This window comes from Schistocerca piceifrons, chromosome X (assembly GCF_021461385.2).
Source record: "Schistocerca piceifrons isolate TAMUIC-IGC-003096 chromosome X, iqSchPice1.1, whole genome shotgun sequence".
NCBI lineage: Eukaryota > Metazoa > Arthropoda > Insecta > Orthoptera > Acrididae > Schistocerca > Schistocerca piceifrons.
Window position 1 is genome coordinate 228337750 of NC_060149.1, and position 144179 is coordinate 228481928.

The 144179-nt window shown below is 41.2% G+C and overlaps 1 protein-coding gene across 1 annotated transcript; it reads right to left on the minus strand.

Annotated features, from left to right (window-relative positions):
- Positions 1 to 27502: 27502 nt before the first annotated feature.
- On the minus strand, positions 27503 to 55541 carry LOC124722275 (glutaryl-CoA dehydrogenase, mitochondrial-like). Its single transcript, XM_047247461.1, has 5 exons — positions 55528 to 55541; positions 54506 to 54725; positions 36538 to 36767; positions 27680 to 27840; positions 27503 to 27594 (listed from the first exon to the last, which is right to left on the minus strand). The coding sequence occupies exons 1-5, from the start codon at positions 55539 to 55541 to the stop codon at positions 27530 to 27532; spliced, it is 690 nt and encodes a 229-aa protein (XP_047103417.1). The 3' UTR covers positions 27503 to 27529.
- Between the last annotated feature and the right edge of the window lie 88638 nt (positions 55542 to 144179).

A 144179-nucleotide genomic window follows, 5' to 3' on the forward strand; every position in this document is an offset into this window, starting at 1 on the left:
GTCCCGAGTTCGAGTCTCGGTCGGGCACACAGTTTTAATCTGCCAGGAAGTTTCATATCAGCGCACACTCCGCTGCAGAGTGAAAATCTCATTCTGGAAACATCCCCCAGGCTGTGGCTAAGCCGTGTCTCCGCAATATCCTTTCTTTCAGGAGTGCTAGTTCTGCAGGGTTCGCAGGAGAGCTTCTGTAAAGTTTGGAAGGTAGGAGACGAGGTACTGGCAGAAGTAAGGCTGTGGGTACTGGGCGTGAGTCGTGCTTCGGTAGCTCAGATGGTAGAGCCCTTGCCCGCGAAAGCCAAAGGTCCCGAGTTCGAGTCTCGGTCGGGCACACAGTTTTAATCTGCCAGGAAGTTTCATATGAGAATCTACCCAGTACTGCCAACCCAAACGTTTTAGTCACAAATGGTTCAAATGGCTCTGAGCACTATGGGACTTAACTTCTAAGGTCATCAGTCCCCTAGAACTTAGAACTACTTAAACCTTACTAACCTAAGGACATCACACACATCCATGCCTGAGGCAGTATTCGAACCTGCGGCCGTAGCGGTCGCGCGGTGCCTGACTGAAGCGCCTAAAACCGCTCGGCCACTCCGGCCGGCAAACATTTTAGTCACATGTAGCTAAAAATCGGAACTTTTTAAAAGTTTTACGTGTGAGAAGATAATATGCCCGGGTCACCAACAGCACCCTTTGTCGGCGGCCATTATCCCATTAAGACTGCCTCTTATGTAACCGAATAGGATTTGGCCGCTTTTGCAACCTAACGTGTAGAAAACATAGCCGCCTTTGCACCCGTACGCGATTTTCGCACATTTTAAAATACTTAGGACCGTTTTTGAAGCCTGATCGATACATTATTACATAGTCCGTGAAAACCTGTACAAGAAAGTGCCTCTAACTCAATTTTCGATGCTTTTGCAACTGGGCTACTCGTATAAAGGGTGATCACCTAAAACCTGTACCGCAAATATTGCGGAAATGGAAAGTGCTACTGATGCGCTGTTCTCGCAGAATGGATTGGTAATAGGAGGTTCGTATTGTTAGCCAATAAACAGGTCTTAATAATAATTCGAAAGAGTATTTTTTGTGCAAGCATAGGTTTTTTTAAGTGGGACAATGGCTGTGGGTATTAACATATTAAAAGTAAGGTAAACTAGGATGTCACTGGTGTTTGTTGCAAGATTCTAGTGCGAGTCGCTTAACGAGATATCGTATTTTGAAAAATTCCCACACTGATACTTGTTTGTGCGATTCAGCTTGCATAGTTGCTAGGTATGATGTTGTTATGTTCCCTTACAGTGTACTTGTGCGTTCCTTGAATGCACTGCGACTTGCTAGTCAGTCAGTGTGTGTCAATCCAAGTGTGAGTGGACGATGGTATTTACCAATGCAGAAAAAGCCGCCATGCTCATGGTGTATGGGGAGTGTGGGATGAATGCAGTTCGTTCTTGTACAGTGTATGCGGCAAGAATCATCTCTGGAATTATTTATCAACCTCTTCAACTAGTTACGTGGAAGTTGTACACTACTGGCCATTAAAATTGCTACACCACGAAGATGACGTGCCACAGACGCGAAATTTAACCGACAGGAAGAAGATGCTGTGACATGCAAATGATTAGCTTTTCAGACCATTGACACAAGGTTGGCGCCGGTGGCGACACATACAACGTGTTAACATGATGAACGTTTTCAACCGATTTCTCATACACAAACAGCAGATGAGCGGCGTTGTCTGGTGAAAAGCTGTTGTGATGCCTTGTGTAAGGAGGAGAAATGCTTACCATCACGTTTCCGACTTCGAAAAAGGTCGGATTGTAGCCTGCGGTTTATCGTATCGCGACATTGCTGCTCGCGTTGGTCCAGATCCAATGACTGTTAGCAGAATATGGAATCGGTGGGTTCAAGAGGCTATTATGGAACGCCGTGCTGGATCCTAACGGCCTCATATCACTAGCAGTCGAAATGACAGGCATCTTATCCGCATGGCTGTAACGGATCGTGCAGCCACGTCTCGATCCCTGAATCAACAGATGGGGAAGTTTGCTAGGCAACAACCATCTGCACGAACAGTTCGACGACGTTTGCAGCAGCATGGACTACCAGATCGGAGACCATGGCTGCGGTTACCCTTGACGCTGCATCACAGACAGGAGCGCCTGCGATGGTGTACTCAACGACGAACCTGGGTACACGAATGGTAAAACGACATTTTTTCAGATGAATCCAGGTTCTGTTTACAGCATCATGATGGTCGCATCCGTGTTTGGCGACATCGCGGTGAACGCACATTGGAAGCGTGTATTCGTCATCGCCATACTGGCGTATGACCCGGCGTAACGGTATGGGGTGTCATTGGTTACACGTCTCGGTCACCTGTTGTTCACATTGACGGCACTTTGAACAGTGGACGTTACATTTCAGATGTGTTACGACCCGTGGCTCTCCCCGCCATTCGATCCCTGCGAAACCCTACATTTCAGTAGGATAATGCACGACCGCATGTTGCAGGTCCTGTACGGGCCTTTCTGGATACAGAAAATGTTCGACTGCTGCCCTGGCCAGCGCATTTTCCAGATCTCTCACCAACTGAAAACGTCTGGTCAATGGTGACCGAGCAAATGGCTCATCACAATACGCCAGTCACTACTCTTGATGAACTGTGGTATCGTGTTGAAGCTGCATGGGCAGCTGTACCTGTACACGCCATTCAAGCTCTGTTTCACTCAATGCCCAGGCGTATCACGGCCGTTATTACGGCCAGAGGCGGTTGTTTTGGGTACTGATTTCTCATGATCTATGCACCCAAATTGAGTGAAAATGTAATCACATGTTAGTTCTAGTATAATATATTTGCCCAATGAATACCCGTTTATCATCTGCATTTCTTCTTGGTGTAGCAATCTTAATGGCCAGTAGTGTAGTATAACCACTAGACAATGTAACAGAAAGAAACAGGTGATGACAGAAGAGGGGGAAATTAATGTTCTTGCTGCTGTTGCGGTTGATCCGCACGTTGGCTACCACTCAATCGCACGAGGAAGTGGCAAGAGTCAGGCAAGTGTCCTACGCACTCTCCCTTGATATAGGTTCTCTCTATCAAGAGGTGCGCGGAAACGATGATGAGAATCGTGTCAACTTCTGTACAGGGGCATTAAGACAGGATACTCCAGATGTATCAGTATCTTGTTTAGTGATGAACTCAAAGTTACCAATCATGGAAAGGTAAACTGACGAAACTTGCGCTACTGGTCTATTGACAATCTCCACTAGCTTCGTCAGGTGGAACGTAAACGTGTGGTGTGGGATAATGAACCATGAGCACATTGGCTCGATTTTCATAGATGGAACACTGAAAGCACATAAGTGTTGCAGCCTCCTAACAGACCATGTCCCACGGATGATAGAAGATATTCCACTGCAGACTAGAAGGAACCTGTGGTACCATGTGATGACGGTCCAGCCCATAGTGCACGAAGTACTACAGCATGTCTTCACAAATTGTTTCCAGGTCACTGGGTTGGACGTAGAGGACTTGTGCCTCGGCCGGCCCATTCCCCGGATTTGATGCCTGTAGACTTTTTTCTGTGGGGAAAGCTGAAAGACGCTATCTAAAAGGACATACCAGTTACACACAATGATATGCAACAACATATTACTACAGCCTGCTTGGACATCTCCGCTGAAATGCTAGCATGTGTGCAGAAGTAGTTACATACCAGACTGGAAGTGTGTATTGCCGCTGCCAGTGGTCATTTTGAACACAGCCTGTGATGGCCAGTTGTCTCATTACTGGTCATAATCCACATACCTAGTGTATGCACTTGTGTTGTTCTTTAGTGTGTGCTACCACTGGCATTGTACAAGAGTCAGAATTGTAACTTTTCGAAATACGATATTTCGTAAACGACTCACTAGAATCCTGCAAAAGAAACACCACTGACATTCTAATTTACCCTTCTTTTAGATCCTTAATCTCAATAGGCACTGTTCCATTTAAAAAGTGTATGTTTGCACAAAAAATACAATCTCTAAGAATTATTACAATCTGTTCATTGGCTAACAATACGAGCCCCTGATTACCAACCTATTCTGTGAAAACTGCACGTCAATAGCACTTTCCATTTCAACAATATTTGTGGTGCAAGTTTTAGGTATTTCGCCCCGTATAGTATCGTATGTTGTGGGTCAGAGCAAACACGATTTAGTTTCGCCATAAATCAATTTGAAAACTGATGTTGAAGTTTGGGGTAGTGATTCAGAATTGTAAAGTGAGGGAAATTTTTCCATATGAAATTCTTAATTGCAGGAAAAAATTATTAATTGAGAGAATAGGGCCTATGATAGGACCAACTGAACATAACGGGAAAATGCAAAATCTGGAAATGTAAAAACTGGTTTTACTGTGAAGTAATTATATTGTTAGTTTATATGTGTTTATAGCATTGACGAGGTACTAAAACGGCGTTGTGACGACCCGAGCAGATAACAATGTACTCAAAATGTCAAAAATCATGTTTATGTGGAAAATATTTTCCTCCTACTGACAAAAGAACCAGGGGTCACCTTGAGGTACATGGTGCACAACCACGCATGGGCAGCACAAAGTGGTCTACCGGCCTTATCGCTTCACACAGTTACCAATTGACTCATGCGGCCATCGTGGCGGCTGGTCTTGCTTTTAGTCAGAGCTGTTTCCACGAAGAGGTTTTTATGGTAAGAAAGTTCTTTGGTAATATCTTCAAGCTGTACTGTGCAATCACTGATACTCCCAGAGAAATACAGTCTGCTGCTCTTACAATTGCCAATTCTGCACAAGCACAGATTGAGGTTTGATCTTGGAGGGGGGGTAAAAAGTGCAAAGTGCGTGGCTTGCTGTCTCTGCAGACACTCCCCCCCCCCCCCCCCAATTCCCTTCCGAAACTCATCTTGCATAAGCCACTTTTAATGTGCCACATATGTCTGTGATTTTAATAACAATAAAATATAGTAATGTCTTTAAAGTAATAATAATAATAATAATACACTCTACAATAAAACAAAAAAAGACCCACCCTGAAGAATTATCTGAATGGGACAGAAATTTGTAGACATGATATAACGTACAGACAAATAAATTATTGCAATTTTAGATAAACTGGATGATTTATTCAACGGCAAGAACTTCACAAATTGAGCAAGTCAATAATGCATTGGTCTACCTCTGGAACTTATGCAAGCAGTTATTCAGCTTGGGATTGATTGACAGGGCTGAAGGATGTCCTCCTGAAGAATATCATGTCAAATTGTGTCCAATTGGTGCATTAGAATGTCACAATCCAAAATGGTTAGAGGGCCCTGCCCGTAATGCTCCAAATGTTCTCAACTGGGGAGAGATTTGACCACCTTGTCGGCCAAGGTAGCCTTTGCCAAGCATGAAGATGAGCAGTAGAAACTCTTGTCATGTGCGGGCAGGTATTATCTTGCTGAAATGTAAGCCCAACATGGCTTAAAGTGACAGTCAAGTTAGTATCAGGTGCCCTGATGAACAGACCATTTGGAGGCCGCTGCAGCACTTTCAGGTTTATTCTTATTTTATAAGACCTCTGTTAACATAATTTGGCGAGAACAAACAGTAATGTTCTGCAATACTGAACATACAGCCAGTGTTACACAGATTCAAAAACATTGTGTCATTTGTTGCAGTATACAGAAGTCACAGCTGCATTCCATCTCAGTGGTAAAATCATGGCTAATCATGCTCATATAATTGGCTTTGCAGGAAGCCAGAACATTTTGTTTGCGATCATACCTTTGGCAACATTAAAAATTGTCTATAAAAAAAAAGCAGAAATCTTCAAGTATCCTGTTCTGTTTCTTTGGTATTTTTCATAAGACAAGCCTTTGTTTATGGAAGGAATTTTACCAATTTACCTCTAGTTTTGGTAAATTTTTGTATGTCAGAAGCAGTACTCAAATGTGATAAGCTGTTGAAGAGGTAAAGGTAAGAATGTTCATAGTCCTGCACACAACAATAATGTTCCTTAAGTTTCAAGTCAAATAAGTAACTTAAAAATAGGTATAAAAATAAACTTCTTAAGCATTGTGCATTGTAATACATTATTTATTACATATTCAGAAATAAAAAATTGCATTTAACACATGGAACATGAACAGTTAATTTCAAAACAAAAAGACATCAGGACTTTGACTGTTTCTGCCAGTTATGGAGCATAATTAATTGACAGGTCATCAACATTCTTAATGTCATCTTCATCTCCTCGTCCAAACCTAGGGCAGGAACCAGTGAATCACAGAATTCTTGAGGATTGGGATTGGTCAAGATTGGTTTTAAATGTAGTAGATTCTTGAATTTTGCAGGTTTAAGGGGCAGTTTGCCATTGTAAAGTTCTCTCAGTATGTTTAGATCACTTTGATTGTTACACTTTCTTGTTTTCTGTGCCTTGATTCTCAGCAAAAACAGCTTTCAAATAGTTTTAAAAGTAGTTTGTCTTGTGAAGCACCAATCTTGCCTCCTTTTGGTCAACTTTAAATTTCTAATTGGTGGTGTTGCCACAAGGCACTTTTTAACATAAAACACACATAAAAAGTCTGTCTAAGTTTCAAATTTGATGTCTATGGCACAAATGATGTTAGTGAAAGGTCATGGTTTGATTCTGGTATTTCTGATGACATCCCTCCAGTCATCGGATGTCTCAGTGTAAGATTTCGCATTGACAAGACCTTTCATATAACAGTGGCCTCTTATAGCGAAAACTACTTTTACAGATGTACGTTGTTTCTGTGCATGAGCTGTGTAGTGCAGAAAATGCATAACCATGAAATTCTTGTTCTGACTTGCATTTGAGTTGGGAAAAAAGAATGATGTGTTTTACTATTGGGCTGAGATTGTTCTCATCATATGTCCTCTTCCAGGTGGCACTTTCATCATACATGTAAAATACTGAAGTTTAGTCTGATGATACGTGTATATTAAAAGTTATGAAATTCAGTTGACGATGACTGTATACATCAGGTGTGGTTACATTAAGAGTAGGCAGATTCTTTTTTTAATCAACAATAATTGCCTCAATTTCTTCATGTTTTCCGGATTCTTATAGCAGTTTCTTTTGACTGAATAAAACTTCACACTTCTCACCATATGATCCTGTCTTTTCTTTGCCACAAAGCCTTCTTAGCCTTAAACGGTATTATAAATTGCCATGTAGAGACTTTAAAGAAACACTCTGAAATCTGTGGCTCTCAGATAGATGGTTGAAGTAAATATAAAACCAAATAAAATCAACTGTGTGAATAAACTAAATCCATTTTTTTTCCTTCATGAAATCTACGAGAGGAAGTCATCTTTGTAAGTAAGGTAGGTCCTGGGCTAATGAGGCATGTTCTACAGTAGTATCAGTAATGACACTGATACCTATGATTTCAATCAATTACAACTGTATGTGTCTTTTTCAGGGTATCCAAAAATAAATATTGAAGTTTCCATCAAAAATTTCTTGGAAAGTTGTTGAACCACCAGTATGTTCTTTGTTAGACTCAGTATATATTACATATAGTTTGGCTTCATCTAGCCCTTCAGGTAAGCACACTCTTGATGTATCCTTTAAAGAATAGTGATATTTCCTTCCTCTCATAGATTTCATGAAGGAAAAAAAATGGATTTAGTTTACTCACACAGTTGATTTTAGTTGGTTTTATATTTACTTCAACCATCTATCTGAGAGTCACAGATTTCAGAGAAGTGTTTCTTTAAAGTCTCTACATGGCAATTTATAATACCGTGTAAGGCTAAGAAGGCTTTGTGGCAAATGGTTACATCTGGCAATAAATCACTACCATAAACATGTGCACGTGCCTGATAACAATAAGACACACAATCACTTGCCACTGCATCATACTTTCTGTTGCACCACTGCTGAACTGGAACAATTGTGATCAGTTCACTCAAATACTGAGTCTGTTTGTTGCAACACCCAAGTTTGTTTACGTTAGATATAATGTGTGGAGTGCCACTATGAGGACATGACCGAGCACCTTAAGATTTTGCATGAACCGAGGACTGGCAGCCACGTAACACGAGAAAATGTGAAAAGTGTTAATATGTAGTAAAAACCTAAGAAAATGTCCCGTTTCCGTCATTTACTATCGAATCGACCTAACACCAGATCGTCTCATTGGTCGCTTTTCTCTCTGAAATGGTTACATTTATCGTCTGCAAGCCCTTGTTGCATGCTGCGGTATGCGGAGACACTACAAGCAGCACAGTAGAACACAGAAGACACATCTAAGTTGATGCAATCGACCAGTAAGAAGAACAACATTTCAAGTTTTAGTTATCGATTATTGATTTCCATTTTCATGGAAAATTGTACTGAAATGCAGGAGGATCTGCAGTGAATTGACGCATGGTGCAGGGAATGGCAATTGAATATCAATGTAGACAAGTGTAATGTGCTGTGAATACATAGAAAGATAGATCCCTTATCATTTAACTACAAAATAGCAGGTCAGCAACTGGAAGCAGTTAATTCCATAAATTATCTGGGAGTACGCATTAGGAATGATTTAAAATGGAATGATCATATAAAGTTGATCGTTGGTAAAGCAAATGCCAGACTGAGATTCATTGGAAGAATCCTAAGGAAATGCAATCCGAAAATACACTCCTGGAAATTGAAATAAGAACACCGTGAATTCATTGTCCCAGGAAGGGGAAACTTTATTGACACATTCCTGGGGTCAGATACATCACATGATCACACTGACAGAACCACAGGCACATAGACACAGGCAACAGAGCATGCACAATGTCGGCACTAGTACTATGTATATCCACCTTTCGCAGCATTGCAGGCTGCTATTCTCCCATGGAGACGATCGTAGAGATGCTGGATGTAGTCCTGTGGAATGGCTTGCCATGCCATTTCCACCTGGCGCCTCAGTCGGACCAGCGTTCGTGCTGGACGTGCAGACCGCATGAGACGACGCTTCATCCAGTCCCAAACATGCTCAATGGGGGACAGATCCGGAGATCTTGCTGGCCAGGGTAGTTGACTTCCACCTTCTAGAGCACGTTGGGTGGCACGGGATACATGCGGACGTGCATTGTCCTGTTGGAACAGGAAGTTCCCTTGCCGGTCTAGGAATGGTAGAACGATGGGTTCGATGACGGTTTAGATGTACCATGCACTATTCAGTGTCCCCTCGACGATCACCAGTGGTGTACGGCCAGTGTAGGAGATCGCTCCCCACACCATGATGCCGGGTGTTGGCCCTGTGTGCCTCAGTCGTATGCAGTCCTGATTGTGGCGCTCACCTGCACGGTGCCAAACACGCATACGACCATCATTGGCACCAAGGCAGAAGCGACTCTCATCGCTGAAGACGACACGTCTCCATTCGTCCCTCCATTCACACCTGTCGCGACACCACTGGAGGCGGGCTGCACGATGTTGGGGCGTGAGCGGAAGACGGCCTAACGGTGTGCGGGACCGTAGCCCAGCTTCATGGAGACGGTTGCGAATGGTTCTCGCCGATACCCCAGGAGCAACAGTGTCCCTAATTTGCTGGGAAGTGGTGGTGTGGTCCCCTACGGCACTGCGTAGGATCCTACGGTCTTGGCGTGCATCCGTGCGTCGTTGCGGTCCGGTCCCAGGTCGACGGGCACGTGCACCTTCCGCCGCCCACTGGTGACAACATCGATGTACTGTGGAGACCTCACGCCCCACATGTTGAGCAATTCGGCGGTATGTCCACCCGGCCTCCCGCATGCCCACTATATGCCCTCACTCAAAGTCCGTCAACTGCACATACGGTTCACGTCCACGCTGTCGCGGCATGCTACCAGTGTTAAAGACTGCGATGGAGCTCCGTATGCCACGGCAAACTGGCTGACACTGACGGCGGTGGTGCACAAATGCTGCGCAGCTAGCACCAGTCGACGGCCAACACCGCGGTTCCTGGTGTGTCCGCTGTGCCGTGCGTGTGATCATTGCTTGTACAGTCCTCTCGCAGTGTCCGGAGCAAGTATGGTGGGTCTGACACACCGGTGTCAATGTGTTCTTTTTTCCATTTCCAGGAGTGTACAAAGGAAGTAGGTTACAGTACGCTTGTTTGCCCACTGCTTGAATACTGCTCAGCAGTGTGGGATCCATACCAGATAGGGTTGATAGAAGAGATAGAGAAGATCCAACGGAGAGCAGCGCACTTCGTTACAGGATCATTTAGTAATCGCGAAAGCGTTATGGAGATGATAGATAAACTCCAGTGGAAGACGCTGCAGGAGATACGCTCAGTAGCTCGGTACGGGCTTTTGTTGAAGTTTCAAGAACATACCTTCAGCAAAGAGTCAAGCAGTATATTTCTCCCTCCTACGTATATCTCGCGAAGAGACCATGAGGATAAAATCAGAGAGATTAGAGCCAACACAGAAGCATACTGACAATCCTTCTTTCCACGAACAATATGAGACTGGAATAGAAGGAAGAACCGATAGAAGTACTCAAGGTACCCTCCGCCACACACCGTCAGGTGGCTTGCGGAGTATGGATGAAAGATGTAGATGTAGAAGGTGACAGAGACTCCATGAGTTGTAATACAGCTAGGAGAAGCTGGATGTTCTTTCTGCAATATTGCAGAAAGACTTGGCAGGAATGTAGCCACTTTGCATGACTGTTGGTAGTGGTGCTCACAAGAATGTAAGGTCGCATGAAGACCGGGTTCTAGACGGTCACGTCACCCTCCAAGAGGGAACATGTTTCGCACATCATACTGCATCTGCAGCTACAATTTGAGCAGCAGTTGGCACCACAGTGACACAATGAACTGTTACGTATCGTTTACTTCAAGGACAGCTTCACACGAGATGCCCTGTAGCATGCATTCCACTGACCCCAATCACTGTCATTTTTGACTTCAGTTCCATTAAGCAAGAGGTCATTGGAGGACATGGTGGAGGTCTGGTTCTGCCTTGGTGCCAGTGATGGCCATGTGTTGGTTAGGAGGAGGTCAGTTGAGGATCTGCAGCCAACCTGCCTGCGTGCTAGACATACTGGACCTACACCTGAAGTTAGGATCTGGGGTGCAATTTTGTATGACAGCAGGAGCACTCTCATTGTTATATTATGCATCCTGACTGCAAATTTGTTTATCAGTCTGGTGATTTGACCTGTTGTGCTGCCATTCATGAACAGCATTGCAGGGGGTGTTTCCTGAAAGGATAACACTGAACTACATACCTTGTCATTGCACAACATGTTCTACAGAGTGTCAAAATGTTGCCTTGGCCTGCTTAATGACCAGGTCTGTCTCCAATTGAGCACACATAGGACATGATCGGATGAGAACTCCAGCAGCATCCACAAACAGGATTAACCATCATTTACAGCATCATCCACAAACAGCATTAACCATCCCTGCATTGACCAAACAAGTGCAACAGGCGTGTAACTCCACCCCACAAACTGACATCCGGTACCTGTACAACACAATGCATGCATGTTTGTATGCAACATTCTGGCTGTTATAGTGGTTACCAGCACTTCACATTTGCAATGGCTTATCTCACACTTACGTGAACCTGTGATCTTTCAATGTTAATATAAGTCTCTTAGTATCATAGTCATTTTACCAGAACAGTTTTTCTCTGTGACTGTTTCTCTAGAAAGCAAAACAGGCGTACACTATTATTGCATATAATACTGAGGTAAATGTTTAGAAATCACTCCTTTTCTCTTCTTCATATCTTTCAGGCAACTATTGCAATATTACCATATTGTCAACATGCATGTGTGGGCATTTTGACTGTTACCTCTTACACCAATCACAAAGTAACTACTGGTGTTACCTTTCATTTCTTAATGATGTAATTAACTGTGTGTGTCATGTTGATAAATATAAAACAAAACTAGGTCCCAGCTCTCTGGCAGAAACGTGGCATCTTTTTGACAATATTCAGACTTTCATTTCAACAGAGTCATATAATAATATAGAATAAAATTTTTAATATGATGTTTTTGGTATTGCACTTTATTGAGTAAAAATAAAAATTATTTATTAACAAATGCATCATGAAAGCATTTTTAGTTCATACAATACCACAGCAACTTTGGTGTACAGAAAATATCATAATCTGCAGTCTTCAGTATTAGATTCATAGTTACAGACTAGATGTTAATTACTTAAAGCTACAGGACACTCATTATTCCAAAACTTGTGCACAAATGTCTGTGTTGCATCTTCTGATACTATGCTCCATGTGTATTGCATACCTGTACACTGATTTTTAGACAGTATGGATTCTCACTGTAGTTTTTTCCATGTTGGAGGACGATCACAAACTTTCACCATTCATGACACAAATTGGCACTTTTGGTACAACCTAAAATAAAAGGGTATTTATCAAGAGTGTTTCCAAACTGCTTACATTTATATGCAGTACACTGACACTAATAAATTTTGTTCAAAATATTAGATATTTCATTGAGTTTGATCCTCCTAGTTGTGTCTCTAACAGAAATATGACTTTCAAATAATAAACTTTCTTCCAGACAATGTAACTGCCATATAAGAAACAATATTATATTATTAATACTGTGGAGAGGCCAGAAAAATGTGGTTCCAGAAGAGGGGCAGCAGCCTCTTTAGTAGTTGCAGGGAAACAGTCTGCATGATTGACTGATCTGTTACAATAATGTCAGACAATATGGCCTTGCTGTGCTGGTACTGTGAATAGCTGAAAGCAAGGGGGAAACTATAGCCATTACTTCTCCCAAGGACATGCAACTCTACCATATAGTTAAATGATGATGGGATCCTCTTGGGTAAAATATTCCGGAGGCAAAACAATTTCCCATTTGGATCTCTAGGTGGGGACTACTCAGGAGAATGTCATCATTAGGAAAAACAAAACTGGCATTCTACGGATTGGAGCATGCAGTGTTAGATCCCTCAACTGGGTAGGTAGATTATAAAATTTTAAAAAAAGGAAATGCTTAGGTTGAAGTTAGATGGGATGGGGATTAGTGAAGTTTGGTAGCAGGATAAAGAGAACTTCTGGTCAGGTGAGTACACTGTCATCAATAAAAAATCAAATAGGGATAATGCAGGTGTAGGTCTAATAATGAATAAGAAAATATGAGGGTTGCCCAGAAAGTAGTGCACCACATTTTTTTCTTCAACAATCCTTTATTGAAGATAACAAGAATTACACACATGAAAGAATGGTGTTTCATCTACATACCCTATTTTTCCACGTAATCTCCATCCCATCCTATGGCCTTCCTCAAGCGCGAAACAAGGGCGTGTATGCCCTGTCAGTACCAATCCGGGTCCTGGTGGTGGAGCCAATGCTTCACTGTGTGAATCACCTCCTCATCAGCAAAATGTCTTCACGAATGGCATTCTTTAATGGCCCAAACAAGTGGAAGTCCAAGGGGGCTAGGCTAGGTGTGTCAGGTGTGACAGACACTGCTGCAAATAATGGAGCTCCACCAAATCACCTTCTGACGACCTCACCCTCCATGCCCAGCAACTAACTGTACTTCTGTTGACAGCATATGCTCCATAGACTGTGCACAAGCATTTGTGAATATTCACCACAGTTTCTTTCTCTGCAGTGAGAAATTCAATGATGGCATGTTGCTGTAACATGCATCTCCTACAGATGCCATTTTGAAACTGTCCTGCGGCTACACTATCTGTCAGAAGTGACAGAATCTTGACGCGCTCTCTCTCTCAGGAGACTTCAAATAATACATATGGAATATTCTGCATTTGTAGCATTGTTTTTGGCTGAGAAAAAAAAATTGGTGCTTTATTTTCTGGGCGACCCTCATAGCAATGTGGGTAAGCTACTATGCGCAGCACAGTGAACACATTATTATACACAGGATAGGCATAAAGCCAACACCCACAACAATAGTACAAGTTCATATGCGAACTGGCTCTGCCGATAATGAGGAGGGTGAAACAATGTATGATCAGACAGAATAAATTATTCAGACACTTGTGGGAGAGAAAAATTTAATTGTGATGGGTGACTGGAATTCAGCAGTAGGTAGAGGAAGAGAAGGGAAAATAGTAGGAAAATATGGACTGGGGGAAAGGAACAAAAAAGTAATCTGCGTGGTAAAATTTTGCTCAGAGCATATTTTAATCATCATCAATACTTGGCTCAAGAATCAACAATCATGGAAGACACCTGAGATAATGGGAAGTTTCAGATGATTACATAACAGCAAGACAGAGATTTTTGGAACCAGATTTTAAACTGTAAGACATTTGCAGAGCAGCTGTGGACTCTGACCATAACTTATCGGTCATGAACTGTGGATAAAACAGAAGAATAGATTGCAAGAACAATGGAGATGAACACGGTAGAAGACAAATTGATAGCTTGAGAGATGAAATAGTGAAGGCAGCAGAGGATCTAATAGGTAAAAAGACCAGGCCTGCAGAAATCCTTGGACATCACAGGAGATACTAAATTTAACTCATGAAAGAAGAAAATATAAAAATTCAACAAATGAAGTGCCAAAAGAGAATACAAATGTCTAAAACATGCAATTCACAAAAGTACAAAATGGCTAAGCAGAATGATAGAGGAAAAACGTAAGTCTATAGAAGCATGTATAACTAGGGGGAAGATAGGTACCACCCACAGAAAAATTAAAGAGGCCTTTGAAGAAAAGAAAACTAGCTGTATGGCTATCAAGAGATCAGATAGCAATCCAGTACCAAGCAAAGAACAGAAAGGTAGAAGGAGTATATAGAGGGTCTGTCCATGAGAGATGTACTTGAGGGCAATGTTATAGATATCAAAGAAGACGTGGACGAAGATGAGATGGAAGATATGACACTGTCAGAAGAATTTGACAGAGCACCAAAAGACCTAAGGAGTTGACAACGTTCTGTCATAACTACTAATAGCATTGGGAGAACCAGCCATTACAAAGCCCTTCCATCTGGTTTGCAAGATGTACGAGACAGGCAAAATACCCTCAGACTTCAAATAATAAATCTAATTCCACAGAAAGCAGGTGCAGACAGGTGTGAATATTACTGAACTATCAGTTTAATAAGTCATGGTTGCAAAATACTAACATGAATTATTTACATAAGAATGAAAAAAAACTGGTAGAAGCTGACCTCGGAGAAGATAGGTTTGGGTTTTGGAAAACATTGGAACATGTGAGGCAATATTGACCCAACAACCTATCTTAGGTCTTGTAAATAGGTTGAGGAAATGGAAACCCATGTTTACAGCTTGTGTAAATTCAGAGAAGGCTTTTGACAATGTTGACTGGAACACACTCTTTGACATTCTGAAGGTGACAGGAGTAAACTAAAGGGAGTGAAGGATTATATGGAACTTATACAGATATCTCAGTTATAATAGACCAAGGGCATGAAAGGGAAGCAGTGGTTGAGAAAGGAGTGAGACATTGAGAAAGGAGTGAGACAGGGTTGTAGCATATCCACAATGTTACTCAATGAAACTTTTATTTTAGCAATTGCTGGGGCGGGAGCTGCAGTCACTGAATGTGCTGCACTCTAGGTGACTGTTATTCTATGAATACTTACCTCTCTTGTGCACAGAAAATAATGGTGTTTCTTCAAACCACAGTAAATACTCACTTGCAGAAAAAACAACTGTTTAAAATTTACCACTGCATATATCTTCAAAGGAAAAGGAACCAATAATGAAACGTTCTCTGAATGTGCACCACACCTTTTCACTGCTAATACAAAGGTATTTCCACAATTAATCAAGCTATATGTATACACATTTCAATTACTTGAAAAGTGTATCTCATCTGCCTGCATGACATTTGTTTGATTGGTTGATTGATTTGGGGGAGGGAACAAACAGCGACGTCATCAGTCCCATGCATGACATTTATGTCCATCCATATTATTTTCCATTTGTTGTGTGTTGGCCTGATGCAGCTAAGTTTATTGCAGGTCACTCTAAACAGTATGTATTGTCAAAGTTTTTCATCATCGTTATCACTGAGAAACATGGCACCACACCCTCTCAGCTACTGTTCAAAAACAGTATGAACAATAATGGAAATTCATAAACTGTGAGTTACCTTATTACGTTATGGTATGGGAAGATTTCAACTTACTAACTATAGGCTGGAAAACTCTATAATGATTATGGCAAGCAATAACAACAGGGATTTGTGTGATATTGTTATGAATCCTTATCGAAAATTTACCTTGAACAATTAGTAAGGGAAGTGACTTATAAGGGGAAATGTCTTAAATCTAGTTACAAATTGGTCATAACATTTTAATTTAGTTAACATAAAGCAGAGAATCAAAGCTGATATAGCAGTTATAGCATCACCACCATGAGTGTTATTAGATAGGTTAAGAAAGGCAGATAGATATTTCTCATTAATAAATGTAACAAGAAACAGATTTCAGATTATCTGAGCAGACAACATGAAACATTAATCATTCTGCTGTTAGCTGCCCTAAATGGTTGGTATTCCACAATTTTCACTCTTATAAACGACATAAATTGATGTTACAGTATTCATCTGTGGCATGCTAGTGTAGAATATGTGACAAATTCAGCTAAGTAAAAAGACCCAAACATTGCACATGTTAATTTAAATATGTAAACTAACTTTCAGTTTTTCCATGGTGTGAGACCACGTCATGTGTCAGGTAAAACTGATGCAGAATTCTAGAAATATTTTATTGTTTGTATTAAGGCTTGTGTGTATCATAATATATTGTGTATCTTCAAACATCTGTGAGTGCTGCAAAAGATCTGTACTACAATGTCAATTGCAAACTACATTCTGGCAGCAGAACCCATCATTTAGACAACCACTGCCTCCTGATTTCAGTTGGTACACGTGTGATAAATGATACATTTTTCAGAATTTTTGGAAGCTCTGAGTACTGTGTGTAACATATTTGACAATAAATCAATGGTTTTGAGCTATAGTTGTGTACTCTGCAAACTTTAGCAGCAATATATTTTTGGAAAATCATTTCCCCACATGAATCTGTTAATGAAGATGATTTCAACAGAAGTTTGAGACAAAGTAATCTTCAACAATTCACTGATATTTAACAAAAGCCACTTTCTTGGGTGTTGAAACTTCATATCTTAAAAAGGAACTTGGAGGCCTTGTAGGGTAATAAATCACGAAACTAAAAAATCCAAGATTAGTTTAAAGTTACTTGTTTATTGTTCAACAAAAACAATCAGTTTTTGAAAAAATAATTTAAATTTAATTGGATAAATAAAAAAAATCTACTCACCAAGAGGTGGCAGAACACACACATAAAAGAAAATTGTAATTAAGCAAGCTTTTAGAACCAGTGGCTCCTTCTTCGAGCAGAAGGATTGAAGGGGAAGAAAGAGGGGTGAAGGAAAAGGACTGGAGAGGTCTAGGAAAAGGGGTAGATTTTGGGAAAGTCACCCAGAACCGCAGATCAGGGGAGACTTACCGCACAAGATGAGAAGGAAAGACTGATTGTTGGGGACTGCATCAGATGATATTTGAAAACCTGAGACCTTAAAGGTGGAACACAGGGTAATATGCAAGACAGAGATTACTGCTTACACATCATGCATGAGTTAATAAGAGCAAAAAGATAAGTACATTGTATGTAACAGATGTGGGAGGGGGTGGTGAAAAATAGATAGGTAAGACAATGAAAGATGTAGAAAACTAAAGTGGAGTGAAGAGAAGAGTAGTTACTGTGAAGAAATGCTGGGATGCAAGAAGTTAACATATATTAAGGCCAGATGGTTCGCGAGAACCAAGGACATGTTGTAGTGCTAGTTCCCACTTGCAGAGTTCTGAGAAACTGGTGTCTGGGGAAAGAGTACAGATGGCATGTGTGGTGAAACAGACTCCGAGGTCATGGTTATCATGTTGTAGAGCATGCTCTGCAACAGGATATTGCATGCTCCCAATATACACCCTCTGCCTATGCCCATTCATCCTAATTGATAATCTGGTGGTTGTCATGCAGATATAAAAGGCCAAACGGTGTTTACATACCAGCTGGTACAAGACATGTCATTTCACAGGTGGCTCTCCCTTTGATAGTATATCTTTTGCCAGTTACAGGGCTGCTATAGGTGGTGGTAGGAGGGTGCATATGGCAAGTCTTGCAGTGAGGACGGTCACTGGGCTAGGAGCCATAGGGTAGGGAGATGGGTGCAGACGGAGCACAGGACCCGACAAGAATATTGCAGAGATTGGGAGGGCAACAAAAAGCTGTTCTAGATGTGATGGGTACAATTTCAGACAGAATGAATCTAATTTCATGGTATGTTTTTAGGAAGTCATGGCCCTGTTGAAGTAGCTGATTACACATTAAAGACCAGGATAATACTGAGTCACCAGTGGTGTGCTTCAAAGCTGTTTTTACAGTGATCAGCAATACCAGGATTGGATGGGATGGCCCAGGAAAGATGCTTTTGAACTTGGCTGGTGGGGTAATTAAGTGCAGTGAAGGCTGAGGTGAAATTCTTGGTGTATTGCTCTAAAGAGTTTGCATCTGAACAAATACATTTGTCTCAAATGTCAAAGCTGTATGGGAGGGAACATTTGACATGTCAAGGCAAACGTATTTGTTCAGATGTAGACTCTTTACAGCAATACACCACCAGTCTCACCTCAGCCTTCACTGCACGTAATTACTTCACCAGCCTAGTTCAAAAGCAGATTTCCCGGGCCATCAAATCCAATCCTGGTACTGCTGATCCCTCCAAAAAAACAGCTTCAGAACACAACACTGGTGACTCAGTTTTGTCCTGGACTGGAATGCATAAATCAGTTACTTCGACAGGTCAATGACTTCCTAAAATCATGCCCTGAAATGAGATGCATTCTGTCTGAAATTTTTCCCACCACATCTAGAACAGCTTTTCGTCACCCCCCCTCCCCTCCCCCCTCCCCTCCCCTCCCCTCCCCTCCCCTCCCCTCCCCTACCCTCCCTCCCCCCCCCCAATCTCCACAATATTCTTGTCAGACACTATGCTCCTTCTGCACCCATCTCCCTACCCAATGGCTCTTACCCCTGTGACCATCCCTGCTGCAAGAATTGCCCTATGCACCCTCCTACCACCAACTATAGCAGCCTTGTAACTGGCAAACATATACTATCAAAGGGAGAGCCACCTGTGAAACAACACGTCATGTACCAGCTGTCATGTAAACACTGTTCGACCTTTTACATCAGCTTGACGACCACCAAATTATCAATTAGGATGAATGGACAAAGGCAGAGGGTGTATACATGAAACATGCAGGCTCTACAACGTGACTATCGCGATCTCGGTGTCTGTTTCACCAAACATGCCATCTGGATTCTTCCTCAGACACTAATTTCTCAGAACTCCGCAGGTGGGAACTAGCACTACAACATGTCCTTGGTTCTCACCACCCACCTGGCCTTAATTTATGTTAACTTCTTCCACCTCAACATCTCTTCACAGTAACTACGCTCTGTGTGCTCTCTGGTTTTCAAATCTCATCCGATGCAGTCCTCAATAATCAGTCTATCCTTCTCGTCCCGTGTGGTGAGTCTCCCCCAACCTGCGGTTCTGGGTGACTTTCCCAAAGTCTACCCCTTTTCCTAGACCTCTCCAGTCCTTTTCACTCACCCCTCTTCCTTCCCCTTCAACCCTTCTGCCTGAAGAAGGAGCCACTGACTCTGAAAGCTTGCCTAATTACAACATTCTTTTATGTGTGTGTTCTGCCACTGCTTGGTGAGTAGATGTTTTATCTAGCCAATTAAATTACTGTTTGTTGTTCAGATAAACATCGCACCACCCACATGCAGCCCCACTGTGAATGCTGCTCTCAGGCACTGGGTGGACTACTTGGTGTTTGCAAGTAATTGGAAATTGTCCAGACTGCTATCAAGCATTTGAAAGCCGGTGTGAATGGATGGTTGGGTAGACTTCTGTCAAAGGAGCGTGAACTACTATCCTCTCCCACGGGTACTGTTCCTTCTCCAGGAAATACAAGATGTCGACAACTAGACTTTGAGTGGTGAGTCAATGGTTGGTCCAGAGGAAGGCTAGGACTGGGAAGAACTTCAAAGTTCTACACTTATCACTTTTACCAACAGGTTTAAGGTGCTGTCTCCCACTGGAATGATAACTGTTGGGGCAGTAGGACTAAAAAAAAAACATTGTTCATTGTTCATTGGTAGCATAGTAGGATAATGCAGTCAATCTACACAGGAAACTGCTTAAAAACACTTCCACATTCCATTTCAAGTGTATGGGGCCCATAAGAATTAGTACTGACATGTATATTGAATGTAAACAAGTAAAAGTAGTATGAATGGTCACAGGTTTGTTTGACTCACAGGAATGCTGAAAACCTTAAACTGGCACACACTTGAATATAGATGCCATCTGTTACTGGTAGTGGTGCATACACATCTTGCTGCCAGCCACAAGCACTAGTCATTTTTTTAATAGAATAATTCTTAGTCTCGCAGCCCAACCGAGATGATGCAGCTGTGCCAAATGAGGACACCACATGGCCTTGTCAACAGAGGTTATTAGTCGAGGCCACTGCAGGACAGCAGTTTTGCACACTACATCTCTCCACAGACTTATGGAGGCATGACACCACTGGCCACTCATGTACATCCCCGGCAGCACAGCCAACTCCTGCCCAGGGGGCAGGAGGTTTCTTCCCATGCACACCAGCCACTGCCAGACGGGGGGTCTAGTGTGGTGGGCACCCCTGCTGTGATGTCAGCAGATGGTACTTGGGGCCACAGAAGCCATAGCAGCATAAAATTTGCACAATGATGGTGCAGGGTCCATGCAACCAGCTTATGTAACAAGGTCACTGGCACGATGTAGTGCCGCACCGGCAACAAGGGTTGTGCGGGCAGACAGCCAAGCAGAATTCGGCAGCCAGCTGGACACTGACCCTATGCATCAAGCAGTTCAGATGTGTCAATAAAAGAACTTGTTACATTTGCAGCTGCCGTCCTCTGCCATCTGGGCTCGACCTCAGCTCCACCACCCATTTGCAGCATCCTGGCTTCTAGTCACCGCACCCTGCACCACGAGCACTGTACCTTAATCAGTCCCACAATCAGCAATTATTTTGTCAACACATCAGTGAAAAGATCTGTGCTCAGCTGTGAAAATAAACGTGTATGAACTTCCTTGTGTAGTCAGTCAGTGATAGGTGTAAATATCGATAAGTGAGACATGATTGTTGAACCTGTTAGAGCGCTATCGATGAGTTATCCTGCCACTGTTAAAAGTCCATTATATTCGCTAACTAACTTGGCCAACTAGTGTTATTATCTGGAGAGAAAGTGGACTGATTAGATGAGTATTACTAATGAAATTATTTTTATAAACTGCTGATACTACGAAAAAGTGTGAGAACTGGTCATCAGTTGCGTGCAACTTAATCTGAATAAATAAGGAAGAGTATCAAAATTAAATCAATGGTGTTACATTCGTCCCTGAACTGTGAGAACACCAACTAATACAATTTCAGGATCTGAGACTAAATTATTCATGCACCACTGAGGACTTGCAGCGACACTGCCAGATTGGTACCTTAGTAAGGTGGACTTTATTATTATTATTATTATTATTATTATTACTATTACTACTACTACTACTACTACTACTACTACTACTATTTTTATACGCAAACTATCAATGAACTGAAGTGACATGTAAAGGAAACGGGTCAATGCTGACACATCAAGAGTCCCAGAATCACTCCTCATCAATACGTACTTGTCAGAAGTACAAACAATGGCTTTATTGTGTTCAGGTGTGTCTTTATTGTTTCTAGATTGTTTTTGTTGTGAAAAACTGTAGACAATCATTTCATTTCACACTGACTTTATAATCTGCAGAATATACCAGCCACAAACAAGAAATGCATGATAATATTCTTCAAATTACATAGACGTACACGACTGCTGCATTTGTCTCCCTGTCTGGAGTGTGGAGATTCCTGTGCCTACATGGGGCAGCCTGTGTGCACAAATCAGAAGCCCGTGTGACTCTGCGAAGTTGCATTCACTCCCTCACCTCTCCGTTCAATGGCTACATGCACCTATAGTGCGCGTCATTAATGTTGGCGGCCATGTTTAGGTTCGTTCTGCGCATCTGACATCACAAAACACAATCAGCCAATGAACAGAGAACGACGTTGCCAGATCTCGACTGCAGTGCAGAGCATGGATGAGTGGTTTCAGTTTTAGAAACGTTCAGTCATAAATAAAGTAAAAGAACAAAATCAATGTCTTGATAGCAGACTTTCATTTATAGAAAGTTTGGGAAAAACATTCTTTATACCAATTGCTTCATATTCTATTAATTAATTAAACCTAACAAGTAATAAGACTCCTAATTCAGGCGATAGCAAGGAAAGGTGTTTGTATCAATCTCACTAACCGCTTTTTCGCAATAAAGAACGGCGGTAAGTGTTTATTTCCTATTTTACTTCGACGAAGCGTCAGTAATTCATAGTCATACCAACAGTGTTTGTCAGTATTTTGCATGATGTGTTAGACTCCTCATGTAGTTACATTGTAAGATGAGCTGCGTTAGCGTAATGGTTAAGGTGTTGGGCTACTAAGCAGAAGGTTGTAACGGTTAAGGTGTTGGGCTACTAAGCAAAAGGTTGTAACGGTTAAGGTGTTGGGCTACTAAGCAAAAGGTTATGAGTTCAAACCTTGTGCGGTGCTTAATATTTTCTTTATTTAAAAACAATATCGCAGTGTCTTACTTCACGAATTTTATTCGTTTGAATGCAATTTTTTGAAATTTCTAGTGCTTTGTCTCTTCATTAACCCTTTCGCTGCTGCAGACATGTGCTCCTCGAATTCCATGCTGTGCATGATTTTGTCATCACTGGACTGCTAGCCTGTGTAGACACATGGTGTTCCCACTGCTTTGACACACTTATCATTCGATTTCACAAAAAGTATTTGGCCCAAAAATTAGATTTTTACACATCTTCTTGACTGATATCTTCCCCTCATAAATGACTTAATTTTGTTTCGATGTTCAACACAGTTATTGTGCAGCAAAATGTAGTAAACCATTGCACGAAATTTTGAAGAGTTTGCAGAGGTAAAAGTCCATAGAGTATACTTTCTGTATGGTCGATTTTAGTTGCCACAATGTTGAGATTGAAATGTGGACAAGATACCTAAATTTCATATAAAATTTACTGTATAACAATATCTCATTTAATTTAAGTACCACATAGGTGTCATATGTAATATTGAGAAATATTCCATCTTTCGCGACTGTAACAAAAGTTTTATTTACACTGGGCAAGTTTGGCTTTATTTTAAAGCACTTCAATCAACAAAAGGTATGACACATACACAATGGTACTCATGTTCTCTTTCTTGTTTTTGTTCCACAGTTGCAGTTTTACCAATGGTACTGAAATATATTCCTCTTCTGCAACTGTAATAAGCGACTTATTTAGACCAGACGCATTTCTCTCTTTTGAAGCATCTTCAGAGGACAGTATTTTGTCTCCTCCATTGCCAAGTCACCTTTCATAGTTTTGTGCTGCGGTAACACAATATTCAATGTTTGTGTCGGCTGATCAGTGTTTTAGCAAATAAATGCTGTTTGTGTGTGCCACACACAAAAATTATATTTCACATAGCTCAGAACACTTCACTGATAGATGGAGTCCTAATGTTTTTGTAAGTCCACAGTTTTGTATAATGTATTTTGTCTACTTCCTTTTGATCGCTTGAAGTACTTTTAAATAAAGCCAAACATGCCCAGTGTAAATAAAACTTTTGTTAGTCACGAAAGATGGAATATTTCTCATTATTACATACGACACCTATGTGGTACTTAAATTAAATGAGATATTGTTATACAGTAAATTTTACATGAAATTTAGGTATCTTGTCCACATTTCATTCTCAACGTTGTGGCAACTAAAATCAACCATACGGAAAGTATACTCTATGGACTTTTACCTCTGCAAACTCTTCAAAAATTTCGTGCAATGGTTTACTATATTTAATGCTGCATAATAACTGCGTTGAACATCAAAACAAAATTAATTCATTTATGGGGGGAAGGTATCAGTCAAGAAGATGTGTAAAAATCTAATTTTTGGGCCAAATAGTTTTTGTGAAATCGAATGATAAGTGTGTCAAAGCAGTCAGAACACCATGTGTCTGCACAGGCGAGCAGTGCAGTGACAAACGCGCACAGCGCGGAATGCAGGGAGCACGTCTTTGTATCAGCGAAAGGGTTAATGTGGCCGTGGTAGCTTTACTTCATGAACTGCGCGCTCGCCCCTAAATGTAAGCTTAGGAACTATTCTATCCTATGGCACTGCTTCTCTTGGTGCGTGCATCGTGTGCAACTGGCAATGCAGCAATCTCCCGCATCTGGGCGGGCATGCGCGAGCCGCCAAGATAAAAGAATTGAACTATCGTGCACACATAAAGTTACACAGATGTAAACACACCTTTACAAGCAGGTTAGTTTACATGCATCTAGCAGTAGTTTTGTCAGAGAAAGTTGTTGTTGCATCAAAAGAAAACTTCACCTGATAAAACAATAAATTATGAGACAGAATTTCTTCCCAGTGCCTATTTTCTGGGGGCAAAACTGTTAGTACGGCCAAAACATATAAAATTATACAAAAATACTCTAGCTTTCAAAACTATCTGCTGCTACTGCTGCTGGTGTGTGTGTGTGTTTTGTATGTTCCACATCTTCTCCTAAACCAGTGGACCAATTTCAACCAAACATGATATACATATCCATTACTGTCAAGCAACAATTGCTGAGGGGTAAGAACCACCTACCCACCACAGTTCAGGACATATGACTTCATTAACACTGAGATGCATGAAAAACTGCTACATTGTGCATGACATTTACATTTTTTACTCCTTTGCTACTAACTCTATTCACAACACATTTTGCAGACACTATCCACAAAAGCTGCTGAATGTAACTATAAAATTATATCATTGTATGATGTACAGATCAGGAGAAACTTTTGCATCATGCATGACATTTAAATAAACTTGTTCTTAAGTACTAAAACACTCCTAGTCAAGTCAACTTAAGGTAATCCCTTACACCTGCTTGTGCTTTTGGCATGTTTGAACTGTGAAGCACAAACGGCATTAGACGAAAACTATAGCTGCCTACAGAGATATGGAGAGGCATTGCCATAGTGATGTTCACAAAACTGCACATCTCACACCAAGTATACTGCTCAAATACATACAAGGTTTCATTTCTAGTAGAAAATTGGCAAAATTAATATCCACGCAATGCTGGGTTTGTCAGCTAGTAAGTCTATAAAAATCAGCAGCAGGGTGCAGTGCTGTTTATGAAAGAAGACAGTATATTGAACATTTCAGAAACAGAAGTCAGTGTTTCCAGTAAATGTTCAGTATTTATGAGAAATAACATGTTCTTACATAGTACTTGAAAGTCAGTAATAAAAGTTAGTGTGATCTTATAATCTTTTAAATGAACAGATGCATCACCCATGGGGCAAGTGAACAGCAGATCTATTTCCTAATTCTTGTCAGTAAACTTTTACTTGTGTTTTCTCTTTGTATCAAACTGATGTTAGACATATGATTTATCTATGGATAAACAATAAACTAAATAATTGTGGCTTCATACTTCTACAAACATTATTCATTGTATAGGAATCATAGCCAGAGTTAGGAAATTGTATGTCCTGTTTTCCTCATTATACACTCCTGGAAATTGAAATAAGAACACCGTGAATTCATTGTCCCAGGAAGGGGAAACTTTATTGACACATTCCTGGGGTCAGATACATCACATGATCACACTGACAGAACCACAGGCACATAGACACAGGCAACAGAGCATGCACAATGTCGGCACTAGTACAGTGTATATCCACCTTTCGCAGCAATGCAGGCTGCTATTCTCCCATGGAGACGATCATAGAGATGCTGGATGTAGTCCTGTGGAACGGCTTGCCATGCCATTTCCACCTGGCGCCTCAGTTGGACCAGCGTTCGTGCTGGACGTGCAGACCGCGTGAGACGACGCTTCATCCAGTCCCAAACATGCTCAATGGGGGACAGATCCGGAGATCTTGCTGGCCAGGGTAGTTGACTTACACCTTCTAGAGCACGTTGGGTGGCACAGGATATATGCGGACGTGCATTGTCCTGTTGGAACAGCAAGTTCCCTTGCCGGTCTAGGGATGGTAGAACGATGGGTTCGTTGACGGTTTGGGTGTACCGTGCACTATTCAGTGTCCCCTCGACGATCACCAGTGGTGTACGGCCAGTGTAGGAGATCGCTCCCCACACCATGATGCCGGGTGTTGGCCCTGTGTGCCTCGGTCGTATGCAGTCCTGATTGTGGCGCTCACCTGCACGGTGCCAGACACGCATACGACCATCATTGGCACCAAGGCAGAAGCGACTCTCATCGCTGAAGACGACACGTCTCCATTCGTCCCTCCATTCACGCCTGTCACGACACCACTGGAGGCGGGCTGCACGATGTTGGGGAGTGAGCGGAAGACGGCCTAACGGTGTGCGGGACCGTAGCCCAGCTTCATGGAGACGGTTCCGAATGGTCCTCGGCGATACCCCAGGAGCAACAGTGTCCCTAATTTCCTGGGAAGTGGCGGTGCGGTCCCCTACGGCACTGCGTAGGTTCCTACAGTCTTGGCGTGCATCCATGCGTCGCTGCGGTCCGGCCCCAGGTCGACGGGCACGTGCACCTTCCGCTGACCACTGGTGACAACATCGATGTACTGTGGAGACCTCACGCCCCACGTGTTGAGCAATTCGGCGGTATGTCCACCCGGCCTCCCGCATGCCCACTATACGCCCTCACTCAAAGTCCGTCAACTGCACATACGGTTCACGTCCACGCTGTCGCGGCATGCTACCAGTGTTAAAGACTGAGATGGAGCTCCGTATGCCACGGCAAACTGGCTGACACTGACGGCGGCGGGGCACAAATGCTGCGCAGCTAGCGCCATTCGACGGCCAACACCGCGGTTCCTGGTGTGTCCGCTGTGCCGTGCGTGTGATCATTGCTTGTACAGCCCTCTCGCAGTGTCCGGAACAAGTATGGTGGGTCTGACACACCGGTGTCCATGTGTTCTTTTTTCCATTTCCAGGAGTGTATTTTCCACACACAGTCAAACATCAGTTCAGTGTCAGTTATTATTAATAAATTTTATGGACAGAAAACTAGAACTTACAGTGTTGACATAAAATTTACACTTCATATTGCAGGTAAGTGTGGCTTGGTGGTAAAGTGCAATCTTTGGATTGGTGACTGATTTACTTTTTCTATTCCAGGTAAACTTTGAGTAAAACACACTGGATATTCTCATTCAGAATACAGCAATAAATAAATAAATATGTACAGTATTATTTACATATTTTAGAATCACAGTGAATAAGTATTGTCACACATACCTCAGAAAATACAGCAATGCATAAATATTCAGTAGCAACACAATATTTAGCCCAGTTTTTAGCTAAATGCTTGTATTCCAGTTATAGCTCTCCCAAGAATGAGAGCATGGATATCGTGAGTACCTATAACAGATTGATCAAGTGCAGTTGTCCATTATTTGCATTCAGGAAACAAAGAGGAAAAAGACAGAAAAGTATATGACCTTACCTTCATATGTATTGACTGATTCCAGATTCAGAACATGTCTAATAATATGATATTCATCAGAAATGCCATTCCCACCCAACATGTCACGGGCAGTGCGTGCAATGTCCAAAGCTTTTCCACAGGAATTACATTTCAGTATTGATATCATTTCTGGAGTACACCTTAAAATAATATGTACAAAATGAAACTTTACTTATATGGAGAAAATGAAGATGGTTTAATATGTAAGTGAGAAAGTGAGGAATTTGTGTAAAATCTTGAGAACAGCTATTTTTATTATATTATTATGAAACACGCAATAACAAATGGCTTTTCATGTAAGACAACTTTTGTTGGTGAAACTGAAGCATATAATTAGGAGACCACTCTTGCATCACAACATCCAGTTTCATACTACACCTAGTCACCTAATAGATAGCTGCCTCATCTTGACATACAAGACAGCTGCACATTATCAGAACATGGAGTCTCCATGTCCCCAATGCATGGTTAATGACACCCCAGACCAATTCAACTGGGATTATGTGCAATCAGGACATCAAATATCCCTCAAACCACTGTAGCGTGATTTTGACCTGTTGGTATGGATTGTGTTTTCCTGGGAACGCCACATCTGGTAGGGAGACCATAAACTATGAAGGAGCATATGTGACTAATAAAAATACTGGCATATTCCACAGCTTTCATAACGCCTTCTATAACAACCGCAGGTCCCAACAAGGTCCATGTCACCTTTTCCGAACCTTCATCTGAGTTGCCACTCTGCTACTAGGAAATTCATATTTCAAACTCTAATATCTAATAGGTTACAATATAATTAGTTTGCTTTTGATAAATATTAGTGATATCAGAATATGAACATCCAATAACCTATGCTGCTTTTGCAGTAATCATTTCTAGCTTCTAAATTATCAAAATGTGACCTCTGTTGAAGTTGATCAGCAGTTTTCTGTAATCTCAGAATACGGAGTACACTGAATGACTTAGTTGCACTCTTGGCACCTGTCATGCCATGAGTACATTAATTTGAGATAGTTGCTGTGTAGGAAAGAGAGTGGTCCTGTTTTCAAAGTGAACACTTCGGCATGCCACATGACTGGCAGTCATCAAATTTTGTACTGGTCATTGGCATAACAGTTGAGAGCAGGATGTTAAAGATATGCAATATTAGCATATTTTATCAAGATCAGATCATGTGTATATGGCACGTGAGACACTCCATTTGAGGCTATGCAATTGATGGGCTTTTCATATGCCACTCTTTCAAGGGTGTTCCTGAGGACTTGCTTATAGGGAAAATAACTACCACCAATGTCATAAGTCATGAGAAATAACACAGTGATGAAAGAGATTGCCACTAGCTCCTTTAGTTAGTGCAGGTTGTAAGATTTAAGTGGTGGGCCACAGCCAGTTCAATGCAGAACAACAACAATGTCATTTTTTCCTCTGTCATTCCTTAGTTGCTTCAAATTTCATGGAGGTACATTTCAAAACTGTAAGTCAATGAAAGTTAGATTGTTTATGCCATATACGTTTCACTTCTTTTATTCATGAAGCATCTTCAGTGGCCTGTAATACATTTTTCTTTTTATACATAAAATAAATGTATTATGTAATAGTTACAATACGTTACTATGTTACATTTCGCCATGTCTTTCTCTTGTTTTTTAGATTACAAACAACTTTTATTACACAGATCTTGTGAGGTTCAATTATCATTTGATGTTACTTCCGATTTTCAGTATTGTTAGTCCATATGTGTGGTCCTGTAGCTGTGTTCGTTTGGTCCCCATGCTCCAGCTCGCCGATTTCTGGCAGTTTTTTCACCCACATTTATTACAACACATTACTTGCACTTTTCATTTTGTGATCAATATGTGCTTGTTTACAGTATGTGGTATTGCCAACTATCACCATGTGGTTTATCTTTTGTCTTTTATGTGTGGTTTCATATTTTTCATCTGTTTTGTGTGTGTGTATTTTGTTATGTGTAAATGTTACATTATTTGTGGGAGCAGTCTTCTTTTTCCTTAAGTGAATAAGTGTGTGTGTGTGTGTGTGTGTGTGTGTGTGTGTGAGTGAGAGAGAGAGAGAGAGAGAGAGAGAGAGAGAGAGAGAGAGAGAGAGATGGGGAGGGGGGGGGGGGGGAGAAAGAGTCATCAATTATTTACTCTGGTTAATGTTTCCGATTTATGTTTATTATTGTTTTAGTGGCTAACTTGATCAGAGAGTTATTGATTACATTAATTAGGTCATTAATTACTTTCTTTTTCATTGCATGGGCTCTTTGTATGTGAAAGTTTTCTCATAATGTCAGGAGTTTTTTGTTGTGACTGTTCACTCTTCTCACATAAAATTATTAGAGTGAACGATCACAACAAAACTCCTCATATTAGAAGAAAACTTCCACATGCAAAGAGCCCTTGCAATGAAAAGGAAAGTAATTAATGACCAAATCAACACAAGCAATAACTCTCTGATCATGTTAGCCACTAAAACAATAACAAACAGAAATCTGAAACATGACAAGAGTAAATAATTGATGGATCTCTCTCTCTCTCTCTCTCTCTCTCTCTCTCTCTCTACACACACACACACACACACACACACACACACACACACACACACACACACACACACAATATTCACAAAACACACACTCTCACAATGAACAACAAATTTACATATAACACAACACACACACACACACACACACACACACACACACACACACACACACACACACAATAAATGAAAAATGATAAATGTGAGTGAACAAACACCAGAAATCGGCCAGCTGGAGTATGGGGACTGAATGAATACATCTCCAGAACCACATATGGACTAACAACACTGGAAATCATAACACCAAATGATAATTTAACATCACAAAATTTGTGATACAAACGTTGCTTCTAATCTATAAAACAAGAGAAAAACATGACAAAATGTTCCATACTTACATTCTGCAACTACTACATAACACATTTATAAAAACTAAAACTTTGTGTTCTGCCTTATGGCAGGTCTTGTCATGGAGGAAGCCTCATCAGAGAGGTCCACCCCACGAGCGTCTAGGGAAGTGATTCCAGTGGTGGTTTCCTTTTGCCTTCCACAGATGATGATGAAATGATAATGAGGACAACAAAACACCCAGTCCCTGGGCGGAGAAAATCTCCAACCCAGCCAGGAATTGAAACCGGGCCCCATGACATGACAGACCGCCATGCCGACTTCTCAGCCATCAGGGCGAACACACATTTATTATATGTAAAAAAAAGAAATATGTATAACATGCCACTGAAGATGCTTCACAGACAAAAGAAGCAAAAGGCATATGGAGATAAACACACTGCCTTTCATTTAGTTGCATAGATGGAACATACCTCCATGAACAACAATGATGATTGGTCAGCACCCACAATCATCCTCTCACTATAATGTGTAGAAGTCACCACTCTCACATGCTTATTGAACATCAAAGAGCATGGCTATTCATATCATCACTGGACACTGACAGTAAAGAAAGTTACCTGAACTGACGAGCTGCAGAACACACTTGTACACTCTTATGGCGGGGTACAATTACACCAAAAACCAGGTGAGCTGTTTTTCCAAAAGAACACCATTCAGGCCAGTAGCAGTGGTATAACCATATGGTGGACATGTACGTGGAATGAGATGTGGTTCCTGGTATGACTAACATTGTTCCTCACTGGTGAATGATACAACCACCTTCAGCCCAATCAGGTGCACACTAAATCTCTCACCTCCCTCTCCAGGTGACTTGTACCTTTAGAAAGACATTCCCTTATCTAGTTGCTCCCAAATTGGAACACTGCATGAAATGAGAAAGTTTTCTGGTCCTCCAGGTCACCTGACCTTAATCATATTGAGCACATATAGGACACCATATGTATGTTTCTTGGATCCATTTCTGGCCAATTTCTGTGTGTTGTGGTCAACAGTTGAGTAGTTACGGATCAGGGTGGCTATCTACACACACTGTTTCACACAGCCCGAGCAATGACATGTCACTGCTGTCATAAGGCCAAAACGTTTTGCTAGATGCTATTAGGTTATATTCCTCATTACTCCATAATACCTCTGGTATTATGACATCCCCCCTGGGTTATTAGGTGAGCTCAATCTTGACAGAAGGATGTTCATAATATTAATATTATAGGCAATCGGTGTGTGAGGAATTTTCTTAAGCTTGGTCTTCAGTTTTTCCCAATACCCACCCGTCATCCGTTTAAATTTGTTGAAATACTCCGAGACAGTCACTGTGTGAAATGTACTAACTTATCTCATGTTTAAAACAATTTTATTTTAATAGTAAAAATTGCACAATTTAAATGAGTTTGTTGTATATAAATCAATGTCTTGTAGGAATGAGTCATTTTACATCCCATCACAAATTATTTTGTGAATATTGTTATGGCATCAAAATTTATAAGTTTTTTTTTTTTTTTTTTTTTTTTTTTTTTTTTTTTTTTTTTTTAAATATGCGGATCTGATTTGGTAATTCTTACCCATCACCTTTAACACATTAGAATTACATAAATTCTTCTATAGAATAGAAGGACGTGTCAAGGAGAAACTTTCTCAGTTTGTCCTCAAATTCTGCTTTGCTGGCTGCCAGACATTTTATATGCCTCATTAAGTGATCAACAATTTTTGTTGCAGCATTACACCACCCTTTCTTTTGCTAAAGACAACCTTTATGGGGAGTATTGGATGTCATTTTTCTTTGTGGTATTGTAATTATGTACATCATAATGTACTGTAATGAACTGCAATGGATTATTTACAACAAACTTCATGAGGTAATAAATATACTGTGAAGCAGAAGTGAGGATGCCCAACTCCTTAAACAAATGTCTACAAGGTGATCATGGGTAAGCTACCACACATTATTCTTGTTGATAAATAATTAAACTTTAAGTGTTTCATGATACAACACTGGAAAATTCTTACTCTTATCAGTAAGTACGACAAGCACACTTTTAGGATCCATTTTAGAAGTTCTGGGCATGTTATTCATCTGCAAATGTGTCACATGACACATGAAAGTCATGTTTTTTTATCAGCAATCACATTAAAGGACTTCTTGAAGTTTTCAACCTCAGATGATTTTCACGAGTATTATACAGGGTGATTATAATTACAGTTAAACTTTCAAAACACTGTAGAAATAACACCACTAGTCAGAATGATGTCAAATTGCAATGGAAAATTATTGGAGAAGGGGAAAAACCTATGGCAGATGAAAAATATAGTATGAAAATTGATCAACAGATGGTGCTTCATGTGACAGAATAGGTAAATGAAAACACCTGTCATGCGCACGACACATTGAAGTTGGTATAAACACTCCAGGTACACGGCTTTTCCTCCTTTCGCATCTGCGATGTTCGCAATGACTGTCTCAATGCAGAATCACGCTCTGCTCGTGAAGCTGTATTACAAGAACGATGACTGTGCACACATCATTCTGTGGAAGTACTGGACACTGTAGGGTTTTAAAAAAGGTGTTGGTCCAATGACTGCCGTGGGTCTGGAGAAAATTATTCATAAATTCGAAAAGACGTGTTCTTTTGGTGAGCAACCAGATAGACAAAGGAAACAAATTGATTCGAAGTCAGTGGAAGCAGTGGCCACAGCAGTGCAGGAGGTGACAAGTGGTGGTGTGCAAACGTGTAGTGCATGGAGAATTGCCTGAACATTGGACATACCCATGAGCATTGTGCGTAAAATCCTACAAAACACTCTTCTTTGCTACACATTCAAAATTACCCATGTGCACGAGTTGCTTCCTGTTGACCTGCCAGCAAGAGAGACCTTTGCTTGCATGGAAGTGGACAATGATTGGCCAGGGAAGATTTTGTGGAAAGATGAAGCCCACTTCCATCTGACAGGGTATGTCAATACACAGAGTTTTCGAATGTGGGCAAGAGAAAATCCACACGCAAATCAACCGGTTCCACTTCATCCTGAAAAGGTCACTGAGTGGTGTGGGTTTACGGCATCATTTATCATAGGGCCATATTTTTTCGAAGAGACAGGTGCTTCTGGTAAGTGCTATGAGTGTCTCTTGCGCAATCTAGTTATTCTAGCTCTCCAAAAGCCTGGATGTGTGGATGGGATCATTTTTATGCAAGATGGCACACCTCTGAACATTGCAAATCCAGTTAAGCAGCTGCTGAAATGCCATTTCAGAATTGCTAGAATTATCAGCCGCCATTTTCTTACAGCCTGGCCATCCTGATCACCTGATCATAACCGTATGACTTCTGGCTGTCCAGCAGCCTGAAAGATGATGTGTTCAGTGTTCCGACTGCAAACTTCGCAGCATTGAAGGCACACACTGTGCAACACATTCTGAACGTGACTCCGGAAACACTTCCATCAGTTGTGTAACATTCTGTTCCTCAATTTCAACTTGTTGCAGAAAATGGTGGACAGCATACTGAACATTTTTTGGACCAGTCACACAGAAATTAATAATGTGACCTGATTTTGATTGATGCTTTTTGTACGGTTTTTGGTCTCAGGACAATTAAAAACTGATGTAAGTGATGCTTTTTATGTGATTTTTGGCCTCAAGACAATTAAAAACCAATTTTTCCCATCCAATGTGATATGAACTTGCCGTGGTGGATGGGCTTACGTAACTAACAGTATCACACCTGTACACGCATGCAAACTGAGTAGTTAAGTTTGTTTAACGTCAAACGTACACCTTAGGCATTGTTGTACGATTCATTTGTCATTTGTAGTCGACCACTATTAAATTATAATGCTTACAGTGCCATCTATTGCTACATTTTGCAACTATTTATTTTCCGTCTGCCATATGTTTTCCCCTTCTCCAATAACATTCCGTTACAATTTGGCGTCATTCTGACTAGTGGTGTTACTTCTACAGTGGTTTGAAAGTTTAATTTTAATTATAATCATCCTATATTATATCTTGCATGATTATCCAATATTGGCCTTGCAGGCCATTTTCAAGCATTGTAGGTGTTGATGTGTTGTGCAGTTACCCTGTTATTAAACAGTGCATACAGCCGATCTGAAAGCCAGCACATGACGTGCAAGTATGGCTGTGGTACCCCATGTGAACCAAATACGCAGTTACATAAATTAAATATCTAGGTGTTAAGTTGCAAAGCAATATCAAATGTAACAAGCACATGACATCAGTTGCAGGGAAGGCAAGTGGTCAAATTTGTTTTATTGCAAGAAGTCTTTTTAGTATGGCTCATCTCTAAAGGAGGCCACATACAGAATACTTCTTGAATACCACTAGAGTCTTTGAGACTCTACCAGGTAGGATTAGAGTACATCGAAGCAATTCAGAGGCACGTTGTTAGATTTGTTATTGATAGGTTCAATCATTATATGAGTATTATGGAAATCCTCTGAGAACTTGAATAGGAGTCCCTGGAGGAAAGATGACATATTTTTAGTGAAACACTATTGATAAAGTTTAGAAAACCAGCATTTGCAATTGTCTGCTGAAGAATTTTACGGTGCCCAATGTACATCTTGTGTAAGGAATATGAAGTAAACATAAGGTAAATTTGGGTTCATACACAAGCAATTAGACAGTATTTTCCCCCTCACTCCATTTGCGAGTGGAACAAGGAAGAGAATGACTCGCTGCTGTGCAAGGTAACCTCTGCCAAGCACCATAAAGTGGCTTGTGGAGTATTTATGTAGATGTAGATGTCTACATCAATTTATGGAAGTAAAGGAAAACATAAATAACTTTGAGAGGATCTGAACTCTCCTCCATCAAATTTGTGTCCAGTTCCTGTAATTAGTACTCTTCCTTGGGAACTTTGCAGTGTAATAATGAACCTCAGAATATACTGTAACTAAGTACATGATTTCACAGTACTCTAATCAAATGAGTCATTTAGTTTACAAAGGACTTACTCACTGAAAAATATAGTAACATGCTAGCCATTTATATGATCGTCCTTTAATTAATATTAAGCTATCTTTAATCTCCATTTTTCAACATACATTGATTTATACTTAACTATATGTGCAATGTCACATACACTTTACAGTCTTGTACATTCAGAAATTTTTCAATTGTATACAAGCAAAATGGCACAGTGTAAGACACTCAACTCATTCGGTTCAAATCCCCACCTGTACATCCTGATTTAGGTTTTCCTTGATTTGTTTAAACAGTTTAAGGCAAATGCTGGGAAAGTGCCTTGGAAAGGTACTTTTAAAAGGGCACAGCTGATTTCCTCTCCAACCTATTTCTAATGACCTCATCATTGACAATGTTAAGCTCTAATATTCCATCCTTTTCCTATGGAGATGGAGATGTCAAGCAGACATGATTTCAGTTTGCGTTTGAAGTTAATTATATTGTATATTAGATTTTTCACATACTTGGATAAGGGGTGAATTATTTTTGGGACTGCATAACCCACTGCTTTCTGCATCACACTAAGCCTGAGTGAGTTTTGTTACCAGGAATTTCTGAGTTGAAAGTGAACATCTTCATTACCAAATGAATTACATAGCATTTCTTGTGTAACTTTGAAAATTATGACATAAAAGTAGTTACAAGTCAATGTGTCTTTATAGAGGCAGTTAATACCACAGGACAGAATTCTAGGATGAAAAATGTAATTTTTCTTTGATATACCTTATATTTTACCCTTATTTAAAAAATTTATTTTCAGTAATGAACAAGTTTGGATTATCTAAGTTTTTTTCAACATATTTCAAATTAAGTTTTGATTTGATTGAATATGTAGTTTTCTCTTTGTGATTAAAATCAGCAATATTACAAATTCTTATTCCTCAAAAATTAGTACACTTACAAATTCTTATCCTTCAGGCGACCCACATGAAGACATGCTTGAAGACCTATTGATATTTCTGTAAGCATATCTGCTAATTTCTTCTGAATGAGCTGGGTGGCTGCTAAAGGCCGTCCAAACTGGTGACGCTCTAGTGTATATCGACGTGCTTCTGCTAAGCAAAACTCTGCTGCACCCAGGGCTCCCCAACCAATACCATAACGAGCATTACTAAGACAGGTAAAAGGTCCCTGGGGAAAAAGGGCACAAAAAAAGAACCTTAAGTTACAACAGATCCAACACTTACAATAAAAATGTGAAATATGGAAGAGTTTATTTTGAATATAAATAGAACACACAGAAAAACTTTATCATCTTCACTTCAAACATCAGGCCTTTTTTAGTTTTGCCTGTTACAGTATGCATCAATTCCTCAGTATTCTTCGAGTTCATTATATCCACATTGTGTAAACTGTATGAACCAAATGAGTATTGATTATATAATCCAATGTGCCTCAACTAAGAATACATTTGCCATGTTTACCAAAATTCATCCACAAGATAACAGATCGTAGGGATGAGAGGTTTTTTTTTTTTTTTTTTTTCTTTTAGGCTTTGAAGAATAAATTGGATCAGCCATCATAAATGAGTGTAATGAATACAACTTTAATCTACGTGACAATCTGATTGTTGATTTGGAAATTATGTAAATATCTGGAGATGTGTGTTAAGGTCAGTGAGAACCTAGGGATGAGAGTTACTTTTTTCTTTTAGGCATTGAAGAATAAATCGGATCAGCCATCAGACATGAGTGTAATGGATACAACTTTAATCTATGCGACAATCTGATTGTTGATTTGGGAATTATGTACATATCTGGAGATGAAAATCTAGATTATTCCATGATTGAACTTAGAACATCCAAAGTGATTGTGTCAACAATTTGCTTACAGTACTTCATGAAATCGGTGCTCAGCTGCAGGATGATTTGCCTCATAATGGGGAAGAAAAAGATAATTTGAAAAAGAGTAGCAACATAATTGTACAAATTTTCTCACTTTAGATGAAAGAGTAGTGTCTCAAACTAATTGTATTTTCTTAAAATTAGTAGAAATGGTCATACATATTGCAAATCTTTAACTGGCAATACAATTATAGAAAATAATTAGTTTTATTTCCTACAGATGAAATTATGCTGTTTTGATATCAGCCTGTAAAAGCAGACATAAGTTTGTATCTTTCAACTTTAAACCTGCCTATCTCCTACCACTTACTTTTCAAAATATTTTGGAAGACTATTTATGATCAGATTTATTGACATGTTGCAATTCCTTTCTGATTCCTTCCCAATTTGGTTTCCATATAAGATACTTCACAGAGGATGCTATAATCATTTACAGGAATAAAATACTTTGTTAACAGTATCCTCTGAGAATCTTTTTGAATTTTTGGACCTCTTCCAGGTTAGACTTACAAAATTAATACAGCATGGGAAATCAGATAGTATAGACTCTTTCAGTGTTTTACCCTCAACCTATTCTTATCTTGATTTTTCATTAATGGCTTTCCAATGATGGTAAATAATCAGGCAGCAATGGTTGCCAATAAAATAGCTGTACAGATCAAGTATTACTACTACACAACACAAGCCACAAAAATGTCAAATTTGTTAATACTATTTTATAATAGTGAATGACACTGTAAGTCATTGAAATGAGATAAATGTGCTGGAAATTCAGAACATACAACATGTAAAGTTCCTATGTAGCCAAACAGACAATTAAATTAGTAGCTTATTGATAACTAACTGAAGCAACAAAGTTTGCTCCAAAAATTATTTTCTGACAGTATGACAGACAAGTGATTCTGTTATATTCTTTGTGTATTTCTATCATCTGCACTAATGAAAAGAATTTACATTTCATAGGCTATAGTTAAACAGAAGAGGGAAGTTCCACAATTGTAATAGGCTTGTCTCTCTCATACAAATGGCAAACATGAAAAAGCCAACACACATTACAAAAAGATGGGTAGAAAAGGACTTGCCAAAGGTGGATGTACCAGAATTAAATAATGCTAAATATACAATTATGTACCAGTTTCTGAGAAGACATAAGAAAGGAAAAGAAATACGCCTGATTGGCTGACTTTGAAGTAAAGATGCTGTAAATACAATAAATAGCTACAAACCCACAAATGAATCCATTTCAAAAATTTACAATCACAATGTACTATCTTTGCATGACAAGACTATGAAATACACAGCTCTTTTTTTCTTTTTATTTACACATCAAGTTCCATAGGACCAAATTGAGTAGCAAATCTCCAAGGTCATGCAACATGTCAGAACATGAAATTACAACATACAAGTAATAACAGATAAAATAAAATGTATATGAACTCAAAAAAAGACAAGCCATAAGTTTGAGTAAGCACAATCAACAGTGAACAGGGGTCAACAAGAGGTTTGTGAACTTATTGCCCACACTGTGCATTTCTGAAGCACAGATATCTTTTGAGAATGATAAGAGTTACCCCAAAATATAATACCATATGACATAAGACTTATGTCATAAGTGAATGAAAATAAGCAAAGTAGACTAACTTTCATGTTGAACGATCACTTACTTCAGATACCATTCGAACAGTAAAAATGGCGTCATTAAGTCTTTGGACAAAATCCTGAATGTGGGCTTTCCATGACAGTTTACTATCTATCTGAACACCTAGAAATTTGAACTGTTCAGTTTCATTAATCATACGCCCATTCTGTGAAATTAAAACGTCAGGTTTTTTTGAATTGTGTGTTAGAAACTAAAAAAGCTGTGTCTTACTGTGATTTAGAATTAGTTTATTTTCTACAAGCCATGAACTTATGTCATGAACTGCACTATTTGAAACTGAGCCAATGTTGTACATAACATCCTTTACTACCAAGCTAGTGTCATCAGCAAACAGAAATATTTTAGAGTTACCTGAAATACTAGAGGGCATTGCATTTATATAAATAAGGAATAGGAGTGGCCCCAACACTGATCCCTGTGGCACCTCCCATTTGACCGTACCCCACTCAGACTCCACATCACCACTATTCTCAACACTGTGAATAATGACCTTCTGCTTTCTGTTGCTAAAGTAAGAAGTGAACCAATTGTGAGCTATTACCCACATTCCATAATGGTCCAATTTCTGCAGCAACATTCTGTGACCAACACAGTCAAACACCTTGGTTAAATCAAAAATATGCCTAGTACTTGAAACCTTTTGTTTAACACATCAAGTACCTCACAGAGAAAAGAGAATATAGCATTTTGAGTTGTTAAATGACTTCTAAAGCCGAACTGTACATTTGATATCAAAATGTGTGATATAAAATTATCAATTATCCTTACATACAGAGCATTTTCAATGACTTTAGCAAACATTGATGGCATAGAAATAGGTCGAAAATTGTCTACATTATTCCTTTCTTCCTTTTTATAAAGCGACTTTCCTACTGAGTACTTTAATCATTCAGGAAACTGACCATTCCTAAACAAAAAATTAGAAATATGGCTAAATACAGGGCTAACATGTGCAGCAAAGTACTTTAATATTCTGCTAGGCACTCCATCATATCCATGAGAGTCCGTAGTCTTCAGTGATTTAATTATTCACTCAATCTCCCCCTTGTCTGTATCACTGAGAAATATTTCAGACATCAATCTCGGAAAGGCATTTGCTAAGATTGTTATATGATTTCCTGTAGAAACTAAATTTTTATTTAATTCACCAGCAATGCTCAGAAAATGATTGTTAAATACTGTACATATATCTGATATACAAGTAACAGAAACTGACTTTATATTGCCAACCTTGTGCTGCTGACCGGACACTTACTTCACAACTGACCATATGGTTTTAATTTTATCCTGTGAATGAGCTATTGTATTTGCATGCCATGTACTCTTTGTCTTCCTAATAACATTTTTAAGCACCTTGAAGTACTGTTTGCGATGCACTACTGTAGCTTGATTGTGACCACTTCTAACGTTTTGATATAATTCCCGCTTTGTTCTACATAATATCCTTACCCCACTAGTTAGCCACCGAGGCTGCCTTTTACTGCTAGTACCCTATTTAGCCCCCCCTCCCCATGAACCATGGACCTCCCAAGTGGGGAGGCTTGCGTGCCTCAGCGATACAGACAACAGAGGGGTATCTGTCGAGAGGCCAGACATATCTGTGGTTCCTGAAGAGGGGCAGCAGCCTTGTCAGTAGTTGCAGGCGCAACAGTCTGGATGATTGACTGATCTGGCCTTGTAACACTAACCAAAATGGCCTTGCTGTTCTGGTACTGTGAACGGCTGAAAGCAAGGAGAAACTACAGCCGTAATTTTTCTCAAGGGTATACAGCTTTACTGTATGATTAAATGATGAAGGTGTCCTCTTGGGTAAAATATTCCGAAGGTAAAATAGTCCCCCATTCGGATCTCCAGGCGGGGACTACTGAAGAGGACGTCATTATCAGGAGAAAGAATACTGGCATTCTATGGATCGGAGTGTGGAATGACAGATCCCTTAATCGGGCAGGTAGGTTAGAAAATTTAAAAAGGGAAATTGATAGGTTAAAGTTAGATATAGTGGCAATTAGTGAAGTTCGGTGGCAGGAGGAACAAGACTTTCTGTCAGGTGAATACAGGGTTATAAATACAAAATCAAATAGGGGAACTGCAGGAGTAGGTTTAATAGTGAATAAAAAAATAGGAGTTCGGGTAAGCTGCTACAGACAACATAGTGAACGCATTATTGTGGCCAAGATAGACACGAAGCCCGTGCCTACGACAGTACTACAAGTCTATATGCCAACTAGCTCTGCAGATGACAAAGAAATTGAAGAACTGTATGATGAGATAAAAGAAATTATTCAGATAGTGAAGGGAGATGAAAATTTAATAGTCATGGGTGACGAATTCGATAGTAGGAAAAGGAAGAGACGGAAACGTAGTAGGTGAATACAGATTGGGGGTAAGAAATGAACGTGGAAGCCGCCTGGTAGAATTTTGCACAGAGCACAACTTAACCATAGCTAACACTTGGTTCAAGATCCATAAAAGAAGGTTGTATACATGTAAGCAGCCTGGAGATACTGATAGGTTTCAGATAGATTATATAATGGTAAGACAGAGATTTAGGAACCAGGTTTTAAATATTAAGACATTTCCAGGGGCAGATGTGGACTCTGACCACAATCTATTGGTTATGAACTGTAGATTAAAACTGAAAGAACCAGAGGTTGTACAGAGTTTCAGGGAGAGCATAAGGGAACAACTGACAGGAATGGGGGAAAGAAATACAGTAGAAGAAGAATGGGTGGCTTTGAGGAATGAAATAGTGAAGGTAGCAGAGGATCAAGTAGGTAAAAAGATGAGGGCTAGCAGAAATCCTTGGGTAACAGAGGAGACACTGAATTTAATTGATGAAAGCAGAAAATACAAAAATGCAGTAAGTGAAGCAGGCAAAAAGGAATACAAACGTCTCAAAAATGAGATCGACAGGAAATGCAAAATTGCTAAGCACGGATGGCTAGAGGACAAATGTAAGGATGTAGAGGCTTATCTCATGAGAGATAAGATAGATACTGCCTACAAGAAAATTAAAGAGACCTTTGGAGAAAAGAGAACCACTTGCATGAATATCAAGAGCTCAGATGGAAACCCAGTTCTAAGCAAAGAAGGGAAAGCAGAAAGGTGGAAGGAATATTTAGAGGGTCTATACAGGGGCGATGTTCTTGAGGACAGTTTTATGGAAGTGGAAGAGGAGGTAGATGAAGATGAAATGGGAGATATGATACTGCGTGAAGTGTTTGACAGAGCACTGAAAGACGTAAGTCGAAACAAGGCCCCGGGAGTCGACAACATTCCATTGGAACTACTGACAGCCTTGGGAGAGCCAGCCCTCACAAAATTCTACCATCTGGTGAGCAAGTTGTATGAGACAGGCGAAATACCCTCAGACTTAAAGAAGAATATAATAATTCCAATCCCAAAGAAAGCAGGTGTTGACAGATGTGAAAATTACCGAACTATCAGTTTAATAAGTCACAGCTGCAAAATAGTAATGCGAATTCTCTACAAATGAATGGAAAAACTGATAGAAGCCGACCTCGGTGAAGATAAGTTTGGATTCCGTAGAAATATTGGAACACGTGAGGATATATTGGCCCTACGACTTATCTTAGAAGAAAGATGAAGGAAAGGCAAACCTATGTTTCTAGCATTTGTAGACTTAGAGAAAGCTTTTGACAATGTTGATTGGAATACTCTCTTTCAAATTCTGAAGGTGTCAGGGGTAAAATACAGGGAGCGAAAGGCTATTTACAATTTGTACGGAAAGCAGATGGCAGTTATAAGAGTCGAGGGGTATGAAAGGGAAGCAGTGGTTGGGAAGGGAGTGAGACAGGGTTGTAGCTTATTCCCGATGTCATTCAATCTGTATATTGAGCAAGCAATAAAGGAAACAAAAGAAAAGTTTGGAGTAGGTATTAAAATCCATGGAGAAGAAATAAAAACTTTGAGGTTTGCCGATGACATTGTAATTCTGTCAGAGACAGCAAAGGACTTGGAAGAGCAGTTGAACGGAATGGACAGTGTCTTGAAGGGAGGGTATAAGATGAAGATCAACAAAAGCAAAACGAGGATAATGGAATGTCATCGAATTAAGTTGGGTGATGTTGAGGGAATTAGATTAGGAAATGAGACACCTAAAGTAGTAAAGGAGTTTTGCTATTTGGGGAGCAAAATAACTGATGATGGTCGAAGTAGAGAGGATATAAAATGTAGAATGGCAATGGCAAGGAAATCGTTTCTGAAGAAGAAAGATTTGTTAACATCGAGTATAGATTTAAATGTCAGGATGTCATTTCTGAAAGCATTTGTAGGGAGTGTAGCCATGTATGGAAGTGAAACGTGGACGATAAATAGTTTAGACAAGAAGAGAATAGAAGCTTTCGAAATGTGGTGCTACAGAAGAATGCTGAAGATTAGATGGGTAGATCACATAACTAATGAGGAGGTATTGAATAGAATTGGGGAGAAGAGGTACTTGTGGCACAACTTGACTAGAAGAAGGGATCGGTTGGTAGGACATGTTCTGAGACATCGAGGGATAACCAACTTAGTATTGGAGGGCAGCGTGGAGGGTAAAAATCGTACAGGGAGACCAAGAGATGAATACACTAAGCAGATTCAGAAGGATGTAGGCTGCAGTAGGTACTGGAAGGTGAAGAAGCTTGCACAGGATAGAGTAGCATGGAGAGCTGCATCAAACCAGTCTCAGGACTGAAGACCACAACAACCCTATTTAGGACATTCTAATGGAAAGCAGCTCTCAAAGAGCATCAGAAATGTGTTAAGGAAAGCATTATATTTGTCATCTATGTTACCAGCACTATAAACATCGTGCCACTCTTGTTCCTCGACAAGGTTTAAAAAATTCTCAATTGCTTTTGGATTAAATGGTTCAAATGGCTCTGAGCACTATGGGACTTAACTTCAGAGGTCATCAGTCCCCTAGAACGTAGAACTACTTAATCCTAACTAACCTAAGGACAACACACACATCCATCCCCGAGGCAGGATTCGAACCTGTGGCCATAGCGGTCGCACGGTTCCAGACTGTAGTGCCTAGAACCACTCGGCCACTCCGGCTGGCTTTTGGATTAACTTTCCTGCATAGTTTGTAATTATATGTGACATTTGTTTGAGTACAAAATCCTTTTAGTGTTAAAATTGGTGCATCATGGTCTGAAAGGGCATTGACCCTTTTACTAACAGAATGCCCATCTGGTAATGAAGAATGAATAAAAATGTTGTTTATGGCTGTGCTACTGTTCCCCTGCACTGTAGTTGGAAAAACACATTCTGCATCAGATCATATGAATTTAGGAGATCTACCAACATCATTTTTCTTGCACTATCATGTACAAAATTTATACTGAATTCACCACACACAACTAATTTCTCGTACTTCCTATAAAGTGAACAAGAACCCCCTCTAGCTTGGGCAGAAATGCTCTGAAGTCAAAATTAGGGGACCTATAAACAAAAACAATTAAAAGTTTAGTTTCACTAAATTCAACTGCAACTGCACAACATTCAAATATCTGTTCAGTGCAGTGCCACGATACATACCTCTATGGACGCAAAAGGAATACTGTTTTTTACATACATGGCCATTCTCCCACTCCACAATGAAATCCTTGAAAAACAGCCAGCTAACCCGTATCCTGGTAAAGGAAGCCTCTGAATCGTCAAATTATTTAAGTGGTGCTCCGATATACGAATAATTTCATAGTCAACATCTATAAGCAGTTCACTAACTTTATCTCTAATAGCTTTAATATTCTGATGAAATATGCTAACTCCTTCTCTACTTGGAAACATGACATCCTCTGAAGGTGAGCCCTTAGAGGGACTTCCTTTAAGCAGGTATATCCATCAGCTGACTTCATTCAAAAACGGTGCAGCTCTAACACCAACTACTACAGGAATTTTTCCAAGAGTGTCCTACCACCACCCACTACACTTGCACCTATAAGCTTTGCCAGTATCCCCTTCCCAAACCTGTTGAAGTGCAGGCCATGCCTAGTGAAAACTGATCTACTGATAAACTCAACTGGCACCAATGCAATGTGACCCATGCCCTCTGCCATCAGTGCCCTCTCCAGCCCAATGTTAACGTGCTTAACAGCTGCATTAAGATGAGGCTGATCATGATGCGGAAACAGTTGCATGAAATGCAGATTGATGCCATCAGTTTGAGTAGCTATCTTTATCAGGTCACCACCTACATCACATTCCCTGTCCCTATCAAGGCTATTCCCTGCACCAGGTCTAATTTGGTGCGTAGCTTTGTGTATGTAATTAATTTCCTAATTTATTTTGACCATTCCTAGTTAATATCTTTTGTTATGGAGTGAAATCAGTAATTTTTTCAGGACTTAAATTCTATTGTTTACTTATAAACAAAAATAAAATCTGTAATAATTATAAACATTTGGAAGAAGAACTACTAGAATCCTTTAAGTATTTACTTGGCTCTATTCGAAAACATGTTAGCAAAGTCAGCCCTTATTTAATTCCAAAATAATTACCAGATTGGTCAAAAGCATTGTTTGCATAACTAGATCTGCTAATTTCATTATTTAAACAAATAATTTGGCCTAATCTTTGTGGTAGAGAGAACTGTTAAAAAGGAGGAATTTTTCGATCTATTCATATAATTGAATGAGTTATGTTTTAATTGTAATTTCTGTAACTTAAAACATCAAAAAAGTATAGTCTCAGTGCCTATTTACTGTGAGGATTTATAAAGGCCCTATGTTTGGTCCTGAGACAGTCCGTCCACGGCCAATTTTCAGAGGGAAATTATGTACTGCTTCAAGTAACAACAATGCATCAAATTTAACAGTGGAATTAGTGTAACACAAATAGGCCATGTGTTAAGGCAATGACAATGTCTGTTCAAGTTATTTGAGAAATAGTGTCACACATACCTTATTCTTCTGCAAGAACTGCGAACTGTGTGGTTAGGTTTATACTGCTCATAGATGTTCAACAGCAAACTATCATAGCAGTATGCTGATGTTTGCCTGCAACCTATTAATGAGGCTTATCAAAATTTACCAATAGTGAGCTATGTACTGTTGGGGGTTGTGGACAGTGACAGTAAAGAACTGTGAAACACAACTGTGCAACTGTTAGCTACATTAATTACAGTAGTCAGTGTTGAACTTCCACCCTCCAACCCCCCCCCCCCACCCCCTATTTTTTAGCCAGTATAACAATGCAGTACGTCGACACCAAGGACAAATGAAGAAACAAAGCAGGTGAACGTCACAAGCTTTCAGCCAAGTGCTCATTGGCCTTTTCCAAGAGGTATGACTGCCAGTGGGCTGCTGGTACACCCTTATATATGCTAGCTGCCAGCTGATATCACTGGTGCTCACAGCCTTGCCATATATGGGCATAATTTGACTTGGCATTCAATATGCCCACTTCAACCATGTGATCCCTGGATTCCACATCATTCTGAGCTGCAGGAGGCCATCTCCATTAAGGGCGTTATTGATGATTTTTATTTCAGTGGCTTATTTAATTACACAGTCCCAAAAGCCATTAGTGTGAGCCACAACAGTGGTTTCATCGAATTTGATCAAGCGACCGTTTTCTAAAGCATGTTCGGCTAAAGTCGATTTCTCAAGGTAGTGTATGCGATAAAGCCTCTTGTTCTTCTGTCTGCATTGTTCTACCATTCATACCGATTTCCAACATATGACTGGCCGCACTCACAAACCATCTTGTAGACCCGAGGTATTCTGCGACCTACTCCATCTCTAACTGGTCTCAGGACTTCCGAATATTTATCAGAGACCTGAAGATCAATTTGATTTTGTGTCTTTTCAGTAGGTGGCTTGTCTTGCTCAACATGGACCCACAGAATGGCAAGAAGACATGTTTCTTTTCCCACTTTTTGTCGGTGGTCTTATTGTGATTCTCACTTGAAAGCACTCCATTTATTTGATGAATGTTGTAACCGTAGTTCCTGAAGACCATACTGTCACCCTCATTAAGATGAAGATGGTCAGTCTGGTTGATAAAATCATTAGACCACAGAGCTGTGGTCAAAACACACAATAACCCTGAAAGAGTGGTTTGGTGTGGGGCGGTAGAGGGGTGACGAGGACCGCGGTGGCCATCGTAGGGTTGTGGACCACTCTGGCTGCGGCATGGATGGGGCCCCTCCGTCGTTTCTAGGCCCCCGGTTAACATACAATACAATACAATACAATACAAAACAACACAATGATGATCATTTATGAGTCACTGCAAGCTTAATATCAGTAACATGTATTGTCTTAATACAACTGGCCAGAGCCAATAGTTTTTCTTATTGCACAAAAAAAGTATTTCATTCTCCTCCATCTATTTTTCTCCTTTTCACATCAAAACTAAGAATATTCCTGTTACTGTCAACTGGAGATACTACAAACACATTTTTTGTGTTTTCTTGATTTTATAAAGTGTGGTCAGTTATGTTGTTGTTGTTGTGGTCTTCAGTCCTGAGACTGCTTTGATTCAGCTCTCCATGCTACTCTATCCTGTGCAAGCTTCTCCATCTCCCAGTACCTACAGGAGGCTACGTCCTTCTGAATCCGATTAGTGTATTCATCTCTTGGCCTCCCTCTACGATTTTTACCCTCCACGCTGCCCTCCAATACTAAATTGGTTATCCCCCGATGCCTCAGAACATGTCCTACCAACCGATCCCTTCTTCTAGTCAAGTTGTGACACAAACTCCTCTTCTCCCCAATCATATTCAATACCTCCTCATTAGTTGTGTGATCTAACCATCTAATCTTCAGCATTCTTCTGCAGCACCACATTTTGAAAGCTTCTATTCTCTTCTTGTCTAAACTATTTATCGTCCATGTTTCACTTCCATACATGGCTACACTCCATACAAATACTTTTAGAAACGACTTCCTGACACTTAAATCTATACTCGATGTTACCAAATTTCTCTTCTTCAGAAACGCTTTCCTTGCAATTGACGGTGTACATTTTATATCCTCTCTCCTTCGAGCATCATTAGTTATTTTGCTCCCCAAGTAGCAAAACTCCTTCACTACTTTAAGTGTCTCATTTCCTAATCTAATACCCTCAGCATCACCCGACTTAATTCGACGACATTCCATTATCCTCGTTTTTCTTTTGTTGATGTTCACCTTATATCCTCCCTTCAAGACACTGTCCATTCCGTTCCACTGCTCTTCCAAGTCCTTTGCTGTCTCTGACAGAATTACAATGTCATCTGCGAACCTTAAAGTTTTTATTTCTTCTCCATGGATTTTAATACCTATTCCAAATTTTTCTTTTGTTTCCTTTACTGCTTGCTCACCTCACCAAAAGTCTTGTTCCTCCTGCCACCGAACTTCACTAATTCCCACTATATCTAACTTTAACCTATCCATTTCCCTTTTTAAATTTTCTAATCTACCAGCCTGATTAAGGGATCTGACATTCCACACTCCGATCCGTACAACGCCAGGTTTGTTTCTCCTCATAACAATGTCCTCCTGATTAGTCCCCGCCCGGAGATCCGAATGGGGGACTATTTTACCTCCGGAATATTTTACCCAAGAGGATGCCATCATCATTAACCATACAGTAAAGCTGCATGCCCTCAGTAAAAATTGTGGCTGTAGTTTCCTCTTGCTTTCAACCGTTCGCAGTACCAGCACAGCGAGGCTGTTTTGGTTAGTGTTACAAGGCCAGATCAGTCAATCATCCAGACTGTTGCCCCTGCAACTACTGAAAAGGCTGCTGCCTTTCTTCAGGAACCATTCATTTGTTTGGCCTCTCAACAGATACCCCTCCGTTGTGGTTGCACCTACGGTACGGCTATCTGTATCGCTGAGGCACGCGAGCCTCCCCACCAACGGCAAGGACTATGGTTCAAAGGGGGAGGTGGTTGGTTATATAATTGATATCAATGGGTTTCTGTATATCATTCAGGTTCTTAAGGGCAATTGTAGCCTCAAAATGAATGGAAATCGTGTTTATGACATGTTTTAACAACATTGTGTGTAAAGTTACTCCATTCAAAGAGTACATGCATATTCAAATGCAGAGATATGTAAACAGGCAGAATATGGCACTGCAGTCGGCAATGCCTATATAAGACAACAAGTGTCTGGTGCAGTTGTTAGATTGGTTACTGCTGCTACAATGGCAGGTTATCAATATTTAAGTGAGTTTGCACGTGGTGTTATAGTCGGTGCACAAGGGATGGGACATAGCATCTCCGAGGCAGCGGTGAAGTGGGGATTTTCCCATGTGACCATTTCACGAGTGTACGGTGAATATCATGAATCCAGTAAAACTTCAAATCTCTGACATCGCAGCAGCTGGAAAAAGACCTGCAAGAACGGGACCAACGACAACTGAAGAGAATAGTGCAGCGTGACAGAAGTGCAACCCTTCCACAAATTGCTGCAGATTTCAATGCTGGGCCATCAATAAGTGTCAGTGTGTGAACCATTCAATGAAACATCATCAACATAGTCTTTTGGAGCCGAAGGCCCACTCGTGTACCCTTAATGACTGCACGACATGAAGCTTTACACCTCACCTGTGATCATCAACACCGACATTGGACTGTTGATGACTGGAAACAAGCGGATGGATGTGTAAGGGTATGGAGACAACCTCATTAATTCATGGACCCTTCATGTCAGCTGAGGACTGTTCAAGCTGGTGGAGGCTCTGTAATAGTGTGGCGCGTGTGCAGTTGGGAGTGCTATGGGGCCCTTGATATGTCTAGAGATGACTGTGATAGGTGACACATGCGTAAGCATCCTGTCTGATCACCTGCATCCATTATTCATGTCCACTGTGCATTCCAACAGATTTGGGCAATTCCAGCAGGACAACTCGACACCCCATACATCCAGAATTGCTATAGAGTGGCTCCAGGAACATTCTTTTGACTTTAAACACTTCCACTGGCCATCAAACTCCCCAGACATGAACATTATTCAGCATATCTGGGATGCCTTGCAACGTGCTGTGCAGAAGAGATTCCACCCTCTCATACTCTTATGGATTTATGGACAGCCCTGAAGCATTCATGGTGTCAGTTCCCTCCAGCACTACTTCTGACGTTAGTCGAGTTCATGCCACATCATATTGTGGCACTTCTGCATGCTTGCGGGGGCCCTACACAATATTAGGCAGGTGTACCAGTTTTTTGGCTCTTCAGTGTACTTTGCAAGATATTTGGCAGTATTGCCTTATAATGGATAACTTTACACACGTCTGGAAATTTTAAATGGAAAGAAAACAGAAATCTGAAGTGGCATGACACTTTTCATAGCTTTATTGACTTGTTGGAACCTATTACAAGGATAAATGCAATATGGCAAGTCATTTAAATTTTAAGTTTTTATTATGTAAATTGAAAATAATGCTTCTGCTGTGTCTGGAGCACGAGTTTCTCACCTTCACTTTTATAGTATTTCTATAGCAGGATGAGGCACTACTAACCTTGATTTCACTTCAATAAAGACTGGATACATACATAAAAGATTGCAGGTGTTCTTTGAACTACAAAGATCATCTTTGTAATACCACAGGTTCATCAAGTAGCCCCTAGTTATTGATTTTGGAGATATCTCCAACATCAGGCCATACAAATGTCTATGTTGAGTCACCTGTCATCTTCACGAACTTAACTTGAATCTCATCATAAGATAGCACTTGTCCAATAATTTCCTCAGTAACCTTATTTTCTGCTTTTGTTTGCAGTCGTCGTAAAGTTACCCCCACCCAAGCAAAAGTCACACACCTTTGCTTGTTTTCAGCTTGCTAGTAAAATGTCTCCACTAAAAAAGTGTTTCACCTACTGTTCCACATAACTGTGACATGGCAATGACAGTTTCTAAGCAATGTAAAAATACGTAAAGATGCTCACATCCAATTAACTGCATTTATCATCCTGCATCATGATGTATGAACAACACTGTCATGATTTTTCAATCCAGTAAAGTTCGCTATGTCTTATCTAAGCAGCCATTTTACTCAGAATTTCCAAAACAGGCCATGGGCGGCACCCCACAGAACTTAATGGAAAGTGTGTAAAGTAACCCAGGTTGCATAATTTAACCCAGTTTATGGTACATCAAATTCAGTCGTTATCTTAAAACCATTGCAGAGTATACCCTTGTACGTTTCATCCTCTCAGAAACTAAACTCTGCTTATATTCTGCTAAACACAAAAATAGTTTTATACATAATCACTATTATGAATTTGAATATTTTATTTCCATGCATTCAAAAGACAGCAGTAGATTTTAAGCAACTTTCTTCTTCTCTGAATTTCTAATTCTTCTGAAGCACACATAAATTTGATAATTACTGAAGATTTTTGTACCCAAATGTACAAAAAACTTTGGACGAAAACAGAAGGCATTCAGCCTGATCCATCTATTTGCCATGCTTTCTGTCAAACTACAGCAAGCTGTAGTCTCAAAATAAAATGGCACAAAACCTACAGCACTGCTCCCTGTCTAGCACTGCTGCAATTGCATTCTCACAATGAGTGGCTTTTGGATATTAGCGAGATCATGAAAACCAATCCTCTGCAACAGTTAACATGTTCATCTGATGATTAGATTATAGTGTATGTTTTAGAGTTCAGTTGTTACATCATATTTCAAAAGAAAATATAAAACTGACAAGAATATTTAGAACATACAGAGTGAATATCGAACACACACAGAAACTGGCAATAGCAAGAAAAACTTTCCTGAAAAGCAAGATGATGTTAACAACAAATACAAATTTAAGTGTTAGGGAGCCTTTTATGAATGTATTCATTTGGAGTGTGGTGTCATGTAGAAGTGAAAGGAAGAAAATAAATGGTAAAGAGAATATAAGCATATTTGGTGCTACAGAAAAATCCTGAAGATTAAATGTATAGATTGGATAAGTAACAAGGAGGTACTGAATGGAATTAGACATCAAAGAGCTTAACATCAAAACTTGCCTAACAGAAGAAAGAGATTGATTAGACACATCCTGAGGCATCAAAGAATAGTTTAATTTGGCCTAGAGGAACGTGTCAGGGGTAAAAATTGCAGGGGGAAATCAATGTTAAATACAGTAGGCAGGTTTAAATTGATGTAGGGTGCAGTAGTTATGCAGGTAGTAAAAAGTTTATACAGGAAAACAAGTCAGTCTTCAGACTGATGAATTCAACAATAACAATAAGCACTCTGTATTACTCGGCAAGGTGAATCAGTTACCTGGCTGTAATGGGAACTACTTGGCGATGTGACTTGTTACAGTAACGTTCCAGTCCATCTCAGAGTGTGAGCACAAAAAGGGACTGCAGAAAATACCTTTGTGGAAAGCCATGACTACTTGCTATTAACATCATTAATATTACAGGCAATGAAAACGAGGAAAGTGTGATAGTGCTGACACAGAAGGTGATAAAAGATGCATTCAGTTAGGGAATGGTGTGCAAATTACAGAAGGAGGGATATGATGCCAAGTGGAGTAGGACATCAAGTATGTGCTCCAAAACAGAATTAGAGAAATGCATACAATAAATATTTCATTGGTGATCTAAATAAATTGCTGCAATATTATGGCCATGGAAGGAAATACAATCTTTGCAGAAATTTCACAGCTGTTGTTTCACTGAATTAGCCTTCCCTACTAGAAAAGAAACTCTAAGAAAAACTGTTCCATCTATGGGATTTGATTTTAGAAGTTGCTAGAATGAATGAGTCATGAACATACTAGCAAAAAAGCCCATGATATCAGACTTTTAAAAAAATTTATAAAATGAAGCATTAGCATAAAGTGACCAATGGTTTACTTAGATGAGCCATGGATCGAGACACACTACACTGTGAAAAATATTGCAAAGTGGCAATGTGTGAACAGTGTCATCAGACAACAGTGCCAGAGAGCGTTTCATTGTTGTGACTGCAGAGTTTCATTTTTTGTTCACATATTCTCTGTGACAACAGGAAAACTTCAGACTATCATGTAGAAATGGCAAAAAAAATACAAATCTGTAGAGACAAAGAAAACCAAACTTTCACATTAATTATGGAGCAACAAACACTTTCTCTTTATTCAATTGGTAAACTCTTGCAAAAAATGTCCCTTCTTACTGCTGTCATGCCATCTAGACCTAAATCCTACAGAACTATTATGAAATCTTGCAAAGATAATCGTGATACATCACACATCTTACTCTCTAACCTGAAAAACTTAACAGCTCATGCCTCTGCTGCTAATAAATAAATGTTGTTTGTCATCTAGCTTGGTGCATACCTTTTGATGTAACACTACTTTGGTGATTTATGCATCAATTTTTCTGGTTATAGTTGGCATTACAAGGCTAAGTGGGTTTCCTTCCAAACCTTTCCACCTACGAAAAATTTGAGATGGTCACTGGGAATCAAACACAGGACCTTGGCATTACTAGGCACAAATGCTAACCACTAGACCACAATGTCACTTTGCTTATGTGGCTGTGACATTATCTTTTACTGCTGTGTCCTTAGAAGACTTGAAAGTATACGTATCATGCCAAAAAAGTGTGTGATGATGAGTGGAGGAGACACACTTTGATGGCCAAGGAACTGAAAATATAAATAAAATCACTCAGCACAGATTCAAACAAAAAGTCAGCATTGTCATCCTCCAATGAAACAGCAGCAAAGAATCAACAGATACACACGTAGAAAATAGCGATGTCACTGGGGAAGATAGTTTTCCAGATATTGCCCTTCTTACTGCTGCCCACTGTGAGCAGCCTAGGTGAGATATACTATGTGTCCCAATTCCGGTCTTATTCTAAATGGGTACTTCATTTAGATGTGAGTATAGACATTTAGCGTGCGACAGCACTCCTCTTGTAACAGTACTGGAAGGTACACAATTACTACCTCCCCTCCTTGCTTATAGGGCATGAACACAGGGGCACCGGCACCCTGGCCAGATAATTGGATTGCTTTGCTGGGTAAAACTTCAGCTAAGGGAATTAAAATACACTCATCTATGGAATCTAAAGGAAGTTCTAGACATTACAGGCATAATAAAGAAGAAAATTGTAGAAAATAAAGTAACTTTTGCATCTGTTGCCTAAAGATGCTTCTACTAGAATAAAGAAATTTTTCTTGCTGTTCTGAGTTAATGCATACACAAAACATGACACTTTGCCCTCACTTGTTCCTACCAACACACAATTCTCATTTAACAAAGAATTAAATACTGCTCTTGGTTGGTGTCGCAACGTAGTTGTCAGTCTCACACATTGCAATTCTTGACTGAATTACTCTGCCCATATTCAGTATGTTCTGGTATAAGATTAGGGATCATGGTAGTGAGTTATGGTGACACATGACAAAAACAAAATTCAAGCTTACTTTGAAACTGGTCACACCAGGAAGAACGTTTTCCTCTGGAATTTCAACTTCATCTAAGAAAATCATTCCTGTAGCAGATGCCCGAAGTGAGAATTTGCCTTCTATTTTGGGTGTTGCCAATCCTTTAGCTCCATTCCATTCCACAATGAATCCTCGTAACTTGCCGTCTTCACATTTTGCCCAAATAATTAAAATATCTGCAACTGGGGCATTGCTTATCCTGAACAGACAATAAGTTACATAAACATAGATGCAGTATTACAAGTACACTTTTCAAATCAAAAAAAATCAACACAATGGAAACTCATCATAGATAGTATTAAGGAACAAGCATATGACAATATGATGTGTCTGAAATACCCAAATATAGCTACAGGTATGTACTATTATGCATGCCCACTCGGTTAGCTGTGCAGTCTAACGCACTGCTTTCCAGGTAGGAGGCATGCCGGTCCCTGGCACAAATCCATGCAATGGATTAGTGTTGAGGTCCGGTGTGCCAGCAAGTATGTGGATGGTTTTTAAGGCGGTTTTCCATCTGCCTTGGCAAATGTGGGCTGGTTCCACTTATTCTGCCTCAGTTACACTATGTCAGCGATTGCTTCACAAACACTTTCTCCATGTACGCATACACCATCATTATTCTACCATGCAAACATTGGGGTTACTCTCGTCTGGTGTGATATGTTCCTGGGGGAGGGGAGGTGTCCACTGGGGGCTGAACCGCGCAATAACCCTTGGTTCGGTGTGGGGCGGCGGTGGGGTGAGTGGACTGCTGTAACCTGTTGTGGGATTGTGTACCACTGTGGGCTATGGCAGGGACGAAGCCTCTCCATCATTTCTAGGTCCTCAGTTCCATACAATACAATATTATTATGCATGATTATTAACATAGAAAAGCACCAGTGTAGGATTTTTATAACATAAGAAATGATATTATTATTATTATTATTATTATTATTAACCTTTATTTGTCTATGATACCTTTACAGCCTTGAACATTGTAATTGCTGCACACTTACAATGATGATATCATGTCGTACATATAAGGAATACATAAGCTAAAATAGAAGCACATTAGATGCCATTATATAAACATTCAACGCCACTAATACACTGCAACATTCAAAAGTAATACTACTGATAATGGAGTTCAGAAATGTCTGAGTGGATATAAAAGTCTTTTAATTAACAGCTGTTTCAACTTGCTCTTAAAGAAATTTCCACAGAGCTGCTTCACATTATTTGGCAACCTATTATAAAATGCAAGTGGACTTTCATTTGTAGCACTTTTGTTACTCAGTATCATAATAACAACACCTTATGAGACCTTAGTTTCTCCCAGTGTATAGAATGTCGTCACCCAGCTGCATTCCCCTAAGTTATTTGAATACACCTTGTTCATGTATTGCATTAATAAAATCTCTATTCATTATGCTTATTGCATCATTCTCTTTTACAAATATAATTGTCATAAGCATATACCTTTACTGTATAGTCAATAAATTATACTTAATATAGTCCCAACACGACTAGTGTTTGCTTACAGTAGTAATAACCATAACTAGTATCTTCTGAAGCCTGAATATTTTATCCATGTAGACTGTGGGTGCTCCACCCCAAATTTCAGTCTCGTGTTGTAAATGAGAAGGGATTAATCCATAGAGCATTTGTTTAATAATAGGAGGAGTTATATATTTTTCAGGTGTTTTAGCAACCAAATATTTCAGCTAGTCTCTTTACAGATGTAGCTGACAGACTCTTTTCATGTAAGACACTCATCAATAACAATGTCTAAAAATTTATGTTTATTGGATGTTTCAACTGTAGACAGTGATTCAATATTTATATACACTTGAGACTGGTTGCAATTGAGCACCAACTTTATCACAACAGTCTTGGCCTTATTCGGCATAAGTTTATTCATGATCAGATGTTCCATGATTAGTTCAAAGTTGTCTTTATTGTTTTGGAATGCTATCTGCTCATTGCGGCTGAGGATAATAAATGCTGTATCAGCAGCATAGTTCACTAGCTTTAAGTTTTATGATCTAAGAATACTTCCCTGGGAACTCCAAAGTTGAGAGTCTTGTATACTGATTTTACTGTGGGGCATTCTTACTTCCATTCTTATAAGATAGTTTAGCATACTGTCTCCCATCTCAGAGATAACTTATGAATTTTAGTGATACTGCTATTATACCGCTAATTTGGATAAAAGTACTGTATGATTTATAGAACCAAATGCCTTATGCAAATCTAGAATTAATACTTGCAACACTTAATACAGTGAAAAACCATACTTCAACATAATTGTTTCTTTTGTATCTGCACAGGCACGACAACGTTGCAAAACATAGCCATCAGCACAAATGTCACTAATCTAGCCAACTGTGGGCACTCAACCCAGGAGCCTGGAAGCTGGACCGCAGAAGAGGATAAACTCAATGTGCAAGTTGATCTATGGGGGAACAGGGAGTCCAAACACCATGTAGAGACACAAGGAGAAAAGCACAAAATGCAACCAGCATGAATTACCAAACAAATAACATGTGGAAACAAGAGCATGCTGCAATGTGGAAGTCAGGTCAGTGTTAATCAATCACTCCATAGGAACTCACTGGCCCAACCTATCGTCCCTGGCAAGTAAACACCTGAGTCAGCAGTTCTGCCCATATGACACTCCACACATGACGTCCATGATAGCTTCTGCACTACTCTACCACAGAACCCACTGCAGTTCATCTGTGTCCATACATTTGTCTGCTGGTGGGGATACCAAAATTTCAATTGAGCAACACATTATTGGCTAGTTCTACAGCCCTGAAAGTTCTCCTTGGTACCCAAGCCACAAAACATAATATCTTTATTTATGCCAATGCAATGTTCTTCTACATGCACATTGATACAGGTATTTCAACGATTGGTGGTCCATTAAAGGTTCCCTTGCCTGAAGTGAAGTTCAGTACATTTCTATCATCTGTTCTATGCAAATAATTGAGGTTCAAAAAATTTTGAACTCAGGTCTACATTATTCATGTAATGTCCTGACAAACTGACAATTATTCTGGTATATGTTTCAAGTTTCCTGTTGTTGTTGTTGTTGCTGTTGTTGTTGTCTTCAGTCCTGAGACTGGTTTGATGCAGCTCTCCATGCTACTCTATCCTGTGCAAGCTTCTTCATCTCCCAGTACTTACTGCAACCTACATCCTTCTGAATTTGCTTAGTGTATTCATCTCTTGGTCTCCCTCTACAACTTTTACACGCCACGCTGCCCTCAAATGCTAAATTTGTGATCCCTTGATGCCTCAGAACATGTCCTACCAACCGATCCCTTCTTCTAGTCAAGTTGTGACACAAACTCCTCTTCTCCCCAATTCTGTTCAATACCTCCTCATTAGTTATGTGATCTACCCATCTAATCTTCAGCATTCTTCTGTATCACCACATTTCGAAAGCTTCTATACTACTCTTGTCCAACCTATTTACCGTCCATGTTTCACTTCCATACATGGCTACACTCCATACAAATACTTTCATAAACGACTTCCTGACACTTAAATCTATAATCGATGTTAACAAATTTCTTTTCTTCAGAAACGCTTTCCTTGCCATTGCCATTCTACATTTTATATCCTCTCTACTTCGACCATCATCAGTTGTTTTGCTCCCCAAATAGCAAAACTCCTTTACTACTTTAAGTGTCTCATTTTCTAATCTAATTCCCTCAGCATCACCCGACTTAATTCGACTACATTCCATTATCCTCATTTAGCTTTTGTTGATGTTCATCTTATATCCTCCTTTCAAGACACTGTCCATTCCGTTCAACTACTCTTCCAAGCCCTTTGCTGTCTCTGACAGAATTACAATGTCATCGGCGAACCTCAACGTGGGCTACAACCCCGTCTCACTCCCTTCCCAACCACTGCTTCCCTTTCATGCCCCTCGACTCTTATAACTGCCATCTACTTTCTGTACAAATTGTAAATAGCCTTTCGCTCCCTGTATTTTACCCCTGCCACCTTTAGAATTTGAAAGAGAGTATTCCAGTCAACATTGTCAAAAGCTTTCTCTAAGTCTACAAATGCTAGAAATGTAGGTTTGCCTTTTCTTAATCTATTTTCTAAGATAAGTAGTAGGGTCAGTATTGCCTCATGTGTTCCAACATTTCTGCGGAATCCAAACTGATCTTCGCCGAGGTTGGCTTCTACCAGTTTTTCCATTCGTCTGTAAAGAATTCGCGTTAGTATTTTGCAGTTGTGACTTATTAAACTGATAGTTCGGTAATATTCACATCTGTCAACACCTGCTTTCTTTGGGATTGGAATTATTATATTCTTCTTTAAGTCTGAGGGTATTTCGCCTGTCTCATACATCTTGCTCACCAGATGGTAGAGTTTTGTCAGGACTGGCTCTCCCAAGGCCGTCAGTAGTTCCAATGGAATGTTGTCTACTCCCGAGGCCTTGTTTCGACTCAGGTCTTTCAGTGTTCTGTCAAACTCTTCACACAGTATCGTATCTCCCATTTCATCTTCATCTACATCCTCTTCCATTTCCATAATATTGTCCTCAAGTACATCGCCCTTGTATAGACCCTCTATATTCTCCTTCCACCTTTCTGCTTTCCCTTCTTTGCTTAGAACTGGGTTTCCATCTGAGCTCTTGATATTCATACAAGTGGCTCTCTTTTCTCCAAAGGTCTCTTTAATTTTCCTGTAGACAGTATCTATCTTACCCCTAGTGAGATAAGCCTCTACATCCTTACATTTGTCCTCTAGCCATCCCTGCTTAGCCATTTTGCACTTCCTGTTGATCTCATTTTTGAGACGTTTGTATTCCTTTTTGCCTGTTTCACTTACTGCATTTTTATATTTTCTCCTTTCATCAATTAAATTCAATATTTCTTCTGTTACCTAAGGATTTCTACTAGCACTCGTCTTTTTACCTACTTGATCCTCTGCTGCCTTCACTACTTCATTCCTTCTTCTACTGTATTTCTTTCCCCCATTCCTGTCAATTGTTCCATTATGCTCTCCCTGAAACTCTGTACAACCTCTCGTTTAGTCAGTTTATCCAGGTCCCATCTCCTTAAATTCCCACCTTTTTGCAGTTTCATCAGTTTTAATCTACAGTTCATAACCAGTAGATTGTGGTCACAGTCGACATCTGCCCCTGGAAATGTCTTACAATTTAAAACCTGGTTCCTAAATCTCTGTCTTACCATTATATAATCTATCTGATACCTTCTAGTATCTCCAGGATTCTTCCATGTATACAGCCTTCTTTTATGATTCTTGAACCAAGTGTTAGCTATGATTAAGTTATGCTCTGTGCAAAATTCTACCAGATGGCTTCCTCTTTCATTTCTCTCCCCCAATCCGTATTCACCCACTATGTTTCCTTCTCTCCCTTTTCCTACTCTCGAATTCCAGTCACCCATGAGTATTAAATTTTCGTCTCGCTTCATTACCTGAATAATTTCTTTTATCTCATCATACGTTTCATCAATTTCTTCATCATCTGCAGAGCTAGTTGGCATATAAACTTGTACAATTGTTGTAGGCGTGGGCTTTGTGTCTATCTTGGCCACAATAATGCGTTCACTATGTTGTTTGTAGTAGCTTACCTGAACTCCTATTTTTTTATTCATTATTAAACCTACTCCTGCATTACCCCTATTTGATTTAGTATTTATAACCCTGTATTCACCTGACCAAAAGTCTTGTTCCTCCTGCCACCGAACTTGACTAATTCCCACTATATCTAACTTCAACCTATCCATTTCCCTTTTTAAATTTTCTAACCTACCTGCCCGATTAAGGGATCTGACATTCCATGCTCCGATCCGTAGAACGCCAGTTTTCTTTCTCCTGATAACGACATCCTCTTGAGTAGTCCCCGCCCAGAGATCCGAATGGGGGACTGTTTTACCTCCGGAATATGTTACACAAGAGGACGCCATCATCATTTAACCATACAGTAAAGCTGCATGCCCTCGGGAAAAATTATGGCTGTAGTTTCCCCTTGCTTTTAGCCGTTCGCAGTACCAGCACAGCAAGGCCGTTTTGGTTAGTGGTGCAAGGCCAGATCAGTCAATCATCCAGACTGTTGCCCCTGCAACTACTGAAAAGGCTGCTGCCCCTCTTCAGGAACCACACATTTGTCTGGCCTCTCAACAGATACCCCTCCGTTGTGGTTGAACCTATGGTACGACCATCTGTATCGCTGAGGCACGCGAGCCTCCCCACCAACGGCAAGGTCCATGGTTCCTGTTAATAAGTCGTAATTCTTTCATAAAGTACAATGTATTCCCTTCCACAGAGAAGAGCAAGCAATAAGAACTGAAATAGACCAGCAATAACTTCAGCAACACCATCAACTACTTCAGTAACAACTAAACAAACAGGAGAGCCAATAAAAAAGTTTGGAATAATGCAGTCACCAACAGTCTTAGGAGATACACGCTTTAGTGTCCCTACTACCATGTCCAGCGTCATTTGTGCCATTCCAAGAAACACAGGGGCTTGAGACTCTTACAGGCAATACCAAAAGCAACATTTTGAGGTGTTCCAGGTGCATTGTGTGAATGTATGTAATTCACTTTTGTAATGGTTCTGCCACACATCTGTCACTGGCAGAAAACTTGAGAGGCTATCATTTCTTATACCAGGTAAACTCTTATATTATTATGTTAATTGCTAAATAATATTTTAACATTTTATTTTAGACAGCGAAAATAACCACTAAATTTTTGTACTATTCTGAACCACACAATGATAAAATTACTGTCATAACAAAGCAGCAAGAATGGGGACCAATGAGAATATGTTGGGGGCAACAGAAAGGGAGAAAAGACATGGGAGTGTGTCCTCTGTGACAGAAACAAACAGAAGGCTGTCAGAGGTGGGAGCTTTCCACTGTTTATGGTCAAGATACAGGACAGCAGTAGCAGCCAGCAGGGGGTCTTCAGCATGGACTGGTGAAGAAGGACATGGCACCTGATCCCACATAACGCTGCCATTGTAGGTGATGCAGCCACTGCCATTATGGACACTCCATCCAGAATTAGGAGCTCATTCAATTGTTAAGTCCTAGTCTCCAAGATTACAGGGGTAATAGTCTCAAAAGGCCAAAATGGCTGTCATTTGCTATGCTACACAAAGGAAGCATCAACTACCATTTTGTAAAATGATCCCTGTTGCTTCAGAGACTTGCTGTAAGGACATTTTATTAACTGAACTTAATGCTGTAGCAGTGGTTCAGAAATTCATTTATGTAAGCTACCATGTTTGCTGAGAATACGTAAGTCACAAGATATTTGAACCTGTGAGTTATCATCTCCCAAGTCACCGTAAATTAGTGACTCAACCCCTTTTGCAAAATTTCTTCTAAAAAATATAGTACGGAAAGATATCACAGCAGCTATGGAGTTTAGTGGCATCATCTTGCCAAAAGTGCTATGAAGACATCACAACTAACTGAACTTTCCAACTACATAGAACTGTAACCACAATAATTTAAAAAAATAGAGTTTACTGTTTCATTTACCTTTCACTTGATTAACTCTGTCACTATTAACTTTTTACTGGACTGTATACTGAACTCTTATTTTTTCTCAATACTATCTCAGAAGCAAAACTGGTAAGAAACTTGTATTTTTCATCTTATTCATGTATATGTTTGGACTCAACTTTTTCCATGAAGTTGAGTGTCACCTGTCAGCACTGTTGGCCACAGAACTCAGGTTACTGTGGAGCAGAGATATGAATGTATCAAGTTTTCCTTTGCAGGAAAACAATTTCATAACTACTATGACCAAATGTGAGAAGAGCAAGGGAGGTTGTAGAGAGTGAAAGTGATGGAGGTTGAGGCCAGCCTGTTGCCAGGGGCAGAGAGGTTTTTGTATGGGCATTTATGAACCCAGTGTAGTGGGAACACAGTATAGCACATATCTATGTAGAACTAGCATTTCTATTGTTAATAACTTTTCTCATACAGCTCAGGATAATAAAAAAATAACTACTAATTTTCTGTCTAAAATAAAACATACAATCTTATTTTGTAGTAAATATTATCTTAATTATCTCTTTGTCTGCTGTGTAAAAGACTCAAACTGTTGTGACAGTGCCATGACATTTAACAGTGCCGCCACGACAGTACGCGCAAATGGCGATAGAGGCACTCCGCAACTCGGCTGAGCGCAGGAGTGCCACCTAGCTACGAATGGCGGCGGCTGCATGTCACGGCACGGCAGTCGAATAAGAGATACTGAGTTGTTATCATGTAACCAGCTATTGCTTCTAAGTGAGTGTGTTTGAATATCCACGCAATTATTGGGGATTAAAGGTTATAACACTTTTTGGCAACGAGGTCGGATATTTTCACTGCGTTGTGGATTTGTGTGTTCGTGACGGGGCAGACATGGAACAGCTTATGCAAGCGCTCATTGAACAACAAACACAGTTGACGGCTGCTATTCAGGCATTGTTGACATCGCTTACTCATCGTCTGGCTTCCTCTTCTCCGCCTCCATTCTCTCCATACGATGAGGCTGCTGAAGACTGGGATGATTATGCGAAGCGTTTGCGGCAACACTTCTTGGCTTTCGGCGTTGTCGACGCTCCTATGTGTAAGTCGTTATTTCTATCTTGGATTTCCCCACGGATCTATCAGCTGCTATCTCAGTTATCCCCTCTGCGGGAACCTGCCTCTCTGTCCTTCCAGGAAATGTGTGACTTATTGTCTAACTATTACCGAAAAAACACCCACGTCGTTGCCACCCGTGTGGCGTTCTACCAGTGTCGTAAACAGCCCCATCAATCATACCGGGCTTGGGCGGTGGAAGTACACGGTCTGAGTAGGAAATGTCAGTTTGTCACGGACACTCATCATGAGTCTTATGCTGATTCAATGGTTAGGGATGTTATTCTACGGCTTGCTCCTGATAAAGAAGTTTGGCAACATGCCCTACAACTGCCAAACCCGTCGTTGTCGGAAGTTCTAAGCATCGCTCAATCCTTTGAAGTGTCTCACACTGCTGGCGCGCAAATAGATGTGTGGTGTGATGTAGGCGCTGTACAGTCAACTTTCGACCCGGACAATTTGCCTGTTTCACAGGAGAACGAAGATGTGGCGGCGGTTCACTCGCGTAAGCAACGTCGCGTTGGGCCGCAACGCTCGCAGCGACAACAGCAACCACGGAAGCAGGTTCGTTGCGCACTTCCTTCTTGTCCACATTGTTTCGTACAGCATGACAGGGCCGTGTGTCCAAAATGTTGGGCCACGTGTAATTCATGTAGGAAAAAAGGCCACATTGCTTCTGTGTGTCAGTCCCCTAAAGTTCCTGTCAACGAGGACAAGGCATCGGACATGGATGTTAACTGTGTGCTTTCTCAAACAAATAAGTTGTTTGTTACTGTTCGTGTTCTGGATAAAGACATTCGCATGCAAGTGGGCACTGGCTCTGCAGTAACTCTCATTAATTCTCGCACGTATTTGGAGTTGGGCTCCCCTCTCTTGTCTCCAGTTACGCGAAATCTGAGAACTTATAATAAACAGAAAATTCCCATCATTGGCCAGTTTGATGCTTCCACTGCCTACAAGTCTGTTGTTCGGCCCCTCACATTTTATGTAGTGGATCATGCGGGCTGTAATGGAACTGACGAATAGACGTCATTTTATGTTATGATACACTATTAGACGTCACTTTATTTTATTATTCACTAAAGTCGTGTTATAAAAGTTTTTGCTTAAGATAATACTAACTTAGGTGTTGCGATCAATAATCGATATTGGAATTGTATGTTCTTTGTAGCTTATGACCGTGTTCTTTGGTCTACTACGGGCTTTCAGCCACTTGTGTGTTGGCCGCGGTTGAGTGTAGTTGTGCATATAGTTCTTGCAATAAATGTGTTTGATACAAAGAAACCGTGGAATACTGCGTCGTTTTTCGATAGTCCAGTAATAATTAAAAAACCCGCACCTTTTTCTTGGACCCAAAGCAGCCAAGGAATCATCGCCTAGACAACAAGAAGCCACAAAGACAACGCAGACACAGCAGCATCAACAAAGGAGACATCATGGCCAGCTCTACTAAATTACTTTACAGCCATTAGCTACACCGTAACGGTGTCCTTATGGAGTTAACTTTTCCTGCACAGTAGAGCCGGTTCGTGACAGGGCACTGAAAACCTGTTCGGTTATGATGCTTTCCAGTTGTTCGGGTTCTCCGTTGATGATGATGTGCACCTCATATCTGAGGATATTCCGTATCAACAGCTGGATGGATTGGGTTCTGAATTTTTGTTCGTGTTCTCTGCTGGCCTGGGTCGTGCCAAGGATTTTGAAGCCCACATTACTCTTAAACCTACAGCTTGCCCTAAGTTTTTCCTGGCACGCCCTATTCCGCTAGCGTTGCGTGCACCTGTCAAGGCTGAGATAGACAGGTTAACAGCTTCGGAGATTCTCCTTCCTGTTACCTCCAGCGAATGGGCATCACCAATCGTGGTGGTTTCTAAACCAAACGGGAGTCTGCGATTGTGTGGTGATTTTAAAGCCACTGTCAACGCTCAGAGCCTCATTGACACTTATCCCCTTCCCCGTCATGAGGAGTTATTTACCAAGCTCACTGGGGGCCAGTTCTTTTCCAAACTTGACTTATCGGAGGCGTACCATCAGTTGCCATTGGATGCTTCTTCTAAGGAATTTCTCGTCATCAACACTCCTTGTGGGTTGTATCAGTACCAGCGGGTACCATTTGGCGTCGTTCGCGCGCCGGCCACTTTTCAGCGGTTTTTGGAACAGCTCACGGCTTCCGTTCCTGGCTGCATAAACTATCTGGATGACATTCTTGTCACGGGGGCCTCCACTGAGGAGCACCTTCGCAATTTGCGTTCACTGTTTCGGGTTTTGCATTCGGCTGGGTGGAGGTGCAATCTGGACAAGTCACAGTTCTTCCAACCCTCCATTGTGTATCTTGGTTTCCACTTGTCCCGTGAGGGTATACGTCCTCTACGTCAGCATGTTGCGGCCATTAACGCTCTACCCCGGCCGTCTACGGTCAAAGAACTTCAGGCGTTTCTAGGCAAGATTGCTTGTTATCACAAATTCATTCCATCCGTGGTGGCGGTCGCTCATCCTCTGCATCAGTTGTTATGAAAAAACGTCCCTTTCTGCTGGTCCGACGAGTGTGAGCAGGCTTTTGTCCGCCTGAAGGCTCATTTGCAGTCAGCGCCTTGTCTTGCCACATTCCGTCCGGATCAGCACTTGGTTCTGGCGACTGATGCGTCACAGTATGGCCTAGGGGCTGTTCTCGCCCATCGGTATGAGGATGGGTCGGAACGACCCATTGCCTATGCTTCCAAGACCCTCAATGATGCGCAACGGCATTACTGTCAAATCGAAAAGGAGGTGCTCGCTATCATTTATGCTCTAAAAAAGTTCAGCATTTTTTTGTATGGTTCTAAATTTCACCCCATCACTGACCACAAGCCGCTGGTCTCTCTGTTCAGCCCATCGGCGTCGCTTCCGGATAAGGTAGCTCACCGCCTGCAACGTTGGGCCTTATACTTGTCTCGTTTTCACTATGAGATTCACTATCGCCCCACGGCCCAGCACGCCAACGCTGACGCATTGTCGCGATTGCCGATGGGCCCCGACCCAGTTTTCGATCGTGATGAACTACTCTGTTTCCACATTGATGAGGAAGAACGTCGTGCAGTCGAGGGTTTTCCACTCACAGGTTCGCAGGTCGCGTCAGCTACTGCGCAGGACATGGTCCTGCGTCAGGTGATCGGTTTTGTTCAACGGGGTTGGCCGGACAGGACCCAGGGCCGGGCATCGGATCCCCTTTGCAACTACCATGCCTTGCGCCTTCGTCTGTCTGTTCGTGATGGTGTTGTTCTTCTGGCCACGGATGGTGCATCTCCATGGGTCGTGGTGCCAGCTTCTCTTCTCAAAGATGTTCTCAAACTGTTGCATGAAGGCCATTGGGGTATTTCTTGGACTAAGTCCCTGGCCCGCAGGCACATTTATTGGCCCGGTATTGATTCGGACATCGCCCACATGGTTGCTGCGTGTGGTCAGTGTGCTCAACAACTGGCTGCACCTCGTACAATGCCCTCTCCGTGGCCTGATCCAGCGCAGCCATGGGAATGGGTGCACGCTGACTTTCTCGGCCCCTTCCTCGGTATTTATTGGCTACTGTTGATTGACGCCTTCTCGAAGTTTCCGTTTGTTGTTCGATGTTCGTCGGCCACCACTGCGGCGACGACGCTGGCTTTGTCCAAAATCTTTGTGCTAGAAGGTCTTCCATCCACGATCATCACAGACAATGGCCCTCAGTTCTCTTCGCAGTCCTTCTGTGATTTTTGTACTGGACTAGGGATTCATCATGTTACAGCACTGCCCTTCCATCCGCAATCGAATGGGGAGGTCGAGTGCCTTGTCTGCAGTTTCAAAAGCCAGATGAAAAACTTCCGTAGTGATTTATCCACAGATGACGCTCTGCTGCAATTTCTGAGTTCTTATCGCTTCACGCCTCTGGGTGATTGCAGCCCTGCTGAACTCTTGCATGGCCGCAAACCGCGCACTCTACTGCACCTGCTTCACCCTGTCAGGCCTTGTGCTGTGTCCCCTAGTGCGGGAAAATACTTGGTGGGTGCCGACATGTGGGCATGAGAGTATGGATCTCACCCTAAATGGATTCCAGGGGTGGTCAAGGCTCTTCACGGCCGCCGGCTTTGTGAAATACATACGGACGACGGCATGGTTGTTCGTGATTACGACTAGATGCGCCCACGAGTGGTGGCCACGCCGGTGCCACCACCCCTTCCTTCTCCTCCACCAGCCCGAGAAGCCAGTCCTGTCGCTGCTGCTGATCTACCGTACGTGTTGATGGAGCCGCCGTCGCTACCATTGCCGAGTACACCGGAACCGGCCCCAGTTGCGACGCCGCCTTCTCCAGGACCCATCTCGCTGGAGCACAGCCCCAGGTCCACGACACCTATGGATTCTGCTCCGGAGTTTTCACCCATCTCATCCATGAGGCACATTCCACGCACGAGCTTCTGTCCTGGACATTTTCGACCATACTCTCGTGTCTCTCCGCAGGATCTTCTCGGGGCCTCACAAGAGGCCATGGATGTCTCCGTACTGTCCATGTCTGCAAGGAAGTGAGTGTTTTTTTTTTCTTCAAGAGGGGAAAAGTGTTGTGACAGTGCCATGACATTTAACAGTGCCGCCACGACAGTACGCGCAAACAGCGATAGAGGCGCTCCGCAACTCGGCTGAGCGCAGGAGCGCCACCTAGCTACGAACGGCGCCAGCCGCATGTCACGGCACGGCAGTCGAATAAGAGATACTGAGTTGTTATCATGTAACCAGCTATTGCTTCTAAGTGAGTGTGTTTGAATATCCACGCAATTATTGGTGATTAAAGGTTATAACACAAACCCTTCCATCTTCATACTCTTCATCAATATTTTGCCACATTTGATAACTTTTGAGACAAAAATTAGGTCAAAATATAACAGAACCGTTACAATTTCTTGTCATGGATAGAGACACAAATATTTAAGGTACTGAGAAAATATACGCCATTAATGAACCCAGTCTCGTTGCCTATGGCCCATTCCAGTCATATGTCAACAAGGAAAGCCAGAAGCATCAGGGGCAACTTTATGAGGTACTATATTTGTGGTTTGACCTGTAAATGCCATTTCCATGAAACAAATGAAGATCTTTGTATAAAATGTTTTCAGTTTTCTTGCCATGTGAAATCAGAGTAAAATCTAAAAATTTTGATGATTATATCAATCGACTTCATCAACAGTACCTAACAGCAACCACCTGATGGATGTAATCATTAAAACCTAAATGTTTTACTATAATTTCAAGCAGCAAAAAGACTAAAAACACCAGATTCTATATGTTTAAATTCTGAATTTGAACAGTCGTATACAAACTTCCTAATGCACAGTGGTACTGTCCATTTTAGGAACTCTGTTGTGAGTAATTAAAACTAGATGATCACACAGTAGAAGACTATCATACAGATTTGGAAGTTGCAATGCCAGGAGATTTGAAAGTAGAAGTGCCGTACAGCTCAAACTGCATCACTTCCCTCACGTTCAATACCATCAACAGCCTATAACAGTACACACCCCATTGGCAAGCCATGTGGGTTGATCATTCATAGCAAAAGAGGCTACTCCCAAAGAAAGCAACAGAGTGACAACACAGCAAAACTGGTTTGTCACTTATGTACATAGGATGTGACAATCTAACTTGAAGACATCTGTAGGCCACATAAATTTAAAAATCCTCAGCTATTTGTGATCTCAGCCAGTGTGGACATAACGCAGTCACTTAGTCAGCTTTAATGATTATTGCAAACACAAAACTATGTTCCATTTGGAAACTTCATTTCATTTGACCCCATAATTAGGGATGCTGTTAAGTCAGTGTCCAATGCAATTCCCTACTAAGTATTCAGAAACCTCTGCCATTAATTTGCTATGATTTTCTCACCTGGATCAGGGTGTGCTACAAGTTATGAAGCCAACCATGGACCTTGGTGCAGTGGGATGGCTTGTGTGCCTCCAAGATACAGTTACCTGCACGATAGGTGTAACCACATGTGAGGGGTGTCTGACTCAGATTAACATAGGCCTCCTGAAGAGAGATAGCAGGTTGTTCAGTAGTTGTTGGGATGATTGATTGATCTGGTATTGTAATATTAACCAATATGGCCTTTCTATGTTGGTACTCCACTGGCTGAAATCAAGAGGAAACTACAGCTATTAGATTTGCTGAGGACACACAGTTCTATTGCATGGTTTAACGGTGCTGGTATCCCCTTGTTTAGAGGGCCAGTAATTTGATAGCAATAAATGGGAAATGGGAAAAATAGTGGGAAAATATGGACTAGAGGAAAGGAATGGAAGGGGAAGCAGCCTGACAGAATTTTGCACAGAGTATAGTTTCATCATTTCCACACTTGATTTAAGAATCATGAAAAGAAATTTGTATGCAAAGAAAAGACCTTAAGACACAAGACGGTTTCAAAGTGAAAAATATTTCAAGGGACAGATGTGGACTCAGACCATATTATAGTGGTTACAGACTGCAGATTAAAACTAAAGAAATTGCAGAAAAGCAGGAAATTAAGGAGATGGGGCTGCCTAAGTTAAAGGAACCAGAGGTGGTTGAGAATTGCACTTGGAGCATTACGAATTAACTGAAACAGGCAGAAGGAATACAGTAAAAAATGAAAGGGTAGCATAATGAAAGCAGCATAGAATTATAAAGGCAAGGAGAAAGGCCCAGTAGAAATCCTTGGATAACACATGAGATATGGAATGTAACTGACCGAAAAGAGAAAATACAAAAATGCAGTAAATGATGGTGTCAAAAGGGAATGCAGATGTGTAAAACATCTGACTGACAGAATTGCAACATGGTAAAGCAGGAATGACTAGGGGAGGAATATGAAGCTGTAAAAGCATGCATGACTACAGGAAAGACATATGCTGCCTAAAGAAAAATCATAGAGACCTTTGCAGAAAACAGAAGCAGCTGTATGGATGTCAAGAGCCCAGTTGGCAAGCTACTACCAAGTTAAGAAAGGAAGGCTGGAAGTTGGAAGGAATATGTGGAAGGGAAATAAAGTTGAAGACTATATTATAGAAAGGGAACAGGAAGTAGATGAATATGAGATAACACATTTGATTCTGCAATAAGAATTTGGTAGACAGCTGAAAGAGCTAAGACAAAACAAGGCACGTAGGGTGGATGACAATCCCTCAGAATTACAAAGAGCCTTGGGAGAGCCAGATATGAAAAAAACTAGTCCACCTTGAGTGCAAGATTTGTAAGAAATATAAACTTATTTCAAGAAAAATGTAATAATTCCAATTCCAAAAAAGGCAGGTGCTGGCAGGTGTGAATATTACTGAACTATCAGATTATTATTATTATTATTATTATTTCTTTCCTTTCTCAGACATTATGTATGGTTAAAAATGGAAAGTGACGCGGACCTTGATCAAGTGTGACTTCCTTTTAACTGTACGGTATATGTTACATTGCATTTAGGAACTTTTGGGTAATTGAACATGTATCAATAATTACAGATTTCTGTAGTTGTATATATACATTTGGATGTAGCAGTATTGCATCGATGTACTGGTGGATATTGTGTGGTATGACTCCTGTAGTTGATAGTATAATTGGTATAATGTCAACTTTATCCTGATGCCACATGTCCTTGACTTCCTCAGCCAGTTGGATGTATTTTTCAATTTTTTCTCCTTTTTTTTCTTCTGTATATTTGTTGTATTGGGTATGGATATTTCGATCAGTTGTGTTAATTTCTTCTTTTTATTGGTGATTATGATGTCAGGTTTGTTATGTGGTGTTGTTTTATCTGTTACAATGGTCCTGTTCCAGTATAATTTGCATTCATCATTCTCCAGTACATTTTGTGGTGCATACTTGTATGTGGGAACGTGTTGTTTTATTAGTTTATGTTGTATGGCAAGTTGTTGATGTATTATTTTTGCTACATTGTCATTTCTTCTGGGGTATTCTGTATTTGCTAGTATTGTACATCCACTTGTGATGTGATCTACTGTTTCTATTTGTTGTTTGCAAAGTCTGCATTTATCTGTTGTGGTATTGGGATCTTTAATAATATGCTTGTTGTAATATCTGGTGTTTATTGTTTGATCCTGAATTGCAATCATGAATCCTTCCATCTCACTGTATATATTGCCTTTTCTTAGCCATGTGTTGGATGCGTCTTGACCGATGTGTGGCTGTGTTAGATGATACGGGTGCTTGCCATGTAGTGTTTTCTTTTTCCAATTTACTTTCTTCATATCTGTTGATGTTATGTGATCTAAAGGGTTGTAGAAGTGGTTATGAAATTGCAGTGGTGTAGCCGATGTATTTATATGAGTGATTGCTTTGTGTATTTTGCTAGTTTCAGCTCGTTCTGGAAAGTATTTTCTTAAATTGTCTACCTGTCCATAATGTAGGTTTTTTATGTCGATAAATCCCCTTCCTCCTTCCTTTCTGCTTAATGTGAATCTTTCTGTAGTTGAATGTATGTGATGTATTCTATATTTGTGGCATTGTGATCATGTAAGTGTATTGAGTGCTTCTATGTCTGTGTTACTCCATTTCAATACTCCATATGAGTAGGTCAATATTGGTATAGCATACGTATTTATAGCTTTTATCTTGTTTCTTGCTGTCAGTTCTGTTTTCAGTGTTTTTGTTAGCCTTTGTCTATATTTTTCTTTTAGTTCTTCTTCAATATTTGTATTATCTATTCCTAGATATTTATAGGCATCTGTTTTATCCATCGCTTCTATACAGTCGCTATGGTCATCCAATATGTAATCTTCTTGTTTAGCGTGTTTTCCCTTGACTATGCTATTTTTCTTACATTTGTCTGTTCCAAAAGCCATATTTATATCATTGCTGAATACTTCTGTTATCTTTAGTAATTGGTTGAGTTGTTGATTTGTTGCTGCCAGTAGGTTTAGATCATCCATGTATAGCAAATGTGTGATTTTGTGTTGGTATGTTCCAGTAATATTGTATCTATAATTTGTATTATTTAGCATGTTGGATAGTGGGTTCAGAGCAAGGCAGAACCAGAAAGGACTTAATGAGTCTCCTTGGTATATTCCACGCTTAATCTGTATTGGCTGTGATGTGATATTATTTGAATTTGTTTGGATATTAAGTGTGGTTTTCCAATTTTTCATTACTATGTTTAGGAACTGTATCAATTTAGGATCTACTTTGTATATTTCCAATATTTGTAGTAACCATGAGTGGGGTACACTATCAAAAGCTTTTGGTAATCAATGTATGCATAGTGTAGTGACCTTTGTTTAGTTTTAGCTTGATATGTCACCTCTGCATCTATTATCAGTTGCTCTTTACATCCTCGTGCTCCTTTGCAACAGCCTTTTTGTTCTTCATTTATAATTAACTTCAGTCATTACACAGAAATTAATAGCACATACAACACAGAACAAAATTATAAATGAAGAACAAAAAGGCTGTATAAGTGGGAATGCATTTACATCGATTGGACGAACATTATGAAAACAAACACTCGAAACCGACGTTTCACGTAAGTCACATGCAACGAAAAATCTGTAACGCAACCATCTGTGTGTGGCGTGTTTATAATTACGTTTTATTTATATTTTAGGACAATTCATCTATAAAAACACACCAAATGTCAGAAATAAAATCGTGTAAACCGTCTGATGATGAGTCACAACGATTCGAAACCGGTAACGGTTTCCTTTGAATAAAGGAACTCAAAGTAAATTTGTGGCTGGTTGCTGTCCTAACACCATCAACATTTGTCTTCAAACAACAGCCATGGTCTCCAACATGTCATCATATGACAAAATTTCATTAAGCTGAAATTTTTCTTCTATATGTAACATGTGTGTCACTTCGTGTTCTATTTTTGCTTGTTCTGGTGGTTGTCTTAAGATTTCGTTTTCCTCTGATTGTTTAATTGATGCATGTTGTTCTTTGTTTATTTGCTCTGGGATGTTTGAGTCCATTACTGTATTTTCTTCTTCTTCTGATTCCACATTATTTTGTTCTAGTATTTGTTGTACTTGTTGTTTGATGTTTTCTAATTCTGACTGCAGTATCCTGTTATTTTTCATTATTACATGGATCTGATCAGCTAGTCACTGTTCTGTTAAAAATTTTAATTCTGGGTATCTGGTAATAAATGTTGCATATACTTGTGATCTGTATCCAGTTGTGTTGGTTCCTAAGTTTGTTGCTTGGTAATAACAGAACATGAGGTGTCGGTTAACTTTAACTGACCATCTCATCCTCTGTCTTTGTTTTCCTTCTAGACTGGTTGGAGGAAGCATATCCTGCAAAACACCTCTATTTGGATTTAAATCATTTTCCGTGTGGCTAGCAGTGTCGTTACCATTGTGGACGGGCATAGGGTTCAAGCATCGTCCCCGACCATGACAGCGCTTGTTTGAGGCTTCATTAGTTCTGTCCTGAACCAACTAATCACACTAAAAGGGGGGTTAGCCCGATTAGTGGTTTGTTCTTTTTGTCGCCTTTTACGACTGCCAGAACATACCAGAGGCCTATTCTTTCCCCGGGCCTCCACGGGTTTTATTATTATTATTATTATTATTATTATTATTACTATTATTATTCATGTATGGGCCCAATAGGACTACGCAAGGTACAATCCATCAATGTCACTTTTGATGGTTGGCCTCCCCTTTTGTGTGTAAATTTGTTTCATCCTTTCAGAATGACGTCTCTTTCTTTCAGCAGATCACGATGTTGCAGTCCATTTTCTAATTTCCCTCTGACCAACTTTCCAGTCAAATATCTTATGCCTGAATGTTTCTCTACATGTAATGTCTGCCTGAGTTATACCAGCTACTTTAAGATCCACCTTCATTGCAGAAATCCATTTAATTTGGTCAGTTATGGCCTTATTTCTGTTTTTGTAGAGTTCTACTATTTGTTTTGTCAACCTAGTGGGTGCCATTCTTTAAATGTGTCCATAAAATTTAAGTCTTTGTTTTCTCATGTCACCATGTATGTCTGTGTATTTTTCTATTGCCTTATTACTTCTCAGCCTATAAATATCTCCAGCAGTAATTTTGGGCCCTAATATTTTTTTAATAATCTTTCTTTCTTTTGAATTTCTTCAATGTCCCTCTTTCTATTTAAAATTAACATTTCTGCCCCATAAAAACATTCAGGTTTGACACAGTGCTGTAATGCCTAAGTTTACTGAATTTAGAAAGTGATTTTTTTGTTATAAATATTTTTTGTTAATCTGAATGCAGTTGCCATTTTTTGACAGCGATTTTCATTTGCCGCTTTTTTCAGATTGATTTCTTCTATGGTTTCCCCCCAAGTATTTGAACTGAGAAATCCTTTTTAATTTTCCATCTTTTGTGGTCACAAATTTTGGTGCTAGTTTCTTGCATGTCATATATTCTGTTTCTTCAAATGATTTTTGTAGTCTTACTTTTTTCTACAACTTCGTTAAGAATTTAAATTTGTTTTTGACCTGTGGTAATATCACTAGTTAAAATTGCCAGATCATCTGCAAAAGCGAGGAAATCTACTCTAATATTACTTCTACCTAACTTGATTGATTGATCTATATTTTGACTTGATGTTTGCTATCGCCATTCTGTAATTACCAGTTAAACAGTAATTGGGAGAGTCCAGCTCCCTGTCTAACACAAGTTGTTATATCAAATGTTTCAGAAATTTCTCACATGAATTTAACTTTAGAGCTAGTGTCAGTTAATGTTTCCTCATTAAGTGTGAGAGTTTTATTATCTAGCCCTTCTTCCTACAAAATGTGGAAAAAGAGATTCACGATCAACTGAGTTGTAGGTCTTTTTAAAATCCACAAATGTACTTACAATATTGTTACCAGAAATTCTTTGGTGCCTAAGGATTAGTTTTAAATTAGGAATTTGTTCTGGACAGGATCTGTTTGGTCTATAGTCTCTTGGTATTCACCAGTTTTAGGTTCTAACTATCCTTGGGCTCAATCAAGTAAACATTGCGAGAGAATTTTGTATGTGACCAGAAGCGGAGAGATTCCTCAGTAATTATTAACATTGGCTCTATCCCCTTTTTTATGCAATTGATGAATCAGGGCAATTTTCCAGTCCTCAGGTATTTCCTCAGATTGCCAGATATGTCCTATTAGTTGAGTGATCTATTTTATAGTGTTAGGGCCAGCTTATTTTTAGTAGTTCTGCAATTATACCATCTTTTCTGTAAGCTTTATTGTTCTAAGTCTGTTAATTTGTTTAATTATTTTAATTTCATCAGGTTCTTTAGAATTAGCGTTGGTGTTATTTTGCTGTGGTCGGAATTTATTCGGTGGTTCTAGACAGCTTAAAAGTTTTAAAAATAATTAGCAAATGCCGTACAATTTTCCTGGTTGTTAAGAGGCAAACTGCCATTTTCATTTTTGAAGCAAAGACTTTGAGGTTGGTAACCAGTGAGTATTGTTTTGAATGTCTTATAAAAGTTTCTTGTATTGTTCTTTTGGAAGTCTTTTTGGTTTATAAAAGTTGGGCATTTTCACAGTTTCTTTTAGTCTGTCGGATTAATTTAGATGTTCCTTTTATTACAGTTAGAAAGGTGTTGCACATATTTTCAGTTTTGTTACTATTCCAATTTTTAATGCCTCCCACCAAGGGTGTTTTTGTCTCTTTCGAAGCGGAATTAAATTTTGTGCTGGTTTGATGAACTTTTCTTTTAGGCTTTGCCAATTGTTGGATTGTTTTTTGTCAAGCTCACTTGTTAGGTTTGAGGTTATTTTAGCAGTGTCAAATTTTGGGATAGCATTTTTTGTTTTGAAGAGTTTTTGAGGATGAAGTTTTACTTTTATTCATGTTAAATAATGGTCAGAATCAAGATTAGCCCCTTTCCTAACTTGGAAATTTAAAATTTCTTTGTCGTTAGGGTGTGAAATTGCTACATGATCGATATGAAATTCCCCAATAAATGTATTGAGCTCCTGTCAAGCTTTTGTTTAGAAGGGTTCTTTTTAAAATGTGCTGATGTGATTTTAAGGTTAAAATTTTTGCATGTTTCAACAAGTGTTTGACCATTTTGGTTTGTCTACTTATGAGCAGGAAATCCATCCACCATTTTCTTATATGTCCTTCTCTTTACCTAGTTGAGCATTAAAAGCACCCATTAAAATTTCAGCATGGTTTAAGGGAATTTTCAAGATGATGCTTTCTAACATTTCCCAAGCTTCATTAACTTATTCACGTTTTTTACAGTTATCTTCGCTGACTGGCATATGGCCATTAATTAAAGTGTACGCTTTATTTGCACATTTAAGAGAAATTGTTATTAGTCTATTACTAATAGGTTTTACTTCCGTCATTGAATTAAAAATATTTTTGGAGACTGAAAAAGTGACTCCCAGATGTGGTGTATTCTTTTATCAGTTTTACTTTTAAAGAGACAATAATTGCAAAAATCCATGGTGTTATTGTTTGTCATTCATGTTTCTTGAAGTGCCAAAATTTGAATCTTCTGTTCTTTTAATGTATCTCCCAATTTATGAAGTTTACTTGGTTGCAAAAAATGTATTTGTGTTGGTTTTAAGATGGTGAGAGGACTCTGACTTCCTCTGTTGAATCACACTGCATTTTAACCTGGCTACCCCAGAATCTGAAAGACCAGTCATGCTAGAAATACTGTCAGTGGATTGACGACCTGGTGTAATATTGTGATTATCAAACTGCTCCATGATGATTGTACCTGGAATAAGATGGGGTTGAGTAGACTCACTGAGTGAACTCAAAGTGTTAAGACTGGAAGGGTTGGTTCCAGAATATAAATTTCAGCCACACAGCTGGTGAGCAGACACTGACCACTTTGTGCTTGCTACAGGACAAACACAAAGTGGACTTAGTTTTATTTTGCCTTGGTCCAGGACTGCTTATTCTGCATTCACAGCTGTCTACCATATCTGATGGAACGTTCACTATCCGCCACCTGTGACCTGTCCAATATCGTAGGCAAGGTTGGCTTCTTAGACTTTTAGTTACAGTCTTGAAACCTGAAAATCAGCAACTGACAGTGGCTGAAGGAGAAAGAATATAAAATGCAGACTGGGAAAAGCAAGAAACATGTTTCTGGAAAAGAGAAATTTATTAACAACAGATACAAATTTAAATGTTCAAAAATCGTTTTTAAGTGTATTTGTCTGGAGGGTAGCCTTGTACAGAAGAAGAGAACAGAAGCTTATGAAATGTGATGCAAAAGAAGCAATATTTAATTCGTAAAAAAAATGTTATTTTAACATTTTTCTGAGCATTTTAAAAGTGCGAATACAAGTTTTGCTACAGCTGCAATAAAAGTTCTGTCATAGCAGTCTCAAAATCTGTGGTTCTGACCTTTTTTTTTTGCCACATGTACCAGTACAGAGTACCGGTACATACCATCACAAATCAAGCACTGAACAGATGTATACTGAAAATTAGATGGATAGACTGAATAACAAATGAAGAGGTACTGAATCAAATTGGGGGTTGGGGGAGAAATCTGTAGCACAACTTGACAACTTGACAAAAAGAGGGGATCAGATGATACATTATACCCTGAGGTATCACGGAATTGTCAATTTGGTAATGGAGGGAAGCACGGCGTGTAAAATTTTAGGAGACCAATGCTTGACTACAGTGAGCAGGGTGAAAAGATTTAGATCGCAGTTTATGTAGAGATGATGTACAGGTGATCTAATGACATATAAATTATGCTTATTTATATTTACAATGAAGCACCTTTCACAATAGGCCTACACAGATGAACAACTGCTGTGTACTGGATACCACAGATTTTTTAAACTATATATAGAAATGTAATAACAGTGGTGAGAAACTGTAACATTCATACCACAAAAAAAGCTTTTATTTTGATATGAAAGAGCAAGATTTAATTTTGATGACTGTAAGAAAATGGAAGACAGTTTCATGTAGAAACTGTTTCAATAACTGTCATACATTGATTTATCCATGAATATAAATTGGAAATAAATACAAATGTTCCCAACGGAAAAACCAAGACTCAAATTACTCAGAATGAAAATGCTTAAGAAAGAGAGATGGGACCCAGGAATCTAGTTGTTTCACATTCTACCAAAGAGTGCATAAGACATCAAACATTAGGAGATTATCTCAAAGACACTAGAAATTATTTAATGCAGAAATAACCTTATACTATTAAATAGTGTAACAAACTAAATTAACTTGTGAGGAAGCAAGCTGGTTTCAATTCCCCTCTTGTTTTGCCATCTGCCTCCTTAAACTAATTACCATTATCATACATGAGTATAATCTGTATTTTCATATAAGAGAACAGTTGGCCCTCAGTTTTAAAGAATTTAACACCAGATCTAATTCTGGGCTTAGCTTTAGGTATGTAATTGATTTTCTCATTTATTTTGACTATTCCTAGTTAGTTCTTTTGTTATAGGGTAAAATCTGTAATTGTTTCATAACTTAAATTCTACTGTTGAAATATTAACAAATATGAATTCTGTAGTAATTGTAACCATTTTGAAGATGAAATGCTAGTATTCTTAAAGTATTTATTTGACAAAACCTGCCCTTCATTAATTCCAAAGTAATTAACAGTTTTGTCAAACGTATTGTTTACATAACTATATATGTTAATTTCATCATTTAACCAAATAATTTGACCTAAACATTGTAGTAGAAGAAACTGTTAAAAAGACAGAATTTTTCAATTTATTCAGCTAATTTAATGTGTTAAGTTTTAATTGTAATCTCTGTAAATTTAACTTCGAACAATGTGTAGTTTCAGTACCTATTATTGATAAGGACCCGATTTTTGGTCACGAGGCAGTCAGTCCACAGCCGAGCTTCAGACGTGAAACCTATGTTGGTTAGAACAACAACAATGCTTCAACTTAACAATGAAATAAGTGTTACACCAATAGGCCATGTGTTAAACCAATGACAGTGTCTGCTCCATACGTACCTGATTATTCTTCAAGAACTGTGGACTTTGTGGTTAGGTTTTACTGCTTGTAGATGTTCAACAGGAAACTATTGTAGCAGTATGTGAATGTTTGCCTGCAACCTATTAATGAGGCTTATCGAAGGTTAAACAATAGTGCACTGGCCATATCACTGTGTTTTACTGGGAGGGGGGGGGGGGGGGGTTGTGGGTTGTGAACGGCAAAAGTAAAAGACTGTGAAAAGTAACTATGCATCTGTCGGATACATTATTTACCATAGTCAGTGTCCAAATTACAAACATCATTTTTCAGCCAGTGTAGCAACACAGTATGTCGACACCAAGGACAACAAACAAAGAAATAAAGTAGGTAGAACCGTTACAAACTGAGTAGTCATTTTATTCATTAATGTGTATATACTGAGTTAACATTTCCACATGAATGAGACCAAATTAAAAATAATCAGTCACTTAATCAATCAGTAGAACCAATTTAAAGCTAATGGATTTCCTAGGAAGTCAAATCTCACCAATATATTAACACACACAGCTCAAAAACTCTTTCTGAGAATGGAAACTGAGCTGCAATTTAAACACTGCCTAAGAACCACCAGTAGAAACTACAGTAATGAAAATATAAATCACTTTCTCCATTACTTCAGCAAAGAAAACTGGAAAAAGATTTACAACTGCAAACACACGGATGGAAAAATTAATATAAAACTTAATCAGAAATTTTTCCTACTATTTTTAATTGTGCTTCCGTCCAACACAGAGCAAAATATACACAAAGAAAACAAAAAATAAATGGATCACTTCTGGAATTCTGGTATCCTCAAAAGATATTACTACACAGGTTGTCCCAACAACTCACGTCACCAGAATTTGATACTTACTGCAAAACCTATAAAAATATCTTCAAAATGGTTGTCAAACAAGCAAAACTAATGGCAAATGACAAATACGTAAAAAATTCCACCAATAAGATGAAAGCCATATGCCACTGGCAGTCCCAAGCCCGGGGGCCTCATGTTGCAAGTGATGAGGAAGGAGGAGGGGGAGGAGTAACACCTCGTTAAAAAAAACCTGTGTCCATCTGGCTCCAGATGGTAGAACCCTGTAAGTGCCCCTGCCTAAGGTTCCTCGGTGAAACCCGGTCAACGCTCTCGAAGGTGGAAGAGGAATCCGATTCCCAATGGCGGAGAGAGCAGAAGAGCCTAGTGGAGTTAACCGTGAATTAAAAATCAAATCAAAATCCAAAAGCGTCTGTTCTCAAATTGGGCACCTTTTGGTCAGCGTCTGTCTCCATGTAAGGGGCAGCTGTGAATAATCCTCCAGGGTTAACAACCTTGGTTGTAAAAAATGGTGGCTCTAGAAGTCACCATCAGGACTCAAAGAATTATCAATCATGAAAAAGTGTGATGTGAAACTAATTAGCCCAGGTGGTCAATCCACCGCACATTAGTGCGCAAGCAGACATTTTGATTCTGATGATTCTGCAATGTCACACAAAGATGAATCGGAACGTCTTGGAACCTCAAACAAAATAAAATACAGGAAAGCAAACTACTTAGCAACTTTTAATGCAAATTCACTTTTGAATGTGGGGAAACTTAAGACTCTAATGTACACATTAAATGAACATAGAATATTCATTATGGCTGGGCAATGGACCAGGTTCTTGGACGAGGAGAGCTTTGAATCAGGAGGATTCAGGATACTTAAGGAGAAGACAGGGACAAGAGTTATGAAAAATGTTCCCCACCTTGGGACAGGTTTCGTAATTGACAAGAAAGTATAGGCTCCATTATAAGCTTTGAGTCTCCCTCTGAAAGGCTATCCACACTCACGTTTAAGTCAACCAACAAAGTATATATCATTGTAAATGTTCACGCCCCTATAAACATTGACAACAAAAAGAATAAGAAGAAGGTGGAACTATTTTGGAACAAACTAGATGACATGATCCAAAAGGATCCCCAAAAAACATATCATCATCTTTCTAGGGGATTTTAACGCCCAAATGTGGAGAGAGAAAAGGTTGAGGAATATAGTGGGGAGATACCTGGCACATAACAGGATGAATCAAAATGGTATCAGGCTCATCGAATTATGCCAGGCGCACAATTTGGTCCTGAAATCAACTAGCTTTAAGAAATTACCAAGAAAGCAGAAGACATGGGTTTCACCTAACCATCTCCTGGGAGAATTCCAGTTAGATCATGTTGCAATAAAGCAGAAATTTCGTAAGGAAATCCAAAATGTTAGGGTTCTCAAAGGGGCCAACCTCGATTCTGACCACTATCTATCTAAAGTGAAACTGAAGATCATCCCCAAGAATAACTTTCATAGCAAAAACCTTGCATGAAGGAGATATGATCCAGAGAAAATAAAGGTGAAGAAGGAGGAATGGGGCAAGTTAACCAGTGACCTAGAAGACCAGGACTGGAAACAGATGGAGAAGAGACTTATAACCAAGGCAGAGCAGCTTGGTCCTGTTACCAGGATGAAGAAGCACAGGTGGTGGAATGATGAGTGTGATAGACTACTTGATCTGAGGAAGAAGACGTGGCACATCTGGCAAACCAAAAAGGATGAGAGTGCCTGGCGGCACTTTGTGGAAACTAGAAAGATGGTGTCCAAGGAGGTCAAGAAAGTTAAGAAGGAGCAAGAAGACCAACTGCTCAGGAAGATAAATGACGAATTTGCTAAGAACAACATGAGAAACTATTATTGGATCTTCAGGGAGAAGCTAAACAGATATGACCTCCCCCCCCCCCCCACCTCAGGACAAAAAAGGGAACATAGGATAGTAATAGGGGCAACTGTAAGATACTAGCAAAATACTTCAAGGAACTTCTAAACTGTGAGGAACTACACCAAAAGACGGCGTTCAATGGTGGACCGAAATCATCCCCCAACCCAGGCTCTAAACCCCCACCTGTAAGTGAGATCCAAGCAATACTAAATCATATGGAAAATTTCAAGGCATCAGGTGAAAATCAGATAACAGCCCAATTATGGAAGTATGCAAGCAAAAATGAAATTGTCTTACTGCAGAAACTTTTTGAAGAGATATGGAAGAAAGGAATCATTCCAGAGGAATGGAAAATGGCCCTGATACACCCTCTTCACAAAAAAGGTCCTATATCTGACCCCAATAACTACAGAGGGATTTTCGTGGTGGATGTGACCTACAAGATATTGTCCAGAGCTCTACTTAAAAGAGTAGAATCCTAGCTGGATTGCCAGATTGGGGAGTATCAAGCAGGGTTTAGGAAAGGAAAATCTTGCCCTGAACAGATCTTAAACCTCAGAAACATTTTAGCATATCAGAAGCGGAGGGCAAAACCATATATATTGACTTTTGTAGTCTTCCAAAAAGCTTGTGATTCCATAGACAGAGAGTCGTCGTTCAATATTTTGGAGGAGTTTAGCTTGGATGACAAAACTCTAAATATCATCAAGGAGACACTAACGAATACGTCCTCTAAAGTCAGATTCATGGGAGAATTGTGAATTTTTGTGAATTGTGTTTTAACCATCTCATGACGTACATTTGCAATCCACTTGGTTTGCGTACAGGAGACATGTCAAAAATTTATAAAACAATTACAATGATTTTTACATTAATAAGTAATAGCACTATAATAAATAACAGCACTATAAGGATAACACATTGTACCCAGCTCAAATTTCCCATTTGTCCTGCATGAATTCATCCACTGAGTAATAACACTTCAGTGTCAGTACCTCATATAGTTTTCTTTTAAGTGAACCTAAATTCACCTGCATCAACTTGTTCCCTTTTAATTTATTACAAATTTTCATTCCCATGTATTGAGGTCCCTGGGCATACAGTCTGAAGCGGTGGATGGGGAGCATAAAATTTTCTTTGTTTCTGGTATCATGTGAATGGACAAAATGGTTTCTCTCAAATAATTCATGTCTGGTGTACAAAAATTTAATAATCTCATATATGTATAAGGATGGCAGAGTTAATATTTTAAGTTTTCTAAATAATGGTCAACATGATTCTTTGTGATTTGCAGTGCACATATTTCGTATGATTTTTTTTTCTGTATTTTTAGTATCCACACTATGTTTGTCGAGTTACCCCAAAAAACATTACCATACCTATTAATCGTTTCTGAAGTAGCTTGTATATGCTACTTTTCGTGTGTCCATGTCAGTTGCATTGCAAATGCAAAGCTGCTCAGTTTATTTGCCAGGTATTCAATGTGTGCCTGCCAGCTCAAATTTTTATCTACATTTAAACCTAAGAATTTGACTGAGTCAACTTCTTGCATACCTTGGTTGTTGTGTACAACCTTAATCTGCTCACATTTTGACTGTTTGGTTCTGAACTTTATCATGTGAGTCTTAGATATGTTTAGATTCAACCCATTTAGCTGAAACCAAGTTTCTAAGGTACTGAGGGTACTGATCACAGATTTGGGAATTTTTTCCGAGTCCTGATCTTTAACTAAGACAGAAGTATCATCTGAAAACAGAACTGATGGGGAACTGATATTTAATGGTAAGTCATTAACGTAAAAGAGAAATAGGACTGGGCCTAATATGGATCCTTGTGGAACACCCTGAGATATTTTTTTTCCAGTCAGAAAAATAATATGTGCCATTTGAAGAAATGCTAACTCTTTGCTTTCTGTTGGATAAGTAGGAGTTAAGCCATTGTAGGGCACTGCCGCTAATGCCATACTTTACAAGTTTGTAAACAAGCAATGCATGGTTTACGGAATCAAATGCCTTTGTGAGGTCACAGAAAATTCCTGCCACCTTATTTCTCTTGTCTAACGATGTGCTTATTTTCTCAATGAAACTGTTTACTGCATTGATGGTGTTTTTACCCTGCTGAAAACCATATTTATTGTTTAGAATAACAGAATATTTTGCAATGAAGTTTTGGATTTGTGCAACAGCAAGTTTTTCAAATATTTTAGATAGGACTGGGAGAATGGAGATAGGACGATAATTTCCCATGATCTCTCTTGATCCCTTCTTGAAGAGTGGTTTGACTTCAGCATATTTCAGTACCTCTGGGAAACAGCCCTCTTCAAAACACTGATTTATTGTCTGAGCTAGTGAGTTTGCATTTCTATTGTGTACCACTTTAATAACTTTAGTGGGTATTCCATCCCAACCTGCAGATTTTTTGTTTCTTAATGTTAGAATAGCATTTTCTACATCCTCCACAGAAACTTTTGAGAATTTCATAAAGTTTTCAGAGTTTTTGCCTAGGCCAAAGGGATTTACTTTGTTGTGATAATCTCTTACATCTACATTAGACTTTGCTACATTTATAAAAAAATTCATTAAAGTACTCTGGCATTTGAGCTGGATTTACAATAGTATTTCCTTCAATGTCAACTTTTGAAATTTCTTGGATACAGGCTTTAACACCTAACACAGATTTAATGACAGACCACACAGCCTTTGTCTTATTTTTATGATTTAAACTTAGCCCGTTATTTGCCAGTTGTTTTGCTGCCTTGACAACTCTTTTAAATATAGTTTTATAGAGTCTAACATATTTAATGAAAGCAGTATCTTCATTACATTTTAGTTCTCTGTGCAGTTGCCTGTGAACTGTCAGAACCTTTTGAGATGAGAACAGGGGTCCAACAAGGGGATGGTCTCTCACCAGTGTTGTTTAACTGTGCAGTCGAAAAGGTTGTGAGGCAATGGAATGCAAGAATGAGAGGGGAATAAGACTTGGAACAAAAAACAAAGGAAGCACGATTAAGTGTTTGGCATTTGTTGACGACATGGCGCTGTTTGCGGAAACATGGGAGGAAGCTAAAGAACAAATCGCCAAGTTACAAGAGCAGGCAGGGAAGATAGGACTTAAAATTTCTCACGAAAAAATGAAGATTATGACGAATATATGGGTTACTCCTAAGAGAATTAAAGTAGGGGCTCAAAAAATAGAGTTGATTAGGAGTTTCAAGTACCTAGGGGAATGGACTAAATGGAACAACCTTGAAGGGAAAGCAATAGAAGCAAGAAGGAATAAAATGGAACTAGCTTTCTCGAAAACCAAAAACACATACAATAAGAAAGCCCTCTCTTAGAAAATCAAAATAAGGCATTATAGCACAGTAATTAAGCTGGAAGCACTCTATGCAGCAGAGACACTAGTCATAGGGAGGAAAGGGCAAATGGAGAAATTGGAAATCAAGGAGAGGAAAATTTTGAGAAAGACCATGGGTCCCAAATTCTGAAATAACAAACAAGTTTTCTATAGAAACAAAGCCCTGTACGCAAAGTCGGATAGACTCTCAAAAACCATGAGGAAAAGGAGGATTGATTTCTATGGACACATACTCTGAATGAATCCCAACAGACCGTCGGTCCAGGAATCTACGCACACGACGACTGAAATGTGCTGGTGCCCCATCATGTTGGAACCACATGCGTTGTCTTGTAGGGAGCCGGACGTCTTCCAGCAATTCTGGAAATGCTCTGCCGAGAAAATAGTAATAGTGCCTGCCATTTAATGGCTTAGGTAGCAGATACGGCCCAATTAAACAGTCCCCAACAACACAGACCCACACATACGAAGAAACGCACTTGATGAGTGCTAATAACTGTGGCATATGGGTTATCCTCACTCCAAACATGCGAATTGTGCATGTTGAAGACTCCATCGTGCCCGAACGTTGCTTCATCGGTAAACAACACAGAGGATGGAAATGTAGAATGCGTTTCACACTGTTCCAGGTCCACTGCGAAAACTGTGCTCTGGGTGGATAATCAACTGGTTCCAGATTGTGGACACGCTGTAAGTGAAGTGGACGTAACAATTGTTCTAGAAGGACTGTTCTTACATTCGTCTGATTCGTCCCCATGTTACGTGCAATTGCACGAGTGCTGATTGAAGGATCCCGCTCCACATGCTGCATGACAGCTTCCTCAAATTGCAGCGTTCTTACCGTGCGACGGCGTCCCTGTCCAGGTAACCTGCTAAATGACCCTGTCTCACGCAGACGTTGGTACACAGCAGCAAAGGTCGGGATACGGCGATTAGGATATTGTTGTTGATAAACCCGCTGTGCAGCTCGTCCGTTGTGGTGCGCTACGTAGTACGCACCAACCATATCAGTGTACTCACTCCAGGTGTATCGCTCCATTAGTAAACAGAGACAATGCACTACTACACTGGTGGACAGCAGTTGCCTGCAACTGAAGAGCGTAATACGCCCTCTAACAACTGAAGATCGTAATACGGCCTCTAACAACTGAAGAGCGTAATACGGCCTCCACTGGTTTAAATAATCCTCATAGGAAAAAATGACATTAGGGAAAAATATTTGTATTGTGGTCCCCTAGACCTCTCAGAGTTTGTCGGTTTAAATACTTTTCACCCTGTATGACAGCGACCCAGTCCAGTTATCAGGATAAAATATGATGGGTAGCTCTCCAGAAAGTGTGTTTATTATGTTTTAACCGGTATAATGACGTATATCGACTTAAAAGTTTAATGGTATCCATTTTATCCGAAATCGTCGGCTACAAATTTCCTCTGCGTGGATCCACTTTTGTAAATAGCTCTCCTGCTACTTAAATAGTTTAGTTAACGAGTTCAAATGTGTTTGCGAGCGCTTATTTTCTCGTGTTTGGTGTACGGTAATTTTTGTACCGTGCGGCGGAGCCACACGGAAGACAATTATTGTGCAATAATGCACATTAATTAATATTTCAATTAACAATCAATTAAGTAATTTCTTAACTACTGACCTGAAAAGTAATCAATAAATTGTGTGCTGTGGATAATTCTGCAATGAACATTTTGAATGATTTCTTTTTCAGCATCTACTTCCCGTTCTAAAGCCTGCACACATATGCAAATATTTGACTTTGTGGCAAGATGTACAGCGCCAGACACTGACAGTCACCTTGCGGCTGTAGAGTCAGAATTGTCTCAAGTCGTAGGCATTCCGTTTCAGCTGACTGCTGAAAATAAAAAGCAATTGCGATTAATTTTGTCGAAACTGTGGACGAGGTGGTACCAGGCTCAACGGAAACGCTACCTATTTTGACATTCCCAATAAACAGTGATTGGACGGATCAATTACATTTGTTGTGGGTACTGTCAGCATTCATGCTATCGTTCATTTCGACACTTTTTGCTTTATAGTAGTGTGACAATACTAATTTTGCATTGTAGAATGGCGTAGCCACAGAACAGCAGCTCAAACAGAAGACTGAAAGAAATACGTCTGGTCGGATTCGTTCCTTACCTGATGACTTTACGGAAAAAAGGAAGCGTCACAGGATGCAGGAACTCAGATCATCGACCAGCAGAGCCGAGTTGGTATACGCTAGATAAATGAGTCTTCGTTCGGACAGTGCCCATGCAGCGTCCAGTTTATTGAAAGTGGCTACAACAATTTCACCGGAGCGAGACATCAAATACCAGAAGGCGCGAAGCACAACACCGATGCTGAACGAGATATCTGGCAACTTAGCTCTGAACGTCATTGTCTCGGATAATATTACTAAGGCAACATATCTCATGGTACGAGATGTGACGAATAAAAACCATCGTTCGTCAATGTATCCATCGTATACCAAAATATTGTCAGATAACAAACGTTGTTATCCACCAAAAACGAGTATAACTGAGACCACAGGCATATTTGAGAGTGAGACTGATTGGCGTGACAAAAAAAAAAAAAAAAAAAAAACCGCAACGAGAACAGTAGTGATGCAACTGTGTTCTTCACTTTGTTCGCACCTTTGGAACTACATCAACATCTAAATCTACGACAATAACAGCAGTCCACCTTACGGCGCGTGACGGAGGGTATTCCTGACACTACTAGTCGTTTTCTTTCCTGTTCCACTGGCAACAAGAATAAGGGAAAAACGACTGTCTATGTATCTCCGTATGAGCCCTAATTTCTCGTATCTTTTCTTCGTGATCCTTACGTGCGATGTATGTTGGAGGCAACAGAATCGTTCTGCAGTCAGCTTCAAATGCAGGTTCTATAAAATTTTCTCAATAGTGCTCCTCGAAAAGAACATCACCTTGCCTCCATGGATTCCCATTTGAATTCCCGAAGTATCTGCGTAGCACTTGCGTGTTGTTCGAACCTACCAGTAACAAACCTAGCAGCCTTTGAATTGCTTCTATGTCTTCCTTAAATACGACCTGATACAGATCCCAAACACTCGAGCAGTACTCCAGGATAGGTCGCACTAGCGTCATATATGCGGTCTCCTTTACAAATGACCCGTACTTTCCTAGAATTCTCCCATTAAATGGAAGTCGACTATTCGCCTTTCCTACCACAATCCTCGCATGCTCGTTCCATTTTGTATTGCTTTGTAACGTTAAAACGACGTGACTGTGTCAAGCAGAACACTACTAATGCTGTATCCGAATATTCCGGGTTTGTTTTTCCTACTCATCCGCATTAACTTAACATTTTTCTACATTTAGAGCTAGCTTCCATTCGTCACGCGAACCAGAAATTTTGTATCCTCCTGCAGTCGCTCAACTTGGACATCTTACCGTACACAACAGCATCATCAGCAAACAGCCGCAGATTGCTGCCCATCCTGTCCGCTGATCATTTATGTATACAGAGAGTAATAGCGGTCCTATCACACTGCCCTGGGGCACTCCTGACGATACCCTTGTCTCTGATGAACACTCGCCGTCGAGAATAACACACTGGGTTCCAACTGCTGTGTCTGACAAAGGAGATAAAAGTCTCATTTGGAAAAATCCGAATCCATCATCGACACGTTTTTGCAGACCGCAAAGATTCCAAGTTTTGAAAGAGTCTGTTCAAATGGCTCTGAGCACTATGCGACTTAACGTCTGAGGTCATCAGTTGCCTAGAACTTAGAACTAATTAAACCTAACTAACCTAAGGACATCACACACATCCATGCCTGAGGCAGGATTCGAACCTGCGACCGTAGCGGCCGCTCGGCTCCAGACTGTAGCGCCCAGAACCGCACGGCCACTACGGCTGGCAAGAGTCTGTTGACAATATTCGTATTGATAAACAATATGTGAAAAACCAGATTCAGTTTCTTGCCAATGACAGAAATATGGTGGATAAAAATCACTTGGTTTTGACTGCGGTCGATAGCACAGTGAAAACTGCTGTGACGGACACTTTACTGTTGGCCATCGTTGTTATATTTGTAAGGCGACATCCAAACAAAGTTGATTCACTTGTGGATAAGTAGATCAACTCCGCAAAACTTACTCTCGGAGTGTCTTCACTCCAGGTCTGGATAAAGTTTAAGGATTGGTTTACACACTTAGATTGCAGAACTGCTACGACGAAACGGAGAAAACATGGAAGGCTCGGTCTCTAGAGCGGAAATAGCGTCTCGCGGCTCTCGAAGGGAAAATTCAAAGCGGTTTCAGACACAATTTCGGTTGGCTCATTGACGTTCCCAAACAATGACTGGGTACATTGGTGAAATATATGGTAAAACTGTTAAGCGCATTTTGACGATGTGCCATTAATTGTACAGATTTTGGGGATTGATGAATAGCTTACGGTGAAAAGCAAATTAATCTTGCAGACAATGTCAAGCGGGCGTGCCACTGATGTTGAGAAATTTAAACCGTACTGCTTTAATGTCCCCAGACGCACCATTACGTTTATTAAACTCATGACTCGCGATGCTGACATCTGTCCAGTTTTGATTCACAGATATGCCATAATCTAAGTGCTCCGTTGCCGATTAGCCTGCTGTCTGCAGATGCGGAGAGAGCTCGACATAAGTATATCCTGTATCGTCGAGAATGTGTTACGCGCAAATGGGCCCATGAAAAAACGATGTATGAGGTATGCCATCGGCTTCTGGCGCCTTCAGATCCACTCATCTCAAGCTTTCAGAAAATTACGGGAGAAGATAAACGAATACCATCTGAGGTAAAAGATCTTGTTTTCGAACCATGTCTCAGTGAATAAACCAACAACGACCCTCATGACAACGATAATGACGCAAGCCCACTGTGTAGTGCCCGGAGAGCACTTGTTCATTTCCGCTACTGCGAAATATATTTCTTCTACTTCAAGCTCTTTGATATTACGAAAGACCTACAAAATGCATTAACAAATGAGGGAAAATTCATCTGTTGTTGTCTATGAACACAACATGCAGTAAAAATCTATTAGTATTGTTATTGCGAACTGTATGCGCTGTTCTGTGTAAGTATAGCGCTTACGTTAGTTGTAATGGGACCAATTTATGTTGTATTTGTGAAATGCTTCTACACTCCATTACTGAACACAAAAATTCTTACGACTTCAACAACTACAGAATATGCGGCTATATGTAACAACAAAAACATTAAAAAAAAAAAAAGCGAAGCGATATCGTTTTCGTTCAGGCACAAAACTATAGCGCTGGCGGTGAGATAAGTAGGAAACGAGCTTGAGGGAGAGAGGGAAGCATTTACAGACAAGGACAGAAATGGATATCATCCCATAATACAAAACATTCTCCACCCTTGGTGGACAACACCGGCAACGCAACGGCAATACGGCGGCAACTATCTGCAGCAGCATTCAACATGAGCAATACTGCGCAACCATAGCGCGTAACTGCTGTCTGTTGCAAGCACATAACAGCATAGTTGACGGCAACGCTATTCCGGCCAAATATTGCCGTGAAATACAGCCCATCTAAACGCACATTAACGCTTGGCGGCGATAACTGCTCACTAGACTGGGCCGTGTTCATACTCCAGTGGCAGTAAAGTTTTATTCACTGTTGTCCTCAGCAACGCTTTGTAACTATTGGCAATGCGGAATGTTGCTCCCTGTTTCTTCCACCACGCCTAAGCGCAGTCACGTTGGTATCCCACCGACTCGGGACTAACCACTGAAGGCGATTCTACTTCATCACATTGCAGTGGTGCCAGTTGAATCTATCAATAGATCGGGTTTCACTAGGCATGGCATGCACGTCAAAAGGTATGGGAAGGGGAGGCTGGCAAAGCTTATAGGTGACAGTGTAGTGGAGGGTGGTGGGATCACTCATAGAAAAATTCCTGTAGTAGCTGGTGTTAGAGCTGCACCTTTTTTAGATTACAGTCAGCTGGTAGGTATACCTGCTTCAAGTAAGGCCCTTTAACAAAGGAATCACCTTCAGAAGAGGCCAGGTATCTAAGTAGAGAAGGAATCAGCACATTCCATCAAAATATAAGAGGTATTAGAGATAAAGTTAGCGAACTGCGTATAGATGTTGACTCTGACATTATTGGTATATCGGAGCACCACTTAAATAATTTGACAATTCAGAGGCTTCCTGTATCAGGATACAGATTAACTGGCTGTTTTTCAAGGACTTCCTTCGGGAGTGGGGGAGTGGTCATGTACGTAAAAAACAGTATTCTATTTCAGTCCGTAGACGTATCGCGGCACTGCACTGAACAGATATTTGAATGTTATGTAGGGGCAGTTGAATTTAGTTACTTCTAATTGTTGTTGTTCATAGGTCCCCTAACTCTGACTTCAGATCATTTCTGCTCAAGCTAGAGAGGGTTCTTGGTTCACTTTGTAGGACGTACCAAAAATTAGTTAGTATTAATTTCGTATATGATTGTGCAAGAAAAAGGATGTTGGTAGATCTCCTAAACTCATATGATCTGATGCACCCTGTGTTTTTTCCAATCAGGGTGTAAGGGAACAGTAGCACAGCCATAAACAATATTTTTATTCATTCTTCATTACTAGATGGGCATTCTGTTAGTAAAAAGGTGAATACCCTTTCAGACCATGATGCACAAATTTTAACACTAAAAGGCTTTTGTGCTAAAACACATATAATTACAGACTATTTAGGAAAGCTAATCCAACGGCAATAGAGAAGTTTTTAAACCTCATTAAGGAACAAGAGCGGCAGGATGTATATAGTGCCGATATCACAGATGACAAATATAATGTTTTCCTTAACACATTTCACATGCTCTTTGAGAGTTGCTTTCCAGCAAAACGTTCTAAACGGGATGCTAGCAGTAAAAGGCAGCGTGGGTGGCTGTCTAGTGGGATAAGGATATCATGTAGAGCAAAGTGTGAATTATATCAAAATGTTAGAAGCAGTCACAATCAAGCTACAGTAGCCCGTTAAAAACAGTTTTGTAAGGTGCTTAAAATGTTATTAGGAAGGCAATGAGTATGTGGTGCGCAAATAGAATAGTTAATTCACAGGATAAAATGAAAACCATATGGTCAGTTGTGAAGGAAGTCTCTGGTCAGCAGCACAAGGTCGACAACATAAAGTCAGTTCGTAATAAAAATATTTGTGTTACTCAAAATGGTTCAAATGTCTCTGAGCACTATGGGACTTAACATCTGAGGTCATCAGTTCAAATGGTTCAAATGGCTCTGAGCACTACAAGACTCAACATTTGTGGTCATCAGTCCCCTAGAACTTAGAACTACTGAACACACATCCATGCCCTTGGCAGGATTCGAACCTGCAACCGCAGCAGTCGCGCGGTTCCGGACTGAGCGCCTAGAACCGCGAGACCACCGTGGCCGGCAGGTCATCAGTCCCCTAGAACTTACAACTATTTAAACCTAACTAACCTAAGGACATCACACACATCCATGCCTGAGGCAGGATTCGAACCTGCGACCGTAGCAGTTTCGCGGTTCCGGACTGAAACGCCTAGCACCGCTCGGCCACCGCCGCCGGCATTTGTGTTACTGGTAAGTCAGATATACGTACAGTACTTAAAAATTATTTTCGGAGCAGTGCTGAGGGAATTAAATAAAAACTTAGTTTCTGCCGGGAATCATATAACTCTCTTGGAAAATGCCTTTCCGAGATTGATGTCTGAAATACTCCTCGGTGATACTGACACGGGGGAGACAGAGTCAATAATTAAATCACTGAAGACTAAGTACTCTCATGGATATGATGGAGTGCCTAGCACGATATTAAAGTACTGTGCTGCACATCTTAGCCCTGTATTTAGCCATGTTTCTAATTTTTCCTTTAGGAATGACCAGTTTTCTGAACGATTAAAGTACTCAGTAGTAAAGCCGCTTTATAAAAATGGAGAAAGGGACAATGCTGACAATTTTAGACCTATTTCTATGCCATCAGTGTTTGCTAAAGTTATTGAAAAGGCTGTGTGCGTAAGAATAATTGATCATTTTACATCATATAATTTACTATCAAATGTACAGTTCGGCTTTAGAAGTCGTTTACAACTGAAAAATACTACAATCTCTTTTCTCTGTGTGGTACTGGATGGATTAAACAAAAGGTTTCGAACGCTAGGCATATTTTTGATTTAACTAAGGCGTTTGAGTGTGCTGATCACAAAATATTGCTCCAGAAGTTGGACCATTATGGAATACGAGGAGTATCTCACAATTGGTTAACCTCTTACTTTAACAACAGACAGCAAAAGGTCATTACTCTCAGTGATGAGAATGGTTGTGATATGGGGTCTGAGTGTGGTACAGTCAAATGGGGGATGCCCCAGGGATCAGTGTTGGGGCCACTCCTGTTCCTTATTTATGTAAATGATATTACAAGTAATTCTAAAATATTTCTGTTTGCTGATAACACTAGCTTGCTAGTAAAGGATGTTGTGTGCAACATTTGCTGTGTTTCAAGTAGTGCAATTCATGACATAACTTCAAGGTTTGTAGAAAGTAAGCTAACGCTAAATCACAGTAAGAGTCAGTTTTTTATAGCTTCTTACACACAAATCAACAAACCCCGACTTTTTAATTTCACAGAATAGGCAAGTGATTAGTGAAAGTTAACAGTTCAAATTCCTAGGTGTTCAGATAGATAGTAAAGTGTCGTGGAAAGCCCACATTCTGGATCTTGTTCTAAGACTTAATGCTGCTATTTTTAACTATTCGAACGGTATCTGAAGTAAGCAATAGTTCGACACGAAAATTAGTCTACTTTACATAGTTACATTCGCTTTTGTCGTATGGTATTATATCTTGGGGTAGTTCTTCCCATTCTCAAAGGATATCTTTGGTTCAGAAACAGGCAGTTCGGGCAATATGTGGTGTAAGTTCGCGAACCTCTTGTCGACCCCTGCTCACTCGTCTGGGTATTCTGGCATTGGCCTCTCAATATATATATTCTTTACTGTCGTTTCATATTAACAATATCAGCTTATTCCCAAGAGTTAGCAGCTTTCACTCAGTTAATACTAGACAGAAATCCAATCTGCATTTGGATCGCACTTCCTTAAGTCTTCTGCAAAAAGGTGTGCAGTATACTGCTGCATCCATTTTCGATAAGTTACCACAGGAGTTCAAAAATCTTCAGCAGTACTCCACGTGCTTTCAAATCGAAACTGAAGAGTTTCCTCATCGGTCACTCCTTTTATTCTGTTGAGAAGTTCCTTGAGAAATTATGTCGATTCCTATGTTATATTGCTGACTGCGTTTACTTAAACTTATGGTATGACTTTTTTCGGGTTCATAAACATTTTATTTTATCTGATATTACTTGTATGTCGTAATTTCATGTAGTGACCCGTTTGACAAGCTACCCTGTGCTTACATTTCAGCAAGCTAATTCGCGCCAGCACATAGCGAAAGTTTCTCCTGCTTTTCTTCGTCCGCGCCAACCATGGATTGGCAGCAAGGTCGCCGGATCTCTCTCCAATTGAGCAAGTTTGGAGCATTATGGCTAAGGACATACAACCAGCTCGGATTTCGAAGATCCAACGGTCCAGTCGGACAGAATTTGGCACGTTATCTCTCAGAAAGACATCCAACAATTCTGTCAATCAGTGCCAGGCCAAATAAATGCTTGCATAAGTTCCACACGTAGACCATCGCGTTGTTGACTTGCTTATTCAATTTTTCTGAAATTGCAATCATTTTTTCATCTGTATATGTACATCACATCTACCAATTTCCATGCCATTAGAATAATTCTTTCATGGTGTGTCGTTTTTTGTCTTAGAGTGTAATTGTTGTATTATCCATCTAACTGACATAATATTCCAATTCGCAATGTTATTTTCGTTTTTGGGGGAGGGGAGGGGGGAGATGGGCAGTACTAAAAGTGGATGAGGGACAGGAGGTTGACGTATGAAATGTTTGGCTACAGTACCAGAATACTTAGAGCTTTCACTGTGTCTACATACTCACAATCGTACTTTGAACCAAAGAGGTATACACAGCTGCTCGTGAAAACTGCAACACCACAAACATAGCATGCAACAAACACCACATTGGAATGATGTGTACAATATACTTTGCTACCGAATTGGTTAACATTTCAGCACAACCACACAACTGTATGGACCACTCTCTAGTAGCACCTCTGTAGGGGCTGGAGCGTATTTGTTTGGTGATGGTGTAGGTGGTAGTGCACCAGTGGAAACGCTGTGCACAATTAAACAATATAACTTTATTTCATCTTCAATTCTACATGAAGCAGGCACACTTCTCCTCGTGAGCTCCGGACGGTGCAGCTGGCTTTGGCTGCTAGGACGGCGCTCAGCGATCCTACGTCAGTACTCTGTCCTGATTGCGAAGGCGAGGCCATGGCCAATTGTAATGGCGGCGCTTCCCCGGCGGAGCGACACTCCAGGGTGCCTGTTCTGTATCTTTCCCCCATTGTACCGATCGTTTCGGTACTCAAGAGCACCGAACCGTCTAGTACTCGAATTAGAGTCCCTGCATTATTCAGTATGCATTTCGGTAGCGATACCGTTCAGGTCTAGAGAACCAAAGCGCTGTTGTCGGTGCGTGTCGCGCAAGCCAATCAAAAGCAAGCGGCCGCAGATCCGCGCATGCGCACTGCAGCGCGCACAGCGCCACAAACACAAAGCGGCTAGCAGACGACACAGGCGCGCTATTCTTCCAAGTACCGAAAATTGTGATTACCTTGCCATAACGCATGCGCCGCATTCCATCAAGCCGACATGCCCGCCTTCATCGCCCTTGCCTCCTCCTTAACAGTACCAGGTGCAGTATATCCATCTCCATGATTCTCAGCTGAAATGCATATGAATTTTTACAGCTTCTCTGACCGCATGTTTCCGTGCATGCATAATAACGATAGCGTATTTGACTGTATTCTGCAGATTGTCGTAAATGCCGCATTATGTCATCTTATTCTCATTCACACTGACATCGTGTTTTGGATTTTACGCTTCGGAAAATGAGTTAGGAATAGTGCGTAGTACCACATTGTACTAATACATCTATAAAAACACCCGAAAAATTGATTCTGAGAGTTTCAAAGAATAAGAAGATAAACAGAATGTGATTATAACTCGCTCCTAGAGATCCAAATGATTACGTAGCCCACTTCCCTATATGATACGTCAATGATTTGGGTCTTAAAAACAAAATTGAAAAAACGCATTTTCGAGGTCTCCTGTTTATAACATGCATCTCATGAATGAGAATGTTTCGTATATGGTGCAACAGTCTAAAAATATTACGGCAGATATCTTTCATCTCTGTCTACTGTGGCTGAGGATTCGATCGCAGATAAATACTTGTGACAAGCAAGATTATGAAGATGACTGCTGCTAGTTACATTCCCAGTAATTTAAGTTCTGCTCTTAGATTCCTGTCTAACCGCATACTCGGAAATCGCTACATATTCGGAAAAAATGGTGAATTATTTCTGACAAGAAAAAATATAAAGGTCACTGTCGGTTGTTTCACTCACAGAAATTTCATCTCCGACAATTTCATATTTCGTGTTTTAAACACACAGAAATCACGAAATCATTACTGAGGAAGTGCGCTCTTACATGTAAGTAATAACGAATATTACTGAAAAATCTTAACTTACACGAATAACAATGTCTCAGAAAGTGTTGCATATGTGAAGGGGAAAAAAAATTTTTGCCTCCACCCATGCGCAAACCCTTGTCCTTTCGTAGTGCTTTCCCGCGCTCTAACCACTGGCCCACTCCACACAACGAAAACATAGCGCTCAATTCTTGTACTATTGCGTAGAGGAACAAAGGTTGACTTCATTGCCAAACGGTGCTGCGTTGGTCCATAAATGACCTTGTGGATGACATCGGAAGTTCACTGAGGCTTTTTGCAGATGATGCTGTGGTATATCGAGAGGTTGTAACAATGAAAAATTGTACTGAAATGTAGGAGGATCTGCAGCGAATTGACGCATGGTGCAAGGAATGGCAATTGAATTTCAATGTAGACAAGTGTAATGTGCTGCGAATATATAGAAAGAAAGATCCCTTATCATTTAGCTACAATATAGCAGGTCAGCAACTTGAAGCAGTTAATTCCATAAATTATCTGGGAGTATGCATTAGGAGTGATTTAAAATGGAATGGTCATATAAAGTTGATCGTCGATAAAGGAGATGCCAGACTGAGATTCATTGCAAGAATCCTAAGGAAATGCAATCTGAAAACAAAAGAAGTAGGTTACAAAAAAAATGTGTGTGAAATCTTATGGGACTTAATTGCTAAGGTCATCAGTCCCTAAGCTTACACACTACTTAACCTAAATTTTCCTAAGGACAAACATACACACCCATGCCCGAGGGAGGACTCGAACCTCCACAGGGACCAGCCGCACAGTACACGACTGCAGCACCCCCGACCGCTCAGATAATCTCGCGTGGCGAAGTAGGTTACAGTACGCTTTTTCACCCACTGCTTGAATACTGCTCAGCAGTGTGGGATCCGTACCAGATAGGGTTGATAGAAGAGATAGAGAAGATCCAACGGAGAGCAGCGCGCTTCGTTAAGGATCGTTTAGTAATCGCGAAAGCGTTACGGAGATGATAGATAAACTCCAGTGGAACACTCTGCAGGAGAGACGCTCAGTAACTCGGTACGGGCTTTTGTTGAAGTTTCGAGAACATACCTTCACCGAGGAGTCAAGCAGTATATTGCTCCCTCCTACGTATATCTCGCGAAGAGACCATGAGGATAAAATCAGACAGATTAGAGCCCACACAGAGGCATACCGACAATCCTTCTTTCCACAAACAATACGAGACTGGAATAGAAGGGAGAACCGATAGAGGTACTCAAGGTACCCACCGCCACACACCGTCAGGTGGCTTACAGAGTATGGATATAGATGTATTTGTGGGAAAAAATACACAAAGGCACTAGTAACGTCAGTTCACACTCATGTAATATACGCAAGCTGAGCCAATGTCTTGATATTTAATTATCTTTAAACTCTTATTTGCATAAAAAACACAATTATTTTGAGAGAATATTGACCGGAAACCTTTTTTTTTGTTGTGATCATTCACAGTAACAACCTAACCTAACCATATTTCTAACAAAGGAAAATAGTCTATTATGAACTCACTTTCCAACCTGATGCGTCCTTTCGTGATTCTTTAGTAACGCAATCACTAAATCCAAAGCTAAAACCGCTAACTATGTTTAAAACAACAAATTATAGGTGTACATAAACCACACATCACCGATAGACAGGGCCAGACCGAAGTCCAAAACTTTCGCTACAATTGTCGTAAAATCGGTGGGAGGACCGTTCGGTAACAAGTCTCAGAAGCTTACTGAATAGAATATTTCGATAAAGAACCGAAAATGACGTCACTACCGAAACTAACGTACTACACCGATCGGTATGAACGATACAGAATAGGGCCCCAGGAGACGGCCCCGGTGCTCTTCGCTGCGCAGTTGCGGAGAAGACTGTGCGCGGGTCTCCACCCATGCCCCACAGACAGGCGGCAGACGGTGGCTGACGTTGTGACGCCGAGTCCCTCCCTGAGTTCGCTGTTTCAGCATCGGCGGCAGCAGACACGAACAGCAGGCGGCAGACACAGCCTGGTCTCGAACCAGAGGCTGCTGCTGGCGATGCGCAGTCGTCTATTGGTCCAGTGGTGCTCCAGCATCGTAGTGCGGCTATCCCTGAATCGGATAACTTCCTGTCCTCAAATTCAGCCTCATTTATACTCCGTTACTGCCCATTTGTTTCTCTAACGCCTGATGTCTAGTCACATTTCCCATAACAGAGAGACCTGCTTGAGTGCAGTGGCAATGACCCACTTACTACATCATTCTTTGCTGCGTGGGGCAGTTTACCATTGCGCTCAGCTACACTTGCTTCACAAATCATGCATCTGTTATTGTGCCCTACTTGTCAACGTAGCATGGCTGACAGCCAGCGCTGAGGTCATCAGTCCCCTAGAACTTAGAACTACTTAAACCTAACTAACCTAAGGACATCACACACATCCATGCCCGAGGCAGGATTCGAACCTGCGACCGTAGCGGACACGCGGTTCCAAACTGAAGCGCTTAGAACCGCACGGCCACACCGGCCGGCAATACTCCGTGGTGGCCTCCATGCTACTCTCAGCGCTTACAATAAAGATTTAATACTTTTACCGGAATTCTGGGTAGTGTTACTACGCACTGTAGTAGGAGTAAGACTATCTACAGTCTGTATATGTGGGTGTCTCACTCAGAATGTTGTTTGCTTGTTAGATGATCGTGTTATACCTCATGTAAGAACAGAAACATCTACCAGCATGTGTAAAAATTCGACAGTGACAGCATCGTGAACATTCGAAACAGTGGTTTATCGTTCCGTGATATCACTACTTCCGTTGATTGACATCCCACGATTGTCAAACAGATATGGAACTGATGCATTCAGTAGATCGCTGTTCAGCAACATGAGGGATCTCAACACTCACATACATCTGATGCCCAAGATACAGACATTTTGTTCACTCAGCTGTGCAGGATCACAAAGTAACTATACATGCGTTGAATCAGGAAATAGGTTTATTTGCTACAGGACAAGTATCCACACGGAGAGTGCGGTGACCTCTCGAGCACTATGGACTACCAGTGCGGAAACCATTACTGCTGCATCCCTCGACACAGCAGCTGAGGGAGGTGTGGTGCCAACACTGGACACAGGAGTGGCACCATGATGTCCTTTCTGCATATAGATTCACGGTTTCCATCAGTCCCGTCATCGCCATATGTGCCGCAATACCTGACATAATGCTATTGAGGGCCATAGGGTACAGGACATGTCAATTTCTGGTTATCCGATGACGTCAATCAAGATGGCGGATTTTTTAGGGTAATTTGAATTTTGGCGGGAAAGTGCCACTCCCCCAAACCCATAAAAAATGGCACGAAGATCAAATTCCACCATGGCAATGTATCACAAACCCGCTATCTCTACTAAGCAAAGAAAATGGTGGGAAAAAAGGACTTGTTTTTATTATTTAACAAATTTCAGACAGGTGTGACTCCACTGGGTCTGGACTGCAACTGGCAGAGGGTGCTCTCCTGACGTCAGCTGATGACGCAAGTACCGTCATTCAAGATGACGGCACCCAGTGTGTTCATCGCGAGCTCCATAGCCCAACTGATTTACTTCATATCGTGCCCACCAGAGGGCGCTACCATGAAGTTGCGTGATTACACAGGATCGTCTGCTCTCTCTCGCGCACGCGCGTTATAACTAAACACACGCCGCGCCACCGGCCCGCGGGCGTCCGACACCTTAACGTCGCACACCCTCGGCCTCCACCTCCATGCACACGCCGGACATAGTCTTCTGTAAATATGCTAACTAAAGTAACACCCACATCGCGCATATAACCTATCAATTACCCAAGTACTTAATTCCATTTCAATTTTAATCATATTCAATTTACAATTTCAATATTCAATGATCAAATGAGAAGTTCCACAATTTCCCACTATCAGCACGGTGTTCATTCACGACCTAGCACCCCCACCCCTAGAATGCTGCACTCCTACTGGCTACTGCATTAGTCACGTGATTCGACTATATTGGTAGGAATAGGTGTTCACTATACTTTCAATTACCTAGTTTCATCTACTTTTCAAAGTCCAGACCGCCACCTCTTTCTAGGAACCGGCGCCGATTTTGAATTCTGGCAGTAAAGAAAGGTCACTTGGGCTTTCACTACCAACCTAAAAAAATGGTTGCAAACAAAACTCACTGCCATTAACCTAAGCCTCCAGGGCAACCTCTTCCTAGGGGTTGCTGGTAAAAGGACTCAAGCCACACTAGGCAGATGGAGAGGAGAAGGAGTGTACTTTATTTATTTCAGAGCAAAAATGGCTCTGAGCACTATGAGACTTAACATCTGTGGTCATCAGTCCCCTAGAACTTAGAACTACTTAAACCTAACTAATCTAAGGACATCACACACATCCATGCCCGAGGCAGGATTCGAACCTGCGACCGTGGTGGTCACGCGGTTCCAGACTGAAGCGCCTTTAACCGCACGGCCACACCGGTCGGCTATTTGAGAGCAATTTATTTAGGGATGGAGTATATGTATCACAGAACACACGCTCTGACATGCCCCACAGCATACAGACCTGCAAACTACTCCTACATAACTCATGTATAACGCTCTACACACACTCTTGCTAATTGTAAACCGTCAAAAATAACATATTGCACAACCTACAGACATGCGAACCACTCACAAACAATGCAATGCATTTACGTCAAGATAGCCAAACAACTCCTAAATTGTCAAAATAATAATCCATCTAAAACACTCTGCTTGCTAATCGTCAACAGTCGAAATCATACACCAGTCTTTATTTAAACAATTAGAGCCAGCACCACCACGAAGTGTATTCGCCACTGAGTCCATAGCCCAACTGACTTAGTTCATATCGATGCTACTAGAGGACGCTGTAGTGACGTCAGGTGATGACGCAAGTACCATAATCTAAGATGGCTGCACCTAGTGGGTTCACCACGACTCCAGACCCCAGCTGGCTTAGTACATTTCGTCGCCGCCAGAGGACGCCACCGTGACACCAACTGATGACTCAAGTACAGTTATCCATGATAGCGGCAAACAGTGTGTTCTCCACGAGGTCTAGTACTCAGTACCACAAGCAGAGGACACTGTCGTCCGTTTCCTGACGTAAACCGAGATGGTCAGGGATAATGGTGGCAAAACGACTCAGCCTGCTCTGTGCTGCTGGGCAGAGTAAGGATGGAGTGCACTCTACTTATTTTCAAACAACTTATTTAAGGATACAGTATATCTATCACACTCACACAAAACATCCACCGCGATGTGCCTGGGGTCATGTTCACAGCCCACAGACACGCAACCAACTCGTAATTTCAGTACACAATAGCAAACTGCTCCTAAATAATTCTTCACACTGATGTGTAGACACGCTCAGTACTCGTAAACTGTCCAAATAGCGCACAGCAGGTACTACAGAGCCACTTGCGAATTAATGCAATCAACGCACCCAACACAGTCCACTGCCCCCTGTTCAATAGAGTACACAGGAGGTAGCGATAAGTGATGCATCCGTCAGATGTGAAACCGCGTACAGCCCCTGCTCGGCTTCCGCAAGCATAAGGTAGATGCACCCCCATTCATACGTAACACATGAGAAATTCCTATCCAAATACGTCTTCACCTACACACACGTGCTGACGTGATCGGGCGGAAGCGCAACCGCGAGCTGCAGCCGAACGCAGGCCAAAGTTGTATGCAGGCGCTGTTAATGACCGAGGTCTTATTTACAGTGCGCGCACTCCAAGCAGAGCCGTGCGCGTTCGGCATTCCTTGCTACCCTCACTCTAACTGCAGTCCGGCGAAGGCGCTGCAGAATTCCGTTCCACAGTAGCAGAACCTGCTTTCTCCTTAGCAATTCTAATGGACCATACATGACGTTTGACTCACGCTTCACCGCGTGTAGCTATATACCATCGCAAACGCATCTAGCAACGTTATCAATCTTATATTCAAGTCACATTGCTATCTAAAATAATAACCAAGTCTAACTCTACTAAATTCTATGGCCCTCCAGAAATAGTTAACACTCGCTTTCTTATTGTCTCAGCTTGTATGTGCCAAAATTCCTGCCCTAACAGAACCTATTTACCAAAATATCGCCGAATCTAGTATTCCTCCCAGACATACAGTGATAGCGTTCCTGCTCTCAACATACGCAAATGTTCTGATCGCTCCTAAATCCCACCACAATCAATCGAGCATTTTCTTCCTGGGGCTTTCAGTCGTTATTTTGCAAAGATTGCTAAATTGCACCGACAGTTCCCTCAATCTACACACGCCCAACCTGTTCTTTCTTTCTACAGACGCTACACTGATTGGTAATAAACTATTTTACACTGATCACCATTTTGCACCAACAACTAAACATCGCAAAGTTGTCTGCATCAAATACATACGATACTCGCAAGAATATTGGAGCATCAAACCGATCTCCAACCAGGGAATATTTCACCGAGTACTGTCTCGATCTAGTAAACATGCAGTTCATATCCCCCACCATACCAAATCATCCCCTTTACATCAGCGAACCGAAGTCACTCCCTCAGAACTGATATGAAAGACAGGCTCGTTCCCCCCGGCACAAACGCGTTACTATTTCCGCTTTCTTGCTCGCATTTCTACAGACATCTCTAGACTCTTCGATTAATAGAACAACCATATTTTCGCCATAATATTACACAATTTTTGCCGTGCTTCCCGATATGAAGAGGACAGCAGTAGCCTCCCGATCGGTAACGCAACATAATGCACAAGATATAGACTACACATTATTTCTCCGCAAACACCAAATTTTAGCGAGGTGTAGCATGCTGTAAACAATTGACTAACTACAAACAAATAGAGTAAAATAATATTTGCACATTCGAATACCGAAGTCGGTGATGTAACAGATTCCAGATGATTAATATTGCTTACAAGCCAACTAGGGTCTTTCCCACGTCTAGGGAACAGGTAAACATGTGTCCAACACACCGCAATCGATATTCCCTCAACTAAATAAAGGCACCAAATGTGCAGAAGCAGTCGACCGAACAATTTACAAGGGAGGGAATAACAGTCCACCGCAAACGCACCATCTTCTCAAAGTTACACTTGATCACGAAAGTCGCCCAGCACATACTTAGTTCGCTATTCGGTCGTCTAGAAGATGGTAAAGTTAACTATGATACATTCCTACAATCCAACAGGCCTCTGCATTTGAAAGACTGCTACCATTAACATGGGAACGCGTATCAATACCACCACAGACTTTGCATACACGAACACATTCTAGAAAACCCCTCACATATTTCTCGGCGCTGTTACCTAGGAAGAGGTGGCGGTCTGGACTTTGAAAAGTAGTTGAAAGTATAGTGAACACCTATTCCTACCTATATGATGCCGAATCACGTGACTAATGCAGTAGCCAATAGGAGTGCTAGGTCGTGAATGAACACCATGCTGATAGTGGGAAAGTGTGGAGAGAGAGCAGACTATTTTGTGTCATCATGCGACTTCATGATAGCACCCTCTGGTGGGCATGATATGAACTAAGTCAATTGGGCTATGGAGCTCGCGGTGAACACACTGGGTGCCGTCATCTTGAATACCGGTACTTGCGTTGTGATCTGACGTCAGGTGATCGCCCTCCTGTGGCACCAATATGAACTAAGCCAGTTGGGTTCTGGAGGTCGTGGTGAACACACTGGGTGCAGCCATCATCGATAACGCTACTTGTGTCATCAACTGACATCAGGAGAGCGCCCTCTGCTGGCACCGATATGAACTAAACCAATTCCAGTCCAGACCCAGTGGAGAACACACCTGCCTGAAATTCGTTAAATAATAAAGACAAGTCCTTTTCCCCACCCTTTTCTCTGCTTAGTAGAGGTAGCGGGGGTGTCATGCATTATCATGGTGGAATTTGAACATCGCGGCATTTTTTCTGGGCGACAGGGGCATGGCACTTTCTCGCCCGCCAAAATTCAAACTTCCCGACAAAATCCGCCATCTTGATAGACGTCATCGCTGCCATCTTGGATGACCTCATCGCCGCCATCTTGGATAACAGTACTTTGGGGTGATGTCAGCTTTCTTCCAATACTCTCATAGTCGTTGTATTTCCGACTACTTAAGGACAGTGAATTGCCTTATCTTTGATGTCTCCAAAACTTTATCTTTCCACAAGATGATGCAAGACCACACGTAACCACACTTCACAAAATGTTCAAATGCATGTGAATGCGTATGAGACCAAACTGCTGAGGTCATCGATCCCTAGACTTACACCCTACTTAAACTAACTTACGCGAAGGACGACACACACACCCATGCCCGAGGGAGGACTCGAACCTCTGGCAGGAGTAACCGCCCAGTTCATGACATGGTGCCTCTAACTGCACGGCCACTCCGCATGGTCCACGCAGTCCAAACCTACCTCTATACAGAGGGTGTAAAACTGTAGCCCTGCCCAACACATTCTCGAGATCTCTCGCCCAATGAATACATTTGGTCATGGGTTGCGGAAAGACTAGCATTTTTGCACTTCACACTACGATTGGCATGTAACTGAAGGAGCATAGCGTGCTGAACCCAAGCCTCTCATACAAGCTCAGTTCAACTCAATGCCCAGCCAAATAAGAGCCATCGTTGCTGCCAGAAGAGGCAATTTTGTGTACTGCTTGGGCCACTCATATTAATGTGACCACCTGACAAAAGCCTGAAAGACCACCTTTTGGAATGTGAGATGTGCAGAAAGAGTCAGTGACGTTCTACGGATACAGAGAGGGATGTTGAGTCATGCCTACTCCAGGGCCGTTGCCAGCTGAGCTAAGTTTCTTGGTTGAGGCTCCATGGTGGGATCGAGCTGGTCCCGCAGATTCTCAACTAGGTTCAATCCGGCGAGGTTGGCGTCCAGGGCAGTACAGTAAACTCATCCTGGTGCTCCTCGAAACACGCACATACACTGCAAGATATGTGACACGAACTTTGTCCTGCCGGTAGATGGCATCGTGTCAAGGAAAAACAAAATTCATGTATGAGGCAGATGGATATAAGTATTTTGTTGAAATATTGTGCCTCCAGAATGATGAGATTACCCAGGGAATGTCATCGAAAACATTCCCCAGATCATAACGCTCCCTCCTGGTTGCAGGGTGTTTCCTTTCAGACATTCCTATGGAACATAATACGTGATTCATCTGAAAAGGACAGCTGTCGAGACACTCAGTGGCCGCCAGTTGAATTATTGGCGTGCAAATTACAGCCTTTTCCGCAGTCAGCATGGGTTCATAAACCAGAGACCTGCAGCAGAGCTCATACACAGCGAATTTCACTGAGCGGTCGTAGAGGAGACACTGTTGATACCTCCTTGGGTCATCTAGGTGGTCAATTGCTTAACAATTGCACGTCTATTCCCCCATACACATCTCCGCAGCCGTCGTTCACCTCTGTTATCTATGGCCCGAGGTGCACCACAGTTGCCTCAGTGCCAGTTTTGAATGCACGGTATACTTTAACCACAACGGCACATGAACAGTTTACAAAAATAGCCATTTCGGAAATACTTCCACCCTTGGTCCAAAAGCCAATTATCATTTCCTTTTGGGCATCATATAAATCACTCCATTTCCGCATTATGATAACGACTGCATTGTTTTCCGCATCCCCCCGACACTGCTGGTGGTGTCATCTGTCACGTCATGTCTTTGAGTGGTTATTGCATGTTGACATTGAACATAGGCTGTGGTCACATTAATGTTACTGGACCGTGTAAAATTCGGAACCTGTATACTTCCAAATCACCTACAGATTTATTCACGCATTCTTTCTACTACACCGTATGCGCACTATGAGTAAAATGTCATTATTTTCTATCGTTCCTCGTGAGCAGTTTCAATGGCCAGTAATGTATTTTCGATCGTTCTTGCAATGTGCTACAAGGGTATCATCAACGATTACCAGTGACGGCTTCTGATTTCTATTCAAAAACAATGTTTGCATATAACTCCTTATCTTGCAGGAGTTGCAAGTCTTAATCTAGTAATGGTTTTCCATGAATTTCAGAACGTAATGTGTCATCTAACACTGCAGTTGTTTCCTAACTTGTGGAAGTGGAGCGTTCTGGTTTTGCACAGATATTAATTAGACAACGAAACTAATTTTCGTTATAACAAGAACGATAGAAAGAAAGAAGGAACATTCAACAACCCATAATACTTGAACTCTGCTTCTACTGAAAGCAAATCTAGTATCTTAAGCAGAAATAAATCATTGTTCATTTAACACATCAGACTGAAGAAGGCAAATCTATATTGGCGCTTTGCACACCTATTATCAACATTAATAATTGTACACCAGCCTACTGCAACGTTACCCTGTTTTAAAATACTCAAAGTAAACTAGAAATAACTACACAGGCCAACAACAAACAGTTGTGAAATCAGGTTTCCTCTATCCGCTATTATTTTGTTGATTATTGTTATTTAACATGCACTTCTACACGAAATGTGTAGTTTCATCTCTGATTTGTGCGCTTTTAAATCGCGTGAATGAGGATTGGTCCCTGTATGTTTGCCCTATTGTCAGTCTGCTTCCTAATTAGTTCCAGAAATATCCACCAGATAGAGTTGGAGGCTACTGTGTGAGCTCCCGCGGTACCAAACAGAGCGAGGATGGGCTTCGCATGATAGTTTGGTTAGGAAGCATCTCCGATGTAGATTTTTGCATTTGTATTGCCGAATAGATATAAAATAACTTAAGTAAAGGAAGTTGTGTAAATCACCTTGATGGTTTTTGCTACATATGCAGAAAATAAACGTTGAAAAGAAACCGAAGACCTATAATTGACTTTGTAAAGACTTTCGCAAGAAGTCTGTAAAACTTGTACAAAACATTTACGATCGTGGGCTACCGGGAAACGAAAACGTGTGAAACAAAAGCCACTCCGATAGCTTTTGTTTGTAAGGACTAGTGTTGTCCCTCTGATACTAATGAAGATGACAGTGATTATGCGGGTTTGCAATGAATTGCTTAAAGATTAAACTGAGATGAGTTAATAACTCATCCCCGATGAGCCATTCCAGTTGTAATAAGTCTCTACTGTTACTACGTAATAGCGCACCTATTCGAAAATGTTATGCATCTTTATAGCTAAAGTTCTTTTCTGCTATTTTAGTCAACGAAACTTATGAGAAAAAGGTTCTTTCTAGATGTGATTTAACAATTTGTATAATAAAGGTAAATACTCATTTTGTTTCAATGAGAAGCGGCAGCATTCGTCTAATTTGGGTATGAATAGGTCCTCAGATTGTTTACTAGCTAGTGAAGATACTACTTCTTAATATTTCTTTTTGTTTTATTTCACAATTAGTTTGTCACCCATAGTAAAACACAACACACAGTTATTTATTAGTGTCAACATTTTTACCAATCAACAAGACAACAAAAACGTAGTTTCATCACCAAAACCTCTTTTTACATGGAAGGAGCTCATTTTCAAGTGATTACACATGATGTGTCATGTACAAAAGCCTGTAAGTTAAATCAGCTAACTATTATGTCCAGTCTAATTTGGCACACATCCAGTTCAGTATAACATAGAATTGTTGTCCAAAATGTTCTAGAATTTCCTTTGTCAAAATAATTATTACAATGACATCTGATTTTACAAACAGTGTCAATTTATGTAAAAATTGTATCTTTTATGGTTACAAAAATCTGAGTTACAAAAGAAATTTTATATACCTGGAATAAAATTTAGAACTATCAAGATACGGCACATCCCAAGATTTGTTTACATATTGCAAAATTATATAATTTACGTCATCCGAAATTGAAATTAATTACGACTTTTCAGTATACTGAAGACTATTTTCTGATGAATGATAATTACGATTTTCTACAGCTCATATGAGATTCGGAATTTTGTTGAATAGATGTGATTTACGGGAAAAACTGCATATACGAAACAAAATCTAATAAAAACCTTTGAAGTTAACGATTCTTTTTAAACGTAGACTTCGTAAAGCAAAATCTGTACGATGACCAATTTTCGTAATTTTATGTTCTCATGTTTTAGCTCGCAATGAAAAGGTAAATTTGGAAAAGAATATTAGTTCATAAATACTTCGTAGTATTGCATACCTATACAAAAGTCGTAAATCCCATACTTTACGATCTAAATAGGAATAAATGTTACTCAAATGGGTGTGGAATCGTATCTTTCGGTTTACCCAGGCTTGTGTCGTAACGTCTTTTCGAGCCAGAAATACCTTAATTTTGATTTGTTATACTCTCAAGAAGACAATCTCGTGTTTTGTTCCGAAATTAGAGGACTGCTGAGAATATGGGTCTTCTTGGATGTTTTCTAGATGATTTTCTCTTTTCTATGGGCACCTCAACGCAAGTTTAAAATTTGTACTTATACACAGTGGTAACAAATATAGTTCAATATCAGCTGCTCACTCAATGAAAATGAAAGAAGAACATTAAACCGTAGCTTTGATTTTTGAAATGATTAAGTATCATAAACATCAATGGGTGGTTTGTCTAGACTTAGGTAAACATTCTCCTCGGTTATCAAAGTGGCGTCACTAAATAAGCTTGCTTCTTGTGCCTCTGGAATAGAAGATCCAAAGCACACCACTGGGTTAGAAAAAAATGGTCTAAGAGAGAAAACATGGACGCTAGGAGGAGGAATGTCATTAGTTGGACGAAAGAAAATCATCTTTTCTCCACTGCATATGAAGTTGCGCCTTTTGAAACAGTTTGCAAATTCTTTTGATAAGAATGGATCACGCCTTGTACATACAGGGAAAAACGTTGGAGTTGAGTATGGAATAATCAAAGCAGGAATATGTGACGATCCACAAATAAGGCAATTCTGCATATGAAAACTGTGGAGGTCCGCTACCAAGGAAGATCGGATATGCACGTGATGGCAGCCTACTGCTGGAATTTAAAAATGGACTGCTCCAAAATCTCCTGAATCTTCTGAAGTGTGTAGTGACTAGGTGGTTTCATGAGTGACTTTTTTCCTTTATTACGTATAAAATAATATTTCTATAATACAATAGTAAAACTATTGTTTCTATCTTTTATCCATGGACTAAAATTAAAATAGTATAACATATATTACACTAAAATCTTATATTTTAGAATTTTGAGATTCTAGGAAAATATTTATGAAATGTTTGAATTCAGGGCATCAAATTCTTAGAAAATCAGCTTAAAATACTTCGGCACCAAAGCAACTATTCATCTGTGGTACGCAAATAAATAGCAATCTACACGAATCTTAATGCTATCGTTTTCAGTCAAGACTAGTTAATGCAATTATAGTAAGAAACAGCAAAGTCGGAGCATTATTAAACATTTCATAGGATTTTTAGCCAGCTCATTGTTATACTGATAATAATTCTATGCTTTTCCGTGTGAGTATTATCATGTGCTCTGTGGTAATGAAGGTTAGAGTTTAATGTACTTTGAATCAGAATTATTACAAAGGAGCGCTATCTCACGTGAAAGGGCAGTGGGAAAGGAACTGGGCATAATCATGTTTAAGGAGCCATCACATAATTTGCATGAAATGTGTGGTGTCACCGCCAGACACCACACTTGCTAGGTGGTAGCTTAAATCGGCCGCGGTCCATTTAGTACATATCGGACCCGCGTGTCGCCACTGTGTGATCGCAGACTGAGCGCCACCACAAGGCAGGTCTCGAGATACGGACTAGCACTCGCCCCAGTTGTACGGGCGACATTGCTAGCGACTATACTGACGAAGCCTTTCTCTCATTTGCCGAGAGACAGTTAGAATAGCCTTCAGCTAAGTCAATGGCTACGACCTAGCAAGGCGCCATTAGCCTTACATAGTTTGATAGTTATCGTATGAAATGTCTCATCAAGAACGATGTATACAACAAGGATTAAAAGTTAAGTATTCCAGCAGCTACATACTTTTCTTTATAACATTAATAAGTATCCTGTTTCAGACCTCTATCTAGCCTACGTGAGATTACGCGTGCCTTTCGGCTACTTCAGTGTGGCGTAGCTGTCTTGTTACGTCACAATAAAATGAGTCAGAGAAACACTAGGAATTGTTAATCTTTTTCAACGAGAGCCCAACGATTCCATGGGTGCGCCACATCGCACATAAAATACAATGTGGACTGCTGATGTGTTGCAGATATTGTTAATTATCTCTGTTTGGATTCTGCTGAAAGAACAAGTTTTGGGAAGTACTCGAACATGTTAGATAGGCTGCACCAAAAATAACTACATCACGTGAACCGGCCAATGCGAAGGCCCTCGTGATAAAATAAAACGTTATAAACTACACAGAGGGCATCAACCCCATTCACCAAATTTCATTAATAAAACCCAGCGGGGTGACGAAGTGGGATGACCCAGAAGTCACAGTTAGGAGATCAGTGGTTTGTATCTCTATCAGTCCATCCACATTTAGGTTTCCTGCAGTTTTCCAAGCATAAGCTTGGACAGGAGACTGCTGAGAAAGAAACCTAAATGTGGATTGCCTGACAGAGATTCGAACCACTGCCCTCCTGACTGTGAGTCCTGTGTCTTCCCACTTCGCCACCTCGCTGGGTTTGAGCTTCTGTTTACGGAGAGGAGTTTTGTCCTACACAGAAATATGGAAGTGTATGCACATGCGCAAGTGCCCATGTGTGTGTGTGTGTGTGTGTGTGTGTGTGTGTGTGTGTGTGTGTGTGTGTTCAGTGAAAGGCGGGTTGGGGCGACGGTAGGGGCACGCAAAGGCGTACTTCCAGGAACATTGCAACGCTTTGCCACTCGAAAAACTAAGGTGGCAGATACACACATTCCGCATTTACTGTTGTTCCTGTTCGCTTGAGCAATGTCGTAGGTCGCAGCCATCTCTATAAAAGTATCGTGCAACAAGCAGCCTGTAGGGCAAACCACACGAAGGAGGAACTTCGTCACTAGGTCACTTTCCGACATCTGTATATTTTTACATGTACAGGGCATGAAAAAAAATATGGAGATACCAAAAGCACAAACCCTTACCATACCTAACGCGGTGTAGGAAAATCGTTGGCGTGCTAAACAGCTCCTGATCATCCTGGAATGGCTAAATACGGGTCATGTACGGTTTTCACTTATACCATTCTTCGTGCAAAATAATGCCAACTTCAGCTAACAATGATGGAAATGGATACCAATCACGAACGCTTCTTTCCAAATTTGACCGTAAAAGCTCAATAATATTGAAATCTGTGACTGTGGTGGCCAGGGCAGTCGCGACAATTTTAATTTTATCTCCTCATCACAAACCAGTCCTGGACGATGCGAGCTGTGTGAACGGGAGCCATGTCTTCCTGGAACACAGCATCACTATTGGAGAACAAATATTGTACCGTGAAATGGATCCGCTCAGCCAAAATTGTCACACAATCTTTGGCAGTAATATGACCGTGCAGAGTAACCATGAGGTCCAAGGAATACCAGGGTATGGCTGCCCAAATCATCACCAAACCCTCGCAATGTTTCGCTCTTGGCAGCAAGCTGTCTGTATCATAGGCTCACGACATGGGTATGCAAGACCTAAATTCGGCCAGATTGGAACCACTGTGAAATAAGTCTCATCTGACAATATGGCTCTCTTTGATTTGCTCAATAGTTAAGGTTTTATGGCTTCAGTACCACGTTTTTCTGTTACGGCTATTTCAATTGCTGATGCTTGGTTTTGGAATCGACCTGCAATCCCTGCTTATGAAAACCCCTTCCTGTTGTTTTGATGCTGACAGTGTTCTCGAGTGCGACATTGAGTTGCGCAGTGACTTTTATAGCTTTTGGCCTTTTATTTTTCGTCACAGTCCCCTTCAATAATCATCTGCGATGGTTACTCAACACACACTTTCGTCTGCATTTGTGACTCAAGAGGACGCGTTTCCGCTCTCATTGTATTCGGTATAAATCTTTGATACCGTGCCTCATGAAACACCAACCACTTCAGCTACTTGGTGACAGAAGCAAATACCATAAAAACACCAAAAATTTGGCCATGTATGAATTCACTTACCTCTGACATAACACACTTACAGCTACATAGAACAGTGTTCTGACCACGACTGACAGAACGCATTGACGATATTGTACTTTTCCTGTTCGTGATCAAATACAACACCACAACCAGCAGGTTTTGCTAGTAACTGCATTTATGTCCAGGCAATCAATGCATTTCTCGCAGTGTTCCCATATTTTTGTCCAACCCCTGTATATCTACATCCATTGTGTGCAAAACCATTATGAAATGTATGGTAGAGGATACTTCCCACTGTACTAATTAGGCTTCTTTTCCTTCCATTCATGGGCATCGTGCGAGAAGAATGGCTGTTTATACAATTTTGTACTCACTGTAATTAATCAAATCTTGTGCTATGGGGGCGTTGCAGTGTATTCCAAGATTCGTCATCCAAAACTAGTTCCTGACAATTTATATGTAGATTTTCCCTGAATAGTCTGCGTCGTTCTTCAGGTGTCTGCCACTTCAGATTCTCCAGCATTTCGATGACACTCTCCCACAGATCAAACTAACCTGTGATCATTCCTGCTGCCCTTCTCTGTATACGTTCAATACTCTTGTTTGTCCTATTTGGAAAAGGTCCCACACACTAGAGCAATATTCTAGGAAGGGTCCCACAAGTGTTTCGTAAGTAATTTCTTTTGTAGAATGAGCACTTCCCTAGTATTCTACCAATGAAACGACGTCTGCCATCTACTTTACCTACGGCTGAGCATATCTTCCCTAGAACACTTCAACGATTCTGTTGTCTAAATGATGTGGAATTATTCAGTTTACAAAGTACGTATATATGAAGACTTTTTACATTAATGAACACATTGTTTTTTAGTCCTACTCACTCAACTACACTTAAAAATATTCCTTTTCTCAGCCTACCAGTTTTAAAATAATATTCGCCCAAGAAGTAGGAGGGGTTGCTCAGGAAAAGTGATCTTGAGTTATATTTAAAACTTGATACGCTACCCGTCAGACGTAGTACTTTAATGGGCAAATAATCAAACAATTTTTTTCTACGTATTGAACTCCTTTCTGAGGCACTCACAGCCTAATAATGAGCAATAAGTTCATTTTTTCCTCTAGTGCTGTAGGTGTGGAAATCACTATTCTTCTCAAGTTGTAATGGATTATTTATGACAAATTTCATTAGCAGATATATGAATTGTGACACTACAGTTAAAATGCGCAGCTCAGTGAAGAAGTACCTACATGACGACTGCGGGTGAACACCACATACTATTCCTACTGCTCTCTTTTGGCAATCATTACTCTGTTTCTAACTAGTAAGTTCGCAAGAAATTTATTCCATGGGTCATTATTCAGTGTAAATGCGCAAAATATTTTAGGATGTTTGTTCGCTTGTTTCCAAGGCTAGGAATTATACGAAGAACAAAATTAGTTGAACTTAACTGTTTGAGAAACTCAGCAATACGCTTCTTCCAGTTCAAGTTTCATCAGTATGAAAATCCAAAAATTTGGAGCATTCTACCCTTTTTACTGACTCCTGTTCTTGTGGCACGTCAATTATTGATATTATTTATTGTACAGAACTAAATATAGTGTATTTTCCCAAAAATTTAAGGAGAGCCCAGTTTCAGAGAACCAGTTAATCACCCTTTGAAAAAGTATATTAACAATGTGTTCTGTTGCTTTCCCTTTAATAACATTTCTTAAAACAAAAGCATCATGTGTAAAAACGTACCAGTTCTGCGATCAACTTGGATTCCACAAGTAGCTGTTGTGCGCAGCGACCGTAGACTATAAGGAAGGAGAGAGACACAGCATTCAATCGCAATTACATTAGTTTTATTACTCTTGCATATGTGACGCCGGCTATTTAGAGAGGAAATCTAGATAGGCTAGAGTAGTAAAACTAATGGTTTGCGAATGATTGCTGTGTGCTTCTCCTTCCTTAAATTCTGCGATCATTCCGTTTCATGCCTTCAAAAACTGTTCCATCCAAGTATTTGTATGTGTTGACAGATGCCAATAAGGACTCGTTAATATTGTTGTTATGAGATACTACATTATTTTCGTTTTGCGAAGTGCATACTTTTGCGTTCTTAACATTTAAAGCAAGTTGCCAGGTTTTGCATCATTCTGAAATCCTACAAAGATTAGGCTGAATGTCTGTGGACCGTATTTCAGGTAGCTTTCAATCGCAAAAATAACTACACCATCTACAAAAAGTCTCAGGTTACCATTAATATTTTCTGCACTGCCATTAATATTCAACTTGAACAGCAAGGGCCCCAACACACTTCCCTTGGGAACAGGGTGTCCCAGGAGGAATGGTCTACATTCATGAACGTCACAGGAACGATAGTTTGAAGCAAAAAACTTCATACAGACATATGCCCTATTCCGAATGATTTTCGAGGCAGAACACATTTAATGTACGTCTTTGTTTATTCTCTGTATCCTTGAATAAATTGCCAAATTCACACATGTACACATGTACAACAGTTAGTAAATATAACAATATTCTTTGATTCATTATTCATTTACCATCAGCTTTACTTATTCCATAACTCACTTACGCATCTGTATTGTGCCCTACTTGTCGACGTAGCATGGCAGATGGCCAGCGCTGTCACTATAATTCTCCGTGGTGGCCTCCAAGCTACTTTCAGCACTTATATTAAAGATTTAATACTTTTACCAGAATTCTGCGTAGTGTCACTACGCAGTGTAGTAGGAGTACCACCACCTTCAGTAGATTCCTATTCAGCGACATCAGCGATCGCAACAATCACATATGTCTGGAGCCCAAGGGACAGACATGTTCACTCAGCTGTGCAGGATCACAAAGTAACGTTCCATGCCAAGAACCATAAACGGGATTGTTTGCTACACGACAAGTATCCACGCGGAGAGTGAGGTGACGTCTCGGGCGCTACGGACTATCAGTGCAGAAACCATTGCTGCTGCAACCCTTGACACAGCAGCAGAGGGAGGCTTGGTGGCAACCCTAACACAGGATTGGCAGCATGACACTCTTTCTGCGTATACCATCACGGTTTCCAGCTGTCCCATCATTGTCATACATGCCCCAATACCTGGCATCATGCTATTGAGGGCCAATGGGTACAGGACATGTCCATTTCTGGTTCTCACAGCCGGTAACTTGGACAGCAGTCGTTACATTTCCGACTCCTTAAGCCCAGTGATATTGCCTTATATTTGAGGACTCCAAAACGTTATCTTTCAGCAAGATGACGGAAGAGCACATGTAACCACACTGTCCAAACCTACCTCTATACAGAGGGTGTGCAACTATAGTCCTGGCCAACATGTTCTCCAGATCTCTCGCCCATTGAATACATTTGGTCACAGGTTGCCAAGAGACTAGGATGCTTGCACTCGACACAACGATTGGCATGTAATTGAAGCAGCATAGCGTGCTGCACCCATGTCTGTCATACAAGCTCAGTTCAACTCAATGCCCAGCAAGATTAGAGCCACCGTTGCTGCCAGAAGTGGAAATTCTGCCTACTCCTTGAGCCACTCACATTAATGTGACCACCTGACAAGAACCTGACTGACCACCTTTTGCAGTGTGAGATGTGCAGAAGGAGTCAGTGAGGTTCTAGGGGTACAGAGAGGGATGTGGAATCATGCAGATTCCAGTGCCATTACCAGCTCAGCTAGGTTTCTTCGTTGAGGCTCCATGGTGGGATCGAGCTGGTCCCGCAGATTCTCAACTAGGTTCAATCCGGGGAGGTTGGTGGCCAGGGGAGCACAATATACTCATCCTATAGCTCCTCGAAAGACGCACATACACTGCAAGCTATGTGACACGATGGTTTGGCCTGCTGGTAGGTGGCATCATGTCAAGGAAAAACAAAATTCATGTAGGGGACAGATGGATATAAGCATTTTGTTGAAATATTGTGCCTCCATAATGATGAGATTACCCAGGGAATGCCACTGAAAACATTGCCCAGATCATAACGCTCCCTCCTGTAAGCAGTGTGTTTCCTTTCAGACATTCCTATGGAACATAATACGTAATTCATCTGAAAAGGTCAGCTTTCGAGACACTCAGTGGCCGCCAGTTGAAGTATTGGCGTGCAAATTACAGCCTTTTCCGCAGTCAGCATGGGTTCATGAACCAGAGACCTGCTCCAGGGCTCATACACAGCGAAGTTCTCTGAACGGTCGTTGAGGAGACACTGTTGCTACCTTGGGTCATCTAGGTGGTCAATTGCTTAACAGTCGCACGTCTATTCCCTCATACACAACACTGCAGCCGTCGTTCACCTCTGTTACCTATGGCCCGTGGTGCACCACAGTTGCCTCAATGCCGGTTCTGGATGTGCGGTATATGGTTCAAGTGGCTCTGAGCACTATGGAACTTAACTTCTGAGGTCATCAGTCCCCTAGAACTTAGACCTACTTAAACCTAACTAACCTAAGGACATGACACACATCCATGCCCACGGCAGGATTGGAACCTGCGGCCGTAGCGGTAGCGCGGTTACAGACTGTAGCGCCTAGAACCGCACGGCCACTCCGGCGGCTGTGCAGTATACTTTAACCACAGTGGCACATGAACAGTTTACAAAAATAGCCATTTCGGAAATACTTCCGCCCTTGGCCCGAAAGCCAATGATCATACTCTTTTGGGCAACACATAAATCACTCCATTTCCATATTGCGATAACAACTGCACTGTTTTCCGCATCCCCCCGACACTGCTGGTGGTGTTACCTGTCACCTCTTGTCTTTGAGTGATTATTGCATGTTGACATTGAACATAGGTGGTGGACCGTGTAAAATTCGGAACTTGTATACTTCCAAATCACCTACAGATTTATTCACGTATTCTTTCTACTAGACTGATGCGCACTATGAGTAAAATGTCATTATTTCCTATCCTTCCTGGTGAGCAGTTTCAACGGTCAGCAACGTATTTTCGATCGTTCTTACAACGTGTTACACGGGTGTCATCAACTGTTACCACTGGCGGATTCTTATTTCTATTCCAAAACAATGTTCGCATATATCTGCACATCTGTCAGGTGTTGCGAGTATGAAGCTAGTATTTGTTTCCCTCGAATTAGCATTTCAGCACGTAACGTGTTATCTAGCACTGCAGGTGTTTCCTAGGTAGAGGAAGTGGAGCGTTCTGGTTTTACACAGATATTAATTATACAAAGAAATTGATTTTCGTGGAGAGAAGAGCAGTAGAAAGAAAGAAGGAAAGTTCAACAGCCCATCATTCTATTTTGCACAGCGTGGTCACCAAAGATATTAACTAAACAACGAAACTAGTCTTCGTACAACAAAGACGATGGAGACGAAACAGAACGTTGGGGCTCAAATCCTGCACGACGATGGTATGATTATGTACAGAATACTTCCTCAGTGGGAGAAGGATGGGGAAGAAATTCGGCTGCGTCTCATTCAAAGAATCGTCCTGGAAATTGCTTGAATTGATTCAAGTGAACCATAGACAACCTTAATCTGAGTGGCCAGATCTTTTACTCGAACTCTATTTCTATTGGAAACAAATCTACTATCTTAGCAGAAATAAATTATTGTTCATTGAATGCATCAAACTGAGGAAGTGAAATCCATATTGGCGCTTTGCACACCTATTATCAAGATTAATAACTGTTACGCCATATTAAGATACTCAGGAAAACTAGCAAAGAAGTAATTACAGAGGCTATGAACAGTTTTTTTATATATCTGAGATTTTAGAATTTATGTTAGCTACAGTTGGGGCGTTGAATCAAAAAGTGAAATCAGTCTTCCTCTATCCACTCTTTTTTTTTTTATCATTGTGGTTTAACCTGCACTTGTACATGAAATGTGCATTTGTAACTCTATTTTGTGCACTTCTAAAATCACATGTATGAGGATTGGTTCTTGTAGGTTTGCCCTATTGCTGGTCTGCTTTCTAATTAGTTCCAGGAATATCCACCAGATGGAGTTGGAGGTTACTGTGTGAGCTAGGCCGAACAAGGCTGAGCGGGAATGACATCACTTGATAAATCAGTTATGAAACATCTATGCTGTAGTTTTTTGCACTTGTGTTGTTGAACAGAAATAATATAAGTTAAAGTAGAAGAAATTGCGTAAATCACCTTGGTCATTGTCGTTTAACATGTACTTGTACGTTAAATGTGCATTTGTAACTCTGGTATGTGCACTTCTAAACCACACATACGAGGATTGGTTCCTGTAGGTTTGCCCTATTGCCGGTCTGCTTTCTAATTAGTCGCAGGAATATCCACCAGATGGAGTTGGAGCTTACTGTGTGAGCTCTGGCCGTCCAAGGCTTACCGAGGAAGGTGTCAGATGACAGTTCTGTTAGGAAACATCTATGTTGTAGTTTTTTGCACTTGTGTTGTTGAACAGAAATAATATAAGTTAAAGTATAAGAAATTGCGTAAATCACTCTGATGGTTTTTACTACATATGCAGAGAATAAACGGTGAAGGGAAACCGAAAACCTATTATTGACTTTGGAAATACTTTTGCAATAAATCTGTAAAACTTGTACAAAACATTTACGATTGTGGACTACCAGGAAACGAAAACGTCTGAAACCAAAGGCATTCCGAAACCTGTTGTTTGTGAGGAATGGTGTTGTCCCTCTGATACTAATGACGGTGACAGTGATTAAGCATGTATGGCATTAATTCCTGAAGGTTTGAAGTGGGATATCTCAAGCTGTCAAAATAAACTTCTGAATTACTGGCTTGCAACAAAAATGTACTCGATCAAGCAACCAAGGTTATCTTTTACCATCATCATCATCATCTTCATCAGCCGAATCAATCATTAGATGATGTGGCCTCTGCGAGTCATGGATTCAAGTAGGCTTTCAGAAGTCTTCTCCAAGTGGGACGGTCTTGGGCAGTTCTCTGCCAGGTGTTACCAGCGATCTTCTTGATGTCTTTGTCCCATCTGTGTGGTGGTCTTCCTCTAGGCCTCCGGTGCTCTCTCGGACTCCACTCCAGTACTAGCTTCGTCCATCTGTTGCCTTTTCTTCTTGCAACGTGGCCAGCCCACTGCCATTTCAAGGAACCTACTCTCTCTAAGATGTCATTAACCTTCGTCACAGACTGGATGTCATCTGCCCTTTTCCATTCCTTTCTTGTATAGCCCAGCATTGATCTCTCCATGGCTCACTGTGTTTCCCTTTTGTGAATGAGTTCAGTGTCCATGTCTCGCAGCCATACGTCATCACAGGAAGAATGCATTGATCAAATACGGCATTCTTCAGATTTACTGTCATTTTTTGATCTTAATACTTTTGAATTCTTCCCAAATGGTTGCCAGCCAAGCTTGATGCGTCGATAGATTTCTGGCCTTATGTCTCCCTTCATATTTATAAACTGGCTAAGGTAGACATATTCACTGACCTCTTCTAGTAGACTGTCCTTGACTTTCGCATCTCCAGCTGGGACCCATTAGTAGGATATTACTTTTGTTTTGGAAAGGTTCATGTTAAAGCCAACCAGCTGACATTCTGATGCAAGATCTGCAACCCTTCTTGCTACTGAAATATTCCATCTGAGGCAAAATATCCCTGATGAGCCATTCCAATTGTAATAAATGTCTACTGTAACTACATAACAGTTTTAGTTGAACGGAACGTCATGAGAATAAGACTCTTTCAAGATGTGATTAAACAATTCGTAGAATAAAGGTAAATACGCATCTTGTTTCAATGAGAAGCTGCAGCATCCGCCTAATTTGCGTATGAATAGGTTCTGAGATTGTTTACTAGCTAGTGAAGATACTATTTCTTTATATTTTGTCTTGATTTACTTCACAATTAGTTTGTCACCCATAATAAAATACAATACACAGTTATTTCTTAGAGTCAACATTTTCAATAGTCAAGATGACAACTAAAAGGTATTCTCATCATCAAAACCTCTTTTTACACAGGAGCAGCTCATTTTCACATGACTGCTGATAACAAAAACATTACACACGATGTGTCACATACAAAAGCTTAAATGTGAACTCAGCTAACTAATATGTCCAATCTGATTTGGGATGCATCCAGTTCTATATAACACAGAATTGCTGTCCAGAATGTTCTAGAATTTACTTTGTCAAAATAAATATTACATCGATATCTGGTTTTGCAAACAGTGGCGATTGATGCAAAAATTATACCTTTTTATGGTTACAAAAATGCGATTTACAAAAGAAATTTTATGTGTTATTGAAATAAAATTTAGAAATACCAAACTAAACCACGTCCCGAGATTTGTTTACATACTGCAGGATTAAATTATTATGTCAATTGGAAATTTTCTGGTAAAGTTAGTTACGGTTTTGAATACACTGAAGATTATTGTCTGATAAACAATCAATTACGTTTTTCTACAGATGATATGACATTCGGAAGTTTGTTAAGTACATGTCATATACGGGAAAAACTATATATATGAAATGAAATCCAATAAAAATCTTTAAGGTTAACAATACTTTTTAAATACAGACTTCTGTACAGTGAAATCAGTAGGATGACCAGTTTTCATAATTTTATGTCTTCATGGTTTAACTCACACTAAAGAGGTAAATTTGGAAAAGAATACTATTTAGTAAATACTTCAAAGTATCGTGTACCTGCATAAGAGTCGTAAATCTCACACTTTACGATCTAAATCGGAATCAATGTTAGACAAATGAATGTTGTATCGTATCTTTTGGTTTTGCCCAGGCTGGTGTCGTAACGACTTGTTGATCCAGGAAGCCCTTAATTTTTATTTTTTATACTCTCAAGAAGACAATCTCGTGTTCTGCACGAAATTAGTGGGCTCCTTAGGAAATGGGCCTTCCTGAATGTTTTCTAGTTGATTTTCTCGTTTCTGTGCACAGCTCAAGGCAAATTTGAAATTTGTAATAATACACGATGGTATCAAATTTAGTTCAATATCACCTGCTCCCTCAAGGGAAATGAAAGAAGAACATAAAAACCTAGTTTTGATGTTTGAGAAGATTATGTATCATAAACATCAATGGATGGTTTGTCTAGACATATGAATGGTAAACTTTCTGCTTGGTTAGCAAAGTGCTTCTTGTGACTCTGGAATAGCAGAGAAAAACACACCCCAGTTGGGCCTTTTGAGGCAGTATGTAAAGGTTTTTGATAAGAATGGATCACAATTTGCATATATAGGGAAAAATGTCTGAGCTGAAAGCGGAAAAATTAAAGCAGAAATATTTGACGATCCACAAATGCCAATGCAAAGGCCCTCGTGATAAAATAAAACGTTATAAACTACACAGAGGGCATCCAACGCATTCACTAAATTTCATCACTAAAACCCAGCGACGTGACGAAGTGGGATGACCCAGAAGGCAAGCATAAGCTTAGACTGGAGAATGATGAGAAGGAAACCTAAATGTAAATGCCCTGACTGATATTCGAACCACTGTCCTCCTGACTGTGAGTCCTGAGTCTTCCCACTTCGCCACCTCGCTGGGTTTAAGCTTTCGTCTACGGAGAGGAGTTTTCACCTACACAGAAATATGGAAGTGATTGCGCATGCGCAGGTGTCTGTTTGTGTGTGTGTGTGCTCGGCGCAAGGCGGGCTGGGGCGACGGTAGCGGACTACGCGAATGCGTACCTCCAGGAACGTTAGGACGCTTTGTCGTGTGTCGGATAGCCAGATGCCGGATTTACTACTGTTCCTGTTCCCTTGAACAATTTTATAGCACACAGCCATCTCTGCAGAAGCATAATACAACATGCGGCCTGTAGGACGAACCCCATGAACGAGGAACTTCGTAACTTGGTCATTTCCAACAATAGTCTATAATGACATCTACTGGGCGTGGACACAAATACGGAAAAACCAAAAGTACAACATCTTACCACGCCTAAGGTGGTGTAGGAAAATCGTTGGCATTCTAAACAGATTCTAGTAGTCACAAACTGGCGAAATACAGGTACTGTGCGGTTTTCAGGGGAATCTTATACCATTGTTCCTGTAAAGTCTTGGGAACTTCAGGTAGTGACGATGGAAGCGTGTAGTGATCACGTACACTTCATTCCCAATTTGACGGTGAAGGCTGCATAATGCTGAGATCTGTCACTGTGGTGGCCAGGGGAGATGCGACAACTCAATCTCTTGGTCACAAACCAGTCTTGGACGATGTGAGCTGCGAACAGGAGCAATGTCTTCCTGGAATACAGCATCTATATCTTCATGATTACTTTGTTATTTACAATAAAGAGCCTGGCAGTGGGTTCAATGAACCACTTTCAAGCTGTCTCTCTTGCGTTCCACTCACGAACGACACACGGATAAAACGATCACTTAATTTTTCCGTGCAAGCCCTGATTTCTCTTTTATTTTGTTGTGATGATCATTTCTACCTATGTAGGTGGGTGCCAAGAGAATTTCTTCACAATCGAAAGAGAAAACTGGTATCAAAGTTTCATGAGAAGATCCCGCCGCAACGAAGAACGCCTTTGTTTTAATGATTGCCACTCCAATTCACGTATCATGTCTGTGGCACTATCTCACCTGCTTGGCGATAATGCAAAACGAACTGCCCTCCTTTATACTTTTTCGATCTCATCCGCCAGTCCCATTTGATGCGCATCCCGCGCCGCACAGCAATACTCCAGAATAGGACGGACAAGCGTGGTGTAAGCAGTCTCTTTAGTAGACCTGTCACACATTCTAAGTGTTCTGCCATCGAATCTCAGTCTTTGGTTATCTGTACAAACAACATTATCTATGAGATCGTTCCAATTTAGGGTATTTATAATTATAATCCCTAAGCATTTAGTTAAATTTACAGCCTTCAGATTTGTGTGACTTACCGTGAATCGAAATTTTGCGGTTTTATTTAGTGCACATGTGAATAACTTCACACTTTATTTAGGGTCAATTGCCACTTTTTGCACCATACAGATACCTTATCTAAATTATTTTGCAGTTCGTTTTGTTCATATGATGACTTTACAAGACGGTAAATAACAGCATCATCTGTAAGCAATCTAAGACGACTACTGAGATTGTCTCCTTTCTGTTGAACTTGTTTCCGGCTTTACCCAGCTATTTGATATTCAGTGCTGGCTATTTGGGCTTGGAGATGTGGTTCTTTCCCAACACAGCTACAACAATTAACAAGTATAATACCCATCGTTTTTACAACTAACTGACTGTGTTTTACCTACCCCCTTTTAGACGGACGCTCTTTCTGTCGTTCCTTGAGGCCCACTAACCCAAAAAACCACCCAGTCCCTTCCACACAGTCCCCACTACCTGTGTAGCAGCTTCCTGTGTGTAGTGGACTCCTGACCTATTAATCGGAACACGGAAACCCAGCACCTGATGGCGCGAGTCAAGAAATCTGCAACCTACACCGTCACAGAACCGCCTGAGCCACTGATTCAGACCCTCCACTCGGCTCTGCACCAAAGGACCACAGTCCATTCTATCGATGATGCTGCAGGTCACTATTGGAGAACAAATATTGTACCATGTAGTGGATCTGATCAGACAAAACTGACACACAATCCTTGGCAGCAATATGACCTTGTAGAGTAACCATGGTGTCCAAGGAATACCAGGGTATGGCTGACCAAATTAATATCGAACCCTCGCCATGTTTCGCTCTTTGCAGCAAGCAGTCTGTAACATAGGCTTGGAACATGCATATGCCAGACATTAACTCGTGCAGCAATTGGAAACAATGTAAAACAAGACTGACCCAACCAAATGACTTTCATCCATTGCTCCGTATTTAAGGTTTTATGGCTTCAGCACCGCATTTTCGTTTTCCACCCACTGCAGTCACTAATGCTTGGTTTTGAAATTCCATATCGGCCTGCAGTCCTCTGCTTATGGAGACCCCTTCCTGGCTTTTGGTGCTGACAGGATACTCGAGTGCGACATTGAGTTCTGCAGTGATTATTATAGCTGTGGTCCACTTCTTTTCGTCACAGTCCTCTTCAGTGATCATTTGCGACAGTTACTCAACACGCACTTTCGTTCGCATTGTGACTAAGAGGGCGCGTTTCCGCTCTCTTTGTATTCGGTATAAATCTTTGATACGGTGCCTCATGAAACACGACCCACTTCAGTTACTTGGTAACAGAAGCAAATACCATAAAAACACCGTTCCTCACAAGCGACTTCTAATCAAGCTGCGGACCTATGGGGTATCGTCTCAGTTGTGCGACTGGATTCGTGATTTACTGTCAGGAAGGTCGCAGTTCGTAGTAATAGACGGCAAATCATCGAGTAAAACTGAAGTGATATCAGGTGTTCCCCAGGGAAGCGTCCTGGTATCTCTGCTGTTTCTGATCTATATAAATGACCTGGGTGACAATCTGAGCAGTTCTCTTAGGTTTTTCGCAGATGATGCTGTAATTTACCATGTAGTAAGGTCATCCGAAGACCAGTATCAGTTGCAAAGCGATTTAGAAAAGATTGCTGTATGGTGTGGCAGGTGGCAGTTGACGCTAAATAACGAAAAGTGTGAGGTGATCCACATGAGTTCCAAAAGAAATCCGTTGGAACTCGATTACTCGATAAATAGTACAATTCTCAAGGCTGTCAATTCAACTAAGTACCTGAGTGTAAAAATTACGAACAACTTCAGTTGGAAAGACCACATAGACAATATTGTGGGGAAGGTGAGCCAAAGGTTGCGTTTCATTGGCAGGACACTTAGAAGATGCAACAGGTCCACTAAAGAGACAGCTTACAGCACACTCGTTCGTCCACTCTTAGAATATTGCTGCGCGGTGTGGAATCCTTACCAGGTGGGATTGACGGAGGACATCGAAAGGGTGCAAAAAAGGGCGCACGGTGTGGAATCCTTACCAGGTGGGATTGACGGAGGACATCGAAAGGGTGCAAAAAAGGGCAGCTCGTTTTGTATTATTACGCAATAGGGGAGAGAGTGTGGCAGATATGATACGCGAGTTAGGATGGAAGTCATTAAAGCAAAGACGTTTTTCGTCGCGGCGTGATCTATTTACAAAACTTCAGTCACCAACTTTCTCTTCCGAATGCGAAAACATTTTGTTGAGCCCAACCTACATAGGTAGGAATGATCATCAAAATAAAATAAGAGAAATCAGAGCTCGAACACAAAGGTTTAGGTGTTCGTTTTTCCCGCGCGCTGTTCGGGAGTGGAATGGTAGAGAGATAGTATTAATGTGCTTCGATGAACCCTCTGCCAAGCACTTAAATGTGAATTGCAGAGTAATCATGTAGATGTAGATGTAGATGTAGATCGCCATTTATGAATTCACTTACCTCTGAAATAACACACTTACAGCTGCACAGAACACTCTCCTGACCACGACTGATACTTCCAACGTATTGAGGGCATTGCACAGGTGCCGTTCGTGATCAAATACAACAGCGCACCCAGCAGGTTTGATAGCATTCGCATTTATGTTCAAGCATGCTTTGTATTTCTCTCAGTGCTTCCAAGTTTTTGTCCAACACCTGTATATCTACATCCATTGTCGAACCCCTGTGTATCTACATACAGACTTTGCAAACCAGTATGAAATGTGTGGTAGAGGGTACATCCAACTGAACTAATTAGGGTTTCTTCTCCTTCCATTCACGTACGGGTTTCATGAAAAATTGCCATTTGTATGCCTTTATACTCGCTGGAGTTAACTTAATCCTGTCCTCTCGATTGCTGTAGAGGAGTTGTAGTATATTCTAAAATTCGTCTACTAAAACTGGTTCCTGACACTTTGTATGTAGATGTCTGCCAGTCCAGTTTCTCCAGAATTTCCGTGACACTGTCCTGTAGATCAGACAAACCTGTGATCGTTGCTGTGTCATTTCTCTGTATACGTTCAGTGCTCTTTTTCGTCCTATTTGGAACGGATCACACACACTAGTGCAATATTCTAGGAAGGGTCGTGTGAGTGTTTTGTAAGCAGTCTCCTTTGAAGACTGAGTACTTCCTAGTATCCCGACAATGAAATGTATTCTGCGACCTTCTTTCCATACTGCTCAGCAAATGATATGGAATTATTCAGTTTACAGTGTACGTATATATGACGACTGTTTACATTAATGAACACATTTTTTTGTCCTATTCGCTCAACTACATTTAAAAATATTTTCTTTCTCAGGCTACCGGCTTTTAAAGAGAAGTTCGTCCATGAAGTAGAACTGCGTTGTCCACGGAAAATGATTCTAATATATATATAAATCTTGCTGCGCTACCTGTCAGACATAGTACGTTATTGTGCAAATGATTGTTGTAACTGCGACGGGAAAGGTCGTGGGGTTGAAGTGACGGAAAGTGCGGCGGGACCCGTGGAGCAGTCCGCGAACAACAACACAACGGGAGAGGATGGACACGACCAACGAAGGACATAACGAACAACAACAAGATCGAAACAACGGAGCCACAAGGAAACCTTACAACCACGTCCACTCGTACACGGAACAAGAAAGTAAGTAAGCTGTCTGACGCGAAGTGATGTGTCCACAGACGTACGAAAGATTAGACTCGTTGGCTGAGTTTTTTTTTTTTTTCCCCTTCTTTATTGAATTTCAATTCCCCCCGAAGGGGGCGGGCTGGCAGCAGCTTAGTATGCCGCTCTTCAGCCGACAGATTTTGTGACAAGGATCAAGAGAACAAATAATAAAAAACAGGCGATAAAAACGGAGACTTAGAGAGTAACAAGACGAAAAGAAATCGTGGAACTTAAAACAACAACACAGGGATGATGATGCTAATAAAAATACATACGAAGCAGACAGGGAAAACAATAGACAATTAAAAAACACGGCGACAGTCTGGATTCTGTTCGCAAAGGACATAAAATTCACACCTAGCGACAGCATGGTTTCTGTTCGCAACACGAGAAAGACAAACAACACTGAATAGTTACTGGAACGCTGCACTAAAAAGTTAGCAAATGTGACACCACAGTCGAGAGCAGGTGGGGGGAAACTGGACAGAAGATGGGAAAACAAAAAAGGGGGGAAAGGAGAGTAAAAGCGAAGGGGGGGAACCGGGAAAGGAGCTGAAGGAGGATGAGGACCCATAAGAGGGGTGGGGGGGCAGACGCGACAGGGAGTGGGGTAGGCAGAGGAGGGGAATACAAAAGGACTGGGGGGAGAAGGGAGGTAGGGAGAGGGTTAGTGGGGAGAAAACAGGACAGAAGGGGGGGGGGGAAGAGGGAGCCCAGGGAAAGGACAGAGGAAAGGAGGGGGATTGAGGATCAGAGTTGATAGGAAGGATAAATGGAGGGAGAGAGGGCATCATCCGGGAGGGGGAGTTGACGGAAGCCACCTTGTGAAAGGAGATGGAGGGTGTAGAGATGGAGGGTAGGGGGGACACAACGGTGAAGACGTGGCAGGGGGCGGGGGTGGGAGAGGAGAGGAGCAACCAGGGGGTGAGGGGGTTCAAGATGGCGGGAGGTGTAGAGGATGCGGATATGTTCGAGGAATAGGAGCATATGGGGGAAAGGAATGAGATCATAGAGGATCCGCATGGGGGACGGGAGGCGGATACGGAAGGCGAGGCGGAGTGCATGACGCTGAAGGATCTGGAGGGACTGATAGAATTTGGGGGGGGGGGGGCAGATATCCAGGCAGGACTGGCATAATAGAGGATGGGACAGATGAAGGATTTGTAGGTGTGGAGGATGGTAGAGGGGTGCAACCCCCATGTCCGGCCAGAGAGGAGTTTGAGGAGTCGGAGGCGGTTGTGGGTTTTGGATTGGATGGAGCGGAGATGAGGTATCCAGGTGAGGTGACGGTCAATGGTGAGGCCAAGGTAGGTGAGGGTGGGGGTGAGGCGGACAGGATGTGCGCAGACAGTAAGGGAGAAATCCAGGAGCCGGAAGGAGCGAGTGGTACGACCTACGATGATTGCCTGGGTCTTGGAAGGATTGAGTTTCAGGAGCCATTGGTTACACCATGCAGCAAAAAGGTCAAGGGGATTCTGGAGAAGGCGTTGGGACCGTTGAAGGGTAGGAGCGAGGGCGAGGAATGCGGTGTCATCAGCATATTGCAAGAGGTGTACTGGAGGGGGGGGGGGGGGGGTTGGGGCATATCGGCCGTGTACAGGAGGTAGAGGAGAGGGGAGAGGACAGAGCCCTGGGGCACACCGGCAGAGGGGTAGAAGGTGTGGGAATTGACATGATGGATGGTAACATAGGAGGGGCGGTGGGAGAGGAAGGAGGCCACCAGACGGATGTAGTTGATAGGAAGGGCGTAGGTTTGGAGTTTAAACAGGAGACCGGGATGCCAGACACGGTCGTAGGGCTTTTCGAGGTCAAGTGAGACAAAAATGGCGGAGCGACGGGAGTTAAGCTGGAGGGAGAGGAGATGAGTGAGGCGGAGGAGTTGGTCATCAGCAGAGAAGGAAGGTCGAAAGCCACATTGGGTGTTTGGGAGGAGGTGGTTTTGGTGGAGGTGGAGATGGGTGCGCCGGGAAAGGATGGATTCCAAGAGCTTGCTGAACACCGATGTGAGACAGATAGGACGATAGGAAGAGGCATCAGATGGAGGCTTATTGGGTTTGGAGAACATCAGGATACTGGAGGTTTCCCACAGGTCGGGATAGAAGCCAGTGGCAAGGATGACATTGTAGAGGGTGGTAAGGAGGGAAAGGAAGGAGGGAGGGCAGTGTTTGAGGTGGCGGTAGGTAACGCAGTCGTGGCCGGGAGCAGTGTTGCATTTATTTCGGAGTGTGAGGCTGATGTCCTGTGTAGTGATGGGAGTGTTAAGTGCAGAAGGTGGGGTGTGGCCCAAGTACTGGAAGCTAGGAGCAAGGGGAGGAACAGAGGTATTCGTACGGTCCATGACATCAGGGAAGAGGGAATAATCAAAGTGGGGATCATCTGGGATGGAAAAAACATCAGAGAGGTGGGAGGCAAAGTGGTTGGCCTTACTGAGGTTGTCAGGAAAGAGACGGTCATTAAGGAGGAGAGGGTACTGGGGGGTGGGGCGGTTCCCAGTAAGGCGGTGGAAAGCAGACCAATACTTGGAAGAGTTGATGGGGAGCGTGGTGTTGAGTTGTGTACATGTCTGGCGCCAGGCTCGGCGTTTCTTCGCAACAAGCAGGTTGCGGATGTGTCGCTGTAATTGCCGGTGGCGGGTAAGTGTATCCCGGTCACGAGTGTGGAGAAAAGAGCGGTAGAGGCGGCGGGACTCTCGAAGGAGAAGGACGGCCTGTGGAGGCAGGGCGGGGCGGTGAGGGTGGATGGCTTTGGTGGGGATATGGGTGGCGACGGCGTCAGACAATGTCTGGTGCAGGAAGGCAGCAGTGCGAGCGATGTCATCAGGAGACTGGAGGGTAAGGTCGTGGCCGTCAACCTGGGTGTGAATGGAATCCCGGTAGGCATTCCAGTTGGCACGGGAGTAATCATGGACAAGTTTAGGAGGGACGTCAGGGCGAGGAGCGTGGCGGGGATGGCGACCGTTAGAGATAGTGAGGAGGACAGGAGCATGGTCACTGCCAATGAGGTCAAGGACATCCGCGGTGATGCGCCCAAGGAGGTTTGGAGAGGCAAGGATCACATCAGGAGTGGTGTTGGATTCGGGCCGGGTGTGCTGAGGCAGGGGAACCAGGTCGGCGGCAATCACATAGGTGGAGAAGGTGCGGTCAATGTGGGCCAGGAAATCGTACGGGATGGGGGTGCGAGGGCGGACATAAATGGTGGCACAGGTGATGGGAAGGGTGGGGAAGAAGAGGCTGAGGGTGAGATGCTTGGCAGGATTGTTAAGGAGAGGTTGGGGCCGGACAGGGAGGTGCTTGAGGTGGCCTATAGCAACTCCGCCACACGCGAGAGGGTACGGGTTATCGGTGCGGTGTAGAGTGTAAGGAGCCGTGGAGACGGAGATACGGGGTTGAAGGAAGGTTTCATTTAGGACGAAGGCATCCACGCGGTGCTGACGTAGGGTGTGGAGGAAGAGGAGTTTGTGGGTGGGCAGGGAGCGAATGTTGTGGTACAGGATACAGTACTGTTGTTGTACCATGGGAGTGGAGAGTTAGACAAGGGTGGTGAGGGGGGTGAAGGTGAAGTGGGCCTGGTTGTGGGAGTATGTGGCATAGGTGGTAAGATGAAAGATGGAACGGGCAGCGAGGGCGATTTGGGAAAGAGTGTGTGAGCGCTGGAAGGGGTGGATGTTTTGGAGCACAATGGTGGTGAAACGGATGATGTCCTCAGCAGTAGGGGGAGGGCGGAGCGAGTTGTTGGGGTGGATGGGGTCATCAACAGGACGGACAGGCACGGTGAGCTCAGGGGTTACTGGTGGAGGTTTCGCTTTACACTTCGAGGAGTAGGTAGGATGTGGTTCGTTGCAAGTGTTGCAGAAGGGGGGAGAGGTGAGGTTGGGGTAATGCTTGAGGAAGTGGGAAGCTTTGCAGTGGGGACAAGTAGGGGGGTTCCTGCAGGCAGAGGTAATGTGGTCGTTGTAGGTGAGACAGCGTTGGCAGCGGTAGGATTGGACGGGGGAACGGGAGGGGTCCACCTTATGGCGCTGATTGTAGATGAGGGCTCCCTCGGTGAGGAGGCGGTCAATGGAGGAGGAGGATTCGGTGAATATCCGCATGAGAAAAGTCGGCCCGGCATCATTGAAGATGCGACTGGCCGAGCGGATTTGAATGTCGGGCCGGAAGTTGAGTTCCGCCAACACCTCAGCCTCCGTGATCACGGGGCTAAGCTTCGTGATCACAGCGGTGAAGGTTGGCGGACGCCGGGGAGGTTGAGGCTGACGGGGAGAGGACGGGGTGTGGTAGGGGGTGAGGGTTGCACGTTGGCCAAATTGGATACGGGGGATGCGGGAGAGGAGATCGGTGTGGAGGGAAGCACTGGGGGATTTGATGAGGACTGAGTCCTTGCGAGGAATCAGTTGGGAGATGGGAGCATTGGGGTAGTATTTCCGGATGGCGAGGGTGAGGGAGCGGGCATCAAGGAATTGAGGGTCAGGATTGGAGAGGACAAAGGTGTGGGTGGCAGGCGGGGATGGGGCGGGGGTCGGAGCCGCGTCCATGCGGGTGGGTGGGTCACGGGGGTTGGGGGTTTTTTTGGAGGAGACTGCGGGGGAAGGGTCAACATTCGGGCGCTTTGAAGGTTTCGTGGGCACGACCGGGTGGAGAGGGGGCAGGGGTACGGGTTGCAGGGGGAGATGGCGGGGGCAGGACCACCCTGAGCAGCGGATGACGCAGACGGAGGGGGCGTGGGTGTCACTGAGACTGTGGAACGTCGAGCAGAGATCCATGCTGGCTTGGAGCCTGTCAGAGGCGGTGCGGGGAGCGGCGGAAAGTCAGTAGCTGTCGATGGGGCGACAGTGATAGGGGAGGAGGAGTTGGGGGTGGTTACAGCCGAAAGTGGTGCAGGGGTGGGGTGGACAGGGAGAGAAGGAAGGACGGGAAGTGGGGTGCTCCATGTGATGGTGGTTGGAGCAGCGGAGGGAGAGGTGAAAATGATAGTGGTGGTGGTGGTGGGTTGGGACATGGCGGCGGCGCGCGAGAAGGGCGGCGACCGGCAGGCGGCGGCGGCGGCGGCGGTGGCGAGCACCGGCAGGCGGCGACCAGGCGGCGGCGGCGAGCCCCGGCAGGCGGCGACGGCGGCGGCGGCGGCGGCGGCGAGGACCGGAAGGCGGCGACCAAACGGCGGCGTAGACGGCGACGGCGGCGACCGGCAGGCGGCGGCGGCGGCGGCGGCGGCGATCGCCGGCAGACGGCAGACGACGGCGGCGAGCACCGGCAGGCGGCGACCAGGCGGCGGCGGCGGCGAGGACCGGAAGGCGGCGACCAAACGGCGGCGTAGACGGCGACGGCGGCGACCGGCAGGCGGCGGCGGCGGCGGCGGCGGCGAGCGCCGGCAGGCGGCGACCAGGCGGCGGCGGCGAGCCCCGGCAGGCGGCGACGGCGGCGGCGGCGGCGGCGAGGACCGGAAGGCGGCGACCAAACGGCGGCGGCGGCGAGCACCGGCAGGCGGCGGCGAGGAGGGCCGGACGGCGAGCAGTATGGACGGCAAGCAGACGACACGGCAAGGAAACGGCGGGAATCGTCCACGTCGAAGTGGCACCCTGAGAGTAGCCCAGGCAGTGAAACTCTTCGATGAAGAAGAGAGGGAATCCAACCCTCGAATGGTTGGCTGAGTGAGAGGCAGGCGCTTAAATACTCTATCAGGGCAACACCGACTCTAAAGGAAGGCCTCGGCGCTTGTTCGTGACGTGACGTCAGCTAGGCACGGCGAACGCCAGGTCTGTTGCAGGCATATTCATAATGGTGGTGTCTCCCTGTCTGACACAGGAAAATGTGAAACTATTGGCGGTGGTTGACCAACACACATTGTTCTGAGAGATTTCTGCAATCAATTAATTCCGCAATTCATTATACACTTCTTAACAAATAGTGAACTGCTGAACTTAAATTTCCACCTGTTTTAAGGATTGACATACAAAAACAACTTCATGGTCTAGCAGCAACAGAAATGGTGCTTCTTTACCTTATTTGTATATCTGAGGAAGTTACGTTTGTACTGGGTTGCCTTTACAACAAACTGTGAACATATTGGTGCTCTTCTTTAGGTATCTTGGTTGAATATGGGGTGGGGAACACTGAATGTTAATGAAATATCTTGCGATTGTACACGTTGGGAGAGGGGGTGGGGGACAGAAGAAGAGGCAAAAGAAAGATACTTGTTATATCAAATAATTCTTTTTATTTTATAAAGTTTCTCCTTTCAGTTGCAGGAGGGGAATATTTATCTTTTCTAATGTGCATGTTTAAAAAAGTTTAAGCTCAGCGGTATTTTCGATGTATGGAGTTATTTTGTTTCCTGTTTAGAATCCCTTTCGTTGAAAACGACTGTAATCTAATGACTGGCAACAGTTGGACATTTACTCATGTAAATTAGTTTACATTTCCAGTGACGATGTCAAACTAAAATAAATAAATAAATAAATAAAAGAAACGAGGTAATTGCAAGGGGTTTGGGGTACGTTTCGATAACAAAATGGATCAAGTAAATATAGTTACTTGAATGTAAAATTTCCGAAGCTTGCGGTGGGGCAAAGCATCTTCTCATATTGACCTACGTTTGTTTCGACAAGATTCAGTAATACAAAACTATGGCCTTCATTTGTAGCTTTCCGATAGTAAGAAAATCTTTCATCTAAATAAAACTGCAGAATCCAAAACAATACCAAACATTTTGTCCAAAAATAAGAGATTTATTGAATTCGGTAGCAGGAAAAGGGAGACAAGGAAACGTAGTAGATGAATATGGATTGGGGGGAAGAAGTGAAAGAGGAAGCCGCCTGGTACAATTTTGCACAGATCACAACTTAATCATAGCTATCACTAGGTTCAAGAATCATAACAGAAGGTTGTATACATGGAAGAAGCCTGGAGGTACTGACAGGTTTCAGATAGATTATATAATGGTAAGACAGAGATTTAGGAAAAGGTTTTAAATTGTAAGACATTTCCAGTGGCAGATGTGGACTCTGATCACAATCTATTGGTTATGAACTGTAGATTAAAACTGAAGAAACTGCAAAAAGCTGGGAATTTAAGGGGATGGGACCTGGATAAACTGAAAGAACCAGAGATTATACAGAGTTTCAAGGAGAGCATAAGGGAACAATTGACAGGAATGGGGGAAAGAAATACAGTAGAAGAAGAATGGGTAGCTTTGAGGGATGAAGTAATGAAGGCAGCAGAGGATACAGTAGGTAAAAAGACGAGGGCTGCTAGAAATCCTTGGGTAACAGAAGAAATGTTGAACTTAATTGATTAACGGAGAAAATATAAAAATGCAGTAAATGAAGCTGGCAAAAAGGAATACAAACGTCTCAAAAATGAGATCGACAGGAAGTGCAAAATGGTTAAGCAGGGATGGCTAGAGGACAAATTTAAGAATGTAGAGGCTTGTCTCACCAGGGGTAAGATAGATACAGCCTACAGAAAAATTAAAGAGACCTTTGGAGAACAGAGAACCAATTGTATGAATATCAAGAGCTCAGATGGAAACACAGTTCTAAGCAATGAATGGTAATTGAGAAAGGTGGAAGGAGCATATAGAGGGTCTATACAAGAGCGATGTACTTCAGGACAATATTATGGAAATGGAAGAGGATGTAGATGAAGATGAAATGGGAGATATGATACTGCGTGAAGAGTTTGACAGAGCACTGGAAAACCTGAGTCGAAACAAGGCCCCAGGAGTAGACAACATTCCATTAGAACTACTAACAGCCTTGGGAGAGCCAGTCCTGACAGAACTCTACCATATGGTGAGCAAGATGTATGAGACAGGCAAAATACCCTCAGACTTCAAGAAGAATATAATAATTCCATCCCCAAAGAAAGCAGGTGTTAACAGATGTGAAAATTACCGAACTATCAGTTTAATAAGTCACAGTTGCAAAATACTAACGCGAATTCTTTACAGATGAATGGAAAAACTAGTAGAAGTCGACCTCAGGGAAGATCAGTTTGGATTCCGTAGAAATGTTGGAACATGTGAGGCAATACTGACCCTACGACTTATCTTAGAAGCTAGATTAAGGAAAGGCAAACCTACGTTTCTAACATTTGTAGACTTAGAGAAAGCTTTTGACAATGTTGAGTGGAACACTCTCTTTCAAATTCTGAAGGTGGCAGGGGTAAAATACAGGGAGCGAATGGCTATTTACAATTTGTACAGAAACCAGTTATGGCACTTATAAGAGTCGAGGGACATGAAAGGGAATCAGTGGTTGGGAAGGGAAAGATACAGGGCTGTAGCCTCACCCCGATGTTATTCAATCTGCATATTGAGCAAGCAGTGAAGGAAACAAAAGAAAAATTCGGAGTTGGTATTAAAATCCATGGAGAAGAAATAAAAACTTTGAAGTTCGCCGATGACATTGTAATTCTGTCAGAGACAGCAAAGGACTTGGAAGAGCAGTTGAACGGAATGGATAGTGTCTTGAACGGAATGGATAGTGTCTTGAAAGGAGGATATAAGATGAACATCAACAAAAGCAAAACGAGGATAATGGAATGTAGTCGAATTATGTCGGGTGATACTGAGGGAATTAGATTAGGAAATGAGACACTTAAAGTAGTAAAGGAGTTTTGCTATTTGGGGAGCAAAATAACTGATGATGGTCAAAGTAGAGAGGATATCAAATGTAGACTGGCAATGGCAAGGAAAGCGTTTCTGAAGACGAGAAATTCGTTAACATCGATTATAGATTTGAGTGTGAGGAAGTCGTTTCTGAAAGTATTTGTATGGAGTGTAGCCATGTATGGAAGTGAAACATGGACGATAAATAGTTTGGACAAGAGGAGAATAGAAACTTTTGAAATGTGGTGCTATAGAAGAATGCTGAAGATTAGATGGGTAGATCACATAACTAATGAGGAGGTATTGAATAGGATTGGGGAGAAGAGAAATTTGTGGCACAACTTGACTAGAAGAAGGGATCGGTTGGTAGGACATGTTCTGAGGCATCAAGGGATCACCAATTTAGTATTGGAGGGCAGCGTGGAGGGTAAAAATCGTAGAGGGAGACCAAGAGATGAATACACTAAGCAGATTCAGAAGGATGTAGGTTGCAGTAGGTACTGGGAGATGAAGAAGCTTGCACAGGATAGAGTAGCATGGAGAGCTGCATCAAACCAGTCTCAGGACTGAAGACCACTACAACAACAGTGATAAGCACGCCCAGGCGTTTCTGCCTGCAGCAGACCTGGCGTTCATCGTGCCTAGTTGACGTGACGTCACCAACAATCGCCGAGGCCTTGCTTTGAGTCTGTGTTGATCAGGGGCGCCGCTATTGGGCGCTGGAACCACGTGGCGCCCTCACTCTAAATGCAGGCCATGAGGCGCGCGCCACCACAACTTACAGCGCGTTGGAGAACAAAAGTAGGTGAACTTAAATGTTTGAGAAACTCAGCAATTCGCTTCTTCCAGTTCAAGTTTTCATCAGTATGTAGACCCAAAAATTTGAAGCATTCTACCCTGTTTACTGACTCCTGTTCTTGCGCCACGTCTATTGTTGATATTATTCTGTTTATTGTACAGTACTAAATATAGTGTATTTCCCCAACAATTTAACGTGAGTCCAATTTCAGAGAACCAGTTAATAAGCCATATAGAAACATCATTAACAATGTCTTCTACTGCTTTCCCTTTAATGGCATTTCTTAAAACACGAGCATCATCTGCAAAAACATACCAGTTTTGCGACCAACTTTGATTCCACAAGGAACTGATGTGCACAGGAACCGTAGACTAAAAGGAAGGAGAGAAACACAGCATTCAGTCGCATTTCCATTACTTTTATAACCCTTGCATATGTGGAGACGGCTACTTAGAGCCGAAATCTAGACAGGCAAGAGCAGTAAAACTAATGGGTCGCGAATGATTGCCGTGTGTCTCTCCTTCCTTAAATTCTGCGATCATCCCGTTTGATACCTACAAAAACTGTTACATCGAAGTATTTTTACGTGTTTACAGATTCCAATTAAGATGCGTTGATATTGTAGTTATAAAATACTACATTGTTTTCTTTTTGCGAAGTGCGTAATTTTGCATTCTTACCATTTCAAGCAAGTGTACACAATCTACAAAACGTCTGAGGTTACCGTTAATATATTCTATGCTGTCATTAATATTCAACATGAACAGCAAGGGCCCCAACACACTTCCCTGGGGCACAGAGTGTCCCAGAAGGAATGGTCAACATTGATGAAGGTCACAGGAACGATCGTTTGAAGCAAAAAACTTCATACAGACATATGCCCTATTCCGAATGACTTTCGAGACAGAACACATTTAATGTACATTGTTATTTATTTTCTGTATTCTTCAATAAATTGCCAGCTTCACTCATTTACAACAGTTAGTAAATATAACATTATTAGTTTAACAAAATATCAGCTAAAAATTTGTTTTTTAGCACATTCATCTCCAAGTATTATCGTACACGTCACATCACAGCTGATGTTCGGTGTACAATCAGTGTTCGAGTATCCCAGCGCCAACTTCAGTGCATTTGGGCACTCTTGGAGAACATGTTGTGTTGCCTGTCTGAGTGCCTCAGCACTATCCCTAATGAGGGCAGCAGTGTCCATGATGCGACGGTAAACCACTGGCTGATTCTGATTTCTATTCCAAAACAATGTTTGCATATATCTCCACGGCTGTCTGGTGTTGCAAGTATGAAGCAAGTAATGGTTTCCCATGATATAGCATTACAGCACATAACGTGTCATCTAGCACTGGAGCTGTTTCCAAGCTAGTGGATGTGGAGCGTACTGGTTTTGCACATATATTAATTATACAACGAAACTAACTTTTGTTGAGAGAAGAGCAGTAGAAAGTAAGAAGGAAAGTTCAATACACCATCTTCTGTTTTGAACAGCGTGCTCACCAAAGATATTAACTAAACAACGAAACTAGTCTTCCTACAACGAAGACGATGGAGACAAAATGTAACGTTGGGGCTCAAATACTCAACGACGACGGTATGATTATGTACAGAATACTTCCTCAGTGGAAGAAGGATGGGGAAGAAATTCGTCTGCGTCTCATTCAAAGAATCGTCCTGGAAATTGCTTGAATCGAATCAAATGAACCATAGACAACCTTAATCTGAGTGGCCAGATTATTTACTCGAACTCTATTTCTAATGGAAACAAGTCTACTATCTAAGCAGAAATAAATTATTGTTCATTTAATGCATCAGACTGAGGAAGTCAAATCTATATTGGCGCCTTGCACACATACTGTCACCATTAATAACTGTTACGCCTTTATAAGATACTCAGGGAAACTAGCAAGGAAGTAATTACACAGGCCAAGAACAAACTGTTTTTTTTTTATATCTAGGATTTTGAATTGATTTTAGCCACGGTTGGGGCGTTGAATCAAAAAGTGAAATCAGTCTCCCTCTATCCACTCTTATTTTTTTGATCATTGTTCTTTAACATGCACTTCTACATGAAATGTGCAGGTGTAACTCTGGTTTGTGCACTTCTAAATCACATGTACGAGGATTGGTTCCTGTTGGTTTGCCCTATTGCCGGTCTGCTTTCTAATTAGTTCCAGGAATATCCAACAGATGGTGTTGGAGGTTACTGTGTGAGCTCTGGCCGTACAGGGCTGAGCGAGAATGACGTCGCATGATAAATCAGTTAGGAAACATCTATGCTGTAGTATTTTGCACTTCTGTTGTTGAACAGAAATAATATAAGTTAAAGTAGGAGAAGTTGCGTAAATCACCTTGATGGTTTTTGCTACATATGCAAAGAATAAACGCTGAAAGGAAACCAAATACCTATTATTGACTTTGTAAAGACTTTCGCAATAAATTTGTAAAACGTGTACAGTACATTTACGATTGCGGACTATCGGGAAACGAAAACGTCTCAAACAAAAGCCACTCCTTTACCTGTTGTTTGTGAGGACTGGTTTTATCCCTTTGATACTAATGATGATGACAGTGATTAAGCCGGTATGGCATTAATTACTCAGGGTTTAAACTGGGATGAGTTAATAACACACCAGAGATCTCAAGGGAAACTAGCAATAAGGTAAATACACAGGCCAAGACCAAACTGTTTTTTTTTTTTAAATCTAGGATTTTAGAATTGATTTTAGCCACGGTTGGGGCGTTGAATCAAAAAGTGAAATCAGTCTTCCTCTATCCGCTCTTATTTTTTTGATTGTCGTTATTTAATATGCACTTCTACATCAAATGTGCATTTGTAACTCTGGTTTGTGCATTTCTAATTAACATGTATGAGGATTGGTTCCTGTAGGTTTGCAATATTGCCGGTCTGCTTTCTAATTAGTTCCAGTAATATCCACCAGATGGAGTTGGAGGTTACTGCGTGAGCTAGGCCATTCAGGGCTGAGCGAGGATGACGTCGCTTGATAATTCAGTTAGGAAACATCTATGTTGTAGTTTTTTGCACTTGTGTTGTTGAACAGAAATAATGTAAGTTAAAGTAGAAGAAGTTGCGTAAATCACCTTGATGGTTTTTGCTACATATACAAAGGATAAACGCTGAAAGGAAACCGAAAACCTATTACTGACTTTGTAAAGACATTTACAATAAATCTGTAAAACTTGTACAGAACATATATGATTGTGAACTACCGGGAAATGAAAACGTCTGAAACAAAAGCCACTCCGAAACCTGTTGTTTGTGAGGCCTGGTGTTGTCCCTGTGATACTAATGACAATGATAGTGACTATGCGGGTACGGCATTAATTCCCCAGGTTTTAAACTGGGATGAGTTAATAACCCACCAGGGATCTCAAGCTGTCAAAAGAAGCTTCTGAATTACTGGCTTCCAACAAAAATGTACTGGATCAAGGAACCAAAGTTACCTTTCACCATAGAACAGAAAAAGTATGCTACCCTTCTTGCTCTTGAAATGGTTCATCTGAGGCAAAATATCCCAGATGAGCCATTCCAATTATAATAAATCTCTGCTGTAACTATGTAATAGGTTTAGTTCAACGGAACGTCATGAGAAAATGACTTTTTCAAGATATGATTAAACAATTTGTAGAATAAAAGTAAACACTCATTTTGTTTCAATGAGAAGCGGCAGCATTCACCTAATTTGGGTGTGAATGGGTTCTCAGATTGTTTACTACCTAGTGAAGATACCATTTCTTAATATTTCGTCTTGATTTACTTCGCAATTAGTTTCTCACCCATAGTAAAACATAATACACAGTTTTTTCTTGGTGTCAAATTTTTACCCATCAATAAGACAAAAAAAAACGTAGTCTCATCACCAAAACCTCTTTTTACTCAGAAAGAGCTCATTTTCAATAGATTGGTGATAACAAAAACGTTACACAAGTGTCTCACATACAAAAGCTTAAAAGTCAACTCAGCTAACAACTATGTCCAATCTGATTTGGGATGCATACAGTTCTATGTAACACAAAATTGTTGTCCAAAATAGTCTAGAATATTCTTTGTCCAAATAATTATTAGTATGACATCTTTTTTTTACAAACAGTGGAGATTTGTGCAAAAATTATTCCTTTTTTTGGCTACAAAAATGAGATTTGCAAAAGAAATTTTATATATTAATGTAATAAAATTTCAAAATATAAAAATTCATCACGCCCCAAGATTTGTTTGCATATTGTAGTATTAAATGATTATGTCAAGCAGAAATTTTCTGGTGAAGTTAACTGCGGTTTTTGAATTCACTGAAGGCTATTGCCTGATAAACAATCAATTACGTTTTTCTACAGGTCATATGACACTTAGAATTTTGTTGAGTATATGTCATATACGGGAAAAACTGTATATATGAAATGAAATCCAATAAAAACCTTTAAGGTTAACAATAACTTCTAAATATAGACTTCTGTAAAGTGAAATCTGTAGGATAACCAGTTTTCATAATTTTATGTCTTCATGGTTTAACTCACACTAAAGAGGTAAATTTGGAAAAGAATACTATTTCGTAAATACTTCAAAGTATCGTGTACCTATATAAGAGTCGTAAATCTCATACTATACGAACTAAATCGGAATAAATGTTAAACAAACGGATGTGGAATCGTATCCATTCGATTTTGTCCAGGCTGGTGTCGTAACGACCTGTTGATCCAGGAAGCCCTTCATTTTTATTTTTTATACCCAAAGAAGACAATCTCGTGTTTTGCACGAAATTAGTGGACGTCTGAGGAAATATGTCTTCCTGAATGTTTTCTACTTGATTTTTTTGTATTTGGTCACAGCTCAAGGCAAATTTGAAATTTTTACTAATTCACAACGGTAACAAATTTAGTTCAATGTCAGCTGCTCCTTCAAGGGAAAGGAAAGAAGAACATAAAACCATAGTTTTGATGTTTGAGAAGATTAAGTCTCATAAACATCAATGGATGTTTTTTCTTGACTTATGAATGTAAACTACCTCCTCGGTTTGCAAAGTGTTGGAAAAGGACGGCTGAAGAGAGACAAGATGTACAGAGGGAGGAAGAATGTCATTAACGACCCCTTAGCTGGACGAGAGATAATCATTTGTCGTCCACTGCATATCAAGTAGGGCCTTTTGAAGCAATTTGTAAAGGCTTTTGATAAGAATGGGTCACGCTTTGCATATATAGGAAAAATGTCTGAGCTGAGAACGGAAAAATTCAAGCAGAAATATTTGACGATTCACAAATAAGGCAAGTCTGCATATGAAAACATGTGGACGAATGCTACCAAGGAAGATCAGATGTGCACGTAATGGCAGTTTACTGCTCGAATTTAAAAATGGACCACTCCATAATACATTCAGGAATTTCATGCACAAGAAGCTACCTAAATGTTCAGGGACTGGATGTTATCATCAAAGACTTTTTTTATTTTGTATATAATAATATTTTTATAACATGTATAAATAATTTATAACAAAACTGTTGTTTCATTTTATATCCATGGACTTATATTAAAACAGTATAACATATATTTCTCTAAAATCTTGTATTTTAGAATTTTGAACTTCTTGGCAAATATTAATGAATTGTTTGAATTCAGAGCATCAAATTCTTAGAAAATCAGCTCAAAACACTCCGGTGTTATGCAGATAAATAGCACTTTACACGAATCTTAATGCTATCGTTTTCAGTCAACACTAGTTAATTCAATTATTGTAAGGAAAATCAAAGTTGGAGCATCTTAAACATATCATAGGATTTTTAGCCACCTCATTGTTACACTGATAATAATCTATGGTCTTACTCTTGAGTATTATCTTTCGCTCTGTGCTCTGTGGTAATGAAGATTAGAGTTTAATACCTTGAAACAGAATTATTACAAAGGGGCACCATCTTACTTGAAAGGGCAGTTTAGAAAGTAGTTGGCCATAACCTAATTGAAGAAGCCATAACATCATTTGCATAAAACGAGTAAGAGAAACATCAGAAATTGTTAATCTTCCTGAACGAGAGTCCAGCGTTTCCATGGCTGCACCACATCGTACATAAAATACAATGCGGGCCGCTGATGTGGTGCAGATATTGTTTATTATCTGTTGTTGGATTCTGCTGAAACAACAAGTTTTGGAAAGTACTTGAAAATGTTGCGTTCCCTACAGCAAAAATAGCTACAGCCAATGCGAAGGCTCTCGAGATAAAATAAAACCTTACAAATTACACAGAGGGCATCCACCGCATTCACAAAATTTCATCACTAAAACCCGGCGAGGTTACGAAGTGGGATGACCCAGTAGTCACAGTTAGGAGATCAGCGGTTTGTATCTCTATCAGTTCATCCACATTTAGGTTTCCTGCAGTCTTCCAAGCATAAGCTTAGACTGGAGAATGATGAGAAAGAAACCTAAATGTAAATGCACTGACTGAGATATGAACCACTGCCCTCCTGACTGAGTCCTGGATCTTCCCACTTCGCCATCTCGCTGGGTTTGTGCTTTTGCCTAAGGAAGGGAGTATTCTCGGTAGCGGAGGATACGCGAAGGCATACCTCCAGGAACGTTACGACGCTTTCTCGTGTGTCGGATAGCCAGATGACGGATTTACTACCGTTCCCGTTCGCTTGAACAATCTTATACTACACAGCCATCTCTCCAGAAGCAGAGAAAGAAGGAGGAACTTCGTAACTTGGTCATTTTCAACAGCAGTCTATTTCTCTGCCTCGTGATGACTGGGTGTTGTGTGATGTCCTTAGGTTAGTTAGGTTTAAGTAGTTCTAAGTTCTAGGGGACTGATGACCATAGATGTTAAGTCCCATGGTGCTCAGAGCCATTTTTGAACAGCAGTCTATATCTACATCTACAGGGCGTGGACACAAATATGGAAAAACGTAAAGTACAACATCTTACCACGCCTAACGCGGTGAAGGAAAATCGTTGCAATTCTAAACAGCTTCTAGTCATCATAGAATGGCGATGTACAGGTTCTGTGCGGTTTTCAGGGGAATCTTGTACCATTGTTCCTGAAAAATATTGGGAACTTCAGGTAGTGATGATGGAACTGAGTAGTGATCACGTACACGCCATTCCCAATTTGACGATGAAGGCTGAATAATGCTGAGATCTGTCACGGTGGTGGCCAGGGGAGATGCGACAACTCAATCTCTTGGTCACAAACCAGTCATGGACGATGTGATCTCTGCGAACAGGAACCATGTCTTCTTGGAACACAGCATCTATATCTACATGATTACTCTGCTGTTCACAAGAAAGTGCCTGGCAGAGGGTTCAACGAACCACCTTCAAGCTGTCTCTGTAGCATTCCACTCTCGAACGGTGTGAGGGGAAAGCGAGTCCTTAAATTTTTCTGTGC

What these genes read in the sequence shown, in the direction of transcription:
- LOC124722275 (XM_047247461.1), bottom strand. An exon ending in CTGGTGTGACCAGTTTCAAA is followed by an intron (nt 36,768 to 54,505) that starts GTAAGCTTGAAT and finishes CTTTTTCCCCAG; the next exon opens with GGACCTTTTACCTGTCTTAG. An exon ending in CGCCTGAAGGATAAGAATTT is followed by an intron (nt 27,841 to 36,537) that starts GTAAGTGTACTA and finishes TATTATTTTAAG; the next exon opens with GTGTACTCCAGAAATGATAT.